At 29.8% G+C, this 144,179-nt stretch overlaps 11 protein-coding genes, 1 long non-coding RNA gene, 2 other non-coding genes and 1 pseudogene across 15 annotated transcripts; 7 read left to right on the plus strand and 8 right to left on the minus strand.

The window, feature by feature from the left end:
- Nucleotides 1–5,636: 5,636 nt before the first annotated feature.
- Nucleotides 5,637–39,629, minus strand: LOC121132210 (uncharacterized). The gene is made up of 4 exons (XM_071894132.1): nt 39,492–39,629; nt 38,658–39,422; nt 6,776–6,859; nt 5,637–6,695 (listed from the first exon to the last, which is right to left on the minus strand). The coding sequence occupies exons 1-4, from the start codon at nt 39,501–39,503 to the stop codon at nt 5,778–5,780; spliced, it is 1,779 nt and encodes a 592-aa protein (XP_071750233.1). The 5' UTR covers nt 39,504–39,629; the 3' UTR covers nt 5,637–5,777.
- LOC121113748 (uncharacterized) lies at nt 11,898–21,716 on the plus strand. Of its 2 annotated transcripts, none has more exons than XM_040707603.2 (3): nt 11,898–12,028; nt 12,101–12,719; nt 21,594–21,716. In XM_040707603.2, exons 1-3 carry the CDS (start codon nt 12,017–12,019, stop codon nt 21,599–21,601), a joined length of 639 nt encoding a protein of 212 aa, XP_040563537.2. In that variant the 5' UTR covers nt 11,898–12,016; the 3' UTR covers nt 21,602–21,716. The 2 variants fall into 2 exon arrangements, with proteins under 2 accessions (XP_040563537.2, XP_071742928.1); XM_071886827.1 differs by lacking the exon at nt 21,594–21,716 and adding an exon at nt 17,505–17,536 and having other exon boundaries at nt 12,101–12,831.
- LOC121113749 (uncharacterized) lies at nt 16,553–17,536 on the plus strand. Its single transcript, XM_040707604.2, has 3 exons — nt 16,553–16,645; nt 16,728–16,767; nt 16,811–17,536. Exons 1-3 carry the CDS (start codon nt 16,634–16,636, stop codon nt 17,401–17,403), a joined length of 645 nt encoding a protein of 214 aa, XP_040563538.1. The 5' UTR covers nt 16,553–16,633; the 3' UTR covers nt 17,404–17,536.
- On the plus strand, nt 20,761–21,585 carry LOC121113750 (cuticle protein 6-like). Its single transcript, XM_040707606.1, has 2 exons — nt 20,761–20,882; nt 20,965–21,585. The coding sequence occupies exons 1-2, from the start codon at nt 20,871–20,873 to the stop codon at nt 21,583–21,585; spliced, it is 633 nt and encodes a 210-aa protein (XP_040563540.1). The 5' UTR covers nt 20,761–20,870.
- On the plus strand, nt 24,417–25,506 carry LOC121113746 (uncharacterized). Its single transcript, XM_040707600.2, has 2 exons — nt 24,417–24,561; nt 24,622–25,506. Exons 1-2 carry the CDS (start codon nt 24,550–24,552, stop codon nt 25,363–25,365), a joined length of 756 nt encoding a protein of 251 aa, XP_040563534.1. The 5' UTR covers nt 24,417–24,549; the 3' UTR covers nt 25,366–25,506.
- Nucleotides 31,840–32,985, minus strand: LOC121113743 (uncharacterized). Its single transcript, XM_040707597.2, is given in 3 exon segments — nt 31,840–32,035; nt 32,038–32,755; nt 32,825–32,985. Coding segments are annotated over 3 exon segments (777 nt in total). The 5' UTR covers nt 32,837–32,985; the 3' UTR covers nt 31,840–31,988.
- A 5,527-nt stretch (nt 39,630–45,156) lies between the features above and the next one.
- LOC121113744 (uncharacterized) lies at nt 45,157–46,253 on the minus strand. The gene is made up of 2 exons (XM_040707598.2): nt 46,144–46,253; nt 45,157–46,074 (listed from the first exon to the last, which is right to left on the minus strand). Exons 1-2 carry the CDS (start codon nt 46,153–46,155, stop codon nt 45,307–45,309), a joined length of 780 nt encoding a protein of 259 aa, XP_040563532.1. The 5' UTR covers nt 46,156–46,253; the 3' UTR covers nt 45,157–45,306.
- Nucleotides 46,254–49,168: 2,915 nt separating this feature from the next.
- LOC121113747 (uncharacterized) lies at nt 49,169–50,245 on the minus strand. The gene is made up of 2 exons (XM_040707601.2): nt 50,104–50,245; nt 49,169–50,034 (listed from the first exon to the last, which is right to left on the minus strand). Exons 1-2 carry the CDS (start codon nt 50,113–50,115, stop codon nt 49,303–49,305), a joined length of 744 nt encoding a protein of 247 aa, XP_040563535.1. The 5' UTR covers nt 50,116–50,245; the 3' UTR covers nt 49,169–49,302.
- A 3,175-nt stretch (nt 50,246–53,420) lies between these two features.
- LOC121113745 (uncharacterized) lies at nt 53,421–54,412 on the minus strand. The gene is made up of 2 exons (XM_040707599.2): nt 54,272–54,412; nt 53,421–54,211 (listed from the first exon to the last, which is right to left on the minus strand). The coding sequence occupies exons 1-2, from the start codon at nt 54,281–54,283 to the stop codon at nt 53,468–53,470; spliced, it is 756 nt and encodes a 251-aa protein (XP_040563533.1). The 5' UTR covers nt 54,284–54,412; the 3' UTR covers nt 53,421–53,467.
- Nucleotides 54,413–57,482: 3,070 nt separating this feature from the next.
- LOC121132209 (uncharacterized) lies at nt 57,483–58,426 on the minus strand. The gene is given in 3 exon segments (XM_071894133.1): nt 57,483–58,027; nt 58,030–58,316; nt 58,389–58,426. Coding segments are annotated over 3 exon segments (726 nt in total). The 3' UTR covers nt 57,483–57,626.
- A 62-nt stretch (nt 58,427–58,488) lies between these two features.
- LOC121113742 (uncharacterized) lies at nt 58,489–60,738 on the minus strand. Its single transcript, XR_011779070.1, has 2 exons — nt 60,537–60,738; nt 58,489–60,253 (listed from the first exon to the last, which is right to left on the minus strand). It is a non-coding gene; the product is annotated as an uncharacterized lncRNA (long non-coding RNA).
- Nucleotides 60,739–65,649: 4,911 nt separating this feature from the next.
- Nucleotides 65,650–66,596, minus strand: LOC121113741 (cuticle protein 6). The gene is made up of 2 exons (XM_040707593.2): nt 66,451–66,596; nt 65,650–66,391 (listed from the first exon to the last, which is right to left on the minus strand). Exons 1-2 carry the CDS (start codon nt 66,460–66,462, stop codon nt 65,783–65,785), a joined length of 621 nt encoding a protein of 206 aa, XP_040563527.1. The 5' UTR covers nt 66,463–66,596; the 3' UTR covers nt 65,650–65,782.
- Nucleotides 66,597–95,676: 29,080 nt separating this feature from the next.
- On the plus strand, nt 95,677–96,768 carry LOC121113740 (uncharacterized; annotated as a pseudogene).
- Nucleotides 96,769–113,564: 16,796 nt separating this feature from the next.
- TRNAS-AGA (transfer RNA serine (anticodon AGA)) lies at nt 113,565–113,648 on the plus strand. Its single transcript has one exon. It is a non-coding gene; the product is annotated as a tRNA-Ser (tRNA).
- A 140-nt stretch (nt 113,649–113,788) lies between these two features.
- On the plus strand, nt 113,789–113,861 carry TRNAV-CAC (transfer RNA valine (anticodon CAC)). The gene has a single exon. It is a non-coding gene; the product is annotated as a tRNA-Val (tRNA).
- The last annotated feature ends 30,318 nt before the right edge of the window (nt 113,862–144,179 follow it).

Below are 144,179 nucleotides of genomic sequence, written 5' to 3' on the forward strand. Positions count from 1 at the left end.
TATCCTGAGAGATCCTAGGAGAGAAATCCTTGTAACGTCTATGTTTAATTGTCATAATATTAATTCATTATTCAATTATACCTGACATCCCCTCCCCCTCGGCTCATTAATAATTTCACTACTAAGTGTACTGTGATTTCTATCTATATTATTTATTAAAATGGACATATTTTGAGCGTAGTCCCATTCCAAATGTTTTTCTCATCTCGCCTCTTCACCTCCTATGCGTCCACAATGTACTTATATCTTCCAGAGATTGGTATATATCGTGTCAATAATAAAAGAATATGTTACAGATTCTCCAATCATATATTCACATTTGGATTTAAAACCTCATAAATATAAAGTCAAATAATGCATGCAACATCTTGTTTAGTCGATTCATTGAATGCAAGATAATTAAATAACTTTAAATGATAGCGAATCCATAATTCAAGAGACTTATATCGTCTTATTGAATTGAATTAATAATAAAACTGCTCATAAGGTGTGTGATATATGTGCCAACAAATATCTAGGCTGTATATTATGTATGTTATGTACATTAAGATAATTCTGGCAACATACATTATTCAAAATTGGTGAGCAAAATCAAAAATCAAATGCATTTGAGTCTATTAAAACATATTAAGCAATTACGAGTATATAAGTCTATTCGCATATAATAGTTTGAAATACTTTAAATGTATTTAAAAAAAAGTTAAAATGAGTGGTGTGTTCAGCTTATTTTTCATTTTCAATTTTTGAAAATAAAAAGATAAGAGAAAAAAATAAGTAAGTACTCATATCCACAGTTTATAAATTATTTTGATAACATTTTTTCTACCTTCTGAGAACAAAATAGTAGGAATAGGCAAAACATATAGAAAAATAACACTTTCAAGATGAAAAAATGAAAAACGGTTAGAGCTATAGTGAATTCTTTTAAACTGTTATCACGGCAACTACCTATGAATAATAAAGTAGAGCTATAGTGAATTCTTTTAAACTGTGATCACTACATCTATCTCTGAATAATGAATTCCCACCTAATTTTGGTATATAATTTAAACAATGTATAATAAGGTAAGTTATATTTAATCTAATATACAAAGTGCAATAACATTATTTCCATTTTCCAAAAGTAAAACAAGTTTTATAAATTATAAAAGTTTTATTTTTAATTAATATTCATTGTAGACATTTAAACTTTTGTTTGACACAGATTATTAAGTGATTTATTAGAAATACACTGAATAAACAGAACTTTACCATATTTAAACACCTTGTAATTTTTCATTTTTTGCTTATTTTTAAATAATTTTTTATTTATAGATTTTAGAGGGATAATTATTTAATTTAAAAAGAGTGTCACATAATTAACAGCATCCCTTGTTTTATAGTTGTGGATGATTTGTTTATTATATAATTTGTTGGAGTTAGATGGAATTGCACTGATTGCAAGTATGAGTAAACATTATAGTATTACAATTTAATTACTCCATCCAACCTAGGAATCTTGTGTGAAGTCCAAATGGATAATGTACATTTCTTTCTCTAATAAATACTAGGATGCGAACTTACGCTCATTGAAATCAAAAGAATAATTTCTCCCGAGTGCGTTGTCCATGAGCTATGTCGATTCCATACGTAATTTATTATTGACAATGCCACAAATGTATTAAAAATGTTGGTTTTTTACTAATAAATTAGGTTCTAATTATCGAATTTGGACAGTACATCAGTTTTTAAGGTGACTTCAAAGAATTTTGCAAATTATAAAAACAAAAATAATTAAAACCTGTTATTTGTATATCATAAATTGAAGTACTTTACTGATTTTCATTAACCACATTTAGATTCTCCTCTCTCAAGCAGTTATATATTTTTCCCCTCCAAAATTATGTAAACGGCAGCTGATGTTAAAAAGATTTTAATTTAAAAGTGCCATAAGTCTTTCTCCTTACACTCTACGAAATGCCCATCTCTAAAGATGACCCAACTTTATTAAGTAACAGTGAAATTTGTTACAAAAGTGATCAATGTATTTCTGGCCTGTCTGTTCAGAGATAAGAAGAACTTCATTATAAATTTCGATTGATTAGAGAATCACATAGGGACAACGCCACAAAAATCCAATATCTGATTAAAATCAAGTGGACTAAATAAAATATGAAGTCGACTAAAATGTTTCCAAATTTAAAAATCGACTCACCAATTGAGTCGACACAATATTATTTAAAAAATTTTTTTTTAAAATAGCCTCATTGAAACAATTATTAGCAATCATATCTTACTCAAATCAAAAATGCCTATTTTAACTTGAGAGTTCAAATCAAATGACAATACGGAAATGAATTAAGTTTATTTATCAAACCTTTAGTAATCATAACATTCTTATTTATCGAAATTATTACACCTTAATTATTATTAAAATAAACAAATTTAATATTTTTATTTTAACAATGAAATGTTATATAAGAAGTGTTAAATTTTTTTCTTTTTGACTGTAGATGAGTGTAGTTAAAATATCCAATATAAATTATTGTAAGAAAAAAAACAAAGGAAGTTTATACATATTTATTATATAGAAAAGCGATTATGCAAAAAATACTTAGGCCTCCTTTACTTCCTTGGTGAAATTATTCATCTTATGTATATATTGAAAATATCTTTGTAATACCTTGTGAGTAACATATTTTGGTTCCACTATCTATGAATATAGATTATTAATTTATTATATATGTCAGGGTGACACTGTTAATTTTTGGTATAACTTTTTTTAAATACCGAAAATGCTTACAATTTAAAATCCTAAAGATGTCTTAATCCTTATTTAAATTGTTTTTTTTTTAAATAATAGTTTAATAATTTAATAATAATATATCCTTTGCAGCTTACAAAATATAATATTTTTTTCTCCAAAAACTTTTTCGATTAAATTTCAAATATTTTGATAAAAAGGTGCTCAATTTGTAGGGTCTCTAGGGAAGTACTCTTGCAAGGAATTTGATGGGAAGTAATGGATGATTAACCATTAAATGCCTTTTTTCTTAAGTTGAAAATACTTTTTTCAAATATTAAACGATTCATAGAAATAATACTTTTGAAAAAAAAAAAAAAAATTTGAATTTTTTTCCTTGTTACTAATTAAAAATTACCTCCTTAGCGTAATTGCAGATGCAAAATCATACTAATATCTGTTCACACATACCAAATATAAAAAAAAAGTTGCAATTTGACACATTTTTGTTAAATATTATATAAAAATGCGTTTATTTGGGTATGATGCATATGTGCAACAAAAAACATTTAAGGGTTAAGAATAAAATATTAGATAATGAATAAATTATTGATTTTGTTTTTCATTTTGGTCTTCCTTTGTTTTTCATTTTAATTGCATATTATATCACTTTCCTACCGTTTGTCCCACGTCAAATCCTACACTTCATAAATGGATAAAAAAATGTCCCTGCAAAGTATGGAAAAAGAAGACAGCTGTTAGTTGTTCACTGTATCTGTGATTAACTTTATTAGTTATTTAATCAAATATATTTTTCTAACCTATTATTTACTTACATATGATTGGCAATGAACTTATTAATATGACTAGATAAAAATATAACTGTGTTGAACCATGTATCTATACTGAAATTATTACAAATCTCCTCTGTATTGCATCATTTTTTTATTAAGTAAGATGGGTGTGGTCAAATTGTTTAAAACAAGTCAAACCCCACACAAATTATACCGGTTCATTTGTTTTGTCTGAAAAATTAGTTGTAATGCACAAAGAGGATGACCATAGTGTTGAACAATTACCACATAATCATATATTATAGATATAAGTAATGATTTAATGAAAAAACCTGACGTATGCTTAAAATAATACATTATACAATATTAGTTGTGTGGCTCTTACAGGGTACTTGGTATATTGATTTTTTTATTATTTTCATTCTCTCAACTTCTCTGATATGGAAAATATGTTCATTTGAGACAATCACAGATAGCGGCCCTTGGCTCTTAAGCTTTAGACTAAAATTGTAAATTTTTCAATATTTGCTGACGGTTTTATTTTTTAATAAAAATGAAACGGACAATAACCTAAAATATATCCACTATCGAAAAGAAAAGGATGCATCAAATAATACTTAGTTTTATACGTAGATAAAATATTTTACAATACAAAATTGATTAAATAGGATAGAATACTGTAAAAATACAAAACCAGTAAACGACCCTGAACTCTGAACACTACGTTATTGGAAAACTGGGAAGTTATGGCGAGTTTGGAAAGTTATAGCGAGTTTTTCAGTACCATAAATAAATAAAATTAGACATGTTGAACATTTCATAACACTGAGAATAAAATTCATTTGTTTATCTTTTTTAAGTTATCAGAATAATTGATTCTGAGCGTAACACTCGCGTGAAGATCTGCACGCTTATTCATGAATGAATAAATTAATCAATATTTCAAGGATATTTGGCGTGTTCAGGACAACTATGTATTGTGTGCACCTTTCTAGTACTATGTCCCTAGGGTTTGTGTTCTCCCATGGGATTACTGGCCCACTCATTTGGTTTCCTTTCAGATTCAGGCTCACAGAAGGTGAATAAGTGAAGGTTTTTGAGACTCAATTCTTATCGTGGGGTGGGGATGACTTCCAGAATAATAATGTGGTCTTGCAACAAGACAGCACTCCTGCCCATACTGCCAAAGCTGCTCAAAGATGATTGAGCATTAACATCAATTTATAGTCATAATAAATATGGCTCCCGTATACACCGAACACCAAAGTTTGGGACTACGCCTTCTGGTTGCGTTTAGAGTACTGGACTTCTATCCTTAGACATGAAAACATATTTGCTATTAAGGACCCCTTAAACGAACACTGGGCCTATATGTCCAAAGAATACGGGCTCAGACTCCAAAACTCAACTTGAGGCGATCGTGGACACCAAAGTAGGCTACATTGAAGATTAGATGAGACAATACAGTGTTACAGTTGGTTTTTAAATATTTTTTATACATGTATAGTAACTACGACAATATATCTCTTTACACTCAAAAGTATTGATTGTTCAGATTTCAACATCCCACCCGGTATTGGTAGATAAAATTGGTACTGTAACTTTATGTCAATAGAAAAAATCAAAGATATCGATGTTATTTCCGGCTAACTTTTCAAAGTAGGAGAAACCATTTAGAAGTAATGGCCATCATTAAAAGTTGATTAAAGTAAAAGAAAAATTGCAGAGTGAAGTTCTGTTTGAAGTGAACAAAATGGAAGGTTGAGACAAGAAAAAGTAAAACATTGAATTTTAAGGGACACCCTAATGTGTTGTTAATAAACACATCCCACTATCTAACAACATATAATGTATAAAAATTATTGTCATGTATACTAAATAAGCATATCAAAATGTAAATAATAAAAACATCAGGTTTAAAAATAATATCTTCATCTCTATGAAACCTAAATACCCCACCCAAAACGATTAAATTTTCATATGTATAGCAAACAAAGTCTAAATAACTACAGGTTGAAATAAATAATTGATTTAAACAATTAGTCATACAACCTTTATATAAAATGTCAAAAAAACTTGGATGTGCTTATGGAACATGAAAATAAAAAATAAACAAGCGCTTCTTATTAAATTATAATTATGTGTATTTCGACTATGTTCATCTCAAAACATATAAATTTGTACCAAATATGAAAGAATGATTAAAAAGAGTCCCGTGTTTTGTTTTTGAGTATCATTGGAAAATCATTGGACAGCTATATTTATGCTGATTGAACAGCGGCAGCAGCCTTTGCCGTATCAAAAGCTTTCTTGAATTCTGCTTTAGCAGCGACAACAGCAGGAGTATCAGAGACTGGCTTTCTTTCAAAAACTGGAGCTTTAAGGGGAGCAGTTGGTAATCTGGAGTCGACTGTTCTAAATCCGAAATCATCCGCAACATATGTGACAGTTTGCAAAACACCATTAGCATCAACATATTGATATCCACCATTCACTCCCGAATAAGTATTTCCCTGTTCGTATTTAGCAGAGTTGATGTTGGAGTATCCGAATTGAAGGTTTCCCAATTCATCTTGAGAGTGGAACTGAGAGCTGGCTGGGTATCCAAATCCAGCAGCATAAAATTGGCCAGCAACAGGAGCAGCATAGGGTGAAACATAATTGAGGGCATGGTGTGGAGCAAAGTTGACTGGTGTATTTTTAACTGTAGGAGCAATGGCAGGAACATGTGGAGCAGCATATGAGGAAACATGAGTAACGGCCTTGAATGGCGTAACCTTCTTCACAACCTTCCTTAGAGTTTTTACAGAAGGAGTATAAGATGGAGTAAGGAAGTATGCATTGTATGGAGAAACAAACGTTGATACATCTTTAGATTCTTCTTCAACCTTATGTTCTTCATTTTTGACAACCGGAACATATGATTTAGCTAATGGAGCAGCATATGAAGCCACATGGGGGGATGGAAAGTAGGCCATATATGGTGACACATATTCATTTGCTACATTCTTTGGTGCTTCAATGTTGTGGACCTTATGCTCAGTTATATGAGGTGATGGGACATTAACTGCATGAGCGTAATTGGCATATGGAGCATAGACTGGAAAACCATATCTATAATAAGGACTGACGAATCCTCCTTGTGTAAATCCAATGACCAATAGAGTTGCAAAAGCAGTCTAAAAATATAGAAAAAGGTTGTTAAAACACAAATATATACTTCTATTCCATGGGGCATATTGTTTAAGTGTCTACTTACTAAGGTATTCATTTCAATGTATATATGGCTCTGTTTGTTTTGAGATGCTAAACGAAACTGATTTCTTCCTAGAAATTTTATTAAAAATTATAACTTCAATTTCCGTACTTGCGCTCCGATGTGTGTTTTGTTTTTTTAACTTTCTGTCTGGTCACTTCTACTACACATTTTCTTCGTTATCTTTTAATTATTGAGTCATGAAGAATATAGGAATACCTATATAGGTATATGATTTGTATACATATATAGTATTTTTGAAAATGTTGTACTTAGACAGGTATTTTTGAACCCTTCTGTAAATTTATTTTTTCTTCCCTATCCTACACTTTATTTTATTGTAATATTTATGTACAAACATTTTTTTTTTTATGGTAATTTGTTGAAGATTTAACTTTTACACTTAAACAGAGTGTTTCTGTGATAAGATGATTGCTTATATAATTAAGGATCAATATAAATCTTAACAAACTATTTTATAGTAATTTTGAATACATACAATTAATAACAAATACCATTTTTACCTTAGTAAAATTCAAAAATTGAATATGATAAATATTTGATTTAAAAAAAATATATATATTTCTTTGTTCAATAGCAATAATAAAAAAGTTTTTTTGATAAGTCAGTTAGAAGGCTGGTCTAAAAACCCAGACGAACTTATTTTTTGAGACACCGAGGGTCAAATGAAGCGAGTTATAATTTTTAATAAAATTTCTAGGAAGAAATCAGTTTCGTTTAGCATCTCAAAACAAACAGAGCCATATATACATTGAAATGAATACCTTAGTAAGTAGACACTTAAACAATATGCCCCATGGAATAGAAGTATATATTTGTGTTTTAACAACCTTTTTCTATATTTTTAGACTGCTTTTGCAACTCTATTGGTCATTGGATTTACACAAGGAGGATTCGTCAGTCCTTATTATAGATATGGTTTTCCAGTCTATGCTCCATATGCCAATTACGCTCATGCAGTTAATGTCCCATCACCTCATATAACTGAGCATAAGGTCCACAACATTGAAGCACCAAAGAATGTAGCAAATGAATATGTGTCACCATATATGGCCTACTTTCCATCCCCCATGTGGCTTCATATGCTGCTCCATTAGCTAAATCATATGTTCCGGTTGTCAAAAATGAAGAACATAAGGTTGAAGAAGAATCTAAAGATGTATCAACGTTTGTTTCTCCATACAATGCATACTTCCTTACTCCATCTTATGCTCCTTCTGTAAAAACTCTAAAGAAGGTTGTGAAGAAGGTTACGCCATTCAAGGCCGTTACTCATGTTTCCTCATATGCTGCTCCACATGTTCCTGCCATTGCTCCTACAGTTAAAAATACACCAGTCAACTTTGCTCCACACCATGCCCTCAATTATGTTTCACCCTATGCTGCTCCTGTTGCTGGCCAATTTTATGCTGCTGGATTTGGATACCCAGCCAGCTCTCAGTTCCACTCTCAAGATGAATTGGGAAACCTTCAATTCGGATACTCCAACATCAACTCTGCTAAATACGAACAGGGAAATACTTATTCGGGAGTGAATGGTGGATATCAATATGTTGATGCTAATGGTGTTTTGCAAACTGTCACATATGTTGCGGATGATTTCGGATTTAGAACAGTCGACTCCAGATTACCAGCTTCTCCCCTTAAAGCTCCAGTTTTTGAAAGAAAGCCAGTCTCTGATACTCCTGCTGTTGTCGCTGCTAAAGCAGAATTCAAGAAAGCTTTTGATACGGCAAAGGCTGCTGCCGCTGTTCAATCAGCATAAATATAGCTGTCCAATGATTTTCCAATGATACTCAAAAACAAAACACGGGATTCTTTTTAATCATTCTTTCATATTTGGTACAAATTTATATGTTTTGAGATGAACATAGTCGAAATACACATAATTATAATTTAATAAGAAGCGCTTGTTTATTTTTTATTTCCATATTTCGTAACCACATCAAGATTTGACACGGTACAAGAATAAACATAAAGATTGCTTTATTATGTTCAATATTTTTACTCGAACGAAAATGTTTCTTTTAATTTGATTTTTTTTTCGTATTTTTGGTTCATATTAAACTCGATAAAAAATCATCTAAATATAATTGTACCAAAGTAATTTAACTATTTAGTTTATGATGAAATATTCCACAATTTTAGACTAAACAATATTAATTTTATGATGAAGGTGTATAAAATATTTTCTTTTTTTACCGCTCACCATTTGTTGAAGTACTTTTTCAATGTTCTTGGATTATTATGAAAAATAATATAAGAAACAAAGTGATTGAGAAATTATTTTGGGATTAATATTGGTAAATTTCTTAAATTTTTTTGCTGTTATCTTTAGAGTAATTATAATAATTATTGAATTGGGGTCTAAAAGATAATAAAAAAAGACATTAAATGAAGACTTTAGCAAATAAGAAAATCGCTGGAAAAAGACTTTCAAAAGAGACGTTGGAAGTTTTAAAATATTATTTATATTTTATGCCTGTATCTAATTTAGTTATCGACGCACACGTACATTAAACTTTGGAACTCTTGTAATTTTAATCATTCAACGAGATAAAATATTTTCAATTACCAATTTATAGGCTTAGAAGTTATTTGTTTGACGTGAGCATTGTTGATGATGGTCCTTTGTGAGGCTTAAATAATAAAGCTTCAAAACAATCAAAACCCTTTTTTTTCATTAATATTAAGACAAATAGTGAACTATTCAATGCCAAAAAAGGACCAAAAAATAAAATAACATAAACTTACTGTCAATCAAAAATATATCTCTCAATTACTTAGTTTTAGAATATTTCTTACCCTAAAATGTATTAAAAATATGTTATTACATTGTTAAACAATCTTATTATAATATTGTAGATAAATATTAACTATTACAATCGAAACAATACGATATTTTTCTCTTATTATCCAGTTTTTCTTGTTCTTAATCGATGTAAAATAAAAGTACAAATTTAGACATTTCTTAAGGATTTTCAGAGCAGATTACTTTTATTTAATTCAAATATCACTGTTTTTCTATGGCATCACGTAGTATTCAATCCCCATTTGAAGTATTTTTCAACTTACTGAAACCATTTGATGGAGTGTAATAAAGAGATATTGGAAATTTGTCCATTAAATGTAATGGAAATATCAATTTTGCGCCCCTGATATGGTATCTTCTTCAATTATGGTACAAATTATGACGTATCCCAGTGGAAAATGTGTCCACGAAAAAGTATTTTCTTAAACTCAATGTATTTAGGCTCAATCAACGATTGCTTCTAGAGAAGTCTATAAAAATTAAATAAATGTATATATTTCAAAACAATTCTCAAGTCAGGTGGAGTTATTGTAATAATGGCTACTTATACTTAATCGATACAACTCCATCTGAACAATGAAAGGTCAACTAAAACAAATTCATTATAATATTTTCAGAAACACATTTTTTTTTTTGGAATAAGATCCAGAGATATACGCATGATAAAAACTGTGGGGAAAAAAATGTACATTGGAAAATGATTTTTGTATAATTATATTTTGACACTTTGATATTAATATATTATTTTTGTCAGGGAACGGAAATGTACTTCCTAAATAGAAAAATACATTCAAAATAGGTTTTTAAAAGGAGAAGGTCAGGAATGTTTCACAATCGAGTATTTTTTATTTCAGCATCAGAAGTATTTTAATATATAAAAATGTATTGTTGATGATTTCAAGCCATCTATAATCCGTATAACGGAACCGCAGGTTGATGATTACTGCAGTGGAGAAGTTGTTTTGAGTATTGACAATCTTATTTCCCGTAAAAAACCACTTGAAGGGGTTCAAGGAAAAAGGTGGTGATGTGACGGTCTTCTCGTCAACTTGTAACTCTACAAAATCTAATGTAATAATCATAGGATCCTTTATTAAATTTTTTTTCCTAGTATAAAACATAATTAATACCTAATCATATCGATAATTCTATAATTATTTGTTGTTATTTGAATCCTGATAATATTGATTGATCATCTTGGACCTCCTTTTCTTCATGTGGTAGGCTGTGGGGTAGGTCTTTCAAAATCTGCACATTGATTTAAAAGTAAATGAATATCTATATCAGATCATTATTCAATCTTAATATTCCCCACTAAACCTATCACTTATAAAAATTATAGCTATAAAAATTTATTTTACAAAGGATGACTATGTCTCAATAAATCAAATACTTTGAACTGCCTATTAACTGTGTCGGCCATTTTATCTTTTCATATCATATGTACAATTCTCTGCTCTGATTTGAAATATATTTAATAAAAAAAAAGATTATGGAATTAATTACTTTGAAACTCTTACAATACATTTTTAACATTGTTTTTTTAAGACTTGTGTTTCCAAAATATTGGGAGCTACAACTGAAATTAGTTCTTTATAAAAAATATTTAAGTATTGAATCGTCATCAATTTGGTTGAAAATAGTATAAGCATAACACTAGATTAGAATTAATAATATATCTATAATCGTCTATATCTAATTTAATTACACAAATTATCGATGGAGTCGTCGTAGCTCAATCGACAACAAGCTGTGAAGAAATTATTCTTGAACTCAATGTGCGTAAGTTACCACCCCGGTCATTCATAGAGAAATAAATTTACTTTATGGATTTCACACAAGATTCCTAGGTCAGATGGATTAAATGTAAAATTTAATTAATCATTGTAACACCAACTCACAAATGAAAGGAACATTAAAAAAAGATGTAATTCCAATTTTTTTTATCATTCATATTATTTCGTCTTATTATTTTACAAATAGTAGTGATAATAGTTAATCAATTGCTCATAAAATAAAAGCTTACAAGTTTGTTTCGAAATGGTTAACCTTTAAATAAAATAAAGATACATTTTTCAAGAAAAATATTAAAGAACATATAAAGAGAATATTTATTGGGTGTATATGCAGATATTTGACAAACAAACAAAGAATTGAACTCAAAATATTCGGAAATGAAATATGTGAAATATATGAGCCTGAGGTTAAAACTACAATGAATATATGGATTGACAAATGGGTGGAGTAGGTTTTAATCCAAAGAAAAAACAGTAAAAAAGCAAGAAAAACTTCTTTTATTCTACTATTCCAACTTAATAAACTTGCGAGGGAGCCAATACGAGGTGTTATTTTAATTAAATGTGCAAGTCAAAAATCAGTTTCGTTTAGCATCTCAATACAAATATACAAAAATGAAATCATTAGTAAGTATAGAAATGATGAACATACTTTATCATATAAATTCACATATCATGAATTAAAATTTGTCTTTTTAGGCAGCATTGACAGTTCTCTTGACCATTGGATCAATCCAAGGTGGTCTCATCAATCCTAATTACGGATTTGGCTATGGATATTCAGGATATGCATCTGCTCCGTACGTAGCACCATACCTTGCACCCTACGCTACACCTTATCATTATGTTCCTGTCGTCAAGGATGCTGAGGACAAGGCTGAAGAACCAAAACCAATCACGTATACTGCTCCATATCCTGGATACTACCCTGCACCTTATGCTGGTCACTATGCTGCTGGATACGGTTATCCTGCTAGCTCTCAATTCCACTCTCAAGATGAATTTGGAAACCTCAAGTTCGGATATTCCAACATTAACTCCGCTAAGCACGAACATGGCAATACCTATGGAGGTGTTGCAGGAGGTTATCAATATGTTGATGCCAATGGTGTTTTGCAAACCGTCTCCTATGTTGCTGATGGTCTTGGATTTAGAACTGTCGACTCCAGATTACCTGTTGCCCCTAAAGTACCTGAGGCTGAGCCCCTTGTTCAACCTGAAGCTCCAGTTTTTGAAGGAGAGCAAATTCCTGACACCCCTGAAGTCGCTGCTGCTAAGGAAGAATTCCAAAAGGCTTATGATGCAGCAACAGTTAATACTGAATCCGAATAAATGATAATTCAAATGAATATTTTCCAATTGATACTCATAGTACTACAATTAATATACTTGTCTTTGAAATGTATGCAAATGTTTTGAGATGAACATAGGCGAAAAAAAAAATAAAAATTCTTAAGTCCAACAATATATCTCTTTATTTTCCTATTTACATTTAACTCTGAGGTGCATACAATATCTGAATACTATTATTCATAGAGATAAATATTTGATAATTGATTCTTTTAATTCCATTTGTTAGAAATACTAGTAATTGTTTTTTTAAATTAAAAAATATAAATATATATAATTATACATCTATTAAGCTTTCCCATAGAATTTAAATTAATTTTTCAAAAGTGCATGCCCTCTGTATTTTTTCTATTTGATCTCAGCTACTCAAGTATGAAAAAAAAAAATCTCAAAGATAATGACAACAGGTGCAGTCGAGAGCATAAAGTCAATTCAATGACTTGATTGGTGGTCGGACCGGGAAATTGACATTCAAATATAGATTACACAAAAAATACTTATCATAAATATATTTTACATCGTTTCACTATTAGTAACTAGATGTATGTATGTTGTGTGAAACTTTGGCCTTTCTAATTTGAAGTATCTCCAAGTAATTCAGTAAGACGTGTTTCAACCCTACTCTAAAAAAGTGATAATGTTGTGTTTATCTTTCATAATTGATAAATAATAAGACTCTATTTCATATATAAGAATTATTATTACTTAATAACGTAATCAATTAGTGTTTTTTGAATATATTTTCTTTTAATTGCTTTATTTATTTACTTGTGTTCATGAATGCAACGTAGTAGAAGTTGCTTTTGATGCTCCTCAACGGTAATTAAACCATGGAAGTCTTTCTTAAGCTTTTGAAGTATATCTCAGCCGTAACTACTCTAAGCATTGACGATTTTTTTCTGGCATTTCAAATTTTTGAGAAATATTTTTTTTTGATAGTTGTCTTGGGACACCCTAATATATATATGTTCAAATTCCCAAGACCTACTCTTGAGATACCTATATTTTATTTACCTTAATATACTTATATACATATGAGAATCTGCAAATAATGAATAAAAATAAATATATTCAGCTGTTTGACTATACGATACCTGTTAGTCAAAAATTTACCTATATGGTTAAAATATTTCAGTTATAATTCTTAAAATTCCTAAATAAATAATTTTACAGGCAATCGAAGATGCTTTTATCGGCTTTATAGAAGAGTAGAAGTGTTGGTGGTTTTTTGACTTTTTTGCACAAGCCTTTGGAGAAGGAATATTGAGATCCTATTTTATGCATAGTTTAATACAATAATCTACTTTTGCCTTTAATTTAATAAAATAGTTTATTCTTCTTTAGCTGTAATATCAAAACTAATGTTGGAATTTTTTTAAATCCAAGTTGTCCCATTGACAGAATACTTTGATGAATTAGGGATTATTGATAAATAATATGAAAAAAAGTATAAATTGAACAATAGTATTTATCAATAAAACTTAAATTTAAGTTAACCAAAACTGTCAATTTCATATAATTTACTTAACTAATAAACATATATACTACCTAAGTTTTATTACCCGCCAGCTAAAACCTACATTTATTATTTAAACAATAAAACATAAAAAATACTATTATAATTTTCAATCGCGATAGGTTCTGCCAGTAAATCCTTTTTTTTAAATTTCTTTTTTTGAGTATAACTTCGACTCAGAGACGATATGTTTTGATATGAAATAACTATATACTGGGAGGAAAATTTAGGGTAATTACAATTGATAAAAAACATTGAGCATTGTAAAGATAAATTGTTTATTAAGTTATTTTGAATACAGTTAATATTAAGTGTCTCTAAGATAAAAGTTAAAGGGAAAAAAACAATCAAAAATGTGTTTTTTCTTTAAGGTAATCTTTTTAAGTTGTAATGTAAAAAAAAAAAAAAAATATGCAAAACATACTAAATTTTAAACAAGACCCCTCATTTTACTTGATTGATGTACCATTAGACCCATTTTGTAAGAATTGTATTCAACATAACTAAAAAAATATTCTATTTTTTTAATGCTGGATTGGATTTATAAATTTTTATTATTTAGAATTTTCATATATTTTAAATTAATTTCAAAATATTACTCTGAATCTAAATAATACTCTAAAAACGTCATAAAATGAGGCTTTAAAAGCCAAATTTACTGCAATGAAACATTTTAAAAATTATTTTCGCATCAACTAATTTATTTAATTCTAGAGCTTCAGAAGAAAATTCATAACATGAATAACCTCACTTTTAGAGTGTAAAATCAGGGATCAGGATTGCGTACACTCACCAACCTAAAAATACTGTTGATAATACAACTCTACCTCCCCTACAATACTGACGCACAGCTCGCAGAAACTTATTAGAAATGAAAGGAAACCAACTTCGGCTATGCACAAATTAGCCCCATTCTCACCTGCTTCATATTTATTTTCATAGAGGGACAATATTTTTGTAGAGAAGGGGGCTAAAACTGTTTAAATAGGATTTAGATATTAAACTTAGAATATATGGCAGAAAAAATTGTGAACAATTTGGAACAATACATTTTTGCTGATTATAAAAAAACAAAAAACAATTGGAGATAACTTACCTTTTTTACATTAAAATGTATGAGAAGACTCGTTACATGGTCACGAAGTTTACAGATATACGTGTTTTATTTAATATATCAATATATGACCATTTTTTTCCCTTTGACATGATTCTTTCGACATTGACAAATAAAGTAATTCAACTTGTAAAAAATAAAACCACACTATTTAATTCCATCAAAAAAAAAAAAAAAATATCCTATTATAGATGCTAAATTGACTAACTTTACACTTTTTATCCAAAACTTTACCTAAGAAAGTATTTTATGACCCAAATTAAACTTTATAAAACAAATAAATACATTGCTGACAATTTATCCACATTGTCGTAAAGTTTATATAAAAATAAGTTTAAAAATATAACAATATCGTGAATCAACAGATAACCAAATTTATAGTAGAAATCCAAGAAATATTGTTCATAATACGGAAAAACATAACAATGAAATCATTTTACTTTTGAAGTTATTTGTTTACATAATTACCCGATATTCAACTTGTCAAATTTCGAAGTTTTACACCAATTCTTTGGTTTTTTACTGCAATTGAGTGAATAACTTTGAAATTTGGAACACACGTATGGATAAATAACTTTTTTATTGAAATATATTGATTCAAAAATGTTGACAATTAACTAAAATTGAAAAACTTTTTTATCGAAATTATTTGTTTAAATTAATATTATGTATCTGGATTTCACACAAGATTCCTAGGTCAGATGGATTAATTGTAATATTTAATTAATCAGTGTAACACAAACTCACCAATAAAAGGAACATTAAAAAAAATGTAATTCCAATTTTTTTTATCATGTATATTATTTAGTCTTATTATTTTACAAATAGTAGTGATAATAGTTAATCAATTCTTCAAAAAATAAAAGATTACAAGTTTGTTTCGAAAAGGTTAACATTTAAATAAAAAGAAAATTTTTCAAGAAAAATATTAAAGAACGTAGAAAGAGAATGTTTATTGGGTGTATATGTAGATATTTGAAAAACAAACAAAATATTTAACTCAAAATATTAGGAAATGAAATATGTGAAATATATGAACCTGAGGTTAAAACTAAAGTGAATATATGCATTGACAAATGGGTGGAGTAGGTTTTGGTCCAAAGAAGAAACAGTAAAAAAGCAAGAAAAACTTCTTTTATTCTACTATTCCAACTTAATAAACTTGCGAGGGAGCAAATACGAGGTATTATTTTAATTAAATGTGCAAGTCAAAAATCAGTTTCGTTTAGCATCTCAATACAACATTACAAAAATGAAATCATTAGTAAGTATAGAAATGATGAACATACTTTATAATATAAATCAATATAAATTCACATATCATGAATTAAAATTTGTCTTTTTAGGCAGCATTGACAGTTCTCTTGACCATTGGATCAATCCAAGGTGGTCTCATCAATCAGTTCTCTTGACCATTGATCAATCCAAGGTGGTCTCATCAATCCTAATTACGGATTCGGCTATGGATATTCAGGATATGCATCTGCTCCGTACGTAGCACCATACCTTGCACCCTACGCTACACCTTATCATTATGTTCCTGTCGTCAAGGATGCTGAGGACAAGGCTGAAGAACCAAAACCCATCACTTATACTGCTCCATATCCTGGATACTACCCTGCACCTTATGCTGGTCACTATGCTGCTGGATACGGTTATCCTGCCAGCTCTCAATTCCACTCTCAAGATGAATTTGGAAACCTCAAGTTCGGATATTCCAACATTAACTCCGCTAAGCACGAACATGGTAATACCTATGGAGGTGTTGCAGGAGGTTATCAATATGTTGATGCAAATGGTGTTTTGCAAACTGTCTCCTATGTTGCTGATGGTCTTGGATTTAGAACTGTCGACTCCAGATTACCTATTGCCCCTAAAGTACCTGAGACTGAGCCCCTTGTTCAACCTGAAGCTCCAGTTTTTGAGGGAGAGCAAATTCCTGACACCCCTGAAGTCGCTGCTGCTAAGGAAGAATTCCAAAAAGCGTATGATGCAGCAAAAGTTAATACTGAATCCGAATAAATGATAATTCAAATAATTATTTTCCAATTGATACTTGTGGAACCACCAATAATAATATACTTGTCTTTGGAATGTATGCAAATGTTTTGAGATGAACATAGGCGAAATAAATATAATAATTTCCTAAATGCAACTATATATCTCTTTATTTTCCTGCTAATGTTGGACACTGAATTTATCTTCCATAATATAAAAATTTGCAATCACTGAATCCATGTTATGGGGAAATAAGTGAAACTAAAATTATTTCATTGTATTAAATGGAATTGTATTGAATACCATGTGATTGGTGTCTTGTAAGATGACTTTAAAAAAAAAATCATTATTGATAGAGTTATATCTGAGTCTTTTGATTCCATACATTAAAAATAATTAATTGATAAGATAATTACACTTGATTTACATATATAATTAATCAACGGCATAACGCCTGATAAATATGTGAGGGTCTGCAAACGAGTAAAAAAATCAATATTCATGTGTTAGTTAAAATTTTTGTTAAGTGATCATAATATTTCAATTCAAAAGCTGGAAAAATAAATTTGTCAGATACAAATTTGTGAGGGAGATTCAAGCTGCTTTTATTGGCTTTAGAGAAAAATGGGGCTAGATGGATCCTTTTTCACTTTTTGTATATTCTTTGATTACAGAAAAGATATAGATATCCTATTTTGTAAATATTTCAAAGCATTAATCAACTTTGGGTTTCCATATTATTTTAATTATAAATAGTTGGATAAAAATAATCAATAGAGAAAGAAGTATTTATTTATATAATTGAAACAAAATTTAGTTAATCAAAAAATTTAGTTACAAATAATCTATTTAATTAATCAACATATGTAAATAGTTGTTGTAAAAAAAATCAATAATTTTGCCGATAGCTGGCTTAAGTAATGTATATCTCGCTTTGCATAAGTAAATACTCTAGATTGTATTAAAAAGATAAGATTTAGTAAAAAAAAACTTTTTGCACAAATTTTGTAATTATTAGACTCAATATTGTTAGAGAGTGTGTCAAAGATGAACAGCAGTACATAATATCTTATAGTTTTTCTTTTAAGAAGCGAATAAACAAGCAAGATGCCTGATAATGTGAATAATGTTTTTGGACTGATACTGTAAAAGTCCATCACACGCAATAATTTTGGTTCCATTGATTTTGTTTCTGTCATTTTGATATTAAAGATATACCACGCTCCGGAAGGCCAATAGTAAAAATATGCATAAAATAATTATTTATGGGAAAAAATCTGAAATAAAAAAATCCATTGAAAATAATGGATTGGATTTCTTTTTAGAATACTTATTAATTAATTATCGGTATTTACATGTCTAGTTTGTCTGTGTGTGTCTTTTATGGGTGTCCATACTGCTGGGTTTAGGAGGGTGAACATTTGTATGGGTGCCTTGTTTTAATTTGGTCAGGCTAAGATGGGATTGCCAATTTTTGGGTGTCATGTTAGGGGGGGGCTAATTCTATACACAAAAACCAAAAAAATTGTTTTTTTTAGCTCAAGGAGACTACGTAGGAGGTAGAATTGTGAATCGAAAAGGTACTGGATTTTCTAAAAACAACTATACGATTAAAGTTTTTTTCAAATTTTTTCGAGATCAAAAAGGTTAGGTGCAGAATAAAAATTGGTGAAAATTGTACTATTTTTAGGAGGTGTAAAAAAGTCGCAAAAACACCATTAAATATTGGATTTGTGGATAAAAAAGAGTTTGTAGAAACTTGTTTAAAGATTTATTTGCATATAAATTTTACAAATGAATTTTGTTATTTAATTGTCTGTCATGCTTTAATTGTTAGTTCAATTTATTGCAATTTTTCCCTTTTTTTCATCCAATATCATTTTAAATTTTCAAGATGGAATTCCACAAAGCCATGCGTTATGGACATAAAATTATAAGTTCCACATTAAAATATATAGTATTTTTTTTCTACATTTGCAAAAATTAATTAGTTATCGAAGCTTTTTTTTTCGATAACATTATTTTCCATAATTTTTTTTATTTTGTAATTACGAAAAAAATTGTAGTAGGTCTTTAGAATGCCAATAAACACTATTGACTACTTTTTATGTGCAAAATTAGTGTCAAACAGTTTGTTTGCAATTTTTTTGACGAATTTCAATTTGACAATATTTCTACAAAAATTAAAGATGGACACCCCTTCGACAAAAATTTGTTCACTCATATATCTTGGTATGATATTTGAAGTTTATAAGACATTTTTTTTAAATTCATATTTATACATGCATATGTCATACAGGCGCTATATTATAATGCCTCTAAGAATACCCTAATGCTTGCCCACACTAAAGGTGTCTAAACATTAAAAAAGTTGTATTGACTATCCTCAGTGTGATTTCACGCTCCCTCCTTAGCCTGAGCAACGCCAGGTAACCCTTTGCTTGCTATTGGATTGAGCATTCGTGAGTGTTCATAAAAGACAGAAAATAACACTACGGGTTTGTTACGGAGTTATAATTATGAGTCCTTGATGGACTAAGAGTAGAATTAAGGATCGACATCAGAGTAATTCTTGAATACTTCCTTGTATATTTCCTCCTCCCCTCCCATCCACGACACACTTGTAGCTGATCTAATGAAACATCATGGCATTTAACCTGTTCTATTTCAAAACATTCTTCAAATTGTCAGAGGTTAACATTTTTAACTTTAGTTTCTTTTAATTTTAAACATCCCCCAAATACTACAAATTATCCCCAATGCATAGAAATTTTATATTAATTTTCCTTAGTTATTGTATTATAAAAATAGTTTAATGATCGAAGATAATTATTGTGTTTCAGAAGAAAATTTTTAACACAAAATTGGGTGCACTTAACTCTCTAAAATGCCATAGATCATGCAACAATAATTCCACTAAAACCAAATTCGTCTGTGCGCCAATGAGGTCCGTTTTCCCTATATAAGTGGTAATATTTTGGTTATTTGATGGAGGCACACCACAATAAAATCGCTTTATTATTGGGTTTATTTGTTTACATAATTACCAAATATTTAAATATTGGATATTTCAAAGTTTTAGAAATATTCTTGGAGTTTACTGGAATTGAGTCAGTAACTGTAAAAATTTCAGCGATTAGTATTAATATGCGAACTTTTTTATCCAAATATATTGTTTCAAAAGGCTGCAAATAAACTGTCTATGAAAAAAACACCTTTTTGATGAAAATATATGTTCTATGTGATTAGTATTAAAACGAATAAAGTGATGATGGGCATGAGGTTAAAACTACAATGACTATGAGCTTTGACAGATGGGTGGAGTAGGGTTCAATCCAATGAAAAACATTAAAAAACAAGAAAAACTTCTTTTTTCTTTTATTTTAGTATAAATAACAAACTTGCGAGGGAGCCAATACGAGGTATTATTTTAATCAAATGTGCAAATCAAAAATCAGTTTCGTTTAGCATCTCAAAACAAATATACAGAAATGAAACCATTAGTAAGTATAGAAATGATGAACATGTTTCATAATATAAATCTAAATTTATTCACATATCATGAACTAAAATTTGTCTTTTTAGGCAGCATTAACTGTTCTCATGACCATTGGATCAATCCAAGGTGGTCTCATCAATCCTAATTACAGATTCGGCTATGGATATTCAGGATATGCATCTGCTCCGTACGTAGCACCATACCTTGCACCCTACGCTACACCTTATCATTATGTTCCTGTCGTAAAGGATGCTGAGGACAAGGCTGAAGAACCAAAACCAATCACGTATACTGCTCCCTATCCTGGATACTACCCTGCACCTTATGCTGGTCACTATGCTGCTGGATACGGTTATCCTGCTAGCTCTCAATTCCACTCTCAAGATGAATTTGGAAACCTCAAGTTCGGATATTCCAACATTAACTCCGCTAAGCACGAACATGGCAATACCTATGGAGGTGTTGCAGGAGGTTATCAATATGTTGATGCCAATGGTGTCTTGCAAACCGTCTCCTATGTTGCTGATGGTCTTGGATTTAGAACTGTCGACTCCAGATTACCTGTTGCCCCCAAAGTACCTGAGGCTGAGCCTCTTGTTCAACCTGAAGCTCCAGTTTTTGAAGGAGAGCAAATTCCTGACACCCCTGAAGTCGCTGCTGCTAAGGAAGAATTCCAGAAAGCTTATGATGCGGCAGCATCCGAATAAATCATAACATAAATAATTAGTTTTCGATTGATACTCATAGTACAACCATTATTATACATGTCTTTGAAATATATGTAAATGTTTTGAGATGAACATAGGCGGAAAAAAATATATAAATCTCCTGAATTCTACTACATGTTATTATTTGTTTGTCTGTTGGACACTGAGGTTATCTTCTTAAACATATTAACATGCAATCACTGATTCTATCTAATAAGAAAAAGAGATTAAAATTACATTTTTTATTGAAAAGGAGAATCATTTTGAATATTTAATTATTGTTAAATATCTTTTTTATTTAAAATATTGATTATTGATAGAGTTATATATTAATCGTTTAATTCCATACGTTATAACTACTGGTAAATATTTGTTTATTTTTTTGTAAGCATGAGTTTTGATAGTTACTTCTTACCAACATATATTTTGTCAATTCAAGTATTTGATTTATCAATCAAAATATTCCTTCTCTTATAAAAGACGAGGCTAATTATTGTCCATCATTTTCCAAACAATATCAATTTCGGCTTAGGACTGTGTATATTCTAATGAACTCATCCATTAAGTTTTATTAAAATATTTATTGTTTTATCTAGTGTATAAAGCGAATGAAATTTTGGAAAAAGTGACTAAAACAGTAAGAAATCACAATTTTTGAAGTTTAAATTTATGGAACATTTTTTTTACTGTATATATATTAAACTCTCTTGTAGTTTTCATTTTCAAATTGACCAATTCTCAAAATTAGGCCACAAAAATTTCCTATTATTGATATTTTTCAGACTTAAAGTTTCTTTTATTTTCCTAAATAGACCTCAATATGAGGGATAGTAAAAAAATTATCATTTTGTATAATTGATTTTTTGCTACAAATGACTTTTGTACAAAAATTGGAGTACGGGTCATTTTGACCTGTTAATAATAAATGATATTGTATATTATGAAAATTTAAGATTCTCACATACATATACGTTATCAAATATTTATTGATATTACATATTTGTAGTCTAAATATAACCATTTTTTGTTGAAGTGGTTCCAGAATAAGATCACTATAATTGAAGAAACAGTAGATTTATAGGCACAAAAATATATAGAGCGCAATATTTATTTATAAGAACGTTATCCAAAAATATTGATCTAACAGAGCAAAAAAATATGAGTCTAAAGCCAAATAATTTCAAAATTAGTATAATTATACATTATAAAATAAGACAAGTTTTTGGTGGTCAGAAAAGGCATGAATAAGAAGTTATTGAGATTACAAATTGAATTCAATAGTATCTTGCTAAAATATCCTTCATAGGGAATAATTCACTCCACTTGGCCGGCAATGCGTTACACCTACGAAACATATAAGAAACTGGAGATTACGGATAACCCCGGAGGACTATTTTGAAGTCGAAGAGGTCACAGAAGGACTCCAGGAAGGTCAGGGACGCAGAGTTTGTTGAGAAAGTGTGCACCATCATTTACCGGTCCTCAACGACGTCCTTCGTCTAAATTAGAAAGGAACTTGAAGTCAGTGACAAAAAAGTAAGGGAATGTGTTGACAAGGATACCAAATGTTCAAACGGGCTACATCTTGACATCCCAACAGCCCTGACCCTGATTATTTTGTCTGGCCTACTTTGCAAAACCCAATAATAGATGTCCCAACACAACTAAGCCAAGTCTGGTGACCGCCATCAATACCCAGGGACCTCGTCGTTATGGCATTTTCCACTTCAGAGGCCGTATCGTGGCTGAGGGCAATTATATCGAGTAAGCTTCATGACATATGATTTACAAAGACTTGGATTTTTATTTAAAATAAATTGTCGGTTTTATGTTGTTGTTTTTTCTTTTGTAAAAACGAGAGAACCCTTGAGCCCTGTATTTATGTGAATATCTACACCGGTACATCTTTTTTTCATTTGGAAATTTTTATAAGTATATACACGTAAAGAATATACATGAGGTCCTAGGATAATACTGCTGATTTCGCATAATGCGGTGTTTTAAGTTATTCTGATTCCCCATATATTGTGGTAACTTCCCCTCATATCCTGTGCTTTTATATTCTAATAATAAATTATGAAATATTACATATTGACGTATACAAGAATTTTTGTGGTTATTGAGGGTTTCATTCAAATTAAGCATATATATTTGATATAAAAGAAGTGTATAATTTTGCTTCTGGGTGGTGGGAGGTGGGAGAGTATATTATAAGTATTTAATTTGAGATTTAGACATCAAAGTTTGTGTTAATAATCGATATACAAACTTGCAGTAAAAAAGATTGCTGAATAAATACTGATTCGGTTCCGATTATTTTAATATTACTGTATTGAAATGACTGGATTAAAAATCAAGTAAATACTGGGTCCATATGAAATTTTACAATAATGTTGTCTAGCATATACTATTATATCATTAAAAACGATGATGACAAATAAAAATGTTTTTATTGTCCTAACCCTACTAAAAAAACAAAGGAATAAAAGTAAAAAGTGGGCAGAGAAAAATAATTTCTCCTATTTTAATGGTTTTATTATTAAAAATATACATAAAAAACATAATATACTTATTCGTCATTTGCATAAAATTTGGAAAATAAAATGAAGATCAACTTAACAAATATAGCATTTATATTTTGTTATTATTGGGTTTCAAAATTTGAATGATTTCAATCTTGATAAATTAAAATTCTTATATTTATTAAGAAATATAGAATTGAAAATCCAAGACTTGCATTTTCCACACAAAAAGAAAAATGAAAAAAATATATATATAACTTGATAGGGTGGAGTCATTGTGTAAAATATACCACTAGTAGTAAACAATATGTACTCCGCACTCATTCGTAGAGAGTCAGTATGTAATGTAATTATTAGTTATCTTCGTGAATAAATTCTAAGCTTAAAATCAGTTGTGATCATACACTCATTCGTTTAGCATCTCAAAAAATAACATTCCAATATGAAATCTTTTGTAAGTAATAGGATATAAATGTACTTAACAAACGGTTATATATTATGTTTTATTTTCTAGACGGCTTTAGCAGTCCTCTTGGTCATTGGATCATCCCAAGCCTCATACCTTAGCCCCTACGTTGGTGGTCATGGATATGGTTATCCCGGATATGCTCCATATGCTGTCCCTGCTGTCAAGATCCCCGCCCCAGAAAAGACCGAACTTAAAGTAGAAACAATCGAAGCACCAAAAGGTTTAGACTACGCTTACACTACTCCTTATGCCGCACCTTATGTCGGTGGATATACTGCCCATCATGCTGCTCCCTACGTTGCAGGATACGCTGCTCACCATGTTGCTCCCTATGCCGCTGGATACGCTGCCCACCATGCTGCTCCCTATGCTGCAGGATACGTTGCCCCCCATGCTGCTCCTTATGCTGCCGGATACGGTTACCCTGCCAGCTCTCAATTCCACTCTCAAGATGAATTCGGCAACCTCAAGTTCGGATACTCCAACATCAACTCCGCTAAGCACGAACATGGTAATACCTATGGAGGTGTTGCTGGAGGATATCAATATGTTGATGCCAACGGTGTTTTGCAATCGGTCTCCTATGTTGCTGATGGTCTTGGATTCAGAACTGTCGACTCTAGATTGCCAGTTGCCCCAGCTGTTCCCGAAGCTGAACCCCTTGTCCAAGCTCCCGCTCCAGTTTTCGAAGGAAAACAAATTCCTGACACCCCTGAAGTTGCTGCTGCCAAGGCTGAGTTCCAAAAAACCTTTGATGAGGCTGTTGCCGCTGGTGGAGACTGGGATTAAATGATATTCGCATCAATTCAAAACTAATAAAAGATTTTGATCTCTGACCATAAGGAGATATTCATTCAGTACCTTTCTTTATTGTAATATATAATATTTTGAGATGAACATAGACGAAATATAATCCAAATATAAGAAAAATAGTTTTTTGTCAAAAAATAATGACATTCAATTTAAACTTTTGGTTAAGAATTAATATTATTACCATAATCCTATTTTATTTTAGATAAAGAAGTAGTTTTACGACAATTGCACATAAACACTTTAGTTGAAAAACAATGGGGGAATGAAATTTCTCCGGACGACAATTTTCCCAATATATATTTTGTCGAACGGAAATTTTGCAAAAGGTTTGTTAGGAACATTTGGTCGAAAAATGAGATTACATTGATTTAAAAATACGATTTTATATTCTAACTCAATTTAAAATGATATTATGATAAATAGGCATTGTCTATATGCAATACATATATGGCATATATGTAAATGAATGGGTGTTGTCTTGCAGAAAATATAATTTCATTATACCTTTTCATTAAAGATCATTTTATGAACACGACACAGTAGTATGTGTTTTGAATGTAGTTTGAATCTGTACCATTGAAGTACATTCCCTAAATTAAATAATAAACAATTACATCAGCAACTCTAATAGAAGAAGTCCCAATTACTACTCCGTAATGAATTAATTATCCTTTGACATGATCGATTATTTATATTGCAAAAAAATCAAGAATTTACGAACAAGTATAATATCTTACAGGAGCAAGGCCCTTCCCATAAATTTGGGCCCAACCATACCTCCTGCGATTAACAAAATACATAATGTGTCGAATATATTTTTGGGGATCTTTTTCTTCAATAATTAAATATGTATGTATACATTTATTTTTAATAAATAATTTAATCAATAAAATTAAACATTGACAAAGGAATTTACATTAGAGTATGTTGTACAAAATTAATGGAGTTGTAGCAGGATTCTTATTCTAATATTCCCTGATAAATACCACTTAAGAAAATTATTACAAACCAAAATACATATTCCAATGTCATTATATAATATTAGAAAAATATAATTCAAAATTTGTTGAAGGAGCTTATAAGTGACTTGTTATTGGTCTCATAAATTGTCTTGAAATCCATTGACGGTATTAATTCATAGTCCTATATATACAACTCCAAAGATGTGAGTCCCTTAAGAGCAACAATTTTGTTAGAATGACTTTCGTTTTTGTTTATTATTTAAATTATTTAGAGTATTACAATGGTAAACATTCTTGACATTTACTTCTGTGTTGCGCTTTTATAATAATCATTAATGAATATGATTAATAAAAAAATACTCTTCTGCAAAAGAACACTCATAAAATATATAATTGGATATAAAAATATTTTGAATTTCATTCTTTGCCCAAATGTTCTTAGTAGTCCATCGCCAAAATATAATTTTGAATTTAAGGCCAAATTGCTCCCCTACACCAAAAATTACTTCTTCTTAAAAATACACTTTTAAAACGATGTTTTTTTATCAAGTATTTTAGCTGATGATAAATTTAAAATATTTGATGAATCAAAAAGTAATTCCCACCACAGTATCCACATCACCGGTCATGGGGAGGAGGTTATGTCCCCTTTTACTTTTGTGAATGTAAATAGTAACGACAATCTTTATGGGAATATCTAATATTAATACAAAAATTATATTTTGGTGTTCCTCAATGCTAATTTGAGTCAACACTATGTCATATAAAAACAGTATAACTATTAAATCATATATATTTTAGTCCTAATCTGGATTTCTCCAGGGCAATAAATTTTTTTCTTTACTGAAACCAAGATATATAGTCATTAAAAATATTGGGTGCAAATTGAATTTGGTCATTTATAACGGTTATCATCCCCCCCCCCTCTCCCACCCACTCTAAGCTCATTATTTTTTATAGGGTTAAATTTATTATCATTGTATCCATGATCTTAAATTTTATAATAGGCATACGTACATAAAAAGTTGTTTTTTTGTATGGTTTTATTAAATATATCCAAAGTTTATCAACTTGCCATTTGGTTTTGGAAAATATACTCTTGAAATGGAGAAATCTCTTTTATTTAAACAGAAACTAAATTTTTAAGTATAAAAATTGGGTCAAGGTCTAAAAGGTTTTTGTTTAAAAAAAAAAAAAAAATGATAAAATAATTTGTTTATAAACCTCAATAATAGCTATTCATTTTTTTATTATATGCAATCATTTATGACTTTGTACAAAATTTACAGTTACAAATTTAAAGCATTCTAGACAAATTTAAATCAAGTTGTATATGAAAAAAAGCTCAAAGATCATTTGATGACATACTTTAATTTTTTATATTGTTTTTGCTTTACAAAATCTCGACTGTTTCAAAACATTATTAAGGAACTTTGTTGCTTATATTCTGATAACTTTGAATAAGAAAGCAATTTAGCATAATTGTTATTGTTGAATTCATAATTTTGCAATGCATTCCACATAATTTTGACCATTTCAAACAGTTAAAATACTCCTCATTTAAAAAATCATATTTATGAAGGTCATATTTGATATTCTCAATATCAAAATATGTAATTCAAATCAGTTATATGAGATAGTAATTTTTGTTTCCTGGTGCTTAAAAATTGAAAAAAAGAATGAGCTTATGATTTCTATAATCTTTCCTTTAGATACAGGTACAGAAAAAACAATTTTTTTGATCTTTGAGCTTCAAAAAATTACAAAGATACATCTTTTTTTATTTTGTAAATTCTTACAGGTATAACCCAGTAGAAACTATATATGAATTTGATATTAATTCTGAAAAAAAAAGAATTTTGTGGTCAAATAAGTCAAGTATCAAGGGTTTTTGAAAATGTAACAAACAAAAGAAAGAAAATAGATGATACAAATTTATATTTTGTAAAGTTTCTTTAATTTGACACATATCATCACTAAATGAATAAAAAAAACATTTTTATGGTTTTTGGTAATCTAGACAAAATTTCGAAGATAAAATATTGAAAAATTAAATAAATGTATAATAGATAATCTAAATTAATATGATCAAAAATTTGAATGACTTCAATTTTGATATATTTTTATTTAATTAAGAAATATCAAATTCAAAATCCAGGACTTGCATTTTTTCACACCAAAAATGAAAAAAAAATCTTAAACTTGATAGGGTGGAGTATAGATTATACTAATTTTAGTAAATAATATGTACACCTCATTCATTCGTAGAGAGTAAGTATGTAATGTAATTATTAGTTATCTTGGTGAATAAAATCCAAGCATAACATCAAAAAAATTCCCTTCATTATGGTATAAAGATCTTAAAAATGGCAAATTTCTCCCTGTAAGATCTTCATCCTCGACGCACGATAATTCACTACTGTACCGCCTAAGTGCAATACTATCAAACAGCGTCTAGAGTATACACTCACACCTTCACAACACTTTATCGTATGATCCGATGTGACCAATGATGAACAAGACATACTTAGTTAATACAAAGGATGGTAAATACGAAATTACTTTTTCCCCAATCTTTTTTATGAAATCCATAGACATACATAAATATCATTATATATTTCTTTCTCTAGGAATCACCTTGGGTCGAACGCACATTGAGTTCAATAGAATAATATCTCCCAAGCGCTTAATATGACACAATGACCTTTGGCAACATTATCACTTTTAGTCGGTCAAATCTGAAATATTTCCTTAATTTTAATCATTATAGTTTCAAAAGTTTCTGGAAAGTACGGGCAGGAATCGTATGGAAGGAAAGTGTTTACAAATATTTTTTTTTAAATATATATAACACTTGGGCAAAAAAATCCTAGGTTTCGCAATATAATTTCAAACTGAAAAAAAACTAAAAAACGAAGGTCTAGTTTGACAAGTTTCAATAATGTACAAAGGTCCAAAAAAATTTATTATTTGAAATCATGGAAATAATCAACCTGATTGGAGAACCCGTAATAACCCCAAATTAACTGTTTATATAAAAGAAAGATTATTTTTATCTAAAAAAAATATATATTATTCAAAGTTTAAAGAAATATTAACTTTAGCAATTGATGAATAGTTAATATTTCTTTAAATTGGAGAAGTAGAAAAAATGATAAAAAAGGGTGCGCATTATTTTTATCTGTAATGTTGCATTTGAATAATATATATATTTTTTATATAAAAGTAATCTTTCTTTTATAACGCAAATATAATTCAAGTTGATTAAACATAATTTCTTTGCATAATATCCAATTTTGAATAGTCAAAATCTAGTCAAGTGAAAGGGTTGGAAATATACTTTTCTATATTGTTAGATACTTAGCTCATCTATTCATGTTACTCTCACTCAGCTATGACGATTCCATTTTCCACATCTTGCATTATCTTATTTTTTTTCTATGAATACAATGTAGTCAGAGTCTGTTTCCTAGATTATGGATAGAAACATTTATGATCTTGGACTATTTGTAGGATTAATTACTACTGTGATTCATTGGATTTTCATAAACCACTATATTCTCAATGACACCCACTCCACGCACGGTTTGATCAATAACAATTTAGTGTAGCTTAAATGTATCTTGAGCCTCTTTATAATCTGCCACTCCGTAGTTTTGGATAGTTGAGAAAAAATGACTCGAACATTTTAACTTCAGAAGAAAATCTTTATCCTAAACATGATTGAAAAACTGGAGCAATAAGTTCAATAATATGCGGTCTTTACACAAGGTGCATAATCTCTTTTCCAATATTTTTAGACAATAGAAGCTCTAGCACTCCGACTTTTATTTTAATTTTTGTGTCAAAGTATTGCCTTTAATACCCTCAGCTATAACCCTATCTTAAATGGTTATTATAAAACATAAACTTTAAATTAAAATGTTCCAGATAAAAAATTCTACCAAAGCAATAAATACCAACACGAACATTATTTTAGAAATTTGACTTTTAATAGCTTTTTGTCATATTGTGTCTCTATTAAGAGCAAGTTGATCTATGTTCTAGCTCAAGGCTTTAGTTTTTTATATTAAAATTAAAAACAGTTTTTTATCTGGTACTTAATAATAGTAAAATTATGCAATATTATTGTTTGGTCCGTCATTTTCCTCGGCTTCAAATGAACTTGAAGACTTTATTTTTATATAAGAGTTACTTCAACAAGATTTTTTTTTATTAAAAAAAAATTTCTGACTGATTTTAATTTTTCAAAAACAGGTGATAAAATAGTTTCCTAAGTCAAGGACATCCAAGTTTTTAACACTCATGAAGGAACTATCGACACATACACACATAAATAAGTAAATATGGATATTTTTATTTATTTAGCTGTTTATATAATTCAATTATTTCAAGAACAAGATACAAATGGTCATAAACTTTGAATAAAGAAAAAATAACGGTCTATGAATTCAATAGTAGGTTAATTTAAAGAGTATAATACATTATATGAACAAAAAAAATGTTTTGACGAACAAAAAGCATAATTATTTTTTACTTGGTTAGTGTTTTTTTGTCAAGTAATTACCCCTAAGAACTCCAAACCCACTGCAATCATGTGGGTAGAAAAATTATGTTTTATAGGTGTTTCTATGCTAAAGGAAAATGACGACTTTACTGCAAAGAAGGGATGATAGACAGGGCCAGATACCAAGATATCTTTGGTAACAACTTTAATTTTGTAGGGAAAAAAATTGCAATTGGAAGAAATAGCGGGTCTTTCATCACAAAAAGGACCCAAAACATACAACCATAGAAGCAAAGGAGGGGCTTAGGAAGTCTCTGGACCTCAATTCCATACAAAAATTTGAAGAGTGTGCTGTTTTAACTTACAAAAAATGCAAGGTATCAAATATAACTTGCGTCTACCAGCTTGCCCTAGATCTAGTTTTTGACTTGACATCCTATTATATATATCTGAATCACTGACCTTTACTTTAAAAAAAATTAACCTATGTGAAAAAAATTATCCCAATGCTAAAATTATAATTAGTGTATCAGCTCAAGATTGGGTGAACTACCTGTTCTCAAAGAGCATTAGCAAACGTAATGCTAATATGTGGATATTCCACTAAGTACTGAATCACACCTAATGTAAAATGGCAAGGAAATTGAAAAAAAACACCAATTTTTCTCGTGTGCCAACTACCCCCATATATATGTTTTGAGCACCGTTTTTCTTTTATTGATATTAATCATATCACAGATGATCGTAAAAAGATACTGTCTTTGGATTTCTAGTATTTTTATAATTACTTTATATTTGACCAATTTTTATATTACCAACAGATCAATTGTAATTTGATACTGATATCAAAGTAAACATTTTTCTTTTTTTTGACATTTTTATAAATATGTATGTAGATATACATATATAAAATAAATACCATTTATTTTAAGTTAATTAATGGGGTGAGGTTCTCTAATGAATCCATTTTTTGGGAAACAATTTTTCTATCTTTTGGATTATATTTCGTCTATGTTCATCTCAAAATATTTTATACAACAATAAAGAAAAGTACAGAATGAAATTCTCCTTATCATCAGAGATCAAAATTTTTATATAGCTTTGGTTTGATATCAAGAAGTAAATATCATTTAATCCCAGTCTCCACCAGCGGCAACAGCCTCATCAAAGGTTTTTGGAACTCAGCCTTGGCAGCAGCAACTTCAGGGGTGTCAGGAATTTGCTTTCCTTCGAAAACTGGAGCGGGAGCTTGGACAAGGGGTTCAGCTTCGGGAACAGCTGGGGCAACTGGCAATCTAGAGTCGACAGTTCTGAATCCAAGACCATCAGCAACATAGGAGACCGATTGCAAAACACCGTTGGCATCAACATATTGATATCCTCCAGCAACACCTCCATAGGTATTACCATGTTCGTGCTTAGCGGAGTTGATGTTGGAGTATCCGAACTTGAGGTTGCCGAATTCATCTTGGGAGTGGAATTGAGAGCTGGCAGGGTAACCGTATCCGGCAGCATAAGGAGCAGCATGGGGGGCAACGTATCCTGCAGCATAGGGAGCAGCATGGTGGGCAACGTATCCTGCAGCATAGGGAGCAGCATGGTGGGCAGTGTATCCTGCAACATAAGGAGCAGCATATCCAGCGACATAGGGAGCAGCATGATGGGCAGCATATCCACCAATATAAGGAGTGGCATAAGGAGTAGCATAAGCGTAGTCTACAGCCTTGGGTGCCTCGATTGTTTCTACTTTAAGTTCGGTCTTTTCTGGGGCGGGGATTTTGACAGCAGGAACAGCATATGGAGCATATCCGGGATAACCATATCCATGACCACCAACGTAGGGGCTAAGGTATGAGGCTGTGGATGATCCAATGACCAAGAGGACTGCTAAAGCCGTCTAGAAAATGAAAAAAACAAAACCATAAAATGCAACCCTGTTTTGAAACAATCATTTCTTATTACTTACAAAAGATTTCATGTTGGAATGTTATTTTTTGAGATGCTAAACGAATGAGTGTATGATCACAACTGATTTTAAGCTTGGATTTTATTCAACAAGATAACTAATAATTACAGTATATACTGACTCTCTTAGAATGAGTGCGGAGTACATATTATTTACTTCTAGTGGTATATTTTACACAATGACTCCACCCTATCAAGTTATATATATTTTTTTTTTCATGTTTCTTTTTGTGTGAAACTAAGAAGGTCTTGGATTTGCGATTCAATATTTCATTATGAAAATAAGAATAATAATAAATCAAGATTGGAATTATTCAAATTTTTAAACCTATCATTTCAAATATTTTATTTTTTATCACCTTATCTTCCAAATTTTGTGTGAGTGACCAATGAGCATATTGTGTTTGTTTTGGTGCATTCAGAGAGGATATTGTTAAAAAAATTAATTTCAAATATGGTGAAATTGTAACAACTTTCTTCTTTTTTCAGTTTGTTAAACATTAAAGTTTCAAAACCGATTGACGTCTTCAAGATTTTTCATCCAAATAAATGAAAATCATATATTCATATACTTTACTCAAATGTTTATTCTGAAGAAAAAAATAAATGTATATTTAAATATTTGTCCTCAATTTAGGTTTTATTTAATCTAATTTCAAATTCCTATCTTATAATATATTTTTAATAAATAGATATACTTGTATATACTTTTTTTTGACAAGTCATCTTTTGATTTGAAACATTTTTGTCTGCCAGGTTATGGATATTTCAATTTTATTTAAATACATTTTTGTACAAATATTAAGTCTGTTAATGCTCATCCATAAAGAAACTTTTAGTAAAATATAATTCATGAAAACTTGTATCTGTATGTACTGGAAATATTAAAATGAATTCAAGCCTCGTTTATAAGTTTTTCCATTTCCATTTTTTAGCATCAAGAGATCAAATATATATACACTTAAACTCCTAATTGAAATTCATGTTTTGGTGATGAGAATACCAAATATGTCTTTTATGAATGTAAAATGAAATCAAATGAAAAAAGAAAATCTTATTATAATTAAGGTTTATTTGGTTAAATGATTAGTACTTATATTTCCTTGAAACCCATATCACTTCTTATTGTAAGTCAATATTTACTTAATAATATTTTTATGTTTGCTTGCATTTTTTTATTTTTGTAAAATAATAATTAAAAGATTCTTTTTATTAGAATCTTGATACATACTTGTATGATCATCGAAATCTTGGATATCAAATTGCAGTTGTGATTTTCAGATGTTCATAACCCACTGCTCTCCTTGAACATGACGCCCGTCACGCTCCGCAAGTTCATTAACAACTTATAGTATCTCAAAAGTATCTTGACTCTCTTTATAGCTCCCACTCCATACTTTTGAATCGCTCAAAAGTAAGGATTTGAGCATTTTAATCTCTGGGAAAAATGTCAATCCTAAACATGATTAAAAAATGGACCCAAATATAAGCTCAATAATATTCTGTTTATACACAAAGTACAAGATTTATCTTGCAATATCTTATAGACGATACGAGTTCCAGCATTCCTATCAGTCTTAGAATTTTTCGTGTCAAGACGCATGCCTTCAATACTGTCACCTTTAATCAGTTTTCCCTGAAATAGATATGGGCAGTCTATCAATATTCCTTCTTTTTCCCTACAGGACTAGAAATCATTTTACTATCCCATTAAATTACAAGAGGAACGTTAGTTGAAACTTTAAATTGTGGTAAATCTCTTCCTTTCAGGCAAATTGTGTCTCTATTAAAAGGAAGTTGATCAGTGTTCTAGTTTGTGGATGTAGTTTTTTGTGTTAAATAAACTAAGTCTTTTTATATGATAAAATAATACATTAACCATCGTTACCCTTTGCCTTAAACGACCTCGGAGGTCCTATTTGTATAAAAGTTCCTCCTACAAAAATGTTCTAGTAATTTTTTTTTAATTTTACAGAAGTTTCTGACTTATTATATAAAATTTAGCTGAATAGAAATTATATTTTTATTATTTTCTTCCTTCCTTCATTTATTCATTCATATCAGTGTGAAAATGAAATAAAGATACACACACAACAGACATAAAATTATGGCAAAGTTACAATATATAATTCCAGCATCCAAAGCAGGACTGCGGAGTCGGTATATAAAATTCCCGGCTCCAACTTCGACTCCAGTATTTCAAATGTCACCGAATCCGACTCCAATACAAATTAGTATTTTTAATATTATATTTTATAGACAATTAAAAGTACTATTGAGTCATTTGAGTCTATGGACTTTAAATATAGATTTAATTTATAGATAAAGGTTAGCTAGGTTAAAATTAGCTATATACAGTAAATAATTGGGCTATGTATAAAGGAAATATTTGGAATATACGATATTTAACTAGATGAATAAGAAATGAAATGGATCAATCTATCTATTGCTAATACATTCATAAGTTTTGGAAAAAAAAAGTAATGTACTCGTAACCGAGGAAGGACAATATAAACAACATCTCACTGCAATATTACACTTTTATCTGATGACATTGCCTATTCACAAGTATAATTAATGAATTTAGAAGTGTTTGGCAATTGTGATCGTATGACTATAAAGCACGCTGGAAATGTGTGAAGTAAAATTATAAATTAGTTAACCAAATAAGTTATAATAAATTAACAGTACTTAATAGCTATACTTTATAACCATTTAGAAAATAACTTTTACTAATACTGAATATAAGCCTTAGATTATAAATAAATTTTGTTTACATAAATTATAATAATTTTTGTAGTCAGAGTCGGTAAAAATATTCTGACTCCTGAATCCAATTCCACCAAAAATGGCTCCAACTCCATCTCTGCTGGCTGGATTCAAAGTGTGAATCCGATGGAACAAAAAGAAAGAAGAAAGATGCAAAAATACAACCACAATGACTAAAAATAAACTTTAAAACAACAACAAAAAGAAACACACAAAACTACACTCTTACTCCTTAATAGCGTAAACGAAAAAATAAATAATATTCTTAGTTAAAGATGTTTCAAAATTATAAATTGTGTATCAATTAAATGATCCGAGGCTGGATGTCTTGAGAGTTTTAACATATACTCTACTCTGGCAAATTTTACATATAATCTTTGAAAGGATGGAGTCTGCTTTTAAATGGGATCGAGTCTTAGTAGTCATAACAACTAGCAAGAATTCTTTATAGAGTTCAAGCCCTTATTCATCCATCTTTTTTTATCTACAAACTTTGTCACAGGTTCAACGATATCACATACGTAAAAGAAATGGTAGTAGGACTTCTTACAAAATGTACAAAGTAAAACTAGATGTGGCAAGGCAATACCTCATACACTTCTCCCTTAAGTTTGTAAACGGATTTATCATTACCGATCTCTCCCCACTTTTTCGATACCTGAATCTTCTCAACCCAGACTATGAAGCAGTTTGGAGAACAAAAACATCAAATGGGTGTATCTCTTCTTCTTCTTAAGGTATGCTCAAATAAGCGGAATTTTGAGGGATTCCAATGTAATATAACAGGGATTGTGTACGCCCATGTATGTTTGTATCTCTGAATATCAACGATCCTATTGGCTGTTACAAAGTATTCTGGATGAATGTTTAGGAAGGATCTTTCCTAAATTATATAAAGATTATTTAATAAAGGTTATAAAACGGTCTCTCATTTAAAGTTAATCAAAAATTAGTACTTTTTTTGTTTATTTGAGTAAACAACATTTTGGTATTAATCGTTTGAATTGTTTGGTGCTAAAGAACGGATAAGGCGGAAATCTCTAATTCATGTAACGTCCCTTATTGTTCTTTTGTAAGCGTAGATATAGAGTTTTCATAAATAATTATATTATATAGATGATATCATTATCATTTTATATTTTTTCTAATTTTGCTAAATTATTCAATGATATTTATAGACTAAAAAAATATTTTGATATCTTAAGGACCTCATATTTCGAACATTTAAAAATAAATAATGTACAAACTTTTGGACAAGTTATACATTGATAGGGAAAACAAAGAAATTATATTCATGGATTTTTTAAATGTAAAAACTATTTTATACAAATATTAAGATATCGATTAAATCACTCTTTTGAAGATCTCAGATCAATAAACAGACTACGAACATTCATTGCTGAGGATTTTAATATGGACTATTAACTGTTATCTTGTCTATTTGATATATCCTAGGATATTTTATCAATCTTGATTACAAATTTGATATACAGCTGCTCCAAATGTAGAATTACATCCTGCACTAAATCCTAGAAACTAGGTTTCTTATCGTAAAAGGATGCTGAGGAAACTGAAAAAAAGGCTGAAGAAAACAAAATTTATCAACTATACTATACCATACTCAAGATGAATTTAGAAACCTTAAGTTAGGAAATTTTAGCATTAACTTTATTATGAATGAGACTAATTTTATAACCAAGATAGTGTTAATGGAAGTTATTAATTAGCATATGTCAAAGGTGTTTTGCAGACGATCTTCTAAGTTGCTAAATATTTTAGCATGTCAAGCAGTAATAGAGTTTTCGTACATTTAAATTTATAAAAAATCATAAAAACTTTTGTAATAAAATAGTTGATTTTTTTTTGGTAGGGGTCAATATAAAGAAAAACAAAATTGCTTATTCTTAAAATTATTATATATTTTCCGTATAACATTTCCACTATTCTTTCCCCGTATTTTTCTGTGGCACAATTTTCAGACAAAAATGATTTGCAGTTTCCCCTGGCAGATTTAGAAAAGAAGCAAACCCTATCTTCAGGAATGCTTCCATGAATACTCCCCATAGTACGTGTGTTTGTTATTATCCTGTATAGGAACCAATGTGTTGAAAACTCGAACAAATAGCTCCAAAAATATGGATTCTGAGTTTTATTACAGTCATTTAGGAAAATCATAGTTGATATACAAAACCATTATTTTCACTTCATTTTCATTATTTGAAATTTGAAAATTATAAAACACAAATAACTCCAGGAATAATAACTCTAGAAATGTAAATAGTATAAACTCGTGTAGTTTGTTACAGTTATGTAACTGGATTTATTAAATAATAACTAAATTTGATAAGATCGTTTACAAAATTGAAAATTAATCATTTCCAGATTATCCTTAACTAAATATAAAAGATGTTGCATTTTAGAATTTCTATATTTTTGTATAAAATACTATCCCTGTAAACATCTTCATGAAAAGTTTTTTAAAGAGAATCAAAAAATGAAAAAATAACAGGGTCTTAAACTGCCTAGTTTAGTCTTATTTAGTTGACAGACAATAGAATACGTAAAAAACTTGAAGGAAATTGGAAAAAAAACACCAATTTTTCTCGTGTGCCAACTATATATATGTTTTGATCACCTTTTTACTTTTATTGATATTAATCATATCACAGATGATCGTAAAAAGATACTGTCTTTGGATTTCTAGTATTTTTATAATTACTTTATATTTGACCAATTTTTATATTACCAACAGATCAATTGTAATTTGATACTGATATCAAAGTAAACATTTTTCTTTTTTTTGACATTTTTATAAATATGTATGTAGATATACATATATAAAATAAATACCATTTATTTTAAGTTAATTAATGGGGTGAGGTTCTCTAATGAATCCATTTTTTGGGAAACAATTTTTCTATCTTTTGGATTATATTTCGTCTATGTTCATCTCAAAATATTTTATACAACAATAAAGAAAAGTACAGAATGAAATTCTCCTTATCATCAGAGATCAAAAATTTTTATATAGCTTTGGTTTGATATCAAGAAGTAAATATCATTTAATCCCAGTCTCCACCAGCGGCAACAGCCTCATCAAAGGTTTTTTGGAACTCAGCCTTGGCAGCAGCAACTTCAGGGGTGTCAGGAATTTGCTTTCCTTCGAAAACTGGAGCGGGAGCTTGGACAAGGGGTTCAGCTTCGGGAACAGCTGGGGCAACTGGCAATCTAGAGTCGACAGTTCTGAATCCAAGACCATCAGCAACATAGGAGACCGATTGCAAAACACCGTTGGCATCAACATATTGATATCCTCCAGCAACACCTCCATAGGTATTACCATGTTCGTGCTTAGCGGAGTTGATGTTGGAGTATCCGAACTTGAGGTTGCCGAATTCATCTTGGGAGTGGAATTGAGAGCTGGCAGGGTAACCGTATCCGGCAGCATAAGGAGCAGCATGGGGGGCAACGTATCCTGCAGCATAGGGAGCAGCATGGTGGGCAACGTATCCTGCAGCATAGGGAGCAGCATGGTGGGCAGTGTATCCTGCAACATAAGGAGCAGCATATCCAGCGACATAGGGAGCAGCATGATGGGCAGCATATCCACCAATATAAGGAGTGGCATAAGGAGTAGCATAAGCGTAGTCTACAGCCTTGGGTGCCTCGATTGTTTCTACTTTAAGTTCGGTCTTTTCTGGGGCGGGGATCTTGACAGCAGGAACAGCATATGGAGCATATCCGGGATAACCATATCCATGACCACCAACGTAGGGGCTAAGGTATGAGGCTGTGGATGATCCAATGACCAAGAGGACTGCTAAAGCCGTCTAGAAAATGAAAAAAACAAAACCATAAAATGCAACCCTGTTTTGAAACAATCATTTCTTATTACTTACAAAAGATTTCATGTTGGAATGTTATTTTTTTGAGATGCTAAACGAATGAGTGTATGATCACAACTGATTTTAAGCTTGGATTTTATTCAACAAGATAACTAATAATTACAGTATATACTGACTCTCTTAGAATGAGTGCGGAGTACATATTATTTACTTCTAGTGGTATATTTTACACAATGACTCCACCCTATCAAGTTATATATTTTTTTTTTTTCATGTTTCTTTTTGTGTGAAACTAAGAAGGTCTTGGATTTGCGATTCAATATTTCATTATGAAAATAAGAATAATAATAAATCAAGATTGGAATTATTCAAATTTTTAAACCTATCATTTCAAATATTTTATTTTTTATCACCTTATCTTCCAAATTTTGTGTGAGTGACCAATGAGCATATTGTGTTTGTTTTGGTGCATTCAGAGAGGATATTGTCAACGAAAGAAATTTCAAATATGGTGAAATTGTAACAACTTTCTTCTTTTTTCAGTTTGTTAAACATTAAAGCTTCAAAACCGATTGACGTCTTCAAGATTTTTCATCCAAATAAATGAAAATCATATATTCATAGACTTTACTCAAATGTTTATTCTGAAGAAAAAATAAATGTATATTTAAATATTTGTCCTTAATTTAGGTTTTATTTAATCTAATTTCAAATTCCTATCTTATAATATATTTTTAATAAATAGATATACTTGTATATACTTTTTTTGACAAGTCATCTTTTGATTTGAAACATTTTTGTCTGCCAGGTTATGGATATTTCAATTTTATTTAAATACATTTTTGTACAAATATTAAGTCTGTTAATGCTCATCCATAAAGAAACTTTTAGTAAAATATAATTCATGAAAACTTGTATCTGTATGTACTGGAAATATTAAAATGAATTCAAGCCTCGTTTATAAGTTTTTCCATTTCCATTTTTTAGCATCAAGAGATCAAATATATATACACTTAAACTCCTAATTGAAATTCATGTTTTGGTGATGAGAATACCAAATATGTCTTTTATGAATGTAAAATGAAATCAAATGAAAAAAGAAAATCTTATTATAATTAAGGTTTATTTGGTTAAATGATTAGTACTTATATTTCCTTGAAACCCATATCACTTCTTATTGTAAGTCAATATTTACTTAATAATATTTTTATGTTTGCTTGCATTTTTTTATTTTTGTAAAATAATAATTAAAAGATTCTTTTTATTAGAATCTTGATACATACTTGTATGATCATCGAAATCTTGGATATCAAATTGCAGTTGTGATTTTCAGATGTTCATAACCCACTGCTCTCCTTGAACATGACGCCCGTCACGCTCCGCAAGTTCATTAACAACTTATAGTATCTCAAAAGTATCTTGACTCTCTTTATAGCTCCCACTCCATACTTTTGAATCGCTCAAAAGTAAGGATTTGAGCATTTTAATCTCTGGGAAAAATGTCAATCCTAAACATGATTGAAAAATGGACCCAAATATAAGCTCAATAATATTCTGTTTATACACAAAGTACAAGATTTATCTTGCAATATCTTATAGACGATACGAGTTCCAGCATTCCTATCAGTCTTAGAATTTTTCGTGTCAAGACGCATGCCTTCAATACTGTCACCTTTAATCAGTTTTCCCTGAAATAGATATGGGCAGTCTATCAATCTTCCTTCTTTTTCCCTACAGGACTAGAAATCATTTTACTATCCCATTAAATTACAAGAGGAACGTTAGTTGAAACTTTAAATTGTGGTAAATCTCTTCCTTTCAGGCAAATTGTGTCTCTATTAAAAGGAAGTTGATCAGTGTTCTAGTTTATGGATGTAGTTTTTGTGTTAAATAAACTAAGTCTTTTTATATGATAAAATAATACATTAACCATCGTTACCCTTTGCCTTAAACGACCTCGGAGGTCCTATTTGTATAAAAGTTCCTCCTACAAAAATGTTCTAGTAATTTTTTTTAATTTTACAGAAGTTTCTGACTTATTATATAAAATTTAGCTGAATAGAAATTATATTTTTATTATTTTCTTCCTTCCTTCATTTATTCATTCATATCAGTGTGAAAATGAAATAAAGATACACACACAACAGACATAAAATTATGGCAAAGTTACAATATATAATTCCAGCATCCAAAGCAGGACTGCGGAGTCGGTATATAAAATTCCTGGCTCCAACTTCGACTCCAGTATTTCAAATGTCACCGAATCCGACTCCAATACAAATTAGTATTTTTAATATTATATTTTATAGACAATTAAAAGTACTATTGAGTCATTTGAGTCTATGGACTTTAAATATAGATTTAATTTATAGATAAAGGTTAGCTAGGTTAAAATTAGCTATATACAGTAAATAATTGGGCTATGTATAAAGGAAATATTTGGAATATACGATATTTAACTAGATGAATAAGAAATGAAATGGATCAATCTATCTATTGCTAATACATTCATAAGTTTTGGAAAAAAAGTAATGTACTCGTAACCGAGGAAGGACAATATAAACAACATCTCACTGCAATATTACACTTTTATCTGATGACATTGCCTATTCACAAGTATAATTAATGAATTTAGAAGTGTTTGGCAATTGTGATCGTATGACTATAAAGCACGCTGGAAATGTGTGAAGTAAAATTATAAATTAGTTAACCAAATAAGTTATAATAAATTAACAGTACTTAATAGCTATACTTTATAACCATTTAGAAAATAACTTTTACTAATACTGAATATAAGCCTTAGATTATAAATAAATTTTGTTTACATAAATTATAATAATTTTTGTAGTCAGAGTCGGTAAAAATATTCTGACTCCTGAATCCAATTCCACCAAAAATGGCTCCAACTCCATCTCTGCTGGCTGGATTCAAAGTGTGAATCCGATGGAACAAAAAGAAAGAAGAAAGATGCAAAAATACAACCACAATGACTAAAAATAAACTTTAAAACAACAACAAAAAGAAACACACAAAACTACACTCTTACTCCTTAATAGCGTAAACGAAAAAATAAATAATATTCTTAGTTAAAGATGTTTCAAAATTATAAATTGTGTATCAATTAAATGATCCGAGGCTGGATGTCTTGAGAGTTTTAACATATACTCTACTCTGGCAAATTTTACATATAATCTTTGAAAGGATGGAGTCTGCTTTTAAATGGGATCGAGTCTTAGTAGTCATAACAACTAGCAAGAATTCTTTATAGAGTTCAAGCCCTTATTCATCCATCTTTTTTTATCTACAAACTTTGTCACAGGTTCAACGATATCACATACGTAAAAGAAATGGTAGTAGGACTTCTTACAAAATGTACAAAGTAAAACTAGATGTGGCAAGGCAATACCTCATACACTTCTCCCTTAAGTTTGTAAACGGATTTATCATTACCGATCTCTCCCCACTTTTTCGATACCTGAATCTTCTCAACCCAGACTATGAAGCAGTTTGGAGAACAAAAACATCAAATGGGTGTATCTCTTCTTCTTCTTAAGGTATGCTCAAATAAGCGGAATTTTGAGGGATTCCAATGTAATATAACAGGGATTGTGTACGCCCATGTATGTTTGTATCTCTGAATATCAACGATCCTATTGGCTGTTACAAAGTATTCTGGATGAATGTTTAGGAAGGATCTTTCCTAAATTATATAAAGATTATTTAATAAAGGTTATAAAACGGTCTCTCATTTAAAGTTAATCAAAAATTAGTACTTTTTTTGTTTATTTGAGTAAACAACATTTTGGTATTAATCGTTTGAATTGTTTGGTGCTAAAGAACGGATAAGGCGGAAATCTCTAATTCATGTAACGTCCCTTATTGTTCTTTTGTAAGCGTAGATATAGAGTTTTCATAAATAATTATATTATATAGATGATATCATTATCATTTTATATTTTTTCTAATTTTGCTAAATTATTCAATGATATTTATAGACTAAAAAAATATTTTGATATCTTAAGGACCTCATATTTCGAACATTTAAAAATAAATAATGTACAAACTTTTTGGACAAGTTATACATTGATAGGGAAAACAAAGAAATTATATTCATGGATTTTTTAAATGTAAAAACTATTTTATACAAATATTAAGATATCGATTAAATCACTCTTTTGAAGATCTCAGATCAATAAACAGACTACGAACATTCATTGCTGAGGATTTTAATATGGACTATTAACTGTTATCTTGTCTATTTGATATATCCTAGGATATTTTATCAATCTTGATTACAAATTTGATATACAGCTGCTCCAAATGTAGAATTACATCCTGCACTAAATCCTAGAAACTAGGTTTCTTATCGTAAAAGGATGCTGAGGAAACTGAAAAAAAGGCTGAAGAAAACAAAATTTATCAACTATACTATACCATACTCAAGATGAATTTAGAAACCTTAAGTTAGGAAATTTTAGCATTAACTTTATTATGAATGAGACTAATTTTATAACCAAGATAGTGTTAATGGAAGTTATTAATTAGCATATGTCAAAGGTGTTTTGCAGACGATCTTCTAAGTTGCTAAATATTTTAGCATGTCAAGCAGTAATAGAGTTTTCGTACATTTAAATTTATAAAAATCATAAAAACTTTTGTAATAAAATAGTTGATTTTTTTTTTTTTTGGTAGGGGTCAATATAAAGAAAAACAAAATTGCTTATTCTTAAAATTATTATATATTTTCCGTATAACATTTCCACTATTCTTTCCCCGTATTTTTCTGTGGCACAATTTTCAGACAAAAAATGATTTGCAGTTTCCCCTGGCAGATTTAGAAAAGAAGCAAACCCTATCTTCAGGAATGCTTCCATGAATACTCCCCATAGTACGTGTGTTTGTTATTATCCTGTATAGGAACCAATGTGTTGAAAACTCGAACAAATAGCTCCAAAAATATGGATTCTGAGTTTTATTACAGTCATTTAGGAAAATCATAGTTGATATACAAAACCATTATTTTCACTTCATTTTCATTATTTGAAATTTGAAAATTATAAAACACAAATAACTCCAGGAATAATAACTCTAGAAATGTAAATAGTATAAACTCGTGTAGTTTGTTACAGTTATGTAACTGGATTTATTAAATAATAACTAAATTTGATAAGATCGTTTACAAAATTGAAAATTAATCATTTCCAGATTATCCTTAACTAAATATAAAAGATGTTGCATTTTAGAATTTCTATATTTTTGTATAAAATACTATCCCTGTAAACATCTTCATGAAAAGTTTTTTAAAGAGAATCAAAAAATGAAAAAATAACAGGGTCTTAAACTGCCTAGTTTAGTCTTATTTAGTTGACAGACAATGGAATACGTAAAAAACTTGAAGGAAATTGGAAAAAAAACACCAATTTTTCTCGTGTGCCAACTACCCCCATATATATGTTTTGAGCACCTTTTTACTTTTATTGATATTAATCATATCACAGATGATCGTAAAAAGATACTGTCTTTGGATTTCTAGTATTTTTATAATTACTTTATATTTGACCAATTTTTATATTACCAACAGATCAATTGTAATTTGATACTGATATCAAAGTAAACATTTTTCTTTTTTTTGACATTTTTATAAATATGTATGTAGATATACATATATAAAATACATACCATTTATTTTAAGTTAATTAATCCATTTTTTGGGCAACAATTTTTCTATCTTTTGGATTATATTTCGTCTATGTTCATCTCAAAATATTTTATACAACAATAAAGAAAAGTACAGAATGAAATTCTCCTTATCATCAGAGATCAAAAATTTTTATATAGCTTTGGTTTGATATCAAGAAGTAAATATCATTTAATCCCAGTCTCCACCAGCGGCAACAGCCTCATCAAAGGTTTTTTGGAACTCAGCCTTGGCAGCAGCAACTTCAGGGGTGTCAGGAATTTGCTTTCCTTCGAAAACTGGAGCGGGAGCTTGGACAAGGGGTTCAGCTTCGGGAACAGCTGGGGCAACTGGCAATCTAGAGTCGACAGTTCTGAATCCAAGACCATCAGCAACATAGGAGACCGATTGCAAAACACCGTTGGCATCAACATATTGATATCCTCCAGCAACACCTCCATAGGTATTACCATGTTCGTGCTTAGCGGAGTTGATGTTGGAGTATCCGAACTTGAGGTTGCCGAATTCATCTTGGGAGTGGAATTGAGAGCTGGCAGGGTAACCGTATCCGGCAGCATAAGGAGCAGCATGGGGGGCAACGTATCCTGCAGCATAGGGAGCAGCATGGTGGGCAACGTATCCTGCAGCATAGGGAGCAGCATGGTGGGCAGTGTATCCTGCAACATAAGGAGCAGCATATCCAGCGACATAGGGAGCAGCATGATGGGCAGCATATCCACCAATATAAGGAGTGGCATAAGGAGTAGCATAAGCGTAGTCTACAGCCTTGGGTGCCTCGATTGTTTCTACTTTAAGTTCGGTCTTTTCTGGGGCGGGGATCTTGACAGCAGGAACAGCATATGGAGCATATCCGGGATAACCATATCCATGACTACCAACGTAGGGGCTAAGGTATGAGGCTGTGGATGATCCAATGACCAAGAGGACTGCTAAAGCCGTCTAGAAAATGAAAAAAACAAAACCATAAAATGCAACCCTGTTTTGAAACAATCATTTCTTATTACTTACAAAAGATTTCATGTTGGAATGTTATTTTTTGAGATGCTAAACGAATGAGTGTATGATCACAACTGATTTTAAGCTTGGATTTTATTCAACGAAGATAACTAATAATTACAATGCATACTTACTCTCTTAGAATAAGTGCGGAGTACATATTATTAACTACTAGTAGATATTTTACAGAATGACTCCACCCTATCGAGTTATATATTTATTTTTGTAATATTTCTTTTTTTGTGAAAAAGTGCAAGTCTTGGATTACGATTTTTTTTTCTAAATAAAAATACTGGTATATCAAGAATGAAATCATTCAATTTTTTATTAAACCAACAAAATAAAAATGATATATTTGTTTGATTTTTCATCATTTATTTTTCAATTATTATTTTTTCGATGCATACAGGGCAGATGTGTGTCTAAAAATATAAACTTTACAAAATATTAGTTTTTTTAATCTATTTTCTTTTTTCAGTTTGTTATATATTAAGTTTTAAAGATCCCTTGACAAGATTTATTTGACTACTAATGTTCACAATTAACATGGTAATCATATTTTGGATTTTACTCCTATATACTTGTAATAATTTCTGGAAGAAAAGGTTACCCATGTTTATCGTGTATTTATGATCAAATTTTGATACCTTCATCTATAAAAAGTTATTTTTGATATTTTGTTAAAAGTTTATGTATCTTCTAACATTTTTTTGTTACTTTTAAAAAGATTGGGAATATAAAAGATATTTTATGATAAAAATATTTAAAAAAATATTAAAAAAATTATTTTTAAAACTTTTCATAGCATTTTTCCATAGATTTTTATACAATATTTTTTAATGATATTTGCTCTTCCCAAAAATGTTATCCCTCTATCAGATGAAAATCATAAGAAAACCTGGGCATTTCCATTACAAATTTGGGTCTTACGGTATCATTTTTCTAGATTTGGAACTGCAATTTTTATAGTATTTACTAGAGTATTTGACAAACATCGACACAAATTTTGCAGATTCCCATATGAAGGTTAGGGTATGGTTTGTGTATAAAAATAATTTAATTTTTATAAGCAATGCGTATCCCATTTGGTACTCAATATGAACTTAATGAACAAATATGGGCAAGTTTATTGACATATAATAATAGTTATCTGAAGCAGAAGTCTCATTCATACTTATTTTTCTGAATATACCATTTTTTTTAAACATATTTTTTAGATTAAGATACAATGATTGAAAATTAATTATTTCATTTGTTCGAAAAATTACAATTAATTACCAAAAAATGGATGAGATCTAAAAAATGTACTTATATTATTTATTGTGTGTGTGCAATATTTATATAATTTTATATTTTCATTTTACTTTATATTTGCAAAATTTATGGACTGATTTTAAATTTGTATTCTATCTTGTCGTATTGTGTTACGTGTCAAATTGACCCATTTTCAATTTTAACCTAAAAAAAAATACTTCTTTACCCATATTTGAATTTTTTTTACTTCTCCTAAATAGTTTCAACATTGGAAAAATAAAAAAATACCATTTTTCATAATTAAGTTAGACCTAAAATTGATTTTTGTACAAAGATTGTCTCTACGGGTCATTTGACAAAGTTATTATTTTAAACGATATATTATAATATTTTAAATTCAAGATACAAATATTAGGTTAAGTAAAAAGTTCTGAGCACTTATCACAAGCTGTATTTAGTGACCTATATCTCACGGTCCATAGATTGCATCAAAAAAGCTTAAAGTATGCTTTAGGTTAATTGTACACTTAAAAAAAAGTTGTTTTACATTTCTGTGTTTGTGAAGCCAGTTTTGTGTTACAGCGTTTCAAAATGAAAGTAAGCTAATAAACAATTCGATACATTCTTTAGTATCAAGGTACGACTAAGGTTAAAAGGTGGAGCAGGTAGCCAAAAAAATTATGCTGTTTGTAGACCACATACAATATCGAATGCAAGAGCAAAGCGGCGGTTCCAACGATTCCATTCTGGTGATATGGATGGTGAAGATAAGGCAGGCTTTCGTAGGCACATCATCGTAAATATTGATAAAATAATGGTCATGGTAGAGTTGGACAGGTATACGAGCATTAATTCCATTGCTCAGGAACTGAAGATTAGCTAGAAAACCCGTTTGGAACCATTTAAATTGAATAATCTTAACTATGTTCATTTTACTGTCAAAGTAAAGCAGAAAAATGCTATGAACTTTTTGCTTCGCCTATTATAAAGCTAATAACTAATTACAGATATTCTCAAGTAGACTAAATATGACTGTTTTACGAAGACATGGAACCAGAATAGGAGCACCGTAATGGGGTATGAGTGCTGTTTACTTAAATTCATTTGTAAACAAAGCGGCAGAGAATAATGTGATAGATAAATCATAAACAACTATTGGTAAAATATATCTAAGTCAAGAATAAGTATCATTATTTACAAATAAAAATTGATATCAATGTTTACAAATAGTTCTAATGTACCAATAAGTTGAAAACTCGAACAAATTGTTAAACATAGCCCCAAAGTAAAGATCCTGATTTTTATTCCAGTGATTTAGGAAAATCTTAGTTGATATACAAAAATATTTTCTTAAATTCATTTTCATAATTTGAAATTTGGCCAATAGTTAAAAACGAAAAAAAAGGTAAGCTGCTGAAATGATTAAATTTAATCATTCTTAATTATCAAATTTTCGTATAGTATGAAAAAGATTTCCACAAGGATTTTGAATGAACTTTTTAAACAGTGGTTATTAATGTTGATTTTGTGGACCATGGTATTCATGTTAATTACTATTTGTCTCAAAATATATAAATTTGATTGAATAATATTTTTACATTTTCAAATTAAAAAAAAAAGAATGATGCAAAACTTCATGCTTATGTATTAGTAAATGCCCTTTTTAAATAAAGGTATGTTTTTATAAATATGTTAGTGTAAATATATAAAATACATCAGCATATTACCTGATAGTATTTAATGAGTGAAGGGTTTCTAGATAACCCATTTAAATGGGAAACAATTTTAATATACATTGGATTATATTTCGTCTATGTTCATCTCAAAATATTATACATTACAATAGAGAAAGGTACTGAATGAATATGTCCTTATCATTGAAATAGTTTTGGAATGATAACAATAAGTGAATATTATTTAATCCCAGTCTCCACCAGCGGCAACAGCCTCATCAAAGGTTTTTTGGAACTCAGCCTTGGCAGCAGCAACTTCAGGGGTGTCAGGAATTTGTTTTCCTTCGAAAACTGGAGCGGGAGCTTGGACAAGGGGTTCAGCTTCGGGAACAGCTGGGGCAACTGGCAATCTAGAGTCGACAGTTCTGAATCCAAGACCATCAGCAACATAGGAGACGGATTGCAAAACACCGTTGGCATCAACATATTGATATCCTCCAGCAACACCTCCATAGGTATTACCATGTTCGTGCTTAGCGGAGTTGATGTTGGAGTATCCGAACTTGAGGTTGCCGAATTCATCTTGAGAGTGGAATTGAGAGCTGGCAGGGTAACCGTATCCGGCAGCATAAGGAGCAGCATGGTGGGCAACGTATCCTGCAGCATAAGGAGCAGCATGGTGGGCAGTGTATCCTGCAGCATAGGGAGCAGCATATCCACCGACATAGGGAGTAGCATGATGGGCAGCATATCCACCAATATAAGGAGCGGCATAAGGAGTAGCATAAGCGTAGTCTAAACCTTTTGGTGCTTCGATTGTTTCTACTTTAAGTTCGGTCTTTTCTGGGGCGGGGATCTTGACAGCAGGGACAGCATATGGAGCATATCCGGGATAACCATATCCATGACCACCAACGTAGGGGCTAAGGTATGAGGCGTGGGATGATCCAATGACCAAGAGGACAGCTAAAGCCGTCTAGAAAATGAAAAAAACAAAAACATAAAATGCAACCCTTTGTTGAAACAATCATTTCTTATAACTTACAAAAGATTTCATATTGGAATGTTATTTTTTGAGATGCTAAACGAATGAGTGTATGATCACAACTGATTTTAAGCTTGGATTTTATTTACGAAGATAACTAATAATTACATTACATACTGACTCTCTTAGAATGAGTGCAGAGTACATATTATTTACTACATGTAGTATATTTCATACAATGACTCCACCCTATCAGGTTTGATTTTTATTTTTTTTATTTTTACTTTTGCGTTAAAATGCAAGTTTTCCGGGTTGAATGTTATATTTCGTTGACCTAGTGTGAAAACATTCTATATGGCAAAAGATTAAACTTTCAATGCTTGGGTGACTATATCTTAGCCTAAATTGAGTTTATAAAGTTTAAATTTTGCTATAATTATTAACTTCACATAGATGCTATATTGCCACTTTTTTATTTTGCAAGTTGTTTCATCGTTGCATGTTCCTTTTAAGCATCACATATTGTATTCTTGTAACACCCATCTTTCTTAGCAGATGGATTGGCAGATTATTTTCTGAATTTATTTTTTCATTTTAAACATACTTTCTGCTTTAAACACTCCTGACATAATGGGATTCCACTCTTGGAATAGAATTGATATGGATACATACTTTCAACAGAAGAGTTATTTAATAGTGACGGGTACGTCTACTTAGGTTTCCTAACTCGTCTTTATTCATGAAGAATCCCTCAATCCTTATTTTTGAGATACATACCGTGGAAAACTAAAAAGGTTACCATACTTGGATCTGGGATATAGCAACAAGCGAATGGTAACAACATGACAAATACTTTTTGCTTTTAAAATCCTTAAGTCGGCTTTGATTTGATATTTGGTCCCTTGAAGTTTTTTCATTGTATGTTTTTTTTTATTCCTCAATTACCCAAAAACTTGATATAATATTATATCCTGCTGATCTTTCAAAATATTTCTTTAGCAGTGAATCTTACACTTATTTACATCACAATTAATTTCATCGTCAATTCTTTTGGTTGAAAACATCTTCCGTTTTATATGCACAATGTATTATCAACTCTAAATCGGCGTGAAAATATGGATTCAATCCTAATCTTTTAGTTGAATTAGTCGGTAAATTATTTCAAAACTGAACGTTGGTGTCATGATTCCGATCAAAACCACATTGTTATTGAGCTTTATAATATTGAAAACAGTAATTAGGGTTTTACATTTTTTCACTCAACAAAGGGATCATAAAATTTGCAAAATATATAAAAAAATAGAAGCTCCTTATCAAATCTAGAAGCACTGCAATGCAAATAGGATTGTTAAAGCAAATCGTATGGTTTTGCATTTAAAAAATAAAAATAGCATATTTTTGTTTCTGAAATATATCTTATAATTTCCTTTTTTGTGAGTTATAATTTCAACTTCAATAGTTATGAAAAATGATTTGCAGTTAATTATTTTTTTAAGTTAGTATGTTTTCGCATTGGGTCTACAATTTCTTAATGAAAATATAGTCCATTAAATTTAAAGGCAATTTATTATGATTTTAAACCTATTATCAAAATTGAAATTTACTTGATTTGTTCTAATTTGAAATTGAAAATTTTGCAATGAATAGTATAATAGTCAAATTATGTTTGTCTTTTGAAGCATTCAGAAAGATGTGTTAAATTGATTTTTTTTTATCATAATTTGAGTTTGAATCTTGTATTTTCTTTCTTCAGTTTGTTATGTATTAAGTTTCTTAAAATACCTTGACATGACTTATATGACCACTTTTAACTTTTTAACATTTATCTAAATAACTATAAAGTATATTTTAATTTAATACAATGGAACCTGTATAATTTATAAAAACAAAACGAAAAACAATTTATTTTTTAGATTTAATTTAAATTTTATAATATTTCTTTAATAGATAGATATGTATGAACGTACATACCTTTTTTGATAAGTTATACTTTGATTGGGAACATTTATACCATGATTTGGGTATTTCAAAGGGAAATACACTTTTGTACAAATATTGAGAGATTGATTAAAAAATTCTTTTGAAGATCACACATAAAAATACTTTTAATTATCTTATTTACTGAAGATGGTTATTTATGGTAAGAATATTATCGTAAAAATCGTAACCTCATTCCTTTTTCAAAAATTTAGGATAATGAATTAGTTACAAAAGAACAAACAAACAAAAAACTGAGTTCTTCAGCTTACGTATAAATCGAGAAAATGAAATTTGATCGTAATTAATATTCATTTTGCGTTCAAATTTCATTTTGCACAGGTAACAGACTGGGTGTCTCTAGAACAGTCTACGACTTAGACAGCATTCCGAAACATTGAAAGGGACTTGAAATCTCTATTAAAATGATTTTATAATAGAGCCAGAGGAGTAAAGTTAAGACATCCCAGGCTTTAATGCCCTCAATATTTTTTAACAATTAAAATACAATCATTTAATTTTAGAAAGTATAAAAAAATGGTGGAAAGAGCCTGTCATGGTGGAGTGGTCCCTTTTGGCACCAGCAATGAAAGAACCCAATTTTATTATGTTGAAAAACTCTTTTAGTTTGTTTGAAATTTTGAATGATTTTACGAAGATAATCAAGATACCAATTCCCTCGAACCACATCAATTTGGGTACAAGTTAGGTGGACGCTTGCAGTGTCTCCAAACCAAAACAAAGGCACTCAAAGTTACTGTGTGCAAGCACTTGGAATCCATGATAGGAACTACATCTGCAGTCAATGCTAAGCCTTCTGCTGCCACCTGCAATCATTTATGAGTTATTTAAAGGCGGCTAAGCATTGAATTCAAAGTGGTCAGATTTTAATGGAACACTCAGGAAACTTAACTCTGAATTAAAGATTAAAGTTAGAGTAGTACTACGTAAAAACATTTATTTTGTATAGTTTCCTCTGAATGGAGCCATTACAATTTTTATAATTAATCATTATTTCATAAGTCCATTCAAGGTTAATTATTGTACTCATAAATGGATATTGTTAGAAAATGTTTCTGCATCAATAGTTTAAATTGCATTGTTTATTTTTTTTTTTTAAATGTAAAAAAATGAGAAAACTACATACTTATGTATTTTGCATCTGTAAATAACCTTATCAATACAGCTTTGCTCTTGTTTTTTTGTGTACTTATTATATGTAGATGTCCTTAAAATATATTAAGTATTACTTCATGTTAATTATTGGGTTATTGTTTTATAATTAACAAAACTTTTACGGAAATTTTTTTATTATTCTTTGGATTATATTTCGTCTATGTTCATCTCAAAATATTATACATTACAATAGAGAAAGGTACTGAATGAATATCTCCTTATCATCAGAGATCAAAATCTTTGATTAGTTTTGAATTGATGCGAATAACATTTAATCCCAGTCTCCACCAGCGGCAACAGCCTCATCAAAGGTTTTTTGGAACTCAGCCTTGGCAGCAGCAACTTCAGGGGTGTCAGGAATTTGTTTTCCTTCGAAAACTGGAGCGGGAGCTTGGACAAGGGGTTCAGCTTCGGGAACAGCTGGGGCAACTGGCAATCTAGAGTCGACAGTTCTGAATCCAAGACCATCAGCAACATAGGAGACCGATTGCAAAACACCGTTGGCATCAACATATTGATATCCTCCAGCAACACCTCCATAGGTATTACCATGTTCGTGCTTAGCGGAGTTGATGTTGGAGTATCCGAACTTGAGGTTGCCGAATTCATCTTGAGAGTGGAATTGAGAGCTGGCAGGGTAACCGTATCCGGCAGCATAAGGAGCAGCATGGGGGGCAACGTATCCTGCAGCATAGGGAGCAGCATGGTGGGCAGCGTATCCAGCGGCATAGGGAGCAACATGGTGAGCAGCGTATCCTGCAACGTAGGGAGCAGCATGATGGGCAGTATATCCACCGACATAAGGTGCGGCATAAGGAGTAGTGTAAGCGTAGTCTAAACCTTTTGGTGCTTCGATTGTTTCTACTTTAAGTTCGGTCTTTTCTGGGGCGGGGATCTTGACAGCAGGGACAGCATATGGAGCATATCCGGGATAACCATATCCATGACCACCAACGTAGGGGCTAAGGTATGAGGCTTGGGATGATCCAATGACCAAGAGGACTGCTAAAGCCGTCTAGAAAATAAAAAATTATATATAATCGTTTGTTAAATACATTTATATTCTATTGCTTACAAAAGATTTCATATTGGAATGTTATTTTTTGAGATGCTAAACGAATGAGTGTATGATCACAACTGACTTTAAGCTTGGATTTTATTCACGAAGATAACTAATAATTACATTACATACTGACTCTCTACAAATGAGTGCGGAGTACATACTATTTACTTCAAGTAGTATATTCTATACAAGGACTCCACCCTATCAGGTTTGAGATATATTTTGTTCATTTTTCTTTATTTTGTAAAAATGAAAGTCTTTGATTTTGAATTTTATATTTTAGTATGTTTTGAGAGAGGATATGTGTAAAAGAAAGAAAGTTTACAAAATAGATAAATTTGTATCATCCTTTTTCTTTCTTCTCTTTGTTATCTATTAAGTTTACAAATACCCATAACATATTATTTTTTCCCCAAAAAATGAAATATATATATATCCCTCACCTTACATATAACGTTAAAATTTATACTTTTGTATAAGTTTTCAATAAATAGGTATGTATGTACAAATATTTTTTGAGAAGTTATCTTTTAATTGGGAACGTTTCGGTTTGTCCAATGATGTATAACTTAAATTGACAAATATTTTCGTATAAATTTTAAATTTTTATTGTTCATAGATCAAAAACTTTCAATACAGTATTTCATAACATACATAGTTCTTGAATAGTATTATAATACAGTCCAGATTTTCTAGGCCAAAAAATTAAATAAAAATCATATGTTAAACGAAATTAAAATTAATGTATGTTGTATGATTTCCTAGCTTCTTTTTATAACACATTCTTGAAATGTTTTGAATTTGAGATTTTAGTTTCTCACAACGTCACTAATACGTTTATCAAATACAACAATGGATAGGTACAATTGAAAAAAAAAAAATTTTATCAAAGATTTTCTAGCAAAAATTGCATGACCTTGACTTAATTCCTAAAATATGTTTTTCTCTAATTTTAATATATATTTTGATTCTAATTACTAATTTTGTATGGATAGCAGTGATAAATATTTAGGTAACTAACTAACTTAGCTAATATTTAACTAAGATAATATCATCTTTTTGATCACTTTTTGGGGACACTTTTTTATCAAATGAGAAAAAAGGGACTTTTAACTTACAACAATCCACCAAATTCATAAGGTTCAGGAAAACTATTACAGAGAATTTCACTGATATCAAACCAAAACTAACGTTGGTGTCACAGAACACACTCTAATACAATGTAATTTTGTGTAATCTTTTTTAATTTGAAAACGTATTATTTTTTTTTTCTTTTTTTTTTGTAAACAATCATTTTATAATAAATACGTACAATGAGCTCAATATAATAAATTTTAGCGACCGTGTTGTTAATTGAGCTACGTTGTTCTATCAAATGAATTAAGACTTTTGTTTCAGAAACATATCTTATAATGTCCATTTGTGATTATAAGTAATACACTTCAATAAGCTTATGATTACATGATTTGCATATGGAATTTTTTTTTAAATTGAGATGTTTTTCGTTACAACTTCTCTAAATTTAATCTTCCATATAGTCCATTAAATTTATAGGCAATTTATTCATGATTTTAAATTTATAATTGAAATAATTAGTTTTTTTATAAGCAAATTGAAAATTGCTTGCAATGAATAGTATAATAATCAAATTACCCACAATCACATCATCTAACAATGTAGATGAAGTTAAATTGACCATTGCCACTCTATTGTGAATTTTACAGATTGGCCGGAAATTTTGTACATTGTCAAGGAATTCTGCTGATTGACTGCTCTAACGGGCATTTTCAACTTTGCCTGTAACATATATCTAAATAACTATATAGTATATAATTTAAATGTAGGTACAATGGAACCTGTATAATCTTATAAACATCTTTACAAAACGTAAAAACAATTATAGAATAACCTAAGTTTATATGTATTTCTTAGAATAAAGACTAGATATTTGAATTTTTTGTTCACATAAGCTACTAAGGATCCTTTCAATATTGCTTCTCCAATAAGTATGTAACTAGCTACTAATAGGAAAAAAAAGAGTATTCTATTATAACGCAATTTTTTTGTTCTTTTGGATATTAATCTTTAATTATCTTATTTACTTGAGTAAGAATTCAGCTAAGAATATTACCTCCAAATGTACCCATATTTTTGCAATAAAGCCATTAAAATATAAAAAAGAGTAAATATGAGTACAAAAGACACAGGCAGTATTATGCATGTAGTAAATTGTCTGTTTTTTTAAAGGGTTAAAGCTATATTTCATGTAAATTAATATTCATTTTGCGTTGAACTATTTGCATTTTGTACTTGTAGGTAACAGACTGGGAACTCGAGAATTGAGATTCGACTTAGACCCGATTCCGTACTTTGAAGATTTGACTTGATCTCAAATTTAAATATTTTATAATCGACATGCACTATCAAGTTAAGACTCGAGACTTTACTGTACTTGTATATATTTTTTAACAATTTTTCTCACAATCATTTATATTTTAGCTAGTATTCATAATGAACCAATAGTAGCTTAGAGATAGTTGCAGGACAATATAAATGTGTCACATTTTATTATGTGTATAAGGCTTATTTCCACTTTGTTTAAATTATGAATGATTTAAATACGAAGATAAGTCAAGATAGGGTCCCAGTCAATAATTCCCAAGGAATCCTACCAATACTCATTACAAATATGTGACGGATAAGAAGTTCTTTAGCACATTAAAAAAACAAAAACAATGTTTCACCAAAAAATCCAAAATTTGATTTTAAAACCACAAATTTATCATCGAAAATAAACTTGGAATTTATGAGTTATTTAATCAGGTCCTACAAAAAAAATATTATGTATACCTGTACTAAAATTGAAAATCATGGATTTTATGGATAAAAAGAATATGAGCATATATGAAAGAATAAACTTGGAGATGTTCTATGCAAAAAAACACCATTTTAAAAGTCCCCTTAGAGATTATTCTAAATATAAGCCAATTCCCGATTAATTCTTATATTATTATTAATATTTTATAAGCAATATCCTAAATGTAGTGGTATAATGTTTTTACATTTTTAAATGTAAAAAAATGAGAAAAAACTACTAACTTTGGTTTAATTTGTTTTTGTTTGATTTATGAGTATGTAGATATATGCATATAAAAAACCTAACCCTGTGACTTAGGTTAAAAATTGGGGTAAGGTTCTATAATTAAGCTATTTTTATAGAAAATAGTTTTTCTATCCTTTGGATTATATTTCGTCTATGTTCATCTCAAAATATTATATATTACAATAGAGACAGGTACTGAATGAATATCTCCTTATCATCAGAGATCAAAATCTTTGATTAGTTTTGAATTGATGCGAATAACATTTAATCCCAGTCTCCACCAGCGGCAACAGCCTCATCAAAGGTTTTTTGGAACTCAGCCTTGGCAGCAGCAACTTCAGGGGTGTCAGGAATTTGTTTTCCTTCGAAAACTGGAGCGGGAGCTTGGACAAGGGGTTCAGCTTCGGGAACAGCTGGGGCAACTGGCAATCTAGAGTCGACAGTTCTGAATCCAAGACCATCAGCAACATAGGAGACCGATTGCAAAACACCGTTGGCATCAACATATTGATATCCTCCAGCAACACCTCCATAGGTATTACCATGTTCGTGCTTAGCGGAGTTGATGTTGGAGTATCCGAACTTGAGGTTGCCGAATTCATCTTGAGAGTGGAATTGAGAGCTGGCAGGGTAACCGTATCCGGCAGCATAAGGAGCAGCATGGGGGCAACGTATCCTGCAGCATAGGGAGCAGCATGGTGGGCAGCGTATCCAGCGGCATAGGGAGCAACATGGTGAGCAGCGTATCCTGCAACGTAGGGAGCAGCATGATGGGCAGTATATCCACCGACATAAGGTGCGGCATAAGGAGTAGTGTAAGCGTAGTCTAAACCTTTTGGTGCTTCGATTGTTTCTACTTTAAGTTCGGTCTTTTCTGGGGCGGGGATCTTGACAGCAGGGACAGCATATGGAGCATATCCGGGATAACCATATCCATGACCACCGCTAATGAAACTTACACCAGATGTTTCTTTTAGTTAAATGTATTCACTAAAAAAATTTCAGACAATTCGAAATTATAATTGCAGAAATATTGCCATGTAGAAAAATCTACATTTCGGCATTATAGGGTTGCTAAAAAAAAGAAAAGAGATTAGTATAATTGTTTCTTATATGTTCTTAGTAATCAAAATGGTGAAAACTTTATTTCACATTTTTTTATAAACCAAAAATACAAAAACCGAATTATATTTGGTAATGTTACAATATACAATTTATGAATTTGTGTGGTAACATTCAAAACATTTTGGATGGAGACCCACGTTGCATTTTTTGCACATAAATGAGTTTCTGCCCTTACATTTCCTACATAGCTTTGCTTGGTCACAGGATCTTATCAAATGATCTTTACCATCGAATCTAGCTACTTCTGATAGCTTGGAAAACTTCTTTCGCCCCTGTAAGCTTAAGTGTCCAAAAGATTTACAATAATGAAGAGATAAGGCTTGAATAAACTCGTAGTGCGTTAGTGGAGTTCCTTTTGTCTTCATTAGCTGGCAAGCATTGTTTACAGAAGCCGATAGCAGATATGTAAATATTGGCCATCACCATTTTTCTGACGTATCCTTACTCTATAAGTACTAATGGCCTGGTCCATAATGTCAACATATCCCATGTGGCTATTATATTGTTGAAAACAGGCAGGCTGTTGAATTTGTTTATACTTTTTTTCGTTTCGGATATAACGCCTGGTTGACTTGAGAATGGTGGAATCAAAATTGGTAGCAATACTCACTTCTTTATTATCTTTCCATTTTATAAGTAAAATATCATCACTCATTCTTTGGTCTACAGCTCCTCGTGGCTCATTTTTCATCCAGTTCTTCTCTGAGATAGGGCATTTTTCTGTTCGATTGTCTCTACAAGTTCCTGATGCAAGATAACCTCGGGTCTTTAATTCTTCCATCAGAGATATGCTTGTAAAATAATTATCAAAAAAAATCTTATGTCCATGATTTGCTGGAAGTTTAGACTTTTTTATTAGATTCAAAACAACATTCCCTCCTAATCCAATCTTTGCAACGTTATCAATTGGAGTTTCATCATTTTTGCCCATATAAAGATCAAATCCATCTAAGTATCCTCCTTTTGAGCACATTGCCCACATCTTATAACCAAATCTAATTGGTCTACCACGAATAAATTGTTTTGCAAAATGTTTGCCAAAGTAAGGGATCATACTTTCATCAATAGCTAGATGTTCGGGAAACCCACCATGTTCAATAAATTTTTTCTGAATGTGATCTATAAGTGGCCTCAATTTACTTGCTCGGTCATTTGTCTCTAGGGTGTTGTCATGAAAGTGAATATTGTGTAATATGTCGATAAAGCGATCTCGTCTCATACTATTTGCAAGGAGTTTCGGGACATTGTCTTCTGATGACCAGTATTTTCTTTTATTGGGTAAAGGGCATGTTGCAGAGAGAAGTAATCCTCCTATGAAGACTTTCAATTCACTAATAGTTAAATCAAGATTTTTATTTTTTTGAAATGCATAAAGATTTGTTTGAAAAACAATTTCAGATAGGAGCTCTTCGTATTCAAAATAGTCATGTCATTTATCTAATGACATAGCTACATTAGATGGTGGTAATGTAATAACTGATTGAGAAATAGGACATTCTCTATAATCTTTCCGCCAACGTCTTCGTGCATGCTTTTTTGAGTTAGAAGGTATATTTTCCTCAATCTCATCCACATCTTCATCTTGTTCAATATGAGCTGGGGCTTGTAAAAGAAGTCAACTCAAACGATCAGAATCTCCTATGGCTTCTTCATCAGGCTTGTCACTATCGCCATCAGATAAATCATTGACATCTGGAAATCCCATGATAATATCATTATTACTATCAAGCCTATCCAATATTTCAATGATTTCATCTGTATTCAACCTCATATGTGAAAATATAATAATAAATTACATTATTAATTGCAATTATTGATAGAAAATGAATTCATACATCAGAAAATAATATGAGAATAAAATAGCCTATAACGCCGAAATGTAGAAATTTCTACATAGAAAGTTTCGACGAATCTTATGTTTAAATTGCATAAGTATAAATATAAAAAATAATAACCAATTTCACAGATATAACATTTATGAACATGGTTGTGATTTAAAAAATAAAAAATAGTTACAAACAGATGAGTAATTAATTAATAAATACTTACGAGCGAGACTTGCTTGAACGTGAGGACGCCATAATAAATGAAATGTATATTTATAAGGATTATCTCGTTAATCTGGATTTTTAGACGTATATAGAATCCTAGGTAGGACACTATAGTTTGTGATGACATGATTATGGACTTCAAAAAGTGATCTAAATAACGTTCATAAGCAGTTTAAATGCATGTAGAAAAATCTACACTTCGGTTCTATTTGTTTGAAAAAAAAAATCAAAGTGCGCATAAGGGGCTTAGCAAGAGTTGCAGACTTTCTTTTCTAAAAAAATTGAATTACCGGCTATAGATGTCTAGAAAATGTTTCAGTCTCACATTTTCAGAAAAATAGTTACCTTTTGGCTTAAGAAATTGAAAAGGTTTTTGAGATCTGTAATGTATAATAATAGTTTTAACCTCCATCTGGTATTAAAATGACTTGAAAATACAATATGCTCAAGTTTATAGTTGGAGAACTTTAAAAATATCGACTTTCTTGCCAGTCAATGGCATGATTGGAAAACCGGAAAATGATAATGTTAGAAAGCAATGTTCGAATTGTTTTTCCACCGCCATTTTAATAAATTTTTCTCTAACGAGAAACTTAATATAAAAGATTATCTAGAGCATTTACTTGTTTCATTTGTCAGTAACGCCTCGAGTTGAGGTTGAGAAAAGTTTGTCCATTACACATGTAATTACAAGTCACAAAAAAACATCAACAAATAAAAACCAAGTTATCAACTCTCCAGAAAAAAGTTTATACCACTGTAACCTCAAAAAAAACTTCCATGTTCGCCAGAACTGTCATAAACAACTTAAAAGTAATTGAAAGAATTGAAAGAAATTTACTTTCTTTAAAGAAAAGCAACATTCAATGCCTTATATTGTCCATATTTTGAGTCCAAATTTTGCTTCCCTAAAATAATCGGAAAAATTGAATTTGAATCGGAGAATGACTGTTTAATATTTGGGGATTCAGCATTATCTACTATCTGTTATATGACGCTTCTAGTTATAGGGCCTCTTGTAACAAAAACAACGTTTAAGATCTTGAGTAGGTTATTAAAGATAAGTTTTTAATGGACCTGGTTCTTGTGTTTGAGGAATTTACACCAAAATTTTTTTACAGGGAGTACAAGATCTAGTTACAATATACGATGCCTACTTGGTTATATATTATCTTCAAGTAGATTACCGAATCTTTTGGCGGGGTTCCCGCCGTTCCTTTCTAACTATTGCCCAGTTTTTTCAGCATTCCAAACAGGTATATGAAAGTGACTTTTGACTTTGTGAGTGAGTACTTATGTGTTCATAAATTAGTCCAAATATTCAACAGAATCATGTTATACTTCTATAAGTACTAAGGAGTTTCATGAAAGATAGAATAATCGTCTGAAGACCCAGTGAGGAACAAATAGTCATCCACATCTCATTCACACCTCCTTAAGTCTGTTTCGTTTCCTACTCTGAGAAAACTATTTCACTGATAAGAGTCCTTTAATATCATTGATGTATATAACACCTAAATCACTAATCTCAATCCCATGGCTATCAATTTCATTTATATGGTGGAGTTTGTGATGTACAGTCTATATCGATAAGCACATCCATGATTTATTTATTAGTTTTGAATCTCTTGTGTCATTATAAAACAAGTTCAAGATAAATGGCTTCACTTTAATTGATATTTTGTATTTTTGTTTCTCTATAAAAATGCCGGATTTAATTTTGTGTATATATAATTTACATTTATTGCTATTAATTTTCTGAATCCGTTTGTTATAGTTAATATTAATAACTTTTAAATCATATTATTTGTCATTTTTAATTTGTCTTGTTTTTTCTATACTTCTATTAAAATTTCGACTAATTTTTTTTTAGCTGTGTTTTTTTTCAAATCTATTCATACTTATTAAACTTACTATTACAAATATACGTCATCATACTTAAATTTATTAATTTAGTAGTAGTTCAATGCCAGGGATAAAGTGATAATCATTGATTTACCATTGTATAACATATTATATGTGCGACTTTAAGGAATAAATTGAAGAGATTTTGATGTCAATAGATCTAAAATATAGATATTATTTTTATTTTCCTGTTACTTTTATAATTAACTTTTAATCTGATATATTAGTGAGTATGGAAGAAGGAGCTCTTCTTAAAAACTCATCGAAGGAAGACATTTTTTGAGGGAGTTTCCAAAACAGAGCTATATTAGTTTCAATTTTTCTCTTAGTGCATCATATTTTCTTTGTTTTAGAGAATAACATCTCTTGAACCTTTTTTATCGATGGAATACTTTACATTAAATAATTCATGATTCACATAAACGATAAAATAAAACAATTCATTCAATAAAAGCCGAAAAGGTTATATTAAAGAGGTTGTGTGATTTTAAAAGTAACCAGTTGATTCATATATATATAGACCCTTGCATATACCAATAATAAAGTAAAAAAAAGGAATTACAACATATGTACAAGCGGCACTGTATAAAATGAATGAAATCACGCAGGAGTTTAGTTCAACTCATATTAAAAAAATGAATAAAAGCAGAAAGTACTTTATATGACTTTAGATGAGGTTTAGCAACCAGCTAAAGTACTCATCAAATCATGTTTTTTACCAAGCTGTTACTATTTTTATTAAGCATTGAGTAATAAACTAATTTTTATTGGAAAAGGAATTAAAAAGTGAATTTTGTTTACGAAATATAAATATCCATTTAAATTCTTATTGGTGTTTCTGAAGACTCTTTCTGAATTTGTAGCAGTACTTAAGTCTTTACAAAGTCCAAATAATTGTCTTTGTTGATTTTAAATCCATACAGAATTTAAATAATAAAAAGACCAAAAATTGATAGTACAACATTTCATATCTTTTGAATATAGTTTTTTTTTCAAGGTAACTGTTTTCCTAATATTTTTTCTTTTGCTCTATTTTACATAATTTGAAATATTCCTTGATATTATGTGAACTTAAAATACATCTATTTTGTTTAAATGAAGTAAACATAGTTATAACTATCTGATTTAAGTGAAATATGCAATAACTTATATTATTTTTAAAGATAATTTCATGGGGCAGGAGCGGTTTTTACTGATATTAGTTAGTAAACAAATCGACTGAGAGTGGTGCCGTGAAGCGGAAAAACAATACAACTCCCTAAATGATAAAATTATTATATATAAAATTTAATAAAGCAAAGTCTTTCTGTTTCTTTGCTAAAAGTATTACTTATTGAGTGTAGATACCTGATCTAAGAAATAGCAATGCAATCGGCTGTCTACGTCATATATATATAAAAAGAGCAAATTTTATAGAATTGTATAAAAATGGTATCTAAAAATAATTGAAGTCTCGTCAGCCTTTAGTTCAACTCATATTATAATGGAAAGTACTTTATATCAAAAAATGAATGAGACTTTAGATGTGGTTTAGCAACAAGCTAAAGTAGTACCATGCTCAATACATATTATTACTTTTTTTTCTCATGCTGTTATCATTATTCATGAGGAGAGAACATCTAAGTATTGTTTAACTACGCGTGAGTGTGCTCATGAAAAAAAAAATATCACAGAGGATTTGTTAAGGATTTATCTTGAATATGATTACGCAAAGGTTTGTCTGTTCCTCGACACCAAAAAACTACAACAATACTAGCACTAGTATAAAAAATAGATGATAATTCTTCTTGCATTTGCCATTTTTTTAAGCAACAAGCTACACACTGTCACAACATCTTATATTTTTGTGAGTTTGCTAAAGCCATATTATAATGCATTAATAATGATTTTTGTCACTTCTGGTAAACATTCATCTTGCCCTATTAAAATATGGAATTATGCAGATATGAATAATGAACATAGTATGTCATCATATACTATTTTTGCAATGTTAGTTAAAACTGTAGTCTGCAATAAATTTCAAATAGCTGTATTTTCTGAACCTGTGGTTCAATTTCAAGAAACAAAATATTTCTCAAAATTAATATGTAATATGTGAAAAAAGTTTTATGCCATTTGACCATGTCTATCAAATTGAACTCATTCTTTAGCTCTAAACATAATCCACAATAAATATTACTGTGTGTGAATTATTGGAGATAATTCGATATGAATGATAAGTTAATTACATAAATTTAAATTTAACTTTCTTCAAAACATGATGAAATAGATATATGTTTATAATCCATATGAATAAATTGTGTGTAAGGTGATCCATAATTTCTGAAACTGATAATCTGATTACAAAAAAATAGATTTTGAGTTTGCTAGTAAAAAATATATTTATCACTTTTTTTTAAATTTTAAATTGTAAAAGTAACTATTTAAAACCTCAGCGTTATTTGATGGGTGAAATTGATCAAAAAATTTCTATCCGAACTTAAATCTATCATATTTCAATGAATACTAATTATCCATGGAATATTGGTTGTTTAAATGATCAATGTCTCAAAAATTTAAATAATTGAGTGGTATATCTACGAAGCATAAACACAGCCCATACGTTTTGCTTTTTTTTACAATTCTGCTGTTCTGTAATGCTTCCAAACGGGTTTCTATGCATTCTGTTGCTATTGAAAAGTTAGTAAAAATGTGCACATGCCAATAGAAGTTTACGATATCCCTAACTTTATCGACATTAAGCCTTTCAGAGCAAAGTGCATCTTTACTTTCAAAATTACCAAATTGGCATGGAATAAATCAAAATGAGAGGTGATTAGCTATTTCAGCCTGAAGTTCATATTTTCAGCTACTTAACTTGCTTTTCTGCCTTTTATCAAAGAAAAGATGTAAAATATAAAACATTCAATTCAAACACTTATTTGAGTACGACGTCTTATCTTTCGAAGGACATTTAGTTTTAAACAGTTCTGATTTTATAACACAGAATATTCATTTATAAAGCAATCTATTGTTTAAATTATGAAATTACTTTTTAATTATACCTTATACTCGTATAAACAATCTGATATTTCTTAATTTTTAATAGATTTGTTTTTTTACTTCTTTATGTAAATAATACATTTGTAGATTGAGACTATTTAATAATAATGACTAATATTGCATTTTAGAATACTGATTATTTAAAAAATGATATTTCTCCAGTATTTTTAATAATTCTATATTTTTTTATTTCGTCTATGTTCATCTCAAAAGTTTCAAATATAGTAAATAAGACTAAATCTTCATTTCTTGAAGTTTCAGTTATTATGATGAATCAAAATTGATATACATTCTTAATTATTCGTCGGAAGCCGCTTCAGCAGCATCATAAGCCTTTTGAAATTCTTCTTTAGCCGCCGCAACTTCAGGGGTGTCAGGAATTTGCTCTCCTTCAAAAATTGGAGCTTCAGGTTGAACCAGGGGCTCAGTCTCAGGTACTTCAGGAGCAATAGGTAATCTAGAGTCAACAGTTCTGAATCCAAGACCATCAGCAACATAGGAGACGGATTGCAAAACACCGTTGGCATCAACATATTGATATCCTCCAGCAACACCTCCATAGGTATTACCATGTTCGTGCTTAGCGGAGTTGATGTTGGAGTATCCGAACTTGAGGTTGCCGAATTCATCTTGGGCGTGGAATTGAGAGCTGGCAGGGTAACCGTAGCCAGCAGCGTAGTGAAGAGCGTGGGGAGCGACGTGAGGGACAGGGTAGTGGGGTACAAGGGGAGCAATAATTGGTTGTACTTCCTTGGGTGGTTCAATTGTTTCAACTTTCAGCTCTGCTTCTTTTGGAGCAAGGGTTCTTATAATTGGAACATATGGAGCATAGCCATGATGACCAAAGTATGGACTAATTATCCCACCATTAGCTGATGCAAAGGTAGCAAGAACTGCCAATGTGATCTAAAAAGAAGGATATCAAAGTAATTCAATATAATATTATAATTTCTTAATTAACTCACAAATGATTTCATGTTTTGAAAAACTTATTTTGAGATGCTAAACGAAATGGATACAATATTCGACTGATATTGATCCTTTGAGTTAACCCTTGAAAATAACTCATACTGAGTCGTTATGAATAGTAGAGATCACACGTTATTGTTTCTTTAGAGTGCGGGTTAACCATATGTAAGTAGAACTATTTTTATGTATGTAGGTATCATCCTGGAGGAGAAAAATCCTCCACAACTTATCTACCCATCCATTTACGATATTGTTACCTAACATATAAGCATACTTATACTATAATGGGATATTCCGTTGTTTGCCACACCTACAAAAACCAGTTCTTTTCAAGAATATGAATATATTGATACTCACATCCATGGCAGTTTATTAACAAAGAAAACAATATACACAAACATTACTTAATGAACTAAATAATTTATTGTTTGTTTTCTTAGGTATTTATTTAGTACGTTGCATTCTTCATAGTGATTTGATATTTAAGTCTTAATTGAAAAACCATCTTTTATCAACAGTTATTGATTGATAAATCAATCACGTCAAATATGATAATTCAAAATATTATTATGCCCATTAATGTATTATATATACAGATTTACATATAGCACAACATGAAAAAAAATACTACCCAGGCCTACAGTTGTGTCAATCCTTATGTAGGACTAAAGACTACCCTCCTGTCTAGTTCAGTCTCGGTCCGGTGTAGTTCTGTCCATCATATCTGAAACTTATAAAGTTCAATCCTTGATGAGGTAAATCAACTTTATTTCTTCTTTTTTTAATCAGTTCTAGTATTACAGTCCGAAGTACCGACAGTCTTAAGGGCTGATCCCAAGGAAAGGTCCTAAGACTTGACTAAATCGAATAAATAAGGACTAACAAACCATAGCAGCTTATTAAATACAATTATAATCCTTATCAATAACATAAGAAAACCCATACACATATGCCGGAGGTTTGAAAATCATTAGTCCTTCCCCTCCAGCCGCCCATCATACTATAGTTTACCTTCAATATACATAGATTATGAATTTATCAGTTTCAAAATTTTAGGGGACCGACTTAAATATTATTTTTGTATGTAGTCTTAAGAAATAATTTGATATAATTTATTTCTATTTACATATTATATATAACTTTTTACACCTTATCTAAGAATTTATGTAAACATGGATTAAATACTATTAAATTTATTAAAATATATATTCATGTTATTAAGTATTTCATTTGACACTTGTTTTGCATGATATTATCTTATTTAGGAATTGTAATTAATTCCAATGTTTATTTACCATATGAAAAGGCCTCTTGAGTCAAATCTATAAATTTATAATTTTTTTATTGTGACGATGAACTTTTGTTACTTTCAGTACAATTTGCCTTTTGATGCGACAACTTGACATATTTATTTATATGGTGAATTAACATATCAAGTTGTCACATCAGTAAACATCAGAAAGATGCAAATTATATTGAGCATCTATTGTAAATATGTTCAATCTACGTATGTGTGCTGTCAATACAGAAGTAAGGAAGAGTCAATTTTTCTCAAAATTGACTCTGTATACAATTGGTCCATTTCCATTAAAAACTATTTTGATTAATTCTTTAGAGAAAATGCAAATTGTACTAAAAGTATCAAAAGTTAATTTTCAGAATGAAAAAATTATAGATTGATTGGTTTGACTTGAAAGGCCGTATTAGGACCTTATTAAGTTTCAAATGAAGACTATTAACTTTATGTGCTTTAGTATATTAACTAATTTCCGAAATTTGAATAAAGACAACAATTGACCAAAATATGTCTATACATATTTTACATAGTCTTGATTTTTCTTCCAGATTTTTTTTGTGTTAACTCACCATAAATGTACGTAACTTTTATTGCCCTCTATTTTATAACCTCAATTACTTATAATGAAAGAAAATTATTCAGATCCCATTGTTCATCACAAGGCATAATTATCACTTTTTTACCACTTTTGAATGATACAGTTACCCATAATTGAAATATTATCCATTATACCATAGACATAAATACATGTGAAAAGAATATATATAAAAAAAATCACTAAGGTAAAGAATACGACCACACATTGGGAAATTTGTACTGCTACAGCATAACCTGACCATGCATTGAAATAGTATAATCAATTCTCTTCATTTTTGAACATTCCTAAATTTAGAACTTTTTCATTTTCTTCTTGAATTACTTGCTATCTTTCACACGAAATGGTCTGCACTCTGGAATTCTTTTATCATTGCATGTTGTATATATATTTGTCCATTTACTCGGGGGGAGGGGGGGAGAGGGGATGGCCATTGAACTGTGTAAGCTTGTCCTAGAATTTTTATCTTCTCAAGTCCAAGTTTGACACTCTTTTTTTATGATTTTTTCAGCATGATGTGTTTATGTTTCATACTTTGGTCTTCTTTGTATCGCTTGCAACAGACTTTGTCGAATAAAACACAAAAAAAATGAAATATTATTGATGATATTGATCATAAGGCTAATATATTTTCTATATATATTTACATATACAATACAGCTTTAACTCTAGAAGGAATGAGCTGGTTCTTGAACCACTCTTTTGTATTTGATTATTATATAAATATAGTTGTCAGTTATGTAGAAAGTAACTCTTTGAAACTTTTTTATTTTTTTGTACCCACAATGGTAAATAATTCCTGGTTTTGAAGTCATCACACGAATTGAGTAAAACAATGGTCTGCATAGAAAGTTTGACCGGTCAAAATTGTATCTATTAAATATTTCATGTGTGTAAATAATAACTATATTGAAAGGATTTCCAAAAAAAGTAAAAACAACACCAATGAAAATTGTTATAAGTGTAAAAAGTGTGTATGTGATAAATTTATAGGCAAGAAAACAAAAAACAAGCAGTTTGTTAATACCTTTAATACTAATAAAAAATATAATTACATTTAATATATACGTTAATCACTGTTTTAGCTGTACTGTTTGTTTTTAATATTTTAACTTTAAGTTAATTAATGTTGCCTTCAGAATAAAGGCTTAATATTAACAAACATCTATGAATGAATCAAAGTTATATTTAAAATTAGTTTAAACGAGGAAATAGACAAATTAAATATGATTCAGTGGTGAAAAAAACTTTTCCATTTCCATTATTAAAAGAAGAGAATACGAGATGACTGAGCCTTGTTGAACTTCGTGGGAAATTGGCACTTTTCAATTTCTAGCTAATTTTTAGCGTTTTGATCAAAAGATTTTGTTATCATTTATTATCGTTATAAGGTTGTTTATATTGATTAAATTGCAGTGATGCTAAATTTAAAGAATATATATACGAGGTTAAATTCTGAGGGTTCTTCTGCTAGATGACTTTAGTGAGCTATATCTCATGATTAATACATTGCATTAAGAAAGCTTAAAGTATGCTTAAAGGTTAAGCGTACACTGAAAAAAGATTATGTACAGCTTTTTGTTTAGATAAGCCAATTGTGTGTTACAGCATTCGAAAATGGAAGTAAACGAGAGAAAATTCTATACGTTACACAGTATCACTAAGACAAAGGTGGAAAGACGGCGCAGGCAGCCAAAAGAATGTGCTATTTACGGAACCAATACAATATCGAACGCAACAACGGAAAAGTGGTTCCGTTCTGGTAATATTGACATCGAAAATGTTGATAAAATATTGAAAATTATCGAAAATTATCGAGTTGGACCGGCATTGGAGTACTTATTCCATTGGCCATGAACTGTAGACTAGCCAGTAAACGGTTTGAAATAATCTAAATGGGATAAACCTAACTATTGTAAGATAAAAAAGGAAAAAAGAATTATTGCCAAAATAAAGCAACAACAAAAAAACGCACATAACTTTTTACTTTACATACTATATGATCGTAAGAGCAATTAATTATTAATTATTCATGCCCCTTCTGAAAATTATAACGTATCAGCGAACAACGAGCATTTTATTTTATAGTGATCTTTGTCAGTAGATATATCGTCTCTCAAAACTACCATATTTTTATTAAATTTTCTCAGGCTTTGTTTTTACACTAACCTCAATTTATACCATTTTTCCATCCCTAATTACTTCAGTACTTATCTACGGCTGTTTGAGGAGTACCCTCCAATTTCTGAATTTATAACTTCGTAGAAATTTTCCATGTTCTTTAATTTTCTTCTCGAACTCAAATATTAGTTTTAACTGAAACCGCAATGTTTTCTCCCAAAATGAGATCAAATAAGCCATATTATCCATAAAAATAATTATGCATATTTATCGGCGGAATTGGTATTATGGAGCCGATTCCGATGCATCGATACACTCCTATTTTTAATTGATTACTATGTAAATAATATATTTATTCATTCATTCACATTAATGTTCAAGAAACTCTTCTAAAATCAACATCTTACAATTGATTAATCGTTGTTCTCATCTCGATGAGTTTATAAAAGTAATATAATTATATAATGAATATTATCAGGGCAAAATATCCCGAATGACATCTCTCCCCCCCATGAAATAAAAAAGGGTGTGTAAGTACTCTAGATTATCAGTCAAGACTATTTAATAAAAAGTTTTTTATTCATATCTGTATTTCAAATATTATATTGTATCTACAGTTAGTAGTTATAGTTTGCCCCATCAAATTAACTATTACCGGGTAACAAAAAAGAACGATACGAGTGCCATTTCTTTTTATTTTCTCTTCCTCTAAGGTACTGCCTTTACAAGTAAATACCATCAATAAATAGAAATATCATCAACATATTAATGTTGTATGTAAAAAAGGGAAGGAAACAATAAATCTCAATAGTAATACATATAAAAAATCAAAACATCAGTGGAAGCGATGGTGAATCATCGGTGACAATCGTTTAATTAATAATTTTTATAATTTTGAGTATCGTTCTAAAAACTAGAATATTATGTAAAAACTAAAATATTTTTTTCTTTTTCAATACAACTAGGTCAGGGTGTTGTTTTATTGCATCAAGTCCAAATTGAATCATCGGAGGCAATCTCTTGAAACTCCTTCGTTGCCGCCGTCCCAAATCCTTTGTTAATATTCATTCTCTTTACCATCGCTGCAACTATCATCATATGGAATTTAACTATGTAGCTAATAGCTAATGTATACCTCTCATTATCTACTAGTAGTCCATATTTAATTTGAGATTCTCATTGTTTTTCCCCAATAAATGCCTCCATGCTCTTCTTAAGTGAAGTGAAGTGTGTTTTCATGTTTTTACATTCTCCTAGAAAGTGTCTAATTGTTTTTTTATTGTTTCTCCACATCCAGAACACTTGAACATATTTATTTCCTACGTTCCTAACCTTCAAACAGAGAATAATCCAGTTACAATTATATATCTGTTGAGCATTTGGCTCAAAGTTAGATGCCTGTCATAGATTCTATAGCATAAATTTATCAGCTTGCCTGTCTCAACTCCAGTCCTTTTTCAAAGGTGAAAAAAATTCCTCTCACTTCCTCTTCTCTCCAAAATTTTACCCCTCAATAATTGGTTACAATAATTTGTGGCTTTATTTCTTACTTCATTTTTAATACCTGTGATATTTTATAATGTTCATTTATTATTCATGTTCAGGTTTCGAAATAAATCCTTATTTTAGCAAACCTGTCTTGGAATGGGGTCAAAGTTTAATCTGTCTGGTTTGTACTCTACAAATGCTTAAAAATAGTTGGTTGATGCATTATATCAAAAGCTTGGCGGAATTTCTTAGTGGAGATGGCTTTTTTTTGCCCATTGGCTTGTTAATCACCAGGAGGTAGTCCTGGTAGATGGGGGTTTATCCTAAGTTTTTTTTGTTCAAGAACCATATTTAATGCATACTTATTTGACATAAGCAAAAAAAGTGATGGATGTTTTTTTCTACAAAAAACTCATTAAATTATGAGCCACTCCTAAAAATAGCTGCTGTAAAAAAATATATTTATGCATGAACAAAATGTTTATTTTGTTGATATTTTTTTTGCTTACTAAATAGTTTGAATTATTAAAGATGTGACCTTCAACACAAAGCAAGCTGGAATGATTTTTCTCAAAATAAAGTATGGATTACATTTATATTCTTCGATGAATTATTGTTAATTTTTATCAACTAATTTCTCTAAATAATAATTGGCAACTTAAAGTACCAAAAATTGATCACTATAATAAATGAAGGAGAAATGATAGAGGCCATATTGGGTCCAATAAAAATATCTGAAATCAAATGAAAGTGTTAAATTACGTTTAAAAATTATCGAGTATATTAAATATCTCACAAATTTGAATATAATCCCTGAAATTCCATGATACATTAGGAAAGTAGAAATAGGTAAAAGACATTTTCTCCATTTCTAGTTTTAGTACAATACTGTTTTGATGGCGTGCCACATATTTTTAAAGCTACGTATAAAACATATTAGTCAAGAGATAAAATTTAAATCAAAATCTTCTATAGGAATGTAAAATCCAAAATGGTTCTTTGTTGGATCCTGTTAATCTCCCTATAATTACAGGTATTTATAATTATATACATAAATGGTACAATTATTGTGAGTTATAATGAGTTATTATTATTTTATATACCCAGCACATATGATGATATATTTACGTAATTATTTTTAGAATATATATGTAAAATTAATTAATACTTTGAATCAAACTGATTTACCATAACTTAATAGAAATGAGTTATAAAATAACATTTATTTTGTACTATGTAACACATTATGAAATTTTAGAATATTAGATTTATCATAAATGAGTATTTTGATCATAAAAATAGAATTATTTGGGTGTTTGAAAAGGATCTAAGGTTGTTTTGTAATAGAACTACAACAACACGTTATCATATGACTCATTATAATTTCATCATCACTAGATATAGTTAAAGTATTTCTTTAGATCGCTAATATTACTTTGGATAAAAATTAACAAGAAGTACATTATTCATTATAAAACTATACCATCATTTCAGATCAAATCACCCAAAATTGAACAATTTTTCGACCCATCACCTCAAAATTTAATAAAATGTAGTTCATATGTATAACTTTACTCGCAAGCCAACGTTTTTTTGTTTTTTGTTTCGCAATCATATGATTGGTTCACGATATAAAGGGGCCCTTTATTACTTTAAGTACTTTGGACCTAAATTTGAACACCATGGATCAAATGGTATGCTAAATAAAGTGAGAAAGATAAGTGGCCTTTACATCTTTATTTAATAAATTTAGAAAATAATTAATTTAAAGGCAAAAAAAGAATAATAAGTTACTACATTTTAAATTTTTATTTTAACAAAGTTACAATATGAAGTATAAATTAAAGTTACCATTATGACACCAAATTCAATGAAAATTGCATGATTATACTGCCATCAATATATGACGTCATTTCTATAAAACTTACACCTGCAACACTTATAAATTGGCTTCAGTGCTCCTGAGTAAAGTATTTTAGCTTATAAATTTAATTTGTAAAATAAAACGTAATATATCTGTTACTATTAACGCATGGTTAATAGACAAATGTACGACAATAGTTTGCAATGATTTTTACATTATTATGGGTTCAACAATGTATGTGATATTCTTATAAATATTAGATCCTTATACACCCAAGATGACAGAGACAGATTGATGGTTACATCGCTGCTTGATATCTATGACGATGTCTTTGAGCATTTTTTTCCCTATAGGACTTGTTTTTACGTCTGGTTCGTTCCAATCGTGATAAGTTTTTTAATAACTTTTTTTACCGTTGAATCTCCATTTGCTTCCTTTTTTTGAGAAGTTCCATATCATGAAGTTTTGACATTAATGTAAGAACAAAATTACCCTCCAACTTAATCACATAAAACAGTCCAAGTTAAACTAAAATGGACGAAACAATTTAATATTTCCATTCATTCACTTTCCCTTTTTAGACATACTATCATTGTGTTACTTTTTGGAAATATATAAACAAAGTTTGACGTACTGTCATTATCTACGATTAAAATTACGTGAAAAATTTATAGTAGTTAAAAAATATATCTTATAAGTAGAAAATATAAGCATACTCAATATCAGAATCCTAAACAATTTGTTAATATATATGTTATCTACAAAAAGTGGAGAATTCAAATTGATTTCATACCTACAATTCAAGAACAAAATTAATTATATCTTTGGGGGGATTTTACTCACTATGAGGTACAAAGTAATCACGGGTAATAATTATTTAATTGCAAATTCATGAGCTATTATAAGTACTAATGTTTTGCTATTTAGTAGCACTATGAATATTTTTTACGGGACGTCAAAATTTTGGGACGATATATTTTTGATACAAATACAATATTCATGGTTTTAAAAAGTCATCATTTTAAGGTGATTAATTTTTTTAATAAAGGTTTGTGTATTTTTTTTGTTTTTTTTTGCTAATATATATTTGCCAATTTGTATAGCATCAATTTTTAATTAATAGGCATATGCATATTCTATATTACTCTTCAGTAATATATAGGTAATTAAAATGGTATAAGTAGTTTGTACAATGTACATGTCTTATATATAGGCAACCTTCGTGTCGTATCATTGGCTCATAACTATTACACTGTGTTAATTTTTTAGGCTCTTCAATCATGATGGATGTTTTTTTAGATATTTATATGTATGTATATTAACGTCAAAAAGGTAATTATGAAACTTCAATGGGTATAAAAATGTGAAGGTAAAGTTAATTGAGATCAACTCATTTGATTATTCAAATAACAATTAACAAATTATTGCTGTTATTTAATCTATCTTTAAAATAGTATGTAGAACGTTTTCACATAAGTTATACAATGGAACATAGTTGAAGGTGACGCCATATTGGGGTGGATCATCTAAACGTTCGCGAACCTAGGAAAAAAGAAACACCATGCTATGATTTTATTTCTTATCTTTTAATTTTTTTTATACAAATCAAAAATACAAAACCAATTTGTACATTCAGTCAATAAAATCGTCGTTAACTTGAACCACATACTCAAAACGTTCCTGGAAAGTCCCACTGCTTTCTTGACCGTCCCACTAGGTTAAGTCTGGAATACCCTCTTTATCCCAGCTCTCAGGGATCTTATGGTGTTGTGGAGACCTTCATTGTAAAGTCGTTTATTTCCAGTAGACACAATATTCAAAAGGGTTCAATTCCAGCGAGTTACGAGAGCAATAACACATCATATTCTCAAAATCAAGAAAATCAAATATTATTTTGCTGGTCAATGACAGTTCTTTCATGATAAGGCGGATCCAGAGGATAACTTTGATGTGCAGAACACTGATGTAAACCTCGGTATTTACCTTCAGGCGCTGCTTGAAGTTGAAAGCCGCCATAATATGAACTTCACTCCTAACAACGCCAAGAACCATAATGAGCAACTGACGTGGTAGTGTGACATTCGTATCTGACCTAGATTCCATTAGTGCATTCGTATTAAAATAGGTTTGGAGAGTGATAGGATGAGGCCAAAGAAAATTGCGGAGGTTTAAAAGAATTAACCTTTATATGGATATAATAGACAAATTTCCAATAAATCTATATGAAACTTTAACATATGGGTACAAGAATAAAAAGCTTAACACCTACAATGAACACCTACTTGATGTTAACTATAAAATGTGATATTTGAATTAAATCCAATAATAGGTACCCTACTCCTTACAAAATGACTATATTAGTACAATTATTATTTGAAAGATTAGAGATGAAAAAAGTAGGGTAATTAGTGAAAAATATCTTATTCTGTCAAATTTTAATAGTTAATTTAATGGGGTATAAGATTGTATAACGCTGCAATAACATATTTTGAACAGATATAATGGTCTGATTTTTAATGGAACAGAATTTGCTTGTATATACGTATATTAGTATTGGGTTTTGGTCTGGAAATACTGTACCGGTCTGATACCGTTATATTTTTTGTCGGACGAATTATTTCGATCCAACAAAGAAGCTCGGTCTGGACCAGTCTTACATAAAAATTTGGTCTCGATTTGTCCTAAAGAGAAATTTTGGTCTAGATCCGTCCAAAGGAAAAATTCGGTCTAGTTAAGTCAGAAAAAAATCGGTCTAAACTGATTTTACAGATAAATTGTTTATAAAATGACGTCATATTTTTTGAAGTACAATGACGTTATACGAAGTTTAAACAAAGATAGCTCGGATTAATTTTGATCCCAACGTCTCTTACATGAATACAGTATTTGTTCTAGAACTTATGGTGTACTTTTGAGATTTTTTTTGAGAAAAATGAATGACAGCGGATCTAGAAAAAAAAGGTTTGGGCTCTCATAATAAATGAGACCGAAAAAAATCGGTCCATAAAGTGAGACGGAATCAAAATCATTCTATAAAGTGGGACCAAAAAAAATCGGTCCACGGTCTGAGACCAAAAAATTGGTCCAAACCGGTCTAGAAAAAAATCACCTAAGACTGAACCGAATGATTTTTTGGTGCTGTACCGAGTCTCAACACTAATGTATTTGTACGTTTATTCTTCACGTAAAGTCATTTTTAAGTATATCTTAGGACTGCGTAGATCCTTGATTTAAGAAATAAAAATATTATCAGCGTGTCACATTAAAAAGAAAAGATAATAAATGTATAGAGTTGTATAAAACGGTCATGCAAAAATGAAAGAAATTTTGTAGGCATTAAAGGCAACTCATATTTTTTACAACTTGATACTTTAAAACATGAGTTAATTACTTATTTTAAGAATGAGCGATTGAATCTAAAACTCGTATTAAAAGAAGGAGGAAGTACATTATATAAAAAAAAAAAATGAATGGTACTTCAGATGAGGTGTAGCAACAAGGATTTGTAGACAAAGTATCGCCAGGTAATATTTTAGAGTCTAAACTAAAGTATTCCCTTGCTCAGTACGGCATAAAAAATTATAAAGCTGTTTTTATGATTTTTTATACTTATTCTTGAGTAAGTATGTGTATGTATGGAACAAGGAGAGTAACAATCATTATTTCTCAGAGAGTTATCTTCCATATTATCAAAGGTGAAAATCCAGTGTGTGGAATGGGCATATTAAAAAAAGAAACCAAAAATCAACATGCTAACCCTAACAATTTGAAGAATGTTTTGAAGGAGAGAAACAATAATACTCATGACGTCAGATTAGATCAGCTACAATCAGCTGCAACAAGAGAGGAAGGAAAAAAGGATGTAAACAAGTACATTTGGCAGAATCCCTCCGATGTCGATCTCCAATTTTATTCTGAGTCCAACAAGGACTTACAATTATATCTCCGCTACAAATCCACAGGGGTACACTCCGTCTTTTATGAGCAGAAACAAACGTTCAAACTGGTTTTGAATATAATTGAATTGACCTAGGACAGGAATTCACTACTCAGGAATTAAATAATAATAACAACTGCTAAGGAAAATAAAATTTGTACTTTATACTAGCAATTACAAATTAACGGGCCAGCTAAAAAACACACTCGGCTTATACTTATGTACGCATAATATTAAAGTAAAGTTTGTAATCCTGTTCACGTCTAATAATAAGGTAAAATGCTGCCTACTACCGCTAGTTTATAATAAAACTAGGCATTATAAATATATTTTTTGATAGATAGAAAGGTTGAAGTCATTTTGAACTCCAAATGCAGAGCAGTTGTTCATTTTTTCCTCGTTATGAATGACGAGGGGTTTTTATTTGTTTGAAAATTTGGGTTATTGAGATCGCCAAAGTGACCAACATCAGTAATGCTGACGTTAAAAGAAAACGCAATGTAAATTCAAAGAATCTAAATACTACACGTCGAAGGATCCGCAATCATCTGGTAGTTAGCCAAATAAGTCAATCATAGCAACTGCCATTGATATCTTATATTCTCCTTGAATATCACTGCTGTATTATTTCTTCACCGTTTTTAAAATGAATTACATATCATTAAAATCTACATAGCATTTTATTCCATACTTTTTTTAAATATTCCTTAGTAATATTTTATATAAAGAGTAGTTATACATTTGTATTTGTGCATGATCGCCAAAGTTTCTTCATATATATAATAACATGGCTAATATATATATATATACAGGGAGCGGGGATCAGATTATCGCCTACTTTAAATCTTGATAACTTGAAGACGACATTATCAAATAAAAAACCGGTTACCAAATAGGAAAGCTATTCTCGTCAGCTGACGATATGTAGTTCAGTTAGCATCATACCGTCATCATATGAGGAGATAAAGAGCTATAAGTGGAACGAGGAGCTTTCGAGGTCCGCCGTAGTCATGGGATTGGTTAATAATGGAGGTGAAATCACCAATTCAACGATTGCTTCAACCTTAGGAGTGAATTTACGGACTGTTCATCGTATCTGTAAGAAGCTAGAGGACACCTGGGATATTGATGCCACCATAAAGAGGGCACCCAAGGAGGAGAACATCGACAGGAAGGTCTGGGACACCGAATTTGTCGACAAGGTGAAGAAGATGGTTGAGGATGACCCTACCAGGTCCATGAAGGCCATGGCGAGGGATCTGGGCTGCCATGAGAAAACAATAAGGGACTGTGTATCTGAGGATTTAAGGTGCAGGAGCTACAAGATGCAAGGGGGGCAGATCTTGACCCAGAAGGCAAAGGACAACAGGATGATGAAGTCAACAAAATTGCTCAACAAGCTCAAGCACCCAAAGCAGCCGGGATGCTGTGGTTTTTCTGTGATGAAAAGAATTTATGTCAAGATCAGAAGGTCAACAAGCAGAACAACAGGTGGATAGCCACCTGCACCAGCCATGTGAGGAAGGTAATGAAGACCAAGTTCCCTCCAATGGTCATGGTGTTCGGGGTGGCCAGCAGTGAAGGTCATGTTATGCCTCCCCACATGTTTGAAACGGGTCTAAATATCAATACAGAGGTCTACCTGGATGTTATGGAGAAGGTGGTTCTGCCCTGGATCCAAGGGGGGCTGGAGACAGGCTCTGGGTTTGGCAACAGGACTCAGCACCCTGCCATGTGTCCAAAATCTCCATGCAGTGGTTAACCGAGAACTGTTATGACGTCGTAACCAAGGATTTTTGGCCTCCTAACTCTCCCGACCTTAATCCTTTGGACTATTTTGTCTGGGGCTATGTCGAGAGACATACCAACAGACATCCCCATAGCACCAAGGCCAGCCTGATGGACTCCATCAAGGAAGTATTCGGCAACATGGACAATGAGATGGTCAGAATAGCCTGCGGCCAGTTCAGAGGCTGTATTGAGGCCGTTATTGATGCCAACGGTGATTATATCGAATGAATGGCTACTCTATACCTATATGCTCGCTTATTTTCAATAAAAAAGTTAAAAAATGTATATTTTGTGTTGTTTTTGTAGAAAAATATTTTGTCGACAATTTGATCCCCGCTTCCTGTATATATTATATAAAGGACGAGGGATCAACAAGTAACATTGTATTCCTGTCCTTTTAAAAATGGAGCATAAGTATAGAATAACTTATTACTGTGTTTATTTGCCAAAAAGAGTACATTATGAAATACCCATAACGTACCAAGCGAGATGGAGCAATCAATAGCTGACAACAAAATACATAGGGTATGGCTGTTTAACGAGGTAACGTCGTTACTATATTCAACATTTTTCTGGTTGTTGAACGCCCAGAGAGATTTTCAAGTATGTATAAATTGAATTATAAAATCATTTGACTCTAGATATTTTGAAAGAATACTCCTAGTTCAACAACATTATTCACAAATACTTTTGTGTGTTTGACACAATGAAGTAACCCTTCTTCAAATGGGTTGTCCACACCCAAGTTGGAAAAGGGCGTTCTTCACTATAGCTTAAAGAATGTAGTTTGATAACCGGATATCTGCATACCTTTAAGTCAACCAATTTTTAAAAGAAAAACAGTATTATATAATTGATGAGTAGACTACAAAAAATAGGGTCTTGATTTATTCATGGGTAGTGATGTTCTCTAGAGGAACAACATATATATGCTAAAATATATAATATAGAATAATTATTTTCTCACATATATCTATGCATAAACAATTTCTTTATATTAGGTGGAGTAAATATTCTCTCTATATACAGGGTCGTTCTGGTAAATCCGGACTACCTTTAACTGCATCCTGATCAATAAGGGAAGTAAATATAGGTTTGAAATTTTATTTAGAAATTTTAATAATAATAATAGTTAAAATCATAAAATGAGTTTGCCATTTTCACCAATTATTTGCTCGATACGACCATGTGACCAACCATATGTCGTTTCTAGATGTTGTGGGATCGGTTGACAATCAATTGCTTCTCATCTGAATTAAAGATAATTCGGTTACTATGACGTTTCAAATTGTTCCGAAATTTTCTTGAATGGCAGCCTGGATGGCCTTCATTTTGTATGTAAGGGTATGACCTCCTCCTCCGGTCAGTTTTGTGGCCCTGGAGACTGTTGCACGACTTACTTAGCGCTGTTTGGCTAGATCGTTAATCGGAGTCCCAGGAGATGACTTCAAGGAATGTTTAAAGCCTATGAAGAATATGTGAGTGCGTTTTATATCACTCTGGGACTTTTGGGCATTTCTCTTATATACGCACTTCTTCTTCTTGTGGTTGTATACGTCGTAGACTGTGCTCTTGGATATATGAGCATCTTCTTGATGTACGCAAGGGTGTGTCCTGCGCAAGTAACATCGATGACAGTGGTCTTCTGGGTCTCCTATATCGTAGTTTCTTATTTTGAATTAAAAGTTGTGCAGCTAACTTTAGTTTAAGGGTCAGGCTCTAAACTGAATAATTGAAATAACGGAAGTAAATGATGTCCCTATTGTTCAAGATGTTGTTAAAGATGGTCTGGATATGATCGCAGTTTTGCTGCATGTAGTTTTTGAAAAAAACCAAAGATATTGATTGATAAATGAACGCTGTTCAAAGATTAAGCATCTACTCAGGAGATCAGCCATTCAAAAATGAACGGATGTCTTCGGGACATTTATAAATTAGATTTTGTTCCACTTGATGGTTTGTAACATTGTGATAAATGTCTAGATTTCAGGATCGGCCAAAAATTAGCATATCTTCAACTTAAATATGGCTTTATTTGACGACAGTAAACACGCATTGTTGAAAAATGACTATGGGGAAATATGAGTCTCAGTATGTGATTAATTGATAACCCTAGATTTTTGAGTTTATGTCACTTTTCGGAGCAACGATATACGTCAAAGCAAAAAGAGATAGGGGGTTGCATTATAAAATATAAGTTGTACAAGTAATATCAAGTTTGTCAAATACTCTAGACAAAAATCCCCAGAGCTATACACCACGTGAGAAAAATAAGACCACGTGCTTCAATTTTATTTCAAACTTAGTCGGCTACGAGAATACGTTTTCGTCCACTAGGTGCGTTAAAGGTGACATGAATGACAATATAATCTAACATATATTTAGAAAATTATAATGTTGAGCAATATACCATAGAAAATTTCTTAGAAAAATAAGGATATCAATTTCTTGTTGTATTATTGAACTCTAATACTTAAAGCATGGAAAATGATTCATATATGTAAATGCACTGAAGATCAAATTAGAAAAGTTGTTGGTAGCCCCAGTCTGCCAGTTAATTTTAACCAGTCCACCATTTTATCATGACAATCATTTAAATATAGGCATACTAATCCAAAATGACATTTGAGAGCACCTGGAGAGTGCAGATAAGAAAAGTTAAATATAGCTTAAGTGGTAGGGTTCCATTTTTTTAAATTTTTGTATTTATCACAAGTTAAAAGATTTTTTTTTTAATTGAGTGTTTTTCTTTTCATTTCTTTAATATAAATTTCTGTATTACAAAAATAAGGTTATTGTTTAAATAAAATTATATTGAAACTATATTTACACTAAACACACAGAAAATTAATTATATATTCAATAAATTGGTTTTCCACCCTAACTCCGCAGCAATAGCTGATAGGCCCTCTGCCATGACACTACATAGCTATTATGCCCCTACTCTCCAAAAGTTTGTATGAGAAAATAATTAATGTTACTTTAAGCGTGTCTATGTCAACTTATGACTTTATCTAAATGGCTGTTGAACAAGATTACGTTTGTATAATTACGGAAAAACAAGCAACCTATAAGATTTCTTACAAATGAGGCATTGAAATCCATGTATCTAACTCTGTTGTGATGAAGTTGTGTAATATGTTTTGTATACAAATCTTAATAAATATGTACTCGTATGTCGATATTATTTCAAATTGATCTATGCACATATTTTATGTATAATGATCAGGGCCATATAAGGCTAAAAATGGACCCAGTGGATAAGAAAATTTGTTAACCCTAACAGCTTTTGCTGCCTTCATTTTTGTCTCTTGTAGATTTTGCTACATGACATATTCACCGCCTTTTGATTTTATAGGTCAAAACTAACTTTACCTTGAGTCTTTACTGCTGTATCTCAGCCATACATCTGAAGAAGAAAAAAAAAGAAAAATACGGAGGAAATAAAGAATAAATAGTTTTTTTTAAAGAAGAAAGGGTAAGGAGGCACAGAACTGGAATCATGAGTCTATTTTGAAAGGAAATCTCATTGAATAATAGCATCTTAGTCATAGTCATGAGCGTAGTTGATGCTTCAAAAAATGAAAGCAACGCCAACGATGTAAATAAATAAATGTTTTTTTCCTCAGGAATGGGCTCTAAAATTTGTAGGCCTTATCTTTCAGCCAAAGTTAGGACTTGGATTAAAGTGACCCTGATAATGCTTTTGCATTTGTATTTTTGGACATTCGTCCAATATCTTTATGTTTCTTCGGAATTAGTTATTACTAGTGATGTGGATGTCCTTATTTAGGACTGAACACTGCAGTACCATTCAGCTCAGTTTTGTTACAGTCCAGTTCAGTACGGCATATTAGTCTTCAAACTTATAAAGGTATTATGTATTTGATTACCGGGTCGTTGAAAAAAAAATCCCCAAAACTTTGTAGCCTAATAACATGTGTTCTACATTAAGAAAAGAGGTTTGTGAATTTCCAGAGAAAGGTTATAGGATTCTATTTTTTTTTGTCCATTTGATAAGTTGAGTCGTTTTCACGATGGAGTCCCGGATAGAAAATATATCAGCTCTCTTCGACGTACCAAAGAGATCGCCGAAAAGCTCAAGTGCTACTGCAAGACCCGGGCACAATGTTAAAAGCCGTATTGAAGCTGACCAGGTACTTAAGCAACTCAGTGGAAGTGGGAGAAAACAAAAAGTGGATCTGGTGAGGTACAAGGTGGCTGCGATCGCCAACTGAACTCCACGATCACATCCATTGCTAAGGATCTCGGGGTGGCAAGATTGATTGCATCTCTCACGATAAAAAAAAGAGGTGTCAAATCCCTTGTAAGAGTTGGAAGGACCTGATTGTTGCAAAACAGCGTGACAAGATGCTTGAGAGGTCCAAGAAACACTTGAACGCGAGGAAGCGAAATCCAAGGGATATCGTTGTATTTTAAAATGAAAATACTTTCACGGTGGATCCGGTTTTTATCCGACCAAATGACCGAGTATTTCAATTCCCCGATGCGCACCTGGATGACTCCACTAGGTATGTGACCACTACAATGTATGCTGCGTACGTGATGATGATGGGCGTCGTCGTATCCAACAGGAAAAAGATGAAACCAATCTCGTTCCCCACTGGATATTGCCTTATAGCTAACAATTACCTCGACATCCTCAAGAAGTCCAAAGTCCCGTGGCTCTGGAAATTGTACAGGGAGGGATCAGTCGTATTCCAGCTGGACTGTACTGGTCTAAGGACTCTCCCCAAAAGTCCTGACCTCAACCCACTGTATTACATCATCTAGGCGAATATTGAGGCCAAGGCCTGTAAAATTCGCCACCCCAGCTGGTGGGCTTCTATGTCCGCCAAGTACCTTCAGAAACCTGCACTGCTTTCCAATCTCACCTTGAGCGCTTTATCGCCACTGAGGGCGACTATATTGATTAAAAATGGTAGTCATAAGAATACAAATCTATTCCAATATATATATTACATATTGAAGATGTATATATAATTAAATAAACATAAATGCACCAAATGTAGAATTTTTCCCCGATGACTCAGTAGTTCTATTACTGGCAAACTAAAGGACCGAAGGTTTTAGGTGCCGGTCCTAAGACTGGACTGAACTGAATAAACAATGACTTACACAACAATAGATATTAAAAATATTAAGATTAATAGTAGATGACAAAAAAAATAAATGTGTATAAATGACTCGTAATTAAATAAAATAATAATAGCAAAATTAAAATATCTAATTACATTATACCCAAATATGTTATTATACGTATGGGGTCCTTGTGCTCAAAGGAGTGTACTTTACTCACAAAAGGAATCAACACTTTGAAGCCAAAAACAGTAATTATAATTAAGTACATAAATCTATTTTTAAGATTTTCCTGTTTGAAACAGATGTTCAAAGGATTAAAAATTCTTTGTGAGCCGGAATTAAAGATAATTTGTTGTTATTATAGTATAACAAACTTATCTCTAAAAAAACTATGGTATCAATAATGTTGAGGAGAGCAATTTTAATGTTTCAAAAAATTGCAAAAGGCATGGAAAATAGAATCATACTATGAAACTCTAAAAAAAGACTATAGAAAACTTAAATTAATATGTGTTAATATGCTATTTGTAGTAATTATAACATAATATATTAGCTTTAGGAAAGAATGAATATATTTATATCAGACATTTTTATAATTACTTTTACAGTTTAAAAAAAAGTTAATTTTTGCTATAAGGTAATTCCTCCAATAAAAATATATATTCATTGTTTAAAATATATATTTGAGGTTCACGTATATTAGTCCTTAATATAATACTAAATATCGGTAATGTTCAGTTCCTGTTATTAATGCTTGAAAAACTATCAAGTTTTAAAGCACCGTTCATAATGCATCATTCTTTGATTATTATGACAATGTACCTCACATTACCAATCAAAATAGTTTAGTAAAAGTTGAAGTGCGTTCCATGTACAAGAATAAGTGACCATTATTCTTAATTCAGGCCTAATTAAAGTATATATTATTCATATAATTATTGAATCCTAGATACCTCACTGACACAAAAATTTAAACTGTATTACATTGTCATTTATCGATTTGTTTGCATCTTTTCCCATATAAGTATTCTGAACGTTAACTGTTTCAATTCAAAATAACTCTAGTTAAGCTGTGATCAATTCCCAAGAATTATTAAATACTAACTCAATATTTTGTTGGAATTAGCTGACTTACAACTGATTTTGTCCCTACATTTCTGTTTCTTCCCGCTAAAAAGTTTGTCATACCAATTAAAGGTATTCCCTGTAAATTTTCTATATTTAGTGATGATGAATCCACTGTCTGATATCTAAGGTTATGCCATTAAGGAAAGATTATTCTACAAGGCTACATTTTTAAAATAAACATATATGTTGAATGTTTTCTTTTCAACTGTTTCCATTAATTTTCAAATGTTGACTCTCGTATGAAGACTTCGTGCCATTTTATACTTAGTAATTCATAAGACTATCAACTCAAAGTACAAAATAATTCATAGCTATTCCTGAAACGATCATTAACATTTTGCAGAAGGAAAATACAGAAGGCTCCCTACCCTATATGGTTTTTAATTTTTTTTCACTTTTGATAATCAATGTTGAGAGTGATTCAAGAAGCTAGTCGGGCTATTGAACGAATTTTTATGTCCAATTTGGACATAAACTTTAAGGTTTGGGACGTGCCGTCAAAATTTAATGACTGTCACATCCAAATAAATCTTATTTTTTGAATGGTTATATATAAATATTTGTATGTATGTAATATTGAGGACTTGAATTATTTTTTTTGTAAAATAATTCCCTACTAGTTCAATTAATTAATAATAATATTACATTCATTAGAGGATCTATAACCAACATAAATTATTCGATAAATACTAAATATGCACATATATGGCTTGAACTTGAAAAAGGAACAACTTTCAAGGATTTTCATACAGTAACTGCACAGTAGTTATTATTTACATTCTAGACATATTTTACATGGATGCAAAAAAATGCATTTTGTAGAAACAGTTTCAAAATCAAACCTGTTGATGGGCTAACAGGAGATAAAAATACTATGGGTTATGACTTTTATTGCAACACAATAAAGATAACGTTTTTAGATGTAGAAAATGGGTGTGTCCAAGCATACTAAATAGGTGCCTTGATATACTTTTATATACTAACCTGAAATTAACTTCACACCTCTCTCCCTCTCAACGTAGATTCTCCGATGTACTTTAAGTTATTACTTGTTTTTGAATACTTAATAAATACCTCAATCAATGAGAATGTATTAATATGTATCCTTTAAAAGTATATACTTGTTAAATTGTATTCCAAAGGCTAATAAAAAAGTTTTAATTCCATTACTATTAAAAGATAAAAAAAAACCACAAGCGTTATTTTTGTTTCTTCTTTGTCTTTTTATAGAATAATAAACTTAAAATTTATATAATACAAACATCTGCATAAATGAAGTTGTGAATAAAGATAACCATGGACTTGATCATTCTTTGTTTTCACACAATCGTTTTTTTTTAATATATCGATACAGGGTCGTTATTACCATGGGTGGGGTCTTAGACAAAAATTAATGCGTGATGTCTTGTATTTTAATTCTTTCTTTAAATTTAATTTAAAAAATATTTTTAAATTTTGTGTTTTTTATATGTTAATTTAATTGGTAAAATTGAATTGCACTGATTAAGCATAAGTAGTCATTATAGTTTCACCATTACTCCATCCGACCAAAGAATTGTATTATGAATCAATACTTTTTTTCTATGAGCGACAGTCGAACATTGAATTTAGGAGAAAAATATCCATCGAGTGCATCGAACCATTTTGATATTTTTCAAGAAATAATTATTTCAAATTAAGTATTTCGGGAGAGTTTTTTTTCTTTTAAAATAAATAACTTCCTAGAAGTCCACTATTTTATATTAAACTGTGCAAATATACACACATTGAGTACAAGAGAATATTTCCGCTAAGAGCGATATCCATTGAGCTACGTTGCTCCATTACCTTTTAATTTATAACTTCATGGGGATCTATGGAGGTTTTTTGCAAAATCTTTAAAATATAGAGAAACAAAGAGGAATCGGCAAATCTTTAATAACAAATGTAATCATTTAATGAATTTCTAAAAGTTTTAAAATTTTATACAAATATCAACAGTTTGTTATTTAATATGTTATTTTTGTAATAAATATGCATTTTTTTTTAAACCGATTAAAAGATACACTTATTAACTTATGAGTATCTTTATGCTAATCTTGGTTATAAATTGTAAAACAACTGTACTATATAATTAATTAGTCAAATGTACTTTTTATTGACTGAATCGATAAATTAGAAAAGGGGAAATTATAAATGGAAAATACTATATGTCCACAGTTAGCAAATCTCTTTAAAACCCATATTTAGTGTGTAGTTGACTCCAAATTCGCAGTTTAAAAATAAAAGACTATAAAATAAAATACGGTAAGACTTGCTTGGATCATAATACTAATGGCATACTTGTGAATTATCTATAATCAAATTGTACACTTAATTAATAAAATAAATCAAAAAGAAATGTCAAGACATAGTAGTATATGTTTTTAACGTTGTGGACAAGTATATACGCAAAATATCCTTTTTTTTCTTTTGTCTACAGTTACATATCAACATTGTATTAACCAAATTGGACTAAAACCAAATTGCTGTTAGATGTTAATCATATCATTTTTTGACATTCTTTTGTCGTGTTCAGAATTTTCATAATGAATTCTAAGAAAAATTAAGGATAAATACAATGCTTTTATATTTTTTTCAAATTTTTAATCATATTAATTTGATCATATTTAGTTATCCTACAATATGATTTATTATTCGAAACATTATTCCCAGAGTATAGATAAATTATTTTTAGCTACTAAATATAGTATGTTTGGTAAAAGAAGATTACATATCTTTTAGTGTGCTTTTTTTTTCCTTTCCGACAATTATGTCTAAGTTAGACATCTTATTTTAAAAATCTAAGTTTTGTTATATCTTGAGTAAACAAATAAATATATTTTAGACTTGTTGAAGGTAGTAAGGGAAATTGATTTTTTCTTGGTTGACAGTACAAAAAATATTAAACGTTCAAGAGGAAGGAACAGAAGAAGGAGATTGAACTTTTATAACTCCTCCTAATAATAATCCTGAATCGGATTAAAATTCAGCAGACGAATATAACGGGGATTTAACTGATAATTTCAGTGGAAGTCAGCATCAGTGAAGCTGAATATATATTGGGAAATGGTAAAGTTAGTGATAGAGGTGAACAAAGTCTAAATGCCACTGAAACATCCAAAGTTAATATATAAAAAAAATGTTCAATCCCAAAATCTCTAAAACGTTATGGAAAAATCATTCCAATTTCAATCAGCCGTTGTGAAAGACAAATTAAACACTGAATATCTTGAAATCGATTTTTCAGAATAAAGTCCTTATGAAAAATTCATTTTTTTAAATGAATGAAACTATTATTGACAAAATAGTGTCAGAATCTCAGAGATTTGCAAATCACAGATATTATGGACCAAAATAGCAATAATTATAGAATTCACATTTGATCAAAGAAGTGGTGGTGGCCAATTTTGAAATGGATGGCAGATGTATTAAGTATTCAAAATACTTAAATTTGTTATCAAAAATAAGAAAACATTTCACAACTTGAATTTAAAAAGAGTAATTCCCGAACCTTGATCATGCCAGCTCCTCACAGATTTCCATTGGTCGACATAGACTACTTAAGTTGTCCAACATTGAAACTAAATTTGACAATATAGGTCATTTTTTTGAGCCACTTGAGAAACAAGGATAGAAATATGGACGACAAGACTGCAAATCAATGCTTTCGCAAAAGTATTGCAAATGTAGGTCGCATTATGTATTAAATGCTTCAAAAGATCACACACCAACAATTTATTTTAATATATAATATATTTACCGGATAACAAACTTAAAAATAACTAAAAATAAAATCCTATTTTTTAAATATCTATTTACTGCCCAACATACTAAATATAGTAGGTGCTTTATCTCTAGTATAATCATGCCATGTATAGTATAAAACTACAAATGAATACTTTACATACATATGCCATAATTGAAGCACACAGCTTGGTTAAAAACTTTTTGGGGATTAAAGAGTTAACAATAAAAAAAAAAAAAAAGGAAGGTTTAATAATGAATAATTTAACATGTTAAATGTGGTCACATCTTATAATTATACCCAAATGATATATTTAAAGTATTATTTAATAAAATTTTGATATGATTTGTATGTAATACAATCTGAGAACTTGAACCTAAATGAGTGATTATTATAAGTTGACATGGAAAAATATTAAGTGTACTTGATCTTTTTTTTATTGACAAGTAGAATCAAGTCGAAACGTTAACGATTAAAGAACGAGTTACATTCAAACTGAGTCGAGAGTTTATCTGCCTTGAGAAACAATACAATGTGAAACCTCCCGAAAGGTACTCTGTTCATAGAGTAGAAGATCTAAGACTCCAAGATAGAGGTCATGTCTCTAAAATACACATTTATCTTATAACTTTGGTCATTGCAGCTACGACAATCTCAAGAAAAAAAAAATGGAGAAAACTTCATTTGATGCTTTAAAATTTGAAAAAACAAAAAAAAAATGAAGTATTTGTTGAAATTGACTTGATGGCAATGTAAAGCCAGTCGTATTTGGAAAAAAATCATATAATATCTTTTGAAAATTCATATGAAATGGAGTTTTGGAGTTTGTATTTTAGATTTTCAAAGATACTAATTACTTACCGGGTGCGGCGAAAAAATCTTTACATTTCAGTTTTGCTACATAAATCAAGGTTTTTGTGAATGCAGTAAAATTGTTCAAGTAGTCAAATACTAAAAAAAAAAGATCTTCCTAAGTGTCGTTACAGACGAGAAAATGCGATCTGAAATGTGACCAACGAATTTCGGTCCGTGGAATTTAGGAAAGTGGCAAGAAAACCAATGGACATTTCCATGGCACCATAGGTTCAGACAAACTGCCCGGACATGAGCGTGGTGTTCCAACAGGATGGTGCGACTGCACACACGTCCAAAAAGACCCAATAGTGGTAAGAGTCTTTTCTGGCAAAAGAAAATGTGTTCCTACTCCCCAGATGCTAACCCATTGGCCTTCACTTTTTAGGTGCATGTTGAGTCCAATGCCTGCACCGTCCGTAACCCAAATATCAACTACCTCAAGGACACTGTCAACCAGCACTGGAGTGCCATGTCTGAGGTCTACATTTGTATTGGGTGCAAGGCCTACTGTGGCTACCTAGAAGCCAAGGGGGGCTACATCGATGGTTAGGGTACCCAAGGCATCAAATTAGTTATTTTTATTTTATTGACATATCCTATTACAACTGGTCGCTAAAATACATCTAGATAAAGTTCTAAATTAAAAATGTTATGATTTTATCGACGCATCCGGTAATTGTTTATAAAAGTTTTTTTTTGTTTGTTTAGGGTTATATTCACTTTTTATCTTTGCTTATTAAAAATAATTGAACTGACCCTTTATATTTTTACTCCTGATGACTTCCTGAACTTGAAAATGCTAGATTTTTACAATTAATTTTATATATGCATCTAAAAAAAAATGTTTAAGGATCTCTAATCTCATATACATACTTGTGATGAGTATTGATAATAAGTTCTCCCAAGGAATTTTTGATTGGGGCCTCGACAGACCCTAGATTTCCTTGTAGTTAAAACAATATCCCAAGTATATTTTAAATAATTATTATTTTAAAATAAATAGAAACGTCCCTTATTCTGATTGCAAAATTTGATAATTATAATGTTGGGGAAAACAATTTGAATACATTGCTAAACGAATTATCGAAATTATTTTTTCATTCTTGAGGAGATAACAGATTGATATGTCCTCATGAATGACGAAAAGTAACTTTTAGGAGTTATCATTGTAAACAATTGTTGGACTCAGAGTATAATCAAAGATGGAGAATGAAATAATTCCTGCCTATGATTAGTGATGAAAATCTTTGGTATTTTTTAGCTTTTCCAACTTTGTTGGAACTGGTAATATGAAGAAATATTTTTTTTTTATTTAGCTGTTGTCATTAAAGTCCTGAGTAGTGAACTTCCATTCCTACTTCATTCGATTAAATTCAAAACCTGATTGAACATTTGTATCTGCCCATACAAGACGAAAAGTAACCCTGATGATGTGTTGTGGAGTTGTGCTTGTAACTCCTTGTTTTACCCAGAATAGAATTGAGGATCCAAATTGCCGTACTTACTGACAATATCCTTCTTTATTTTCTTCTACCACTCCTCCCTTGTCAAAGTTTATTGAAAATAATCTAATGAACCGTCATGACAGTTAAGCAGCCCTCGTTTCAAACATTCTTCAAATTGTAAGGGTTACCGTGTTAATTTTCAGTGTTCTTCTTTTATCAACCCGAAAATGCCTACACTTTACAATCCTAGGTATGAATTTAGAGGCTTTTCTTGTTTCCAAAAACAACTGGTAATTTTATAATGAAAGTCAGGGCTATAAATAACCATTAAGTAATATATAATTCATTATTATATACTATTTTGCTACTTATTGTGACTCTAATTCAGGTCCAGGCTACGTGTGGCCCACAGGCTGCACATGGCCCTTTGCCATATATTTTGAGGCCCTTCCTCCTTTCTTAGTAATTTATTGATAGATATTTACTCGAAAAAAAAATAAAGCATATTTTAAAAAATATGAAAATTACATTTATATCATACAAATCCAGAAAAAAGTTAAATGCTATTTTTCCTCTTTGAAATGCAATTATCGTTGCAACTGAATTTTGAGTCAACGATGATGAATACAGCAGCAATGCAAAGAGTGTAAATAAGAGACATTTTCAAACAAATCATGGTGAAAAGTATGGCAAGTACAGCATAGAGGAGAAAAGACAGCTTGACCAAAAACCTACAAGGGCAGAAGGAAGTGTTAACCCAATCATCTGAGGATGGCATTGCCAATACAATAGTGAGCTTTGAGATTGCAAAGATTCTCTCCAAACACCAAAAAACCATTCTCTGATGGTCAAAAGGTAAAATAGTGCCTACAGAAATTTGCTTAAGTTAAGTGCTCACAAATCCTAAAAAGTGTGTTAGATGTATTTCTTTCACACCGCACTATAGTCAGACGAGTAGGAGATATGGGCCCAGACATAGCATATCAATTAATGGTGAAGCTAAGTGATATTGAATGCTCACATTAGATGAGAGTACAGATATCAGAGACACTGCACAGCTGGCTGTATTTATTCGAGCTGTATGGAAGGATTTCAATGTAGCTGAAGAACTGCTTGACTTGAACCCGTTGAAAGGCACTACAAGAGGTGTAGATATATTTGAAGTTGTTGAAGCATCACTACAGAAAGTGGGAATTGAGGACTTCAGGAAATGTGCATCACTATGTACAGTTGGTACACCATCTATGATTGTCTGTTACAATGGTCTCATTGCCAAAGTACGTGAGTTAAATCAGATGTTATTGCAGTTCATTGCATCATATACCAGGAGAACCACAGTGCTAAAGAACTGAGGAACAATCTAACTGACAGTCATCTGCTGCATAGTTTGCGTCTGTGCACATCAATAATAGAACCAAACATTCACCAATTGCCTAAAAACATCCAACATCAAGCTCCTTACAAACTATGAATATTATAAAATTATGCATTTAATATCTCCTGTCATTCATAAATAAAATACATACAAGTTGTATATGGTATTGCTTCAAATTTAAATAAAAGCAAAACATGCACAATAAGGGTTTTGTGGCGCGGGCCCGACAATTGTTGAATTCTGAAAAATGGCCGAGCTCTTGAAAAGGTTGCCCAACCCTGCTGTAATTGAACATTTACTTACAAAAGAGCTGATATGCTCATATTATTTATTTCCTAGATGAAAACTTAAATCCATGTTATATTTTCTTCTTCAACATGAAAATAATGAAACTACAGAAAACTTCTATATAAACTTATATCTATAAATGAAATATGTAAAATTAGGATAACGTAGATACCTTCTTCATTTCGATTTCAATAGGTAATTTTTATATCATGGAAAAATTGAAATGATCTCCTGGCGCAAGTTCTACAAAAGTTGAGGATAATTACAAATTATTTGTCTGTCTCATTTATAGAACTCGTTTGCTGTATTTTCCACTGAACATACAACTGATCAACAACAAGTCCTAGTTTATATGGATCTGTTTAATCAAATTGCTCTACTTTGTGTTGGATTGGAAACAGTAGTGACTTAAGGAAGAAACCTCTTAATAAAAAAACAAAATGCATGCCAATCCAGAAGATTTGTCATTTTGTCTAATAATGTGATTTATACGCTCACACAATTCCCTAATATTCAAAAAAGCCTCAAACTTCTTGTTGACTGAAGACTCATATACTTTGGACAAAAAAAGTTTGGAAAATAATACTTTTTCGTCATTTTCATCAATATGTATGACTTTATCCATATTTTTTAATTTAACTATAAATACAATAAAATAAAAATATTTTTTTAATTATTTGTCTTGAAAAATCCAGTTTTTTTTTTCGGCAGGCTTAATTTCGTATGTTATGTTTTTTCTGGCAGGTAAAGTTTGTATACGTATATACAAGAGAAGCATTCTAAAGCAGAATGGTTATCCTTCTATCATAACGACGTATAATTAGCCTTCTGGACAGAGATTAATTGGAAGGAAGTTTGTTTTTCAACGAACCAACGCGCCAATACATAAATCCAAGCTCTGCAAAAACTTATTGAAAAAGAAATCAACCTATCACATCTTATTAATTTTACTATGGACAGCTCAATCTCCTCATTGGAGCCCAATAAAGCTATACTGGGAACATCTAGACAGAAAAGTTCAGGAAAAGTCCCCTGCAAGTATGATAAAGTTATGAAACATTTTAAAGACTGCTTGGAATGATATCAAACAGAATTTGAAAGTAACAGACAGAATGCCATAAGTCTGTAAATTAATTATAGCGGCAAAAGGAACGACACATACGACTAATTGTTCTTTTTCTGTATAGAGGGTACTACGGCTCACTATAGCTTATGTTTTTCAACTTCCTTAAGCAGGCTTGAAAACGGCCATTTTACTCTACCAAGCATTAAACACTTCGATTTCGGGTTATTAAGCATAGTATGTGTATGTTTTTACTTTGATCTTTTTTATATCGTTCAAAACCAATATTGATAGAAGAAGTACCTTCTTTATGAAGCACATTTTTCGAGAATTAGGTCAAGATCATGCATTTTTTGCTAGAAAATTTTAAACAACATAATTTGTTTCAATTGTTCAATACCTATCCATTGTTGTATTTGATAAACGTATTAGTGACGTTGTGAGAAACTAAAATCTCAAATTCAAAACATTTCAAGAATGTGTTATAAAAAGAAGCTAGGAAATCATACAACATACATTAATTTTAATTTCGTTTAACATATGATTTTTATTTAATTTTTTGGCCTAGAAATTCTGGACTGTATTATAATACTATTCAAGAACTATGTATGTTATGAAATTCTGTATTGAAAGTTTTTGATCTATGAACAATAAAAATTTAAAATTTATACGAAAATATTTGTCAATTTAAGTTATACATCATTGGAAAATCCGAAACGTTCCCAATTAAAAGATAACTTCTCAAAAAATATTTGTACATACATACCTATTTATTGAAAACTTATACAAAAGTATAAATTTTAACGTTATATGTAAGGAGAGGGATATATATATATTTCATTTTTTTGGAAAAAATAATATGTTATGGGTATTTGTAAACTTAATAGATAACAAAGAGAAGAAAGAAAAAGGATGATACAAATTTATCTATTTTGTAAACTTTCTTTCTTTTACACATATCCTCTCTCAAAACATACTAAAATATAAAATTCAAAATCAAAGACTTTCATTTTTACAAAATAAAGAAAAATGAACAAAATATATCTCAAACCTGATAGGGTGGAGTCCTTGTATAGAATATACTACTTGAAGTAAATAGTATGTACTCCGCACTCATTTGTAGAGAGTCAGTATGTAATGTAATTATTAGTTATCTTCGTGAATAAAATCCAAGCTTAAAGTCAGTTGTGATCATACACTCATTCGTTTAGCATCTCAAAAAATAACATTCCAATATGAAATCTTTTGTAAGCAATAGAATATAAATGTATTTAACAAACGATTATATATAATTTTTTATTTTCTAGACGGCTTTAGCAGTCCTCTTGGTCATTGGATCATCCCAAGCCTCATACCTTAGCCCCTACGTTGGTGGTCATGGATATGGTTATCCCGGATATGCTCCATATGCTGTCCCTGCTGTCAAGATCCCCGCCCCAGAAAAGACCGAACTTAAAGTAGAAACAATCGAAGCACCCAAAAAGGTTTAGACTACGCTTACACTACTCCTTATGCCGCACCTTATGTCGGTGGATATACTGCCCATCATGCTGCTCCCTACGTTGCAGGATACGCTGCTCACCATGTTGCTCCCTATGCCGCTGGATACGCTGCCCACCATGCTGCTCCCTATGCTGCAGGATACGTTGCCCCCCCATGCTGCTCCTTATGCTGCCGGATACGGTTACCCTGCCAGCTCTCAATTCCACTCTCAAGATGAATTCGGCAACCTCAAGTTCGGATACTCCAACATCAACTCCGCTAAGCACGAACATGGTAATACCTATGGAGGTGTTGCTGGAGGATATCAATATGTTGATGCCAACGGTGTTTTGCAATCGGTCTCCTATGTTGCTGATGGTCTTGGATTCAGAACTGTCGACTCTAGATTGCCAGTTGCCCCAGCTGTTCCCGAAGCTGAACCCCTTGTCCAAGCTCCCGCTCCAGTTTTCGAAGGAAAACAAATTCCTGACACCCCTGAAGTTGCTGCTGCCAAGGCTGAGTTCCAAAAAACCTTTGATGAGGCTGTTGCCGCTGGTGGAGACTGGGATTAAATGTTATTCGCATCAATTCAAAACTAATCAAAGATTTTGATCTCTGATGATAAGGAGATATTCATTCAGTACCTGTCTCTATTGTAATATATAATATTTTGAGATGAACATAGACGAAATATAATCCAAAGGATAGAAAAACTATTTTCTATAAAAATAGCTTAATTATAGAACCTTACCCCAATTTTTAACCTAAGTCACAGGGTTAGGTTTTTTATATGCATATATCTACATACTCATAAATCAAACAAAAACAAATTAAACCAAAGTTAGTAGTTTTTTCTCATTTTTTTACATTTAAAAATGTAAAAACTTTATACCACTACATTTAGGATATTGCTTATAAAATATTAATAATAATATAAGAATTAATCGGGAATTGGCTTATATTTAGAATAATCTCTAAGGGGACTTTTAAAATGGTGTTTTTTTTTGTTTTGTTTTTTTGCGTAGAACATCTCCAAGTTTATTTTTTCATATATGCTCATATTCTTTTTATCCATAAAATCCATGATTTTCAATTTTAGTACAGGTATACATAATATTTTTTTTGTAGGACCTGATTAAATAACTCATAAATTCCAAGGTTATTTTCGATGATAAATTTGTGGTTTTAAAATCAAAGAATACACTATTTTGGATTTTTTGGTGAAACATTGTTTTTTTTTTTTTAATGTGCTAAAGAACTTCTTATCCGTCACATATTTGTAATGAGTATTGGTAGGATTCCTTGGGAATTATTGACTGGGACCCTATCTTGACTTATCTTCGTATTTAAATCATTCATAATTTAAACAAAGTGAAAATAAGGCTTATACACATAATAAAATGTGACACATTTATATTGTCCTGCAACTATCTCTAAGCTACTATTGGTTCATTATGAATACTAGCTAAAATATAAATGATTGTGAGAAAAATTGTTAAAAAATATATACAAGTACAGTAAAGTCTCGAGTCTTAACTTGATAGTGCATGTCGATTATAAAATATTTAAATTTGAGATCAAGTCAAATCTTCAAAGTACGGAATCGGGTCTAAGTCGAATCTCAATTCTCAAGTTCCCAGTCTGTTACCTACAAGTACAAAATGCAAATAGTTCAACGCAAAATGAATATTAATTTACATGAAATATAGCTTTAACCCTTTAAAAAACAGAAAATTTACTACATGCATAATACTGCCTGTGTCTTTTGTACTCATATTTACTCTTTTTTATATTTTAATGGCTTTATTGCAAAAATGTACATTTGGAGGTAATATTCTTAGCTGAATTCTTACTCAAGTAAATAAGATAATTAAAGATTAATATCCAAAAGAACAAAAAAATTGCTTTATAATAGAATACTCTTTTTTTTCCTATTAGTAGCCAGTTACATACTTATTGGAGAAGCAATATTGAAAGGATCCTTAGTAGCTTATGTGCACAAAAAATTCAAATATCTAGTCTTTATTCTAAGAAATACATATAAACTTAGGTTATTCTATAATTGTTTTTACGTTTTGTAAAGATGTTTATAAGATTATAAAGGTTCCATTGTACCTACATTTAAATTATATACTTTATAGTTATTTAGATATATGTTACAGGCAAAGTTGAAAATGCCCGTTAGAGCAGTCAATCAGCAGAATTCCTTGACAATGTACAAAATTTCCGGCCAATCTGTAAAATTCACAATAGAGTGGCAATGGTCAATTTAACTTCATCTGCATTGTTAGATGATGTTATTGTGGGTAATTTGATTATTATACTATTCATTGCAAGCAATTCTCAATTTGCTTATAAAAAAACTAATTTTTTCAATTATAAATTTAAAATCATGAATAAATTGCCTATAAATTTAATGGACTATATGGAAGATTAAATTTAGAGAAGTTGTAAGGAAAAACATCTCAATTTAAAAAAAAATTCCATATGCAAATCATGTAATCATAAGCTTATTGAAGTGTATTACTTATAATCACAAATGGACATTATAAGATATGTTTCTGAAACAAAAGTCTTAATTCATTTGATAGAACGACGTAGCTCAATGAACAACACGGTCGCTAAAATTTATTATATTGAGCTCATTGTACGTATTTATTATAAAATGATTGTTTACAAAAAAAAAAAAAAAAAAAAATAATACGTTTTCAAATTAAAAAAGATTACACAAAATTACATTGTATTAGAGTGTGTTCTGTGACACCAACGTTAGTTTTGGTTTGATATTAGTGAAATTCTCTGTAATAGTTTTCCTGAACCTTATGAATTTGGTGGATTGTTGTAAGTTAAAAGTCCCTTTTTTCTCATTTGATAAAAAAGTGTCCCCAAAAAGTGATCAAAAAGATGATATTATCTTAGTTAAATATTAGCTAAGTTAGTTAGTTACCTAAATATTTATCACTGGTATCCATACAAAATTTGTAATTAGAATCAAAATATATATTAAAATTAGAGAAAAACATATTTTAGGAATTAAGTCAAGGTCATGCAATTTTTGCTAGAAAATCTTTGATAAAATTATTTTTTTTTCAATTGTACCTATCCATTGTTGTATTGTAATGTAATTGTATGTTGTATGGTAATACCTATGGAGGTGTTGCTGGAGGATATCAATATGTTGATGCCAACGGTGTTTTGCAATCGGTCTCCTATGTTGCTGATGGTCTTGGATTCAGAACTGTCAACTCTAGATTACCAGTTGCCCCAGCTGTTCCCGAAGCTGAACCCCTTGTCCAAGCTCCCGCTCCAGTTTTTGAAGGAAAACAAATTCCTGACACCCCTGAAGTTGCTGCTGCCAAGGCTGAGTTCCAAAAAACCTTTGATGAGGCTGTTGCCGCTGGTGGAGACTGGGATTAAATGTTATTCGCATCAATTCAAAACTAATCAAAGATTTTGATCTCTGATGATAAGGAGATATTCATTCAGTACCTGTCTCTATTGTAATATATAATATTTTGAGATGAACATAGACGAAATATAATCCAAAGGATAGAAAAACTATTTTCTATAAAAATAGCTTAATTATTAAACCTTAGTCCATAGTCCAGTTTGCGAAACCATGCCTGAAGAAATAATATAGTTATTATAGTATATGTCTGCGATGAGCTTAGTAGTGGACTTAGATCCATAATGTACCCAACCCATTTTCGCTTTTTTTTACACCGTGTGGTCCCTAAAATCACTTTTTCAGATCCACAAAAAGGCTTTAGCTATTTAAAATTCATATACAATGTAATAGATCATTGGAAAACTCTGTTATTTCACAAGAAAAAACCTCAGAAAATTGACTTATTCATTCAAGCAAATTTATTTTTTATGAAATATATTGTATTTTTTATATATATTCTATTTAAGAACAAAAAATACAAGAACTGAGACTGATAAACAATATATTACGGTCTCGGCTTGACTTTTGTTGGTTGTGGTTTCTTACAGTTAATGACAGGATCCCCTTGAATCACTAAAACTACAACATCGATAAGGGAAGAACCTTATTTTTGCTTGATGAGTAATTTCTAGGGATGGAATATGATACACTAGTATCACAATGACACTCATCATTTTAAAACTTGTCATATATGTATTACTTCATTGTTACGACGTCATCAAAAGTTATTTTTATAAATTATAAAGTATAAGGATACAACACAGATTTAAGCCCAAATTACGTAAGCTAACCATATAAAAAACTTCCAATTTTGCTATAAAGACCCCTTTTTGCATCTTTGAATATATTTAGATCTCAAGGTTTGGTAAAATTATAATTATATTTGAAACTAATCTTCCATTTGTCCATTTCAAATACTTTAGTTCATGTCAGCTCGATGAGAATATAATCAAAATATGTTATTTTCACAGGAAATAAGTTAGTGTGCATAAAGCACATTACCTATGAATTATATGCTTAACTTTGTATTGTTATTTTACTTACTTTTTTTATATCAGAACCTCCCAAAAATTATAACTGGGGAGTTGCTTAATTTATGGTTACTATTGATAAATATATATTGTTTTTTATTTATTATTGTTCTCCAATAAATTAGGTAATTTTACATTTGATTTATATGAATAAAGTTATAAATAACATTATTTATTTGAATTTTTAAATTATTTGACAAAAAAAAAAACATGGATGATACACCACAAGCATTTTGTGTCCAAATACGTCCCCCCATATGTCTGTGGAACTGATAGGCTCATATTAGTATGTGTATATCTACATATTCATAAAAAAAAGTAAACCTATTTTTAAGTTTTGTCTCATTAAAAAAAAAAAAAAAATTATATAATAACATAATACAATTAAATTTTAACTACTATTATTAAATAAATAATTTCTAATAAAATCTATTTATGAGTAGAATTATTTTCCTACCTTGAATTGTCTTATGATTAGAAGTTTTGTTAATCTGGAACTAAAAAAAATGAGATTTTTTTTCCCGTAGTACTTCTCCTAGTTAAATATTCCAAGGGTGAAGTTTAGATGCATTGTATCTATAATTTTTTAAAGTATGATAAGTTTTTTTGTACGAATAAATCAAATATCCTATGTCTTTTTTAAGACAATTTTATATTGAATTCGCTATAAAAAATTTTTTGGTTGACAAAATCTCAACTGTTTTAAATTATTATTTAAGAACTATGCTTGTTTTGATATATCTGAACAAAAAACTAGCTTTTATTTTTTTTGTATAATAATGAAAAAAAATTCTACCAATTTAATGTTTCATATCAGTCTTTTGGTGGACCTCAATACTGTATTTGTTGAGCCTCATACTACTTGCAGAAAGTTGTTGAACTCGAATGAAATTTCCTTCAAAGTATAAATAACTCTTTACTTTAAAAATAAGGTTTGTCTTACAGTTTGAATAAATAACTACCATATAATTTCTAGTCTTTTTTTCTTTCTATTTTTGTAGGAGGAAAGGTTAAGAGATTCAATGAAGATTGTATCTTTGTTTTACCAATTTATGTATAATTAAAACATTGTAAGTTTAGAAACTTCACATGAATCACATTTATAACGCATCTAAAAAGCTTTTTTCCATGCTGCATGAAAGTGTTTGCAGTTTGCTCCCCTCTTTTTTAAGTCATCCTTTAACCTTCGAAGTAATATTGATGTAAAAAAAAATGAAATTGAATTTTTACTTGCAAATATTACTTGCATATACACATAAATGTTAGAAATTTTTTGACTGTCTATATTGTTAGATTTTGATTTCGATATGATATTACTTACCACTGCTACTTTATGGTATCAAAATGACAGGCATTAATTTTTGAGATTTTAATAAATAGTAAATAATAATACACTTTTATAATTTGTATTCGTAATAACAATTATAATATTGTAATTTAATTAAAAATAAAAATTATAAAAGAGTTTACACATTTTTATTCTTCACCTCAAATAAAGAATTCAACTTATTTTTTCCATTATTATTTTATGGTATTTGCAGGAATTGAAATTGGATTGAGAATAAAGGGACTTCAATTTAATCATTTAATTAAGATTAACAACTTTTGAAGTATTACATTAAAGTAATTATCTATATACATATATCATATTATCGGTCATAATTTAGTTATAAGTTATAAAATCAGTTGATGATGCTTATATAAGTCTAATCTACATAGGAATGTGTTTAACACATATGAATAATTAGAGATTTGTAAATTTTTTAATCCTTGTGAGTGTAGATCAAATACTACATGATAATCTTTTTTAATCATATTTTAAAGTATGAAGAAAAAGATCACGTAAGATTTTTCTTTTCTGAATTCCGCAACCTCCCCTCCTTAAAAAAAGGGTTTAGGTTAGAACATTCCATTAATATAAAGTTCGGTGGATTTTTAAAAGAATGATTCTAATAATAAAAATAATACTTTTTATAAAATAGTAATTATTTTTTTTTTTGAACAATAAGATGCAATTTTTGGTTAAGGTTTTAACAGTGGAAAATGTATTACATTTACATATGTGTGTATAACATTGGTTAAGGCAGCCTCAACAAAAAAGTTAGATATTGCAAATAATGTAAAATTGCCGTAGGTTCCTGCGCACTATTTTTTCAAAAAATTTGAAAAATGACAAACTTTAGTTTTTAAATAAACATGTATAACATTTCACAAAAAAGTTAAATTGCAAATAATATGAAATTGCCGTCCGGAGGTTCCTGCGCACTATTTTTTCAAAAAATTTGAAAAATGACAAACTTTAGTTAAATTGATTTCACTAAATCGGCTCTAACTCCTTCAGTTTTGCTCGGATCGAGCAACGCAGGTTTGAGCCAGCACAGATTGTTAAAATTTCTGATCGATTGGTACCATTTTTAGCGAAATTGCATGCCAAAAAAAAATATTTTTTTCAGAGAAGACACTTTCATATTTTTTTTCATATATTCAATAAATATTTCATAAGTCACCTCAAAGTCCGAACCGGATACAATCTGGAAAAACGTAATAATACATATCCTCCAGCTTTGGATGAGGAATCTAATAATTCCGTCAAATTTGGGATATCTTGATGCCAAGTGGGCCAAATGGCCCAAAATGTTGTTTTTGGCCAAGTCGACCTGTGTTACATCTGCACATCTGGCTAAATAACTCCGAGACACGTGATCAGAAAAAAGTGAGGGTCAAAACGTAAGTTTGCCTTATCCTCAGCTTTCCAACGAGGTATGTTTCGAGTTTTTACTACAATCCAGTCCGGAGATATTGAAGGGGTTATTATGTTAACCGTGCCAAATTGATGATTTTACTTCCGTCAATTACTTCGGTAAATATTATTTGATTTTAAAATAAATTACATATTCGGAATCAGTGCATCAAGACGCAAATTTTGACACCCAATTTGGTTACTTTTGACAAAAAAAAATTTTACTAAATTTTTTAGAGACTCAAATTTACTTCTATAGCACCATCAAGGAATAACGTTAGAACAATGAAATTTTGTGTGCAGTATTTAATGATCCTAAAACTTCCAAATATGTTTTTTTTTTGGATAACCCCAAAGACAAAAAAATTTTTTTCTGAAATTTAGTGCGTCAATAAATCAAGGAGAATCCATAGGACAATGTTGTTATAATAAAAAAACTGTGTTTGGTCATTATAAGAATGCATTTAAATTTTTTTTAAGAATCGGTTCATTATTACCTGAGATATAGGGGTTTTAATGATTCTAGCTTCAATAACTTTAGAAAGTTACTAAATTAAAAAAAAATTGATAACAATAGACTTGTTCAAATTAAAATTTTTTAAAATATTTATTATTGAACTTGTTATGTATCTAGTTGAATTGAATCGAACTTCTTGGGTTGTCTTTCATTTGTCATTAGACGGAAGTGCTTTCGAAAAAAATTATATCGGAAAATAAGAGAAATATACAAAAATACCAGAAATACAATATATAGATATTTATATATTATATATAAGTTATTTATTCATTTTGGGATTTACTCCTTCTTCCTAGTATATATTACAGAATAAATATTTCAGATAGTAAATAAACATTTTTTGGAGAAATAAAATTTTTTTAATGGGGATGTATTTCAATAGTAATTTCAAAACTAAGTGGTTCTTATAATTAAATTTTTTTTAAATTTCAAATCAATCGTCAACAGTAGTCTATTTACTTATTAAAAAAAAGGAGGCTTCAATTGCAAATATTTATGACTCTAAATCAACAAAAGATAGGGTTAACTTATGAAATCAAAATATATTGTCAAGATCATTATGTAACTTTTCTCTATTTGCTAAAATTTAGCTTTATTTATCAGAATTTGGATATATTAAGCTTAGAAATTTAGTCATTTTAAATAGATGAATAACTTTTTTGTTTGGCCATATAATATTATATATAATTCCAAAATACGGTACCTCTTATAAGGATCTCCATTAGTAGCAAGTTTAGTTCAGTTAGCACGGTAATCACAAAAGTTATTTAGGTACAAAGATTTTTCAATAGGCTATTTTTTGTCAAGAAGGAATAGGTTGAGAGAGTTGAGCAATAAATATATATTATAGGCATTAAAAATATGAAGAGGATTATCAAAAAATATTTTATTTTTTTCAAAATTTAAATGACTTATGAAGGTTTTAATACATTATTTTTATTTTCGATTTTTTTCGATTTTTCGATTAACAATTTTACATTTGTGTTTTATAAATATATAAAGCTCTTTCTATATTGACCCATATATTTAAATTTCTCTCGAAGATTCCCATTTTTCACCGAATTATCACGGAAGTAAATATTATTATCTCGAAAAAAGTATCTCAAGGGTCAAAGTATTATCGCCCTTCCGGCAGTCTCGAAAAAATTCCGGTCAACTTTAAACAGCTGCTAGGGGTTGCTCTAAGTAACCTAATGAACTTAGTCCGGTGAAAATCCACCCAACCATTGCTGAGATACTCCGGGTTGAAGTTTGGACTACCTCCATAGATAATAAAAGGTATTCTCCCTCATAATAACCCAAAAATTTATATACGGGCAGAATTTGGGCGGAATGTTGGCTGAATATTTTCCAATGAGATTTTTTAATAGCCAATATTGTCTGTTAAAAATAGTTGTACAGAAAATTTTATAAAATAAAAATTGTTGTAAATTTGATGGCGAGTTTTTTATTATTTTAAACAATTAAAATCAGGTAATTGTATCAAAAGTTATTGGAGCTACAAAGATATAAACCAAGATTTGGTCAGGTTATTATTAACCGATTTTCAAAGTTGTGAAATGAGGAAACTCTTTTTTAATTAGACCTACAAGTTCTATTTATACATTTATATTCTCAGAAGCCTATTTTCCAATATAAGAAATTTTACATTTAACTTTAGCATCTTCTATAAAAGAAACTATCCGTCTAATATGAACATGTTGCACCTTGTTAGAATCAGCTGAACAATGCCTACATTTAATATTACCAAAATTAAATTTGAAATTTGAAATTTTTTTGAAAAACCCAATTTTTACCAAATCATATTATCCAATATGACGGTATAATTTTGAAATCATCAAATAAATTTGATCATCTTTTGTGTTACAAAGTTTATTCTAAAGTTGAAATTAAGAATTTTTATTTTTCCGTTCAAAATTCATATCTTTATATTTTCGGATCCACGGGATTGATCCGTACAAATTTTATATTTTTGAACTCACGAGACTAAACTAAACAACTTTGTATTTCAATGCATATATGCTAAAGTTAATATACATAGTTTTAATTTTTCATATTTCTCCCCAATAAGTACCTACTTGTTATATTATGTATTTAGTCTATATATTAACATCTAGTTCATTAAGTTTCTTAAAATTAGAGTTTACTAAATAAGGGTTGCAAAAAGAAGTTGTACAGGAAATTTTATAAAATTGACTTTGTTGTAAATTTTCTTGCAAGTTTTTATATTTAAAAATTATAAAAATCGGACCATTAAATCAAAAGTTATTGGCGATACAAAGATATTCTAAGATTATCTTCATTTTTTTATAATTTCATATAAATCCACATTTGGACAGGTAATTTTAAACCAATTTTCAAATTTTTTAAAGGGGGCACTCTTTTTAAGAAGGCCTACAAGTTTTATAAATGATATTTTATTCTCGGAGGCCTATTTTCGAAAAAGTGGGTTTGACCCTGAACTTTACGACCTTCTATAGAAGAAACTATCGGACGGATATGAACGTTTTTTACAGCTTTGGAATCAAAAGACTAAAATGAACAAGTTTTGTTTCAACATCATTTTTCTAAAGTTAATATTTAGCAAATTTTTAAAATTTGGCGGGATAATGAATGAAATGATGCTATTGATATTATGCAAATTGCAATTGTCAGATTTATAAGGTATTTAAATACTTTTTGCTCAAAATTTTATGTTCTACAACTTCTATTACAATATTTCTTTGCTAAAGTTAAATTTAGGAATTTCCAAATACTGATTATAATTTTACTTCAAATTAAATCCGGTTCCAATTATCCGATCCAGACAAATAATCCAATTTTGAAATCAAAAGGATAAACTTACTAAACTTTTGCTTCAATGTTGAGTCGCTAAAATCAATATTTCAGGTTTCAAATTTCAACTAAAATCATAGTACTAATAAAGCAATGGATTTATTAAATTTTCGGTTATCTTTAATTTGAGGCTTAATAAGAAGATGTAGAGATATGGTTATTTAATGCAAAAAGATGCATAATTTAATTTTAAAACTATTGTGAAATTTGTCCCGGAACCTCAGATGATTAACAAATGAGGTATGGACGATTCTGCAAATATCGTAAGAGTTTTGGGTCTTCCTTAATAAATCCGGTTCAAAGAACCCGATCAAGACAAAATTAACGAATTTTTAATCCATGATATATGGAGAATGTAATGCCACCAAAATAGGATTCACTTAGCATATATAAATCTGGAGTTATTGGCGTTCAAAGATTTTGTAAAATTAAAAATTGACAATTTCTACTGTTTTCATACCATATCAATGAGGTTAATCATTTTACATAAAGGATAATATTTACGAATAAATGTATTTAGTAAAAACTATTTTAAATAGTATATGCGACTTGAGAAATTTTTTAATATTTCTAATTCGCAAAAATAAAAATTACTTCATAAAACAACGCAATTTTCGTTTTTTTTTGCAGGTCAACGATTGAATTTAGCAACACCAGCTTAACGGAAACAATCAGAGGCTCTCCAATATTATATGATCCAGGCCCAGAAAATTTGTAAAATTTTTGCAAACTTAATTTTATTTTTGCAATTTTTGCAAATTTTAAAATTTTTCGCTAAACAAAGGATCCAAAAATGTAAAAACAACACATAATTAATAATTTCCAAGTTGTGTTGCAATATTTTTTTTCTAGAGTTAATATTTAGTAAATTTCTAAAATTTGGCGGGAAAATGAATGAAATGATGCTATTGATATTATGCAAATTGCAATTGTCAGATTTATAAGTTACATACATACTTTTTGCCCAAAATTTTATGTTCTACAACTTCTATTACAATATTTCTTTGCTAAAGTTAAATTTAGGAATTTCCAAATAGTGATTATAATTTTACATCAAATTAAATCCGGTTCCAATTATCCAATTCAGACAAATCATACCATTTTGAAATCAAAGGGATAAACTTACTAAACTTTTGCTTCAATGTTGAATCGCTAAAATCAATATTTCAGGTTTCAAATTTCAACTATAATCATAGTACTAATAAAGCAAGGCAAACCACTATGGATTTATTAAATTTTCGGTTATCTTTAATTTAAGACTTAATAAGACGTTGTAGAGATATGATTATTTTATTCAAAAAGATGCATAATTTAATTTTAAAACTAATTTGTACATTATTTTTGGACGCTCAGATGATTATTAAATGAGATATCGATGATTCCGCAAATATTATTACAAAAATCAATGTTTGCACTCTTAACTCAAAAAATAATGGGCATATTTGAATGTTTAACACAGTTTTGAAATCTGCAACTAATTTCACACAACTTTTCATAAATTTTGCAAAAGTGTTATTTAAAAAAAATATAAATTATTTATGCCGTCTTATGACGTCATCGATGAACTATGTATTTGCACCAACCTATATGTTTTAATAAATATCACGTTTATTATTTATTAAAACATATAGGTTCGTGCAAATACATAGTTCATCGGATTGACGTCATAAGACGGCCTAAATAATTTTTTTCATATTTTTTTAAATAACACTTTTGCAAAAATTTATTTTATGAAAAGTTGTGTGAAATTAGTTGCAGATTTCAAAACTGTGTTAAACATTCAAATATGCCCATAAGTGGCCTTCCTTTTTTGAGTTAAGAGTGCAAACATTGATTTTTGTAATAATATTTCGGAATCATCGATATCTCATTAATTAATCATCTGAGCGTCCAAAAATAATGTACAAATTAGTTTTAAAATTAAATTATGCATTTTTTTGAATAAAATAATCATATCTCTACAACGTCTTATTAAGCCTTGAATTAAAGATAACCAAAAATTTAATAAATTAATAAGGGGTTCCTTTTTTCTTTATTAGTACTATGATTATAGTTGAAAAAATATAAATTATTTATGCCGTCTTATGACGTCATCGATGAACTATGTATTTGCACGAACCTATATATCACGTTTATTATTTATTAAAACATATAGGTTCGTGCAAATACATAGTTCATCGGTGACGTCATAAGACGGCCTAAATAATTCATATTTTTTTTAAATAACACTTTTGCAAAAATTTATTTTATGAAAAGTTGTGTGAAATTAGTTGCAGATTTCAAAACTGTGTTAAACATTCAAATATGCCCATTATTTTTTGAGTTAAGAGTGCAAACATTGATTTTTGTAATAAGTATTTGCGGAATCATCGATATCATATTAATTAATCATCTGAGCGTCCAAAAATAATGTACAAATTAGTTTTAAAATTAAATTATGCATCTTTTTAAATAAAATAATCATATCTCTACAACGTCTTATTAAGCCTTGAATTAAAGATAACCAAAAATTTAATAAATCCGAAGGGGTTTGCCTTTCTTTATTAGTACTATGATTATAGTTGAAATTTGAAACCTGAAATATTGATTTTACGATTCAACATTGAAGCAAAAGTTTAGTAAGTTTATCCTTTTGATTTCAAAATGGTATGAATCGTCTGGATCGGATAATTGGAACCGGATTTAATTTGATGTAAAATTATAATCACTATTTGGAAATTCCTAAATTTAACGATTCTGCAAATATCTTAAGAGTTTTGGGGTTTTCTTAATAAATCCGGTTCCAAGAACCCGATCAGAACAAAATTTATGAAGTTTTAATCCATGATATATGGAAAATGTAATGAAACCTAAATAGGATTCACTTAGCATATATAAATCTGGAGTTATTGGCGTTCAAAGATTTTGTAAAATTGAAATTTTTAAATTTCTAAAGTTTCATCCCATATCTATTAGGTTAATCATTTTACATAAAGGATAATATTTACGAATAAATGTATTTAGTAAAAACTATTTTAAATGGTATATGCGATTTGGGAAATTTTTGAATATTTCTAATTCGCAAAAATAAAAATTACTTCATAAAACAACGCAATTTTCGGTTTTTTTGCGGGTCAACGATCGGATCTAGCAACACCAGCTTAACGGGAACAATCAGAAGCTCTCCGATATTATATGATCCAGGCCCAGAAAATTTGTAATTTTTTTGCAAACTCAATATTATTTTTGCAATTTTTGCAAATTTTAAAATTTTTCGCAAAACAAAAGATCAAAAATGTAAAAACAATACATAATTAATAATTACCAAGTTGTGTTACAATATTTTTTTTCTAGAGTTAATATTTAGTAAATTTCAAAAATTTTGGGGGAAAATGAATGAAATGGTCTTATTGATATTATGCAAATTGCAATTGTCAAATTTTTATGTTATTTACATACTTTTAACCTAAATTTTTTTTTCTACAACTTCTATTTAAAATTTTTTTTTCCTAAAGTTAAATTTAGGAATTTCCAAATAGTGAATATAATTCAAATTAAATCCGGTTCCAATTATCCAATTCAGACAAATCATACCATTTTGAAATCAAAGGGATAAACTAATTAAACTTTTGTTTCAATGTTGAATCGCTAAAATCAATATTTCAGGTTTCAAATTTCAACTATAATCATAGTACTAATAAAGAAAGGCAAACCCCTTCGGATTTATTAAATTTTTGGTTATCTTTAATTCAAAGCTTAATAAAAGGTTGTACGGATATAGTTATTTGATTCAAAAAGATGCAAAATTTAATTTACAAACTATTATGGTTCTTGTTCCCGAACCTCAGGTGATTAACAAATGAGGTATGGACGGATCTGCAAATATCTTAAGAGTTTTGGGGTTTCCTTAATAAATCCGGTTCCAAGAACCCGATCAAAACAAAATTTATGAAGTTTTAATCCATGATATATGGAGAATGTAATGACACCTAAATAGGATTCACTTAGCATATATAAATCTGGAATTATTGGCGTTCGAAGATTTTGTAAAATTAAAAATTGACAATTTCTACTGTTTCATCCCAATATCTATGAGGTTAATCATTTTACATAAAGGATAATATTTACGAATAAATGTATTTAGTAAAAACTATTTTAAATGGTATATGCGATTGGGGAAATTTTTGAATATTTCTAATTCGCAAAAAAAAAAAATTACTTCATAAAAAACCCAATTTTCGGTTTTTTTTTTCTGGGTCAACGATCGGATTTAGCAACACCAGCTTAACGGGAACAATCAAATGCTCTCTGATATTATATGATCCACACCCAGAAAATTTGTAAAAATTTTGCAAACTTAATTTTATTTTTGCAATTTTTGCAAATTTTCAATTATTTGGCAAAGCAAAAATCCAAAAATGTCTAAGCAACAATGATTAATTTTCTATTTAATATTAATTGAAGTAGAAACACTTTTTCTTTAAGTAAAAATACTCAAAACATTTATTAAGTGAGGTACCATGTCTTATTGGTAAAAATACTCTATGTGTAAAATGGTAAGGTAATTTACTCCAATGGGGTAAAAGATATTATAATAATTATTATTACCAAAATACATGTGCAACTTTTGACAATTCTTCTAAAATTTAGGTTTATTTGTCAAAATTCCAATATATGAACTCTTAAACTTTAGTCAATTTTAAAACCCTTATAACTACTTTGTTTAAGTAGATAAAATAATATAGTTCGAGAATTTTATTTTGTGTATGATGGTTTACTTTTGTAGCAATTTTGAGTCTACTAACTTTATTATTATAGAAGTTATTCGAGTTCAAAATTTTTTCAATAATGTATTTAACGACTAAAAGAAATAGGTTGAGAGAGTTAAACATAAAAAATTTCTTATAAAGCTAAGCAAAATACAACAGATTTAAAAAAAGAAAAAAAAATTCTTATTTTTTGAATGAGTTATTTAGGTTTTAAATTTTTAAAACTTTTTATCGCTATTTTTCGATTTTTTAAAAAACAATTCGATTTTTTTTACATATAGAATTTGTAGGGAATGATGTAAGCATATGGATTCTCGGATATTTCTTGAATATTCAATGTTTTGACCGTTGAATCGTGTTTCAAACTTTTTTCTTTATGACAGTAGAAACCTTATGGGCCAAGTAGTATTGTCCTTCCGGCAATCTCGAAACTATTTGGGTATATATTTGGCCTAGGTTAGGCCTTTTCAAAAGGCCGCCAATGATCCTGGTCTGGGTAAAAGCCGTCCATCCAGTAGTGAGATAACCCTAACTGAATGTTTGAGATTTGATCAAGTGAGGTACAAAGTATAATTTCTAAATTTTAAAATACTCTATGTGTTAAATGGTAAGGTCATTTAATCTAATTGTATAAAAGTTAGATCAAAATTTTTTGAATATTTATTATTACCAAAATACAGATGCAACTTTTGAAAATTATTCTAAAATTTAGGTTTATTAGTTTAAATTCAGATATATAAACTGTTAAACTTTAGTCAACTTTAAAACACTTCTAACTTCTTTGTTTCAAAAGATAAAAATTTATAATTCGAGAATTCAATTGTTGTTATTGTGGTATACTTGTGTAGCAATTTTGGGTTTAGTAGCTTTGTTATTACAGAAGTTATTTGACTTCAAAAAATTTTTCAATGATGGATTTTACGACTAGAAGAAATAGGTTGAGAGAGTTAAACATGGAAAATTTCTTATAGACCTAACAAAGATACATCAAATTTAAAAAAAAAAAAATTTGAGTTTTTTAAATTTTTGAATGAGTTATTTAGGTTTTAAATTTTTAAAATGTTTTATCAATTTTTTTCGATTTTTTGAAAAACAATTCGATTTTTTTTACAAATAGAATTTGTAGGGAATGATGTAAACATATGGATTCTCGGATATTCCTCGAATATTCGAATTTTGAACCGTTGAATCGTGTTTCAAACTTTTTTTTTCTCGAAAAGTGAATCCACATGGGCCAAGTTGCATTGCTCTTCCGGTAGTCTCGAAACTATTGGGGTATACTTTTGGCCTCGGCTAGGCCTTGTCCAAAGGCCGCCAATGATCCTGGTTGGGCCAAAATCCGTCCACCCAGTGCTGAGATAACCCTACTTAAGTTTTGGGGTAAAACAGGGTAGAATATGCGCCGTATATATTTTAAGAATTTATATCTTCCTCTGCCAAAAAAAACCCATAAATCGCCCCATAAATTTGGGGTCCCTCAAATCCGCCGTTAGCCCCAAATGAATGCTATAAGTATATTGAGAAGATCCTGGAGATTCGAGGAAAGAAAATCCCATCCTTCTATCTCTTCTGGTTGTTGAGATAACCCTACTTAAGTTTTGGGGTAAAACAGGGCAGAATATGGGCCGTATATATTTTAAGAATTTATCTCTTCCTCTGCCAAAAAAACCCATAAATCGCCCTATAAATTTGGGGTCCCTCAAATCCGCCGTTAGCCCCAAATGAATGCTATAAGTATATTGAGAAGATCCTGGAGATTCGAGGAAAGAAAATCCCATCCTTCTATCTCTTCTGGTTGTTGAGATTATCCGACTTAAGTTTCGAGACTCCATAGCATTAGTCAAGCATTTGTCAAGGATACAATGACAAATGGTCGAAACTGGAATACCTTAACCAAAATGTATTACATTTATTTTTCATCAAAATTAGTGTTATACATTTTGGCCAAGGCGACTAAAAATTGAAAAAAAAACGGATTTTTTTGAGGGAGGTAACGCACCTCATGCCTTAACCAGGTCGCTTCATAAAATGTATTACATATGTAATACATGTGCAAAAATTGATGTTATTCGGGTATAACATGGGGTAGGTTTGTTCACAGGGTCCTAAAATTTGGCACAAATCTAGAACTCGGTGGGGCAAATTTGGAGTTTTTTTTTTAGTCGAAACGGTTCGTTAGTGCAAATGTAATACACGATTTCGAAGCCGAGTGGTTAAGGCGTCTGACTAGAAATCAGATTCCCTCTGGGAGCGTAGGTTCGAATCCTACCGACTGCGTATTAGTTATTTTGAACTTTTGACATCATTCATGTACATACCATCATATAATAAGTAATTTACATATAATTTTCTTTAATTAAAAGTATTTTCTTTAAATGTTGTGATTAGTAATGTACTCTTAATTCCGTAACAGCAAGGTTTCTGTAGTGTAGTGGTTATCACGTGCGCCTCACACGCGCAAGGTCGCCGGTTCGAACCCGGCCAGAAACATAAACCCACATTTTACACTTTTTCATTATTTCTTATACTTATGTTCATTATATAAGAATAGATATTAATTTAGACATTTGGTAAGGATATCAGATTTATATAAGTCCATGATTTAGCATATACCAATGGACCATGGCATTTATAGGAATGCACAATATACTAGTATATGTATATATAGCTCCAACCAAAGTCCTTATACTGACATGAACAATTAATTTTATAGTTGATCGTAAAGCAAGTTTGATGAATGGTATGTTAGTCCATTTCATTTGAGAGGATTTAACTTATCTCTGATATTTATATAAAAAAAATCATAAAAAAATTGAAGTATTAAGTTTTGTGTTCTAGTCGCACGTCTATCATTGTGAAATAATTTCGAGTCACAAGCCTACAAATATGGCCCCATGACTTACAAATTGTCTTGCAATAGAGTCCATATACTATAGGTTTGTGACTCAAAATTATTCCTATCTCTGCTTGTTGGTATTAATTGTTGATTGAACTACTTCTTCCCTTGCTAATTCATCAGCATCAGATAATCAAGTTGAAGTAACATGTTCCAATCAATGCCACTTTCAAAACAATAAATTTTTAAAAATAGGAATCAAATCATTCCTAATAAAAAAAACTTACTCTAAGTTACCTAGGGGTTCTAAATACATTTTCTTCAAAGATATAACAAAGTTATGGACTTTTTTTGGGGTTTTTTATTTTGTAGATGAATTAAATACAATTTTGAAATTCATACATACAATAAAAATACACATTACACAATCGATGATAATGTAGATAGGTAGATTATGCAATTTCCATTAAGACCCCTGAAAAATAAACATTTTCAAAATTTAAACCTTAACTTATATTGTTTGTTTTTGTATAAAGTGAAAAACAACACAATAGCTTTACCAAGTAAAACTTCTTTTCTGAGATTTTAGATAATATTTATCCAAGACGAAAGGATGATGTTTTTTTATAAATTTCCCCACAACTCGAGAATGGTATGAGGAAAAGTTATGGATAAATTTTTCTGGAGAAAGTACGATAGAGCTTAAACATATTGATAGAAATCGTGTATACATTGTACATGTTAAAAAATAATCGGAAAATCAACATGGTAATCCCGATAATTTTAAGAATTTTTGGGTTGAGAGCGCCATTGTTAAGGTCGGACATTTTAGGGGCTTAAATTTAAAAAATATTAATGAAAAGCCTTTTTTCATGAATATTAAGGATGACGAAATGGGACCAACAAATAAAAGATATCGCTTTTATCCACGTTCTGTTTCTGAATCGGCACAACTGAAACATCTACCATGTAAATTGTATTAGTCTAGGAACTGTCTTTTGGTTACTACTGACCTTTTTACCTTCCTTGTAGGCTGATAAGGCTTTAATATATATGGATGCACATCCATTCTATGTATCTTGGAGGACATGTATGCAGTATTCCTCACATAATGGAATATTAGATCTATTTTCTTCAGCAATTACTATTTTTTTTAATAAGCTTTTCGTTGGTCAAATGGACTTTCCTCTAACAGAGTCAGTGACTGATTGAAAGCATTAATTTCAATATTTTTCTCCAAAATGTCATCCTTAGTAATTATGTTATTAATTTCTGTTGGTATTGGAGAAACACTGATTTATGTTTCTGTCGGTGATGTAGGAGAATCTGTTTTATTCAGTGTTTTCCTGCATGCAGTGCATAGTCTATCACCTCCCGTTAATAACGAAGGAAACTTCACTAAAAGGAGTTTTGAAACTTCCCGAAGGTCTGTTCCGTAATAATTCTTTTTTTGTGCTTTTATAGGATCTGCACAATGCTTACGAAAATCCATTTATTTGCAGATACCATTTTATCAGCTGGTTATATCAATTTTAGAATGAGTCTGACTTAATAGTGTTCTTCAAAATGCACGCATCAGTTAAAGTACAATAATGCATTTCGATGTTTTAATTATTTAATGCACAATAAAACTATGTGGGGATTTAAAGTACTTTGAGTACGTAATTTCTATGTTATGAATACTAACTTCTTGACTTTATTAATATCATAGTGTTATTTTATAAAATATATAAATTTCCAATCATATTATACTTAAATAAGAATCCTTTTTTAATATGCTATAAAAAGCAGCTCTATATATTCTAAATAATGATCTTGTTGGAAGTGATCCCATTAAGATCCCACTCTGAATTTTAAATATGTTTGAAAACATATACTGATACATGTGATCTACGAAAATTAAAACAAAATCAGGGTTGCATCAGGGTTGCCATTTTCAAGGCTGCACCATAGCCATAAACTTTTATTTTTGATTAAAATAAGATTACGATTGAATGTAAGTTAACGTTTTTGTTCTTGTGCATCTTTTGACGTAATTTGTGTTAAAATTTAGTCACTATGAGGGGAATTATGGCCTTCTAAAAAACACAGGTCCAACGCATCAGTCCCAAGTTTGAGCGGGCATAGAATGGCCCAAGTGAGTCACAGAACCCTAATATTTCACACACTCTCTGATTTCTTATAGAAAAGCCAGCTCAACAAAAATCATCAAAATTGGTGATGGTCATGCCGTGAGGGTGTGTACACTTAACGTGATCCAGCTACGTTAATAATATTCTTCTTGTTATAATCCTTAGTGTTACTTTCCATCTTTCATAATTTTGCACAATCTGATGTTATTTCTTCATTGAAAAACGAGAGATTATTAAAAACAAAACAAAAAGAAAACTATTATTCATATGCAAAATTACAAAAACATAAATGCGTTCATACTTTAAATCATATTTTTTACTACTGTAACCATAAAGATATTAACTCCAACAATTGATGACTGATATGACGTGATAAAGAATAAACTAATTTTAATAAATATAAAAATAAAATATTAGTTCTTAAAAAAATTAAAAAAAAACATTATTCAGATGCAGAAATTACAAAAAAATAAAAATAATCCTCACCCCTTTTTTATGATATTTTCTACTACTCTAGCTATAGAGATATTAACTACAACGACTGATATGACGTAATAAAGATTTTTTCCCGCATTTCCATAGCCTAGGAGATGGAAAGGTAGAGGAATGATCCAATTTTTAATATACTTGGGATTAATCCGATAATTATTTGCTATATTAAGGCATTATTTGGTATTTAATATTGACATTTCCCCTAATAAAAAATATAGTCTAAAAATATTTCAAATATTATCAAATTAAGGAATTTTTGAAATTTGTTACAAAAAATTTTAACTAAATTTATTTATACTTTTGTTATATATTTTGCGACTAGAACTTAAAAGTGAACACCTAAATTTATGAATGATTTTTTTAAATATGAGAGATAGGTTAAATACTGTAAGATATAATGGACTAACATACAATTCATCAAACTTGCTTAACAATCTACTTTAAGATAATGTTTAATCAAATCTTCCATTACTCCAATTATATTGTAAAATGGATGAAAATCTATTAATGTATCAATAATCAATGTAATTTTAAATATAGTAGAAGGAATTTTGGTTATGTCATGGAAGCATAGCGAGATCATGTATTTTCAATCTCGAATTTTTTTTTTTTTTTTTTTTTTTTTTTTTTATTAATGTAGACTATTTAAAACTTTGGTTTACTTCCATTTCCATATTGTGAACTATTCTGTTGAACATTAATATGTAACAGCTCCAGAATATTATTTTTACTTATCATTACATTACATTAAAAAAATAATAAGATGTAATTATTAAATCTTTAAAGAGAATATGTTTTCATTAAAACATCCATTCTTGACCGAGAATACAAGTAATATTATATAAGGTTGTATAAAATATAATTTTAACTATAATATTTTGTAATAGAGCAATTACTTCTTGAGAGCTCAAAGTTTTGTCTACATCAGTGGTGCATGATAATCAATATAGGATGAATTTACATAAGTACATCCCAATCTATCCTCCTACCTACCTAAATTTACTTTAATATCCAAAAATACATCCAGGGCCAAAGGTTGTGCAAGTGAAGTGCTGATCCCCAAGGTAAAAAAAATTGTGACACTAAAACTGTGAATAAAATAGATAAAATGTTTAATGTATTAATTTATCGAGTGACAAAACAGATTATATGGACTCACTTTTCTCGATTATTTTGATATTTTTCTGTCCATTAGAACATCTATGACATTTTGGAGATCCTAAATTAATTTTATAACAAAAAATATCAAGAAATTTATTTGTATGGAGCTACGACCACCTAACAAATAATAGGCACAATCTAAGCAAAGAATGACCATCTTTGAAAAGTATAGTAATGCTTATATGTATGTATTCAATCTGATTATATATAATTCATAATTTATCTCGATAATGGCTTGTTTATGGTTTATTTGTCTATTTAGCCATTTTTTAAATGAGGTATGGTGAATTTCATTCACTGTTTACTTCTAAGTCGTTCCTTTAATCTTAATTTTGATTCCATGGATTCTTCTTTATTTTAATGTAAGCACTGATCAATAAAAATTGTAACTATTGCTTTATTTAACATACGAAACCTCATCAAAATTAATGGTTACTAATTTGTATATGCTCTATTTTACTTACTCCAGAAAACTTATGCATAACTTTTCCTCATAGAGTAAAGCATTCACAAGAATTGAAAGAAAATTTATAAAAAACATCATCCTTCCTTCTTGGATAAATATTATCTAAAATCTCAGATAAGAAGTTTTCCTTGGCAAAGCTATGGTGTTGTTTTTCAATTTATACAAAAACAAACAATATAAGCTAGGGTTGAAATTTTGAAATTGTTTATTTTTGGAGGGTCTTAATTGAAATTGCATGATATTCTATGTATAGATTCAAAATTGTATTTAATTCATCAAACAAAATTACAAACCAAAAAATGATCTATAACTTGAATGTATACATTTTTTTTTAGATGTTCTTGAAGAAAATGTCCATAGAACACCTAAACCTATGCACTAACCTAAAGTAAGTTTTTTTTATTCCTATTTTTAAAAATTTATTGTTTTGAATGTGGCATTTATTGAAACATGTTACTTCAACTTGATTATTTTATGCTTGAAATCTTGAAAATGAAAATATTTATGAAACGCTCATAATGTAGGATTCATTCATCTTTGATAATTATCATAGTTAATTCTGTAGCAGATTTTAATAATAGTAAATAATATTTAACTCTAATAATTATCAAAATAAACTTGAATCTTCGTAATGGTTTAATCAGAGCTCTATAAAAAGTGTTACATCATGAGATTTTAGCGACCCCTCTTTTACAAACCCAATCTGAAGTTGACACTTTATTTTGAAGTACAAATTCATAATTTTGAAAGATTAGATTTATAATGTTTTTAGAGTTTACTTAAAAAAAACATTGACCAAATATCTACTTTGATTTTGAGTTGGATCCATCATTTTTTTGCTTAGATTTTAAACATTATAGTTAAATAGAAGGGTTGCTTAAAATACCACGCGATGTTGATATAAAAATTAAATTAGGAAAAATATTAAAGATTTATAATTAAACAAAGTTAATATAAATTAACCAAGTCAAAGCTGCAGTTTTTATGGTTAACTGAACCTTATAAAAATCAGATATTTGGTAACACCGATCATAAAATATATTGTGATGTCATGACGTCAAAATTATTATTAAAAAAGTGTAAAGTATTCACGTTGGGAGAATAACGAAAATAAGAAAGAGATTAGCTTGTTAAGAGCATGCCTCGCCAACTGAAATGGATTATATTGATGATATCAAAATTCGATTTTAAGTTCTAATACAACACGATCAAATTGACTGAACTTGTATATAATATGCTAATGTAAAAATTGAAATAAGTATCAATCATATTAATAACCTGTAAGACAGTTTTTCAGTGGTTTAATAATGTATTTGACTCTTTAAAAAATCCTCGTCGGTTTTTCATTGAAGTAAAAAACTTATAATGCGTTTTTCTCTGTTTCATCAAAAACAATTCCCATCTTGCTTTTATATTATCGCAGCACTTATATCAATTTTAAAAGAAATAAATATTCAAAATGCAATATTATGAGAAATAAATAATCAAAATTTTACGATTTTCATAATCATTTAACCCATATTATCCCAACTAATATTTTCGTATCAAAACATAAAAAAGATTTGATGCATTTTGGTGTGTTAAATTAAAATTACGCTTTTTGTAAAGTTTGGACTATTTTTGGGGCCTTAAGGGCCTGATTTCTTGACTTCAGTTTAAATTGACACTGGTGTCATAAGGGTGCGTATTCCCCCTCCCTTTTCATTCAAAATAGTGAATAAAAATTACATTAAAATTGTTATAAAAAATAAATAATTATTTTATAAAAATTATTTTTTTAGGTGAATGAAAAACCAAATTAAAAATTCAACATAAATTTATTTCTATTTTGATATCTATATTTATAAATTGATAACTATATACATATTAACCCTATATATAGCTTTATTTGAATTATTTTATGTGAAAATCCTTGAAACAATCAGGATTGAGTCCAACGTTACATTTTAAAAAAAAAATATTTACTTGTTTTGAAACATTTTGTACATCGCCTCTAATTTCCTTTGACAATCCAGTGGTCTATTTTGTCATAGCGAATATTAAAATTTACTTTGAAGACATAATATTCAGCCTTAGTGATTTGAATCTTTTTATGTATATTTCTACACCTTTTTCTTTGACGTACCGACGGGCCATTTTTAGTGGTTCCTTTTTAAATATATAAGTCTTGAAGCTATGAGCCTCTGAATAAAAGCACAATCCATTTAAATAGAGTTATAAAAATGCAACATTTTAAAAATGATTTTATAATTTTTTGAATACATTAGTTTTAAAATAGGCATTAACATAATTGGATCCCTGTCTTCCAATATTAGCTTAAAACAGGAGTTTTAAAAATAACAAAAAAATGTCTAGCCTTTTCTAAAGTTTCAAATTGATCGTGGACAAAGAGCGTTTTTAAGTTTAAAGTTATGAATATATTCTTTTTGAGGCCATGAGGCTCTGAATAAAAACCAGCACCCATTTTCAATTTAAATTATATATTACTTATTTATTTATTTCTTTTTTCTTCAAAATGTGTTTGAAAAATAAATATTTCTATTATAACTCGTCTACTTAAAAAAAAGTTTCTTTATGTTCAAAAAGTTTAAAGAGATTCAGGCCATGTGGGTTCATTTTCAATTTAAATTTTTAAAGGAATGCCATTTTCTATTAAATCATTCTTTGGATTACAAAATGTATATGAAACGGTGTATTAATATTTATTCTGTTTGATTTCATACCTAAGGAATAATAGTGAAGATAAATGTAGCTAAGTAGATATCTGGGTGGCCCAGAACTTTTACTTCGACTTTCTTTTACAAATTTGTCCCTTAAATATTTTCATTTTTTTTTTTTTTTCATACAAACTTATAAAATTTAAAAAAATGCAAGGCTTGCCATTTGTTGATCACCTCCTTCTCTTCCTGGTTTAACTGAAGCATAACGTGTTGTTTACATTCTTGTTACTATGTTTAACATTAATAAGATAACCGTTTTAATAATTTTTTCTACAATGCTTTATGAAGCTTTTAAAGCGGAAAAAATTGATTTTTTGGCTGCTTACAGAAAAAATTTGAGGTACTATACAACAGCAATTTAAAGAAAATTATCTGAATCCCAATGTAATTATTGATGCTAGTGAAATAAAATGTGAAACCCCGACAAATTTAGACATTTAGTGGATTCATAATGTTTTTGAGTAAGTGTTATGGTGGACGTGTCACCGATACTCATTTAGCAATTGAATCAGGTTTATTAAACTTTTTAGTGCCAGGAGATGAAGTCATGGCAGATAAGGGGTTTTCCTGAATTCTACCTGACTTTACAAAGAGGGTGCATTTTCGATCGGTAATAAGCAACTTTATAGTCAAGAAAAAAATATCTCCTATCATGTGGCAAGTGTCTGCACCTACGTTGAGAGATATAACCCGTATGAAAAATTTGAATGAGCTCAAGTCTGTCGATCACACTTTAGTACCTAAAATGGATAAAATTATTTTTTGCATTGGTTATTTTTTTGTAATCATTTAAATGGCTTAATCAAGTAATAACACGACTCAATAAATTACATTAATATTTTTTATTTTTATTTATTATTCTAAAATTAGATACTTTTAGCTAAGGATGGTATGATATCTTAAACTAAATTAGTTCCAATTTTGGATTAACATCCTAAATAAAGTCTTCATCAATATAAACTTTGATTAAATTATAATCATAACTTGAAAAAAAAACAGTGTACATGATTTTAAATTTAAACAATACAATAACAATTGTGTTTGAGTAAAGTAAGGTGAAGACTGCTTCAATTTTTCATCAATTATAAGTCGACATGGATTTTATCGACCTGGCATTTTATTGGACATTTAATTTCCAAAATTTATAGTTCATTATTTTTATTTAAATATCCAATCAGGTCATGCAAAGAACCATTTTTGATTTACTGGAATAATCAATCCATCTTAATTCATTAAATGAAAATGATGCCATTCTTACTAAGTATAGTTCCTAGTTCAAACTCAAGTTTAGTGGAAAATTGCTTTTTACAGAGGTAGTACAATTGATAATATAGGTGCATTGTTTAGCGTCTGCATTTTGATTGGCTGAGCGGAGTAACGTCACATATGTTGTATTTACTCAAAAATTAAAACAATAATACTAATATTACAACGTGAATTTATCAAGGTGGTGAATAATATAACTCTCTTTAATGTAATGATCTGGACTCTAAAGGAGAAATCCAATAAACAGGTGTTTCACTCGGTAGATCTCATCTCCTTTAATGGAAAGATCTTTCATTGTTCAGGAAAAACTCTTCATATCATGTGACTTGTGACTTCTGATCTTGTTAATAATTGTCCCTTTACATGAATTCCTTCAGATCTTCTACGTAATCATCGTATACTTCTACATATAAGAACTAAGAAGTGTTATAAAACGACAGAACCATTGATTGAGATACCCAGTGATGAGTAGGGAGAGTTCTCATCCTCCACCCATAGTTCCTTCTTTGAAATTATTGAAAGTCAACTCTGCTTCGTCTTCTACTCTAAGAAAACTATTCCATTAATAAGAGTCACTCAGTTTCCTGGATGTACATAACGCAGAAATCACTTATCCCTATCACATTTATAACAATTCCATTTATTTGTAAAAATCACAAGGCAACAGAAGCTTATTCATATTCACTTCTGTTAGCAAAATAAACTCTATATCTACATAAATATCACAAAACATCCTATTTGGAATATGGGGGAGAATGTTGTACATTCAAGACCAACATTCCGTGTTTCTTTGAAAAGGATCCCTTCAAATTAATAGAACGTTACTTAAATAAAAGAATAACGAGTAAAATGATTATAGTGTATTTTTATGTCAGCGGGTTTCATTTTATTATTGAACTGCTCTATCCTAAACCTTTTATTTGTGTCCTGAATAGTGATCCACTAAACTTGTTTATCACTAGACTTTTTCTTAAGTATTATTTTTTTAAATTCATATATATTTATTTTACAAAATATAAGGTCAATTATGAAAAAGTAGAAAGTTTTTATTTTTTTAACATCTCCTATACTCACAGACTTTACATAATTATTGATAATGAACTCTGTCAGCAGATATGTCGTCTATCAAAGCAGTCCACATTCATATTTTATTATTATTGATTTATACACAAAGATTGAAACAACTTGCTCGACCTTACTCATCGACTCTTAATTCATATAATGTTTGCTCATAAGTAAAATTGCTTGTGAGCGTATTCATTACAACTCACTAGTTACCATATTTATCGTATTTTCCTCTTTGTTAACGTTATTTCTTGTGCACAGCATTATGTAGTCACTCAATGGACTCGAATCCTCGGGCTTTTTATATTTTATGAGAACTATAACAAAGGTTCCTTCAACAAATTTTTTAATGTATTTCATTTTTCTGATATAATGCAATGGCATTTAAATATATAAGACCGTTTTGTAATAAATTGTCTTTAGTGATATTTATCAAAGAATATTAATATCAAAACTTCAATATATACTCATTCTATCAAATTTAGAAGGAGAATCCGGTTACAATTTCATTAGTTTGTAAAACTAATATCTATGTAAATTCCGTTGTCAGTGTTTATATCCGTTAATTAATTGAATAAATGTAAATACATATTTACTGATTACAGAAACTGCTTTCAAAAAATAATTACTCTACATTTTATGTAATTATCCAATTTGGTTAATTGAGATACGTATGGTTGGGGCGGACAATACCAGTAAGCTAAAGTTTTAGGCCCTCCAGGATTTTAGGTACTTTATGTTTCTATTAACGGTATTGTACAAGGAAACATTGGTTTTCCTCGCTCAAGTATTTGTGAAACTGTTTTATCGTTCTAATTCTGAATTTTCCTTCAATTATTGAAAAATGTCTTCTTTTTTTCTGATCATTTTCTGTCCATTTTTGGGTATATGCCAATCTGTATTTATACCTTCTAAATCAGCGTATCCCAAAGTGGGCAATACAGCCCCTGTGGCGTTTCTTTGATATAAGGGGCGATTGGAGGGGGCGATAGAGCAAAAAAACGATGATTACATATTATTTTATTGAACAAACAAATTGAGTGACAAAATTAATTAAGTGTGACTACAAGGTAGCAGCAATGAATATTTAGAATACTATCCGGTTGATATAATATATGTACGTTATATCGAAATTGTATTAATGGACTTCATTTTAGGTGCCTTTATATTTTATCCTATACTCAGTATACTATTTCTGTCAAATAAAAATAGACTACTAAGAATAAATTCTTATACTTCAGTTAAAAGCTAAACTAAAACACAAATTTTGTACCCTAAAACTTCACGCAAGTACTTAAAGGATATCCAGTTATTATAAAACTGTCTTAAGATATTTTTTTGCATCAATAATCTTTTATTTCTTTAACTATTTAAAACAAATTCCTTGAGGGTCATGAAACCTATTTGTCTGCATTTTTTAGAAAAGTTCAAGGCACGGAAAACTATTGGAAATATTATTTTGATAACTCCACAACAATCTAATACGGGTTTGTGTGCTTCCTACAACAAATATTTACTTATTGCTAGATTTTGTTAGGCTTACACGATTTGGCAGTAACAAAGCTTATGCACATAGTTGTATATATGTTGACTATATGTTTTAAATGTTTAATTAGTATATTAAAATTTAATTAAGACTCCATTGACCCATTCATCAAATCATATTAATATGCTTAAGTCACCAAACCAAATTATGAAGTCTATACCTCTCAGTAATAACTCAGTTCAAGAGAGAAAATAAATGAAATTGAAAACATAGAACATTTGTCAACATTTTTTTTTAGACTTTCCATTTTTTTTTAGCTTCCAGTTAGACTGGTCCATTTTATTAGAAATAATATGTGCTTGTGGCTTATGTGTGTATTTGTCAAAATTAATAATTTGGTTTAAGAAATGATATTTGTAAGAAATCTGCGAATAAATACTAAGAGATAGTTGGTATTTGATATCATTGATTATTTTTTCCATGAGAAAAATATCCCACTTGCTAACATTCTTGCAGTGGAATAGATGGTGCACCATCCGTGATAGATAGTCATCGTTGTTTCATCAGTTCCTTGAAAACCCGTACTTGATATACTGGCAGTGCTTTGTGTAATCCGCAGGCAGCGTCTAGTAGCATAAAAATCTTAGCGATCGACTTTGTAAATCAATTAATACTGTTATCACAGCAATTAATAAGATCCAGTCACATTCCCTCAATTCAAGACTGTTTCAACAGCTTACATTGATAATGATGAAGAGTTTGAACGTTTGTTACTACACACAAAAGTTACATGGCTATCAAAAGGGAAACTTTTTTTTGACTACAAACCTGACTCTAATTCCAAATATATGTAAGAGTTATTTTAAAATTGAATATTGTATCAAAATAAACAATTCATGTGATAAATATTATTACTAAATTCTTCTTTAGTTAGAAACAAAGAGGACTTCAGATTTTATCAACACTCAAACCCATTTACAAATGTAATATATATTATGTACATTTATTAGTTTTAAGACTGCCAAATATATTTTCGGGTATGAGCGTTGATAAATTCTAAATTTGCTTTTATAATTAAATAAACTATAAAGATTTATTGCTCTCTTATTAGATTGAAACTCAAATATCAAAGAAAAGAGAAGACTTCTTGAGCCGAATCCCATTCATGATCATTGTAGCTTTCGAATGAGAACACATAAAATAATAGTTTTATCGTAAAATGTTGTGAACGCCAAACAAAACGGTTTATATTTTCTAAATTTGCTACAGATTCGCTATTGAAAAGGTGTGTCACTCTCCTGATCCAATTCCCCGAATAAAAGAGCTTCCTTATTAGAGAAGGAATAGAATATATTAAGATTAATCTTCCAGAAATTGACCTCCACTCAATGACTTATTGTTTTAACTTGACTGAAAATAAAAGTTTGATTCTTTATTTTTATAAATTTAACTTAGTTATTAATTATTAAAAAATTTTATCATTATTTTTACCAATTTGTTATGAATTTTCATGAACTAATTGTCTTCAATTTTTTATTGCCCTTTAAAATTACATTCGTTAAAATAAAAAAATTGAATATTTTTAAGTTTATAAATCTTCATTAATAAAAGAAAAGTTTTTGTTTAGATTAAATTGTAATAATCTTCACTCGTTGACAGCTGAAATAAAAATTGATATGAAACTTCATGACAGCTAAACTGCTCTCCTTTAAATATTCTTCAAATTGTCAGGGTTATCATGTTAATTTTTGGTCAAATACAAAGAATTTTTATAACAAATTATAGGGTCATACAAAAAATAAATAATTCATCAATTGAAGGAAAAAAAGTTTTACTTGAATATATAATAAATAACCTAACAGACTAGAGAAAGAAGCTAACATCCTAATCAAATATAAATCTCAAAAATGATGGTTTAACCTTTAGCCTTTGTTTATTTTATTTTTTTCTCTAACTTTTCTTAACAAAAAGAAAAATATTGATATATGATACAATCTTAATCACAACCACAAAATGACTCTGAACTTTTACTTGATCACCCATTGGACGAAAAAAAAAACTTAATTGTTGACTTATGGTTTTTATCTATAATGGTGCTTTGGAAAATATTTTTATTTTATTATACTCAAAGTTTTTATCTATTTATGGGGTACTAAAATATCAAATAGAGTTATGGAAAAAATATTTTTTTATTTAGTTTTAAATAATAAAATTTCCAAAGCTGTTATCATTATTTTTTGTTGACATCTAAATATTATAATCAGGTCTATTTGGCTCTCATGAATGACGGAGAGTATATGAAGTTATAAGGTTTAAAGTATATTTGAGGATCAAAAAAAGTCGACTACTTATATCTTTGATAAGTTATGAGGTTTGGGTTCAAGTTTATTTCATCTCATAGCTGCTCACAAAGCTCAAAATGTTAATAATACCTATTTTGGTATTCAGGAACTTTGGACCAAATTTTGGTCGAATTAGAGTCCAGGGTTTAATTATGTTTGAAAAGATTAGATGAAGGCCCGTTTAAACGACACCGGGCAAATATGTCCCAAATTCCATAAAAGACGACAATGAAAATCATGAGCGAAAACAAAGTTGTCCCACAACTTTTTTTTAATCAAAGTAGCATTCTTATCCACAAGTTTGATCAAAATCTTTTTCTTCTTTGAAATAACAAAATGTTTACCACTAGATAAGATCAACCCTGTATATAATAGAGTTTGTGTGTCTTTAAGGGGTCAAACACCGTTAAGCATAGAAGACTGAAACTTTGCATGAGTGCCTCTTTTAAACTTGGTCATACTAAGAATGGAGCGCCGATTTTCGGGAGGGGGAATTTTCATTGTTGATGTTTAGAAACTGAAATATTTAATCTTAAAAATATTAAATGTTATAAAAAGAAATCTATAATTTTTAATGGAATTTTTTTTAAAACTAATTTTTATCTCCTTAGCATATAAAACAATTCTTACATGATGGTCAGACTCGACGATTTCTATTATGTTATCTACATTTTTCAATTGATCTATGCAAATGGGTATTTGGAATAAAGGGATATGAAATAAAATGTCAAAAGATTTTCATATGTTATTGCTAATAAACTAGATTCAAAAGTAATGGTTAAATTCTGTTGAAAAAGTATATTATAAACAAAAACTTAAAGTACTTAAATAACTTAACAGTCATGAATATAAACAAATAATTTAGAAAGCTGTTTTGTTTTGTATGAAGCAGAAGGAGGCTCTAATAAGATATAGACGAGTGTAATACCCTGAGATCTGGAGTTTGATAATTATGGAGCCTCACATAAAATATTTCATTCCAAAAAACCTTATAGGAGAAGAGCTACTTCAAGCAAAAGTCTTGTCAGATATTTAAAGCAGATGTAAATGAAAGTACTGAAGATTACAGGACAAAATTATAATGATCTCAAAACACCATACGGTTACGATAAAACAGCTTCTTTTTTCACCCAAATCCATCTATAAAATAACTTGTTTTTAATACTTTAATAAATAAAGAACTCACGTCAAACATTTATTTCTAATTAAACTGTCTAAAAAATCTCTAAAATATAAAAATATCATGAGTGTATCACAGAATACTTTGATAATAATTCCAATATCTATTTAGATCTACAACCAACTTTGAAATAATCAAGAACTTTAGTTGATTTGATATTTAGATTTAAGAATAAAACTAATCGTATCTCAACTTTTTCAAAAATATAATTTTGTACAATTTGGCATCAAACAAGCCAATTATGTGTAGTTCAGAAGTTGGGTATAATGAAGAAATAGGTTATTTTAGAACCTTTTTTCTATCTCCTTTAAAAAGGAAAGTTTGAGAGTAAGGATGGGTTTCAAGTTTTTTTTTTTTTTAACCGGATAAAAAGAACCTTTAGAGGTACAGAATAATGCACTATGCTACTTAGCTACTGATGAGTGATAAATAGTGATGAAAAAACGTGCTCAGTCTTACAATTTGATGGAGGGTTGGAAAAAAGCAGTTTAATTGTCATGACGTTTCAATAAATGAACTGTAAGCATCTATGAGATGAAATAAATAAATACAAACTACCACTCTGTATCTAGCAACATATAGGCCCGGGAGTTGATTTAATATTTGTTCAAATTGATACGTTAATAGTTTATATGGGTAAAAAAAAATTGAGTTTTAGAAATCCATGATGAGAGGTATTGCAAAATTTTAATATTATAACAGACTTTTCCCTGCCAAATTTAAGGAAATGGAACGTATTTTGGAGGTTCCCCATTCATTGAAACTTTATTTATACGTAATATTTTGTGCAATATAAAATATTTTTTCAATTATCATCAATTGATCAAAAGGTCATCCTGATCATAAACTTTACTAGGATTTTATTTATTATATAATAGTCAAATGGTTCAAGTTTCGTAAGAAATTGAAATTGAAAAAAACAAAAAAGAGTAAGTCTCCGAAATCAAACTTTTTTATCTGATAAATATAGTTTTATTGTCATCTCTTTGCATCAAGAGCAAAACAATCATACTTCAATTTTTTCTAACATAATAATTATAAATCATTCTTAATATCTATTATAATAGTTTTTTTTTAAATAAGTAGAGTAATCTTGTTTTTACGATAGAGTGGATAAGGGTTAATCGTGTACACAAAAGAAATCAATTAAATGAAAGTATATTCACTTTAAAAGTGTTTAATATATATTGGCGAACTTTTTAATCAACTTCTTCTTGTTCATACTTTACACAAAATAGTTTGATAACAATACACAACCTTTCCCGATACCCCCTTTTCAAAGTTTAAAAAGTTGATCAACCCTCTCAAAAGGACCCACCCTAATGAACATATATATTAGTAAACCAAAGTTTGTCTGTTTGTTTTTCTTTAAACGACTAATTCTTAACAACGAGCGTTTGTAGCGACAGATCCTCGCGTCATATCAAAAAGGAAAATAAAGGGGAAGTACGTATAAAAAATTACGGATATGACATTAGATGTGGATTAGCAACAAGCGTGCGTAGTTAAAGCTCATTGAATCATTTTTAAAAAAATGCGAATACATATCCATGATGTACATTCATTTATTTGAGCAAAATTATTTTTTCAGAGTCTTAGTGACATTCATTTGATCAAGTTTATTTTCAGTAAGGGTTAATTTCATCGCCATTTTTATAAAATATTCATTGCACATCTAGTACATTACAAGATGAATGACATCATCATAAGGCATCATTATTCACTTGTTGGTGTTTAAAATCAAATGAAAGAAGTCTAGCAAGAACAACTGAGGCTCTTATCAGATTTTGTCTCAACTCTGTTAGCTTCTGTGACAGAATAATTTAGTTAAACACATTAAATGTGTTGGCGTTCAAACGTGTTTGATCAATGGGACTTCGTGGAGTAGGATCAATAAAACATTATCATAGTCAATGTTATATGCGTAAATCTTTGATTCATGGGCCATTTTTGACTTTGTTAATAAGTATTTTGAAATGTCGCTGAAATTAACCTGACTGAAAAGAAGCTTGCCCAAAAATAAAGCTATTACTCCAATGCATGTCTCAGAGATAACACTCCGATGCCAGATATTCCAGCTAGCATAAGGTATTTGGGAAACTAGTATGTTCATTAGGGTGTACAGAAATGACAAAAGTCGGGATTTTGGTATCTCTGGATATTTTTTATTTAGCATTTTATTCCTTTAAACAAGAAAATAACCATCAAACGTCCAAAAAATGGTGCTTCATGGACGCATTTTGATTTTAAAATCTGTAAAATGTAAATAAAAAAAAATTGATGTTGTATCTTTAAAATTATCGATTTAAATCCACTTACACGATTTTTATTTTTTTAAGTATTAAAGATGAAACATATATTTTGCAACAATATATTGACAATCTTTCTCTAACTTACCTCATGGTATGAGTATTTTAGTTCCAAAAATGTTGTATATAAATAGATATTATCTTTTGATACTGCGTATTACGCACATTTACTTTGTTGTTTCTCTTCATTTTTATTAATAAAATCTCATTTTTTAATACAAAGTGTAAAATATAATATTATCAAATATACTATTGTTGTTCATTTATGGCAAATAAGACACCCCATTTTACCAATTTATAATTTTGAACTACAAAAACTGTCTAATAAACCCTGAAACCCCTTAACGACCTTTTATTTATTGTCCCTTAATTTCTGGAGTTGATTTTTTTAAGCATATTTTTATAATATTCTATAGGTTTGATATCTTTCATGTATTTTTAATATTTTATTCCTTTTTTTTCGATAAAAATAATCAGTTGACTTTAAGGAATGACTACTGTGATAAAAAGCTTAGTGGCGGTGTTCCAATCCTGGCCATGAATGATTGAAGTAGCTTCCCAATTGAGGTTTGGTGAACAGTGTGGCCCTACACTGATATCTCCAAATCACTTCAATCATTTATTTCTCTTATTTTTGATATCCCCAATTGTCTATCTTCTTGCTTAGAGCTTTATAGTAAAGATAGTAGAACATGCTCAGAGTAAGCATGCCAGTGCAAACCAGTAAGCAAGAGTAAGCAAACCAGTGGACTAATGATAAGCATAAAATTGATCATTCTACAAATCATCAACGACACTTCCAGACATTTCTAGCACACCTGAAAACAAGTTTGCTCCATTTTTAATACTATTGAAATCTGTCATTATGTGACATAGCGGTAATTTATTGGTATAAAGTTCACACGCTATTTGAACAAGTTTATTGATCAAAAGTTTCTCTATTAGTTGCACTCTGAGCATGTTCTAATATTTTTGCTTTCTAACCTTAAGCAAGAAGATAGATAATTTGGGATATCCAAATCCTGTAACTTAATTCAAATCGAGAATTTTAAAGATACAACATCAAAATTTCATTTTCTTCGACATTTTATAGATTTTCAAACCAAAATGCATCCATGAAGGAATTTTTTTTTGGAGGTTTGAAGGTTATCTTCTTGTTTAGAGAAATAAAAAAAAAAAAAAAATATCCGACGATACCAAAATCCCAACTTTTGTCATTTCGGTACAGTCTTATGTTCATACATAATAATGAAAATCGAGTATATTTTTTAGCTTGCACGTTTTTTTGAAGTTGGCAGACTGAAGAGTAAATTTTCTTATCCTGAGCTGTTGTCATTATTATTATACCTCCTTTTCTACTACATTCACATTCAATTATACAGCCTGATCGATCATTTGTGTGCTCACATAAAAAAGAGATAGTAATCTTGAGGATTTGTGGTGGAGTATTAATTGTAAGTGCTTGTTTGACTCAGAGTAGAATTGAAGATCGACATCCCAGTCATTCTTTCCTATCTCCTTGTTTATTTCCTTTTCCCCCCCCCCTTGTCACAGCTGTTTGTAGAGGATCAAATCAAACTTCTTCACAACTAAGCTGTTTACAACATTCTTCAAATTGTCAGGGTTACCATGTTGATTTACGGTTTCGGTTTTTAACATGCCAAAAATAAACACTATTTTCATCACTATTCATACAATTGTATGTATTTATTTTGAAATAACAAATTGAGTGTTATATTCCATTAATGCTTTTATATTTATAAAGAGAAAACATATTTCTCAAAAATATACACATAAATTCTTTGTATAGACATGGGACTTATTTAATGTATATGTTTACGGGGATAAATCCATTTACGCATTGCGAATGAAGGATTTATTTCAAAAAATACTTATGTTTTCAAATAAATGAGAGGGACAGATTTTATCTTCGAGCCCTGTATTAAGGCTGTGATTTCGTAAACAAACCTCATTCATTTTTTTTTTTTTTTTTTTCAACTCGTATGTAGATTTTATTTTCTCTACTCAAGTGATTATGCTCATAGCAGTGTTTAAGTCTTACATACAGGGGTTTCCAAAAGTCTTAAACCTCTTAGATTTGGTGGGAAATTTTTGGCTGTAAAGTACTACCTGCAATCTGATTGGTTGTTATGCAATATGAGTTCAACCCCTTCTTCTGATATAAAAAGAGGACCATAAAGATATTTTTATGAGTCAAGATGCATCATCTAAGAAAAACAGTAGGGAGTCTTCATCGTGCTGGCAAACCATCCCTTCCAATTTATCAAATTTTGAGACCTTCAATCAGTCTCATTTCTGTTAAATATAACGTTAAAAAGATTCGAGAGAAAAGAAACGTTGATGATAAACCAAGAAGTGGAAGCCTAAGGTCCACTCTGAAACTAAATAACGTCCGGAAAGTTAAATTAAAAATATACAGAAACCCCAACAGATCAATAGCAAAAATGGCTAAGGAGATCAACGTGTCAAGGACTTCAATGAATCGAATCATCCATAAGGGCCTAGGGATGGTTTCTCTGAAGTTTCGTTATTGTCAGAATCTCATGGAAGATGCAGATGAAACAAATACAAAGAAGTTAAACTTTATTAGAACTTTGATGTGTTCCACACTCTTTGAGAAATGAATTTGTTATTCTCATGAGTAAATATTAATTCATATTGCTTGCGAGTTTTTGTTTATTTAGGAGTAAAATTTGAGTGAATGATTATATGTGAGTGTATAGTAGAAATAGTTTGTATTTTCATTAAATGTTATTTATTTGTGTTTTTAAATATATATTTATTGGTTTACAAGATTGAATTGTCTACTTCAATTTAAGAAAGTAAATGTTATTGTAAAATATAATATATAATTATAAGATCGTTTCGCGTCTTAATAGTTAGAAAAGGATATAAACAAGGATATTGGTCCGCACTATCCCAATGTCGATCCTCATTTCTATTGTGAGTCCAATTAAGGACTCAAGGTCACTCTCGTCTTTTATGACGACACACGAATAATCAATCAGGTTTTCTTTCCACATTATTTAAAAAAAAGGTATCAGTGTTTGAAATCAAACAAACCGTGTCCTTACATGTATTGTCTGATAATAATTTAGAAATTAACTATATTCTATTGATTGGAGATCCAAAACATGCAGTAACAGGACTTTATTAAGCAAAACATGATTTGTATGGAATCAAAAAACACAATTAAAATCTACTCAATTGTATGTTTAAGAACTATACTTACTTATATTTTTAAGCAAATATCCCCTTTTTCACAAACAATAAAAGTTTTGACACCCTTACGAACAGAAGCTTTTGACTAGTCCATGGCGTACCAAGCTGTCATCAGGGCAGCTCAGAGTGAATCTAAATTTGGATGAGTTCTGCAGCAGTCATTTTTCTCCAAGTTGGCCTAAATTACATTTTTTTTTTTTTTGACAGTATGGGCCTATAATTGACTTTTGACATTGTAGGCAGTCCAGATGGAGATACCAACAGAGTCTGCAGACTACTCTCTACTGACACTGACGCTGAGGAGATTGAACATATGATGTCTTTTTGTTGTTGCTTCAACATTTTTACACTAAGAGGCATGAGATGAAAACAAAATTTGTTGTTTTTTGTTTCAACTATCGTTTGATTACGTAATGAAACCTTGTGATTTAAAATAACGGGGTAATTAAATGCTACTGCAATTTTTTGATCCATCTCTCTATAGTCTACAAAATTTAATATTATATTCTCCAAATACTTTTTAGATCATAGGTTTCTTTTTTTTTAAGTTTATTTTCAAGTCTCCATTTCAATTATTAATCTTAATGAAAATGAGTTTTATTCTTACGTGACTTGATATTGTAGGCCCACAAAATAGCTGATATCAACAATGCTCATATGAAAACGCTCAATTTACCATCAATTAAAAATGGTAAGATACTTACTGCTGATTTTTGATTTATTATCAAAAAGGATTACATGTGAAGCTTCTATTTGATAAATACGCGTTGAATATTTATTTTTCATTTTGTTGGCTTTTAGGTAATTTATCTTTTTTATTGGAATGTTCATATTATTCTATATAACTTTAATGAAGTAGTCTTGGTAACCATTTTATTTTTTTAGCCTATAGCATTTTCAGCAATCCTTGGAAATGCAAGGCACTTCTGAAGATCATAATCAATACGTATACATATATTAATTGCAAATGTCAGTGTGTGAGTGTTGGTGTGTCTTGGATTCCAACCAAACCAATGAATTGATTTTTCAAAAAAAAAAAAAAAGACCGTAAAATTCTAAAAATTATTCTCACTGCCATATCGTTTGTTAGTCAAAAAATTTTTTTTTTTTTTTTATCAAATGCTATTTTAAGGTCACTATGGCCTTGAATGCCATAACAATTCCTACCAGAACTATTTCTGGAGCCTTAAAAAGCTACATTAAAAATTTCAACAAAAGATAAATTAATATTCAGTTGTTTCTGACAACTGGAACGTTTACGTCTATTGGTGTCTAATTCAATTTATTTAACATTTCAGATCATTTCACAGCAAACCCTTTTAATTTGTGACTCACCTGTTAAGAAATACTGTCACAGAGCAATAAATATTTTTATCAACATCCAGCTCTAAAACTATTAAAATTATAAATTATAAAATTTTTAAACAGTTGAAAATCCGTATGTTAGAATTGATAGCTTTATATTTAAACACATTAGTCATTTGCCAAATGGGAAATCATTTTTTAAAGTTAAAAGACCTTTATAAAATCTAAATATTTAATGGTATTAATAACGTAATAAAAAATTTATTTTTATAAAAAGAAGTTGGAACCAAAAACGGTTAGAATTTTTCATATGCTTTTCGTTATAATTACTAGCGGTAATAATTTAATCTTATAATATAGATTTGGTTCATAAATATTCCCCATCAATCCTTAGTGTTATGCTTCGTACTTAATTTTTAAATGTTCTCTTCTGAAGAATAAAATAATAATACTAAGAGCTTGACAACATTGGTTTAATGATGGTACACGAAGTTTATAGTGCTTTATTTATGTTGTGTTTAGCAATTTTTTTTTTTTTTAAAATAAAGAAAAGTAGAAAATTCTTATTTTATTTTTTACTTCATATATGTATATTTCAAAGACATATTTGAGTCATCTATAGGCTTTGTTTTCGAATTTGTGGGATGAGTTAAGGAACCTAAGAATATTATAAATAGTTTAAAATCTTTATTTTACTTAAAACTAATATTAGAACTATAAATTGACTTTTAAATCAATATTACCAACATTCCAATTGTAGAACACGAACAAGAATTATTTGAAAAACTCAAATAACTTTTGTCAAATAGATTTTATAATTTGAAATAAATAAAATTCCAAGCTTTGCCATGGGGCCTTTAACCAAACTAGACTTGACTCAATCCTCAAAAAAGTACTCCAGACGAACTCAATATTCAATTACTCGACTGAAACTGATAGTTATAACTCGTTTCCATCACTAATAATAAGTAAATTTAGAATTTATATGTGGTGTGTATACATAAAAACAATCTTGAACAAATCTGAAGTAAAGTGAAAAATCCCATTTCAATTTTTTTACCTCCTTTACAATATTTCATAAACATATTTGTTTCATCTATAGGCTTTATATTCAAACTTGCGGAATAAGCATAGACACTTTGAAATTTTAACGACATTTTAAAAACTGTTTTTGACTTAAGAGACTTATGAAAGGTTACAATATCTATCATGTGTGTACACACAATCGATGTTCAAATATAATAATATCCTCATACTGATATCGGGAGAAGATTTGCTCAAACATATTTGTTTCACTATTCCTTTATATTCAAACTTTGGGATAAGACTAGACATATAATTTTAATTGATGAAAATCTTGTTTATAATGGGCATGTTAAAAAAAAGGTTACAAATATCAATTTGAAAATCTTGTTTAATGAAAATCTTGTTTTAATGGGCATGTTAAAAAAAATTAACAGAAGACAACATTGAGATTTAAAATTTGAAGAATGTTTTGGAGGAAGGGGCAGAAAGAAATGAACATGGACATTAGCAAGAACTACACCGATGTCGATCCTCCATTCCTTCAGGTTACCTCTGTCTTATATGAGCACACAAAAATATTCAATCAGTTTTTCAATATAATGGAATCTATTTAGGAAAGGACGATCACTACTTGATCTTATTTTTAGTCAATTGGACCCTATATGGCCTTTCAAATAAAATCTGTCAATTTGTCATTGTTTTATTTTTACAATCCATTGGATTTACTTAAAGTTAAGAGCCTTAGCAGAGCCTTCAAGAGGTAATAAGAATAATCTGTTGATGGAAATTTACGATTATTTGTAGAAGAATACTAATCTAACACATGGGCTGAAAAGTCCAGGATTAAGAAAGAAAACACGTTTTTTTGGTTTCGTTTTCAAAAATGTTTTATTTACTTTATAAACAGAGTCCCCATAATACTTTTCAAGCCATTTTTTAGCTTGAACGATAATTTTTCTCATCAAGAAGCAATGTTAAATAATAAGGCAAAATTGTTTTAGTTCCTATGTTTTGAAAATAACAAAAGTAGTGTCACAGTCAACACAATAAATCACAAACTAAAGTACAGATTGTCACGAAATTTCGACAGCAGTCTTTTGAAGGTTGGTACTAACTGAAAATGAGGTGAATTTAAAAAAGCATCATCCTTGTGTAAAGCCTGGGACTTTTCAGCCCATAGGTTATTTAAGAAAAATCATATAGCTTGTTTTTGTGTTGATGGACCATGTATGGTGTTGTTAATCAAGGTCTCCCACCTACGAAATTATTAACATTATCAGATAAATAGTATTTTTATGATCCCTTTACTCAACTTGACTCAATACTTTATTTATTCAAGCTCGATCGAACATGTTAGTTTGAATCCAACACTAATCTTTATTATTATCTTCTAACAGAATGAGGCGCCTACTCTTACCGTTTTGAAAGCGCAATCGTGGTGCAAGAACTAAATTAAACACTCATGGGATATGAACATTTTGCAACCACCTGGTTTTTTTTTTTTTCATTCTAAGAGGAGTTGAGAGAAAGGTCAATGAAGTTTCAAAAACGAGCAAATACAATCTCTTTATCCATATTCAGCCATCCTCAAAAAAGCACTTTGGAAAAACTTTAAGGCCGATGAGGGAGGGTATAGGACATAATTAGATCCGTAAAAATGATTTTCGAGCTTTTCACATCTTAAAGAATTTTAAAAAAAAAAAAATGTGGAAACATGTAAAAATTCAGAAAACTATATTTTTGAATAGGTCTAATGTATATTTTAGTTTGAGGCCCCAACTTTGACAAGTTTAACCTTTTTTGGTATTGTATAAGGACCTAATGATACATGTGTTCAATTTCATTGAAGTATATAAATATTTATATTGAGCACAAAGATAATTAAATTTTAGAAAAGTGACTTGAAATTTCGGAAAATAGATTTATTGCCAGCAAAGAAAATCACACAATATAATTTTACTTTTATGGAAAAAAAAAAAAAAAAAAACAAGTATTAATATATTTGGGTTTGCCAATGAACTAAATATTGACACTTTTTGATTAAATTATATTTATCAACTTATTGGAGTTCAATTGCACTTGAAATAGGCAAAATAAAATAATGATACATTAATAGATTTAATGGAAAATCTAGAATATAGGATCATTATAACTCTCTTAAATCTAACATAGGATCTCAATTATAGTTCATATTAATGGATTATCTTAACTCTTCCCACAAACTTTAATGTGAAGCCAATAATTGACCTCAATATGTCTATGAAAAATTGGCCTCTATGAATATATGAAGTAAAAAAAAGATTGGATTGTCTCCTTTTTTTTTTTTTGTTCAAGATTGTTTTTTTATTGATGCACCATATATATAGTTTAATTATGGTCCGTGGATCATAATTTTCATTCAGACTCATCCTTCTCCTAAAATACGATAATTAACCTACATTTATCTCCAATTAAATACCTCATAAACCATTTATTATCTTATTATTATTGACGTCCAATCTTTAATAAAATAAATTTTAAATGAGCTATCATTGGAGGAGCTAAGAAGCTAAATATCCTTGGGCACCCAGTCGTAGAAGTGCTTTTGGGTACTTTGTCTCCACCAGGATCTTTCTCTACTCTGCTCCCTCTGTTTTCAAGACCTCAGTATCGTTGTTTCAAAATCATCAAAAGCATCGTTGTTCACCAAAATTCTTCTCCGAGAATGTAATAGGCTTGAAATCTTCTGTTATTTACATGATTTTGGCTACTAAGTGTTTCTTTGTATATTTTACAACAGATAAAAACATTGCTCAATTTCCTCGTCATAAAATCAGGAAAATTTCGGAAATTTGAAATGCCATATTTCGTTGTTACAGCTTGTATTCCAATACTCTTTAAGAAATTTAATTTTTTTATTGGACAATAATTCACGTCTACCCTAAACATACTATTTCGAATTGAGTGCCGGGTAATCTATTTCCCTTGTGCTCCAAATCGAATAGAAGCATTAGAATACATCTAAATTTTCCAGTAAGTAAACAAATTAATTATATAAACCCCAAAAGGATGCAATCAGTCCGAGTCTAAATTATATTGTGGCTTATCCATGTTACTTCATTCAAACCGCATATAGTTCAAAGCAAATTAGTAATACTTAAATCAATCTTTATTTTTTATCCTAATAGTTCCTCACGTAAAAAACAAATCTACAAAAGTATGCTACTTTCCTTTTCATAAAGGCATTTCATATACCAATAATTTTTTTATATGTCTACTTTTTTATTAGGCTTAAAAGCATATATTAATTTAATATTATATTTCAAAAAAATATGATATCGATTTGAATGTCCTCGCATTGAATTTATACACAAAAAAAGAATAAACCTAGCCATAGAAGAATTGATGATAATAATCTCAAATTATGCCATTAAAGCTGATTATAGTATCATCAAGAAAAGAATGAATTAAATGGAACTATAAATATATATCAACCAGGGAAATAATAATAATTTATGTGTTGAATAAATAAAAACTATTTCATTCATCAAAATAAATAGGGATTTACGTAAATATTAACCCATGTGCTGCTTTCAAAGTCTAATTATAATTGTTTAAGTTCTATTTTCTGTTTTTTAGTCTTGCATTATTTTATTTTTCTGTTTAAATTGAGAATGAATGCTGATTATATTATAATAGGCTTAAACAAACTGTAGCCTTCATTGTTTTTTGCAATTTAAAAAGAGGTGTCTTAATCTTTCAAAAGTCTATAAAATGGGAATTCAAAACATGCAGTACCATATAATTACGATTGTATCACTGTTATTTATAATTATGACGTTTCAATACAGAACATCTGTATTAAATTAGTGCTGGAAATATGTTCGCTAAGATGAATTTGGTGGATGCATACCTTGAGATCGAGTTAGACGACGACTTTTTGGAGTAGCTTCAGTCCAGCTCAGTTACAGCCGTGTATGGCTAAGGACCCAGGAGTAGCAGCATATCTATACATTATATCAGGTGAGAATCATCAGGATCTTTTGTGGAATCTTAATAGGTTGTTTGCCACACAACATAAGTATGGATTTGGATAAGAAGAGAGAAATGCAAATTTTTTAAAAAGTCCTTGGAATACATATTGGAATCAGCTCTATTGATAGAATCATAGACTACAAATTTTGAAGAGCCACGTGCAAAACCAAGTTATCTGTTGTGTCTTCAAAGAAACCCGGATTTCTATGACAGTTCTAATTGTAGATGGCTATGACTAGAGATGTGATAATTCTACAAATCCTCACAAGCATACATTTATTAATTATTTATCCATATTTTGAAAATTCAAACGTATTAGCTAGTAGGGAGAATTATACTTTATTTAGTGATATTTTTAAGTAGATATGTTGTCTATCAAAATTGCCAAAATATAATTTTCTTTTTGATTTACTCTTACAAAGATTGAATCAATTTTCACATTTACAACTATGGCATTAGTTATCTATTAAGAACCTAGTATGGGAGGAATGATGTGTTCCTTACTCATTAAGAACATGAGTTTGTTATTCTCATGAGTTAGTATTCATTAATATTGCTAGCGAGTTTATGTTTATTTATCAAAAAGATTTGAGTGAATGATATATTTGTATAGTAAAAATAGTTTGTGTTTTTATTAAATATTATCAATTTTTATTAGTAAATTTATTGGATTGTTTACTTCATTTTAAGAAAGTATTGTAAATCATAAATATCCACATGTGTTGTATTCAACAATTTTTATTTCGGAATAAACAATTGCAAAGCAAAGGCACTAACGATTCTCCTACCTTGAATAATGTGGAGTTGCATAGTCTTTTATACAATACAACAATTCCTGGACAGATCATTAGGAATCCAACAAGAGTTGTAGCGATTGAGTCCGGACATTTTTCATGTACTACGACTTGACTTGAACTCGTTACTATTAGGAATCGGACTGAAAGAACTTAGACATGACTTGAACTGGTAAAAGTTGGATTCAAAAATAGCTCTGGGTCTAACTACTTCTTTTATCCATCGTGAGATCTTGCAAACGACTATACAATCATAAAGTATATCATAAATTTATTTATTATAGATCAAAATGACATAAAAGTATCAATTTATAGTGTTGGTAATTTGAATGACCAATGTAGTAATTAAATAAGGGAAGTTAAGAAGAAAAAATTGAAACTTGTACAATTTTTTTATAAAAGTTGTAACTTGTACACAATATATATATATATGATAAAATATGCTAGCGTTACCCCTGTTATTAATATACGTTGTGAATGACATGCGTACCAACATAATAAAAAAATTGAATGAGAAGGGAATTCGACATGAGAAAATAATAGTTTGTATTTTATAAGATAGAAGATATTACAATGAAATTACACATATAGGTTCATTAGTACCATACACAAATGTATCCAAAAACGTCAATCTTCTTTGTTCAAAGTTGAAGATAAGCTCACCCTAATATATGAATGTCCAATGTACACAACTGTCAATGATAAAAAAGTTTTTAAAAAAGGAAAAAAATGCAATAATAAAATATATTGAAAAATTCAAAATAAAAAATATCATCTCTTTTTGTAGATAATTGTATTGTCCTAATTCTATTCCAATGATGGCCTCCGCAATGATTTTTAAATGTGTTACAACAAGCATTCATTCCTTTTTTTTTCGTTTTCAATATATGTTATATGTTTGACAAAATAAATGACCCCGTATTCACCCGATCCCAACACTTTGGACCACGCTTTCTGGTCGCATCTAGAGTCCAGGGTCTGTAACCTTAGGCACAAAAAGATAATGGCCATGAAGGCCACCTTAAACAAACAACGGGCAAATATGTACCAAACATACATGCAAAAGACATGCCAAGCCTTCAAGAGTCGTATTGAGGTCATTGTTGACGACAGAGGCGGCTACATTGAATATTAGAGGAGACAATATTTTTTTAGTATATGAATAGTGGCTTGGGAAATATAACACATTTTAATTTTCCAGATTTCAACGTTGCTCCCAGTATACTATGAAATATTCCCTCGATACACAGGCCAAACAATTGTACTGATATCTCAAGGGGAAACCAATAAAAATACATTTTGGACATAATTTAGCCAAACACAATTTGCACTTGTATATTTCAATTTACTACTCTCCTTTGAGGAAACTCCCACGTACTTACTCAATACATACTTAGATAAATGAATGAAATAATTGTAATAACAGCTTTATTAAATAAACTTAATATGACGTGATGACTGATGAGCCAGGGCGTACTTTAGTCTCTATAGTGTTGCCTGGGTGATCTTTAACTACACACGCTCGTTGCTAAACATAATTTAAGGTAACAATCTATATTATTTTTCAATGTTATTTTTGAAAGACTTTTTCACAACAAATAGCAAGATTATTTGCAAAAGAACAGATTTAGATTTAATGAAATTGTATCAACTCACCGAATACTCAAATTGGATCTCATGGTCACAATTTTCATAATGGAACATCCCTTTAGATTTAAGGAAACAATATCTGATGTTAATATAAATTATAAATAGTATACGTACATAGACAAACTTTGCTTTATTTATATAGATAATTATTTAGCTATGATGTGAGTAAAAAGTTAACACATATAAGATAGATAATAATCAGGCAATTTTATACACTATAGCGAAACTTGATGCGTAACGAGTATATTCATTAGTAAAAATAATGATACAATTAGACAATGACATGGAAAATGTTTTTAAAAGTATTGCAATACTATTGTCTGCTGTTGATTTGTCAACTATTTTTAGGCTTTCACGCTCAGAATTTCATTTCCCAGGTTTTTTTATGGTTTTACGCATGTTTTGAAATTCCCGGAAAATCCTGCATTAAAATAATTCATAATATAAGATTAATTATGAAACGACGTAGTACAATAGACGGAGTGATTGGGATATTATTCTCTTGAACACAATGTGCGTAGGTTCGATACAAAAATTAACTATTTAAGTTAGTCAATCGCAAGATTTATCAAAGCTTTATAATATAAATTATTCTGTAGGTTTTTCTGTCTGAAATTTTCTTCACTTCCAATTGAACGATCAAGAAAAAAATACAGATTCAAGTTGCTTCTAAAATGGAAGTCTAAGACAGCTAAAATTTTAAATTTTTTTATTTTCTATCTAATTTTAAACTATATGTAAAATCATAAAAATATGGAGATAATATAAGAACGACATTTTCTACGACATGAAAAATATTCTTTTTTATCAATTTGATATGGAATGATCCTGTTGAAAAGTTTAATCAAACAGATAGTGTCGACACAGTATTTAACTAAATCATCGGAGAACTAACGGTTACTTAAAGACAGTTTTTCAAAATTACAACAATAACAAATAACAAAATAAATTTGATTAATTAACTTAATCAAGTTAAGTTTAAATTAAATAATGCAATTTAAAAAATTAACAAGTTAAGTTAAAAGTTAATTTTGATAAATTAAAAATTGAATAGTGAAGTTAAAAGTTAATTTTGATAAATTAAAAAATTTAGTTAAGTTGAAGTTAAAATAACGCTTTTTAAATAATTAACTAGTTAAGTTAAAAGTTATTTAATTTAACTCATTAACTTATCCAAGTTAAGTTAAGTTGTATTAACTTGCCCAACTCTGCCTAAATCCCTTGCAGATTTTGACTATGTAGTCAGACTTGACCTTGAGTCACTTCTTTTGATGGAAGCTTCTAGAGACTGGACACTCCTGCGAGAAGTAGTACAACCTCT

Source organism: Lepeophtheirus salmonis, chromosome 2 (genome assembly GCF_016086655.4).
Source record: "Lepeophtheirus salmonis chromosome 2, UVic_Lsal_1.4, whole genome shotgun sequence".
NCBI lineage: Eukaryota > Metazoa > Arthropoda > Copepoda > Siphonostomatoida > Caligidae > Lepeophtheirus > Lepeophtheirus salmonis.

What these genes read in the sequence shown, in the direction of transcription:
- LOC121113749 (XM_040707604.2), top strand. An exon ending in GACCATTGGATCAATCCAAG is followed by an intron (nt 16,768 to 16,810) that starts GTGGTCTCATCA and finishes GATCAATCCAAG; the next exon opens with GTGGTCTCATCAATCCTAAT.
- LOC121132210 (XM_071894132.1), bottom strand. An exon ending in CCGCTGGTGGAGACTGGGAT is followed by an intron (nt 6,860 to 38,657) that starts TAAATGATATTT and finishes AAGTTATAATTT; the next exon opens with TTAATAAAATTTCTAGGAAG. An exon ending in ACATTGAAATGAATACCTTA is followed by an intron (nt 6,696 to 6,775) that starts GTAAGTAGACAC and finishes CTATATTTTTAG; the next exon opens with ACTGCTTTTGCAACTCTATT.